This window comes from Equus asinus, chromosome 2 (genome assembly GCF_041296235.1).
Source record: "Equus asinus isolate D_3611 breed Donkey chromosome 2, EquAss-T2T_v2, whole genome shotgun sequence".
NCBI classification, from domain to species: Eukaryota; Metazoa; Chordata; class Mammalia; order Perissodactyla; family Equidae; genus Equus; species Equus asinus.
Genome location: NC_091791.1, coordinates 73373728 through 73517906, shown reverse-complemented (window position 1 = coordinate 73517906; position 144179 = coordinate 73373728). Strand labels below are relative to the sequence as shown.

General features: G+C 41.4%; 3 protein-coding genes and 1 long non-coding RNA gene across 7 annotated transcripts; 2 read left to right on the top strand and 2 right to left on the bottom strand.

Moving 5' to 3' along the window:
• Positions 1-32575: 32575 nt before the first annotated feature.
• LOC139041214 (uncharacterized) lies at positions 32576-34120 on the bottom strand. Its single transcript, XM_070491496.1, has 2 exons — positions 33534-34120; positions 32576-32886 (listed from the first exon to the last, which is right to left on the bottom strand). Exons 1-2 carry the CDS (start codon positions 34118-34120, stop codon positions 32844-32846), a joined length of 630 nt encoding a protein of 209 aa, XP_070347597.1. The 3' UTR covers positions 32576-32843.
• Positions 34095-90832, top strand: COG2 (component of oligomeric golgi complex 2). Of its 4 annotated transcripts, none has more exons than XM_014862652.3 (18): positions 34095-34312; positions 43684-43845; positions 44960-45025; positions 47089-47169; positions 48791-48894; positions 51982-52090; positions 52449-52628; positions 54277-54401; positions 58024-58150; positions 73124-73263; positions 77543-77604; positions 78738-78889; positions 80612-80812; positions 81707-81779; positions 82079-82221; positions 84106-84245; positions 85560-85743; positions 88105-90832. In XM_014862652.3, exons 1-18 carry the CDS (start codon positions 34241-34243, stop codon positions 88204-88206), a joined length of 2223 nt encoding a protein of 740 aa, XP_014718138.1. In that variant the 5' UTR covers positions 34095-34240; the 3' UTR covers positions 88207-90832. The 4 variants fall into 4 exon arrangements, with proteins under 4 accessions (XP_014718138.1, XP_014718137.1, XP_070347594.1 ...); XM_014862651.3 differs by having other exon boundaries at positions 34098-34312; positions 82076-82221; positions 88105-88787; XM_070491493.1 differs by lacking the exon at positions 47089-47169 and having other exon boundaries at positions 34104-34312; positions 88105-88788.
• A 6085-nt stretch (positions 90833-96917) lies between these two features.
• Positions 96918-99939, top strand: LOC139041219 (uncharacterized). The gene is made up of 3 exons (XR_011496042.1): positions 96918-97005; positions 97946-98038; positions 99814-99939. It is a non-coding gene; the product is annotated as an uncharacterized lncRNA (long non-coding RNA).
• Positions 99940-105351: 5412 nt separating this feature from the next.
• AGT (angiotensinogen) lies at positions 105352-116630 on the bottom strand. The gene is made up of 5 exons (XM_014862650.3): positions 116527-116630; positions 112161-113028; positions 108078-108345; positions 106925-107069; positions 105352-106124 (listed from the first exon to the last, which is right to left on the bottom strand). Exons 2-5 carry the CDS (start codon positions 112987-112989, stop codon positions 105942-105944), a joined length of 1425 nt encoding a protein of 474 aa, XP_014718136.3. The 5' UTR covers positions 112990-113028; positions 116527-116630; the 3' UTR covers positions 105352-105941.
• Between the last annotated feature and the right edge of the window lie 27549 nt (positions 116631-144179).

Sequence of the window (144179 nt, the reverse complement as noted above, 5' to 3'; positions counted from 1 at the left end):
TCTTCAGGTAGCTAAGACAAACGTAGCTATAACTTGGATTGAGGAGCAAGCAAAGGAGGAACCAGAAGGAAGGACTGAACAACCCCAAGTTTGGGTCTAAAAACATAAGCCCTTGGAATGAAATACAGAGATATAATTAGCTTAAGTAGTGTTTAACGAGGTCAAACCTTCTTTGAGCAGGTTGAATAAGAATAAAAAAGTTTTTGTTTAGCCTCCCTGCTTATACAGGATACGTGACTCCAGGTATCATCACATTGTAGTAAAATAGTTTAATTCTACTTCACTGACAGAGTCTGTGTTTACCACTACCAGACAGTAGGACAGGGAAAGGCCTTTGTTCCAGGGACTCAGCATATGAAGGAAAAATTCTATTCGGTTCCTTGAATAGTAGCCAAGAAGTCACTAGGCCATAATGCTGGGGAACCAATAGTTCAGGGCCAATTGCATTAGAAAGAACAAAATACATCTTTAAAGGTATCAGAATTTATTCAAACTTGTATTTCAGACAGAAATTTGCCTTGGCTGTCAGGCTTCGGAAAGAAGCCTACCTCTTCCCTTGGTCTGGCATACCTCTCTTAAGGACAACAATGAGGCAGGTATTCTGAGAAAGGATGATCTCCCCCTCTTGGAATAATACCTGATCATCTGGTGCCAATTAGCTCAGTGTCTTGGCAACAGGTTAGCCCAGCTCAGGTCTGTGTCTGGCCTCAGTGTTGATGTGCCTATTGCAGTTCTGCTCAAGTGGAAGAATCTACAAATCCCACCATCTGCTCCTGGATAGGCCTGTCCCAGGACTGGCAGAGAACCCAAAGCCTGGGAGAAATGATACTGATGCAGTGTTAGGCCCTTGCTACATTAATATTAAATATTAATGACTGGGTAAATGGCGCTCCTCCCTGCTTTGCACCTGCAGACAAAGCTATGAAGGGGCCAGGTAGAAAGGTTTATCATCTCCTACTCCTCTAAAGGGGACCACTAAAGAGAGTCAGGCCTGACTGCCCCCATCCTTAACCCCCTCAACCTCATGATTCTCAGTGTGGACTACGATATTAGGCTGTCTGGGCATACATCTCCCTTGCACTTGTTAGCTAATGATCTAACTCAACCAAACCTTATTTTCCTCCTTAGTAATGGAAATAGTATTAGGAACTCCTTCATAACATCAATTAGAAGCTTGAATGAGGGACCAGTCCGGTGGTGCAGTGGTTAAGTTTGAACCTTCCACTTTGGCAGCCAGGGATTTGCCAGTTCGGATCCCAGGTGTGGCACCCATGGCACCGCTTGGCAAGCCATGTTGTGGTAGGCATCTCACATGTAAAGTAGAGGAAGACGGGCATGGATGTTAGCTGAAGGCCAGTCTTCCTCAGCAAAAAGAGGAGGATTGGCAGCAGATGTTAGCTCAGGGCTAATTTTCCTAAAAAAAAAAAAGAAGATTGAATGAGATACTGGATGTAAAGAGTTTAGCACTCCGCCTCACTAGTGTTGGATATTATTATTGGCCATGGGACCAAGAGGCAAGGTCAGGGTAAGTGCACTTCCCATTGCATAGACCAACAGACAACACTCCTCAGTGGGTGACAGCCAATACCCAATAGGATCCTTCTCTCTCTGGGCACCAGGCTGATAGTACTGCTTAGTACTTGAGAGCACAGGCTTTGGAATCAAGTTTAATTCTGGCTTCTCCACTTAGAGCCTGTTGACCTTGGGCAAAAGGCTTATCACTTTTGAGCCTCATTTTTCTCATCTCTAAAATGAGGATCACAATACCCATGCCTTGTGGAGTTTGAGTTTAACTTGATGCCTGGATAAATTGTATGCCCTCAGTAAACTATAGCTTTTCCTATTGTAATAGTATTTTTCTCATTATCATTGTCTCTAGTTCCAGTATACTAGGTCAGGAAGACAAATTAGGGTTATGGAACAGAGAGTTTTGCTCAGATGTGTACCCTTTTAAATAAAAAGAGGGAGAAAAATCTAGGAAAGATGAGAAGAGATAAATGGAGACAGGGAAATCCAGTCCTTTGGTGCCTTGTCTTTCTTCCTTCTTTCCTTCTTTCTTTCTTTCCTTCCTTCCTCCCTCCCTCCCTCCCTCCCTCCCTCCCTTCCTTCCTTCCTTCCTTCCTTCCTTCCTTCCTTCCTTTCTTTCTTTCTTTCTTTCTTTCTTTCTTTCTTTCTTTCTTTCTTTCTTTCATATGCACTAACCTTTCAGTGGAAGAAATTTGAGTACAGGAGTTTAGTTAAACAGTATTACTTTTCAAAGCAATTTGTTTTTTATTTCCTGTAAAAACATCTGTCAAATATTTGCAAATCATATGTCTGATAAGGGATTAATATCCAGAATATATGAAGAACTCCTATGGCTCAACAAGAACAATAAAACAAACCACCAATTTAAAAATGGGCAAAAGACTTGAATAGACATTTTCCCAAAGATATAAAAATGGTCAATAAGCACATGAAAAGATGCTTAACATTAGTAGTCATTAGGGAAATGCAAATCAAACCCAAATGAGATACCACCTCATATCCACTTGGATGGCTATTATAAAAACAAAACAAAAATGGGGGCTGGCCCCGTGGCCGAGTGGTTAAGTTCGCGCGCTACGCTGCAGGCGGCCTAGTGCTTCGTTGGTTCGAATCCTGGGCGCGGACATGGCACTGCTCATCAAACCACGCTGAGGCAGCGTCCCACATACCACAACTAGAAGGATCCACAACGAAGAATACACAACTATGTACCGGGGGGCTTTGGGGAGAAAAAGGAAAAATAAAATCTTAAAAAAAAAAAAAAAAAAAAAACAAAAATGGAAAATAAGCGTTGGTGAGGATGTGGAGAAATTGGAACCCTTATGCATTGATGGTAGGAAGGTAAAACATGCCAAAGTGCACACCACTGAAGCATGGATTGGACAGAGAATGGATGTAGGAAGCTATGACAATGGTACAGCCTGGGGCACACGTCCCCCACAGGACCGTAGCAGAGCTGTGCTGCCTCTTCCTCTCACTGGCCGTAACAATGGTCCCCAGACCCCTTTCCCAGGTGGCAGGAAGGGTATGAGAAAGCCTCTCACTCTCCCTGCAAATGTGTTTAAGCTCTAGCTTGTGGTTACAACTTCACATGGGTGAAGTTTCCCCCTCTGTTCTACACCAAGGAGCTGAGTGATTTTCCTTGCAATACTGGAGTGGTGGTGGGAGAGTTGGGTATATTTCCAGGTTAAGCTTACGCTGAAGGTGTGGTTGTTGGGGGTCCCCGCTTTGTGGAAAGAGGATCTCCTAGGATAGGCCACTTGCCTGTCCCAAGCTGTGTCTCTTGTCTCCTGTGCTTCACGAGGCAATGAAAACTGGAGCTCAGGTTCACTAAGTTTGACAAATGCCTGAGGCTGAGAGCTGACCCTGCTTGCTTCTCTCTGTTCCCACTTTCCCTTCGATTTCGCCCTGTGTATTTCTTGGTTTCTTGCCAGCTCATCAGTGCTCTTAAGAAACCTTTAATTTTCCACCCTTTTAGTTACTTTCAGCAGAAAGGATGACTGGGGTAATTAGATTGCTGTATTGCCAGAAAGAGAACACCCCTGTAGGGTTTGTTTCTGTGAAACATAAAGAGAAGAAAATGATGCTTAATAAAATGCACAGCTTGGTAAATAAAGCTCTGCTCTTAATCTTGTAAACAGATATATCAATCATATTATGTGACCAAAGCCCAAAGTGACTTTTCTTCCTTCCTAGGTGGTATGAAGCATTACAAGTCAACTGTGGGACTTTCTAAGAGAGAGAGAAAAGACACCTGAAGAAGGAAATGGATTACAGGATTGAAGTGGGAGGATTGCTTTTCCTTGTTTAGGATTGCGACGTTTCCAAGTAAAAGTGAACAAATCTATACCAGCGCAGAATAATTATTGGAGTGGAAACAAGTAATCCTGAATAAATAGCCCGAATGCTTCGACACTCTTAAATCAGCCTTATAAAAATATATAGAGTTTACCTGCTAACTTTCCCCCAAGTATAGACACAGAAAGTAAACTAAACACAAATTATTTTCTCTTTCACCCACATAGAAAAATGATTTTTGTCTAGGTGAAAGTGAGAGCCACCAGAAACAAGTACTCCTATTTCAACTCATCAAAAAACGAGCAGAAACACTCGAGTGAGAGTCTCCTTTCCAAGGAACCTTGTGCCAAGTCACTCTGCCATCTGTGGATGCTCCCCTTCAATGAAGGTGGACACTGAGCTTTCCTCTTTTATGGAGGGTGGGGGTGGACTTCAGGTGCTGCTAGACTGGCTAGGGGGCTGGAGACCAGGAAGCAAGACCTTTGTCTGGACTGTGTGTATGAGCCTAGGCTCAATGCCCTGTTAGTCAAACTATGAACTGAACCGGATTATCTCCAAGATCCCTCCCGCACCCTAAACAAACAAAGAAACAATCTGTCTGTAGGAAGCCTTTGTTTCTCAGGCTTTCACCTAGAACCAGCTGTTTGACTCTTCCTTCTGAAGCTTCTTCCATACCATGGGAGAGGCTGCCCTGTCCTCCCTCTGCAAGGACTTTGCACACACCCTAACCTCTCCCACAGCCCAGCCCTACTTTGGCCCTGGTCTCAGTATTCCTGCTGCAGTAGCACCTCAGATGGACTTCAGCTGCTAGAAAGGTCCTACGGAAGGACTTTTATGAGGAAGTGAGTGGCAATGGGAAGGGAGGTTTCTAGTTGGGGTGAGGTTATAGGAGGTGCTGGGAATGGAGAAGTTAGGCTCGCCTCTGATGCTAAGCTGGGCAGGTGGCCAGAAGGATGAGAAAACAAGGATTCTGTTAAGTTCAAACTGATATCCTCATGCTGAAAACAATCCATGGCTTTCATACTTTGTCCCGCTTGAACTTGTATTACAAGTCATGGTCAGTTTAATCTTCCTAAGCGTTATTATCATCTAACTCTCATGCCCTAAATAATCATGGCTGTCTTCTGCTTGCACGATACAATCAAAAAGTCTTAGCTTGGATGTCAGGGTCCTCTAGGATCTGTTACTGATTTATAACGTTCCAAAATTCTGGTATTGTAGAAATGCCTGGATCCACACACAACCCCTTGAACTTCTTACTTTGTAGAGGTATTTATTAATTCTTTCTCTGAAATATGGTGAGACTTTGTTCGGAAGTTGGCTCCTACTTGATTAGGAAGAAGATAGAATGTTCCAGGACAGAGGCAGACAGTTGTCTCAGCTTTGAAGGCACTTAGATTTGGCTCAGTACATCCCAGTCTTGCTTCTGTAAACTATCCTCATTTGTAACCCTGTCATCCACCACTGAGTCCCACATGATTACCTATTTCTGATTACCTGGTTCTGAGTCATTGCAAGGTCTGAATTGCCTCAGGAGGAGGCCTTGACTCAAATCTGTATCTAAGCTATGGACTGACACTAATCAAGTACATATATGGTATGTGGTATTCCTTGATTCTATATGTATTAGTTATCTATGACTGTGTAATAAATTACCCCAAATTTGGCAGCTTAAAACAATAAATATTTAAGTAATTATTATCTCACATAGTTTCTGAGACTCAGGCATCTGGAAGCAGTTTTGCTGGGTTTTTCAGTCTCAGGGTCTCTCATGAGGTTACCCTCAAACTGTCAGCTGGGCCTGCAGTTGTTTGAAGGCTGGATGGTTCACCCTCAAGTTCATTCATGTGATTATTGGCAGGCTTCAGTTCTTTGCAGGGCGATGGGTGGAGGGCCTCAGTTCCTTGTCTCTAAAGGGCTGCCTGAGTCTCCTCAAGACACAATGATGAGAGGAGGAGAGAGAGAACAAACAGAAGCCCCAGTGTCTTTTATGAGCTAATCTTGGAACTGACTTGCCCCCATTTCTGCCATATCGATCCTTCACATAGAATATGGGAGGGTACTACACAAGGTGTTAATACCGGGATGTAGGGATCTTTGTGGTCATCCTGAAGGCTGGCTACCATGCTGAGCCACACTTTTACCCCCTATATTCTAACATCTTTGAAAAGGGGATGCATTTTACAATCAAAGGTATATCGTAGTTTAGTAGGCAAAAATCCCATTTAGTGGTATATAAAATAATCTTGTGTCTTACAGTTGTGATGTCTTACCACTACAGGGAGATGTAGTACATGCACTTCAGGCTTCGAGGTGGCTCCTGGGTCCTGGCTCGACTGCAGTTGCTCATGGCCCCATCTGCAGTCTAGGTGTCATCCTGCCATGTGCCACTTGACTCCACCTCTGTGCCCTGGCCCACACCAACCCTTCTGAAGTCTTGCTTCATGACTTAAATGACCATATCAGGCACTGAATCCTCAGAAGCTTCCCTTGCCCACCCTAAAGCATCAGTCTCTCTCTCCTCTATATTTCTATATTTCTTGGTGCTGGATTCATTCATTTGGTGCTTATGATTTTGTGCCTTATAGTAATTGTTGAGTTTTCACGTGTACATGTTTCGTGTGTAACTACTGTGTACATGCACAGTGTGCAATAAATGTTGCTTTATGCCTTTAAGGGCCTGCTTTTTTATGGCAGAATTTTTGAACCCTTCATTTAACAGCAACAGTGATGACAAATTTCTGCTCCTCAGGTGCAATTGTATCACAAATCTGATGTACATCAAAAATGTACAATTGTACAAGCATGTACAAGTCAACTGCTATAAGTCAAAGGTGCAAAAGCTGAGTTAGAGATCTCCATTTCCAAAAGTTCATCAAATTCACGATTGTTCCGTTCTCTACATCTAGGTTCTAAGGTTTATTTGGACTTGGCTTCTATGTACTGCTTTGCATGGAATGGGACAGGGGTGCCTGGTCTACTTTACTCACAAAAATACAGACCCTGACTTAAGATGATTTGACTCACAATGATTCTGCTTATGATTTTTTGACTTTACAGTGGTGTGAAAGCGATACCCATTCAGTGGAAACAGCACTTTGAATTTTGAAATGTGCTCTTTTCCTGGGCTAGTGATATGCAGTAGGATCCTTTTTCGTGATGCTGGGCAGTGGCAGCGAGCCACAGCTGCCGCTCAGCCACACGATCAAGAGGGTAACCAACGGATACACTTACAACCATTCTGTACACAGACAACCAAAATGTTTTTCACTTTCAGAACAGTATTCAATAAATTACATGAGCTGTTCAACACTTCATTATAAAATAGGCTTTGGGTTAGATGACTTTGCCCAACTGTAGCCTAATGTAAGTGTTCCAAGCACATTTAAGGTAGCAGGGCTAAGCTATGATGTTTGGTAGGTTAGATGTATTAAACGCCCTTTCAACTTACAATATTTCCAACTTACAATGGGTTTATTGGGATGTAACCCCATCATAAGTCAAGGAAGATCTGTAAGGGTTTTGTAGGCCATGGGGTTAGGAATAAAAGATCAGTACTTAATGAAAGTCTTGTAAGTGGTTAATTTTGTAGTCCTGTAATTTTTTTCAGATTTAATTTAAAAAAGTGAATTGATTTGATCTACAGAAGGCAATTAAAAAAGGGAGAGGGATAAAATGAATGAACTGCAATTAAAACTGATTAGAAACCCAGTAGAGAATATTGCTAAATTTGAGGATTTTATTTCTGTTACTCAGATCATTTACCACTTGCCTCCTTCGAAGAAAAGCACTGCTAGACCATTGCCAGAAATACATCAGGGAAGACCCAGGCTGGCTCTTCTCTGGGACTGGCTGGAAACCATGTCTACCACTGGATATATGTATAGGAAAATGAATCATCAGCCTTACCTCATACTACATCCCAAAATTAACTAGAAATGGGCCATACACTTAAACATAAAAGCTAAAACCATAAAATTTCTAAAATAAAATGTAGGACAAAATCTTCATATCCTTGGGAATAAGCAAAGGTGAGTAGGACCAGGTAAACTGTGCCCTGGGCACCACTTTTCAACTTGGGGCATGATATGGGGAGTCCTAGTTGGGTCTTGGATCTTGGTCATGTTGCCCATCTAGCCCTAAACAGGTGTCACATTGAACTGAGTTTGGTTTGTATCTGTTATCAACCTAGGTTATAACTCAGAAGAAGGAGGATTCATTGGTACCTTCCCTGATCTCTAAGAGCACATGGGTCTAATGTCCTTTAGTTTTCCCAAACTTGAGAAGAACTATCTTACAGAAGGCATTGCAAGAGTGGCTGAGAGAGTGTCTGTAAAACACTGAGATCTCTAAAGAAAGACACCTAAGATTCACCAGGGACCACTAGGGTAGCTACTCTTCCCAAGAATATGTGCTGACTTGTTGCCAGGGGCCTGTCTCTGATCTGTGTCTGTGAAGGGATGTCTGTGTTCAAACAGTTAATTACTGGGCTGGTGGGGGGGGGGGTGGGGAATGGTCATTTAACACACTGTATCCCACCTGTTCTGGGCCCTCCACCTTCCTCCGTGGTCTCCAGCTCCCCTTTAGCATGTGACATGTAGAATTGGCTCGAATGAAGCTATCAAAGAACTCTCCTATTAACTTAGCCCCCAGGTGTCAGAAGAAGCCGCCCAAGTCCCTGAAACATGGGACAGAGATGTGTCCCCAACTGAACAATGTAACATCCCATTGCTTGCACACTGTGGGAAGCATTAATCATGTCCCTTAGGGAATAAGCTGCAGAGCACATATCAAAGGAGGAGGGCAGAAGTGAGGAAAAACAATTATGTTTAATAAATGAACTCAAACAATTATGTAGCCACCCACTGAGTACAGAGCTTCGAGCTCTGCTTCAAATGGAATATGAAATAATTAACTGAGAAACTGTATTGCAATAGGGCTGGACAGCTGTTTCCAAGAACTCTGTCATGGGATGAGCACACTGACATTACTGGTTAGAGAAGTCTAAAGTGCTCTCTTATCTCCTGTGAATCTACGGTGAGTGATTCTCCATAAGCTCAATAATAGCCATTTGAAGACTTTAAAATCCTATCTCTGGTGATCTTTTGACACTGAGTCACATATGCCATAATTTGTGACTGCCAGCAACTTTTCAACACTATTCCTATGTTTGAGGAACTTCCCTCATTTTACCTCTCCTCCCCTAAGAAGAAGCCAGAAACATACTTTCCCACCCTACCTTGCCACTAACACAAGGATACAACATAGGCTCTGCCGATCACACCCACCCACATGAGGCTTTGGTGGGAGAAGAGGAAGCAGGCACAAAGTGGGATCTGCTTCTGAGAAGGATGGAGGCAAAGGAATGGAGCGCTCCCACTGCTGTGGTCATAGTTCTCCCCAGGGCCCATTGTCTGGGTGTTGCTGCAGTATCTCCCCAGGGCAATCCTGTGGTGTGACGAGCCCAGTTCTGTTGGTGGCACAGCCTTGAAGCTTTCACTGGCCATCTAGAGGTTCTTCAAGGCCCCCGATAATCTTTTCCGCTCAAACTAGTTATGTTGACTGATACACATTGCTTTTCAGAAGCTAAATAACAGGAAAAGAATGTACAAGTGCTTTGAAAACTGTAAAAGACTGTACTAATCTCTGGTAGCAATTATATACTTGGCTTTTCAAGGTAAGAAGCATCAGCCAAGCTTGCAAATGTATAGATCACTCAGTAGCTTGCTCAATGTTTGGCATTCTACAAAGTAATACATGGGTAACAGGATAAATGTCATGGATGTCCCTTTCTAGACACATGGCAGGAAATCTTACCCAGGATGAAGAGGTGGGTTTCCAGAAGTTCCCAAGGCCACTCGTAGTATAAGAACTAGCTGAGATTATTCCTGTCCCCTATGCTTTGACATTGGACATTTGTCCTCTGGGAGGGCAGACAGCATGCAACACCAAATTGGTGGTCAGCCCTTGAGGGCTGCAAATGACTTCAGCTGAGTTAGATATGACCCAGGAGGGACAGCACATGGAGGTGTGAGCCCTGCAGCTAACCAGCTCACAAATTACAACTTCCTTCTGTGTAGTATGGAGTGAAATGATTAGATAGGATTCCCTAAACCAATGTCCTTACTGCCATGTCTTTCTATAACTATTAGGCACTGAACACATAGAGCAACCCCACAGCAACTTGTCTAAGCAATTATGTTTTAGTCTTTTGCCAAACAGTGCTAATTTCAGTTTGTGGATATGTATTAATGTTTTGGGGTTTTTTTTGGAGCAAGCATATCTTTGGCACCCTAATATGTCCCTCTAAAATTAATTTTGGAATTCTGTGCCTGTCAGTCTCTCTTAAGTCAAAGAAAGTCTCCTGTTATCTTAGGGGATCAGGACCCAGTGTAGAAAGACCTAGAGAACTTGAGAAGCAGTTCTCAGCATTGACTGTCATGCAGACAGGCTTTCAGACAGCTGGAGGGTTGGCTCTTGGCATGAGTTATTTTGGGATTCTCCCAGTAGCAGGCACTCATCTGGCATTAATGCTCCATCATTGCTGTGATTCAGCTATGTTGTCACTTCTTCCTCTGCTCCTGCTACTTGGAATTACCTTCTCTCTCAACTCCAGAATTCTCTCTACCTTGTGGCTTTTGCTTCCTCATAGCTACTGCTGCCTCGTGGCTTCAGCTGAATGCACTTTCTTTAAGTCTTTCACCTTCTGCCCTACAGCTAACTGGTGATATTAACAATAGCAATTATTTTCAAATTCTCTGTGAGAGGCTCTGCTGATATTATTTAGTCATTCTCTGCATAGCACATCCTGTTAGGTGGAACTCTCCAGCAGACCTCCAGAAGGCAGATTTGATGATGTGCCGGAAGTGGTGATCTGCCTCGTTCCAGCTGGTCAGTTACTCTTTTATGTCCCATATTGAACTCCACCTTATTGATGGCTGCTGTGCTTTCCCCCGCGGCAATCTCTCACCTATTACAGCACATGTAGGAGATGAACTGCCAGCTTATGAATATCTTGAACTTATAAATAGCAAGTTGTACAAAGTCTACCTGGGCAGATTGTATTTTCCAAAGATGGCTGCACCCATACAATCCCATCCTACATGCTCTCTTTAGAATGGGACATTGACATTCTGGGTCTGCAGTCCCTCCCCTTGAATCTGGGCAGGCCCGTGACTGCAGTGGAATGAAGCTACGGGACTGCCAAGGCTAAGTCACAGAAAGTGATGTGGCTTCCACCTATCTTCTTGGGGCCCTTGCCCTTGGAATCCGGCCACAATGCTGTGGAAAAGTCAAACAGCCAAGGGGAAAGGTGCCATAAAGGTGTTTCAGCCCAGCCTCAGCCTTGGCTGAGGTCCTTGCCAACAGCCAGCATGAACCACCACATGAGAGAGTGAGCAAATGAGTGAGTGAGAGAACTTCAGATGTTCCAGTTCCCAGGCTGGAATGGTAGGCAGAGCTCTTCTGTGTCAGCTGCCTCATGACCCAGAACCAAATCTGCTTCCTTTGGTTTCCACAGTGATTTCTCTCAGGGCCTCATCGCCCTTCTCCCAGCTGGGGGCTTGATTATGTGCAGGGTTACTCCCACACATTTTGGTATTTCCCCCACGCTACCATCAGATGGGAAAGAGGAAGTGTGCCCTCTTTATTTGTATTGTCCATTCTTCCTCATGGATCCCTACCTCCGAGGGAAAGTGAGCAAGGGAAACTGAAGGTACCTCAGTCTCTTCTCATTTAAGTAGAGCCTCTCAGACAATTCAAAATGCATCTCCCTCGCTAGGCAGGATTAAACACTCATTTGGAAGACCCAATCTTTTTCAGGTAAAGTCTCCCTCTTTCCATTTGTCCTCTGCCATCTCCTCCTCGCAATGGATCTGGTGTAGGGTGAGTTGGGACCTGAGGGCAGTGGAACAGAAGGTCCTTGGATTTGTACTGCATCCTGTGGCATTGTAGGTCTTTGCTGTGGGATTAGTGTTGAATATTATTCAGCACTAATGGTGGAGAACAGAGAGAGAGGAAGCAAACTCCCTCATGTCTCTTATAAGGGCACTGATCCCATTATTAGGGTCCCCCCTTCATATCCCATCTCTAAATATCATCACATTGGCAATTAGGGTTCTGGTATATGAATTTTGGGGGAAAGAGGGACACAAATATTCAGTCCATAGCAGAATCTAAAACTGCTCTAAAAATAAATTCTAAAATGGGAAAAAATTAACCAAAATCTATTACATGCAAAACTGATGAGTATACTTTATTACTCTATATTTATTTTATAACTGCAAATATATACTATTTACCTAATATATTCAAAGAATAAGAACGATGAGGTGATAAAAAAATGAGGAATCAGGAGTTACAGTTGATAGTTTGAGAGTCAGCATCCAAACTATGTCTTGTCTTATTTTGTGTTTGCATTTTATTTCTTGAGAAAAATTTGGTTACAGAGATAAATAATTGCAAATAAAAATTGACTCATTACAATTTGCCTTGAAATCTCAGGACACTCCTTAATTTAGCTGATCCAGAATCTTGAAGAAAAGATGGTAGAAAAATCTTTGCTTCAAAGTTGTGTCACTAAGAATGAATAATACATGCTTATATTCCTAAACATAAACATTTAAAAATTTTATAGAAAGCAGTCATAATTTACACCATGTTGTATTAAGCTCTCACACCTCACAGTTATTCCATAACTGGCTCTCACATCCTGTGGAGAACGTGAGAATCCCAGGGAAAAGCATGAGTCAGGCATGCCCACTTGAGCAAAACAGGTGCACATTTACCACCTTTGCCTAAGGTTTTACATGTTAGTCCAGGAGGAGACATTTTGGCCAGGTGGTGAGTGGTGCTAAAAACCATCCTGTGCTTTGTTCCCCAAGTGATATGCCCAACACAGAGCTGCCCAAAGAAAGGGGCTTCTTTTCCTAATCCACACAGAGGCATCATATAAAGATAATAAGGCACTGTATATCCAGCAGTGTAAGGAGCAGCTATACATTCATGCATATAATTTGGTTTTATACATGTGGGAGATCAGAATTTCCCATTCCAAAATGTGTCTCTTTGGATTATTTTTCAGAACAAAAGCCTCCAATAAAAACTTTGACCTTTCCCTAACTGCCTAAAAGAACCTAAAATAGAAGGCCTGTCCCCAGGACAGGCCATCACTATAGGTAACTCTGGATGTGGTAGACTGGGAGGGTCCTCTCTAAGCCCATTTTTATCAAAGTTCTTTCTCTTGGGTCACATTGTCTAGAGATGGCCCAGCAAACATTTGTTTATCAAATATTTGCTTTTCCCTCTCCGTGCCAATTGCATTCTTCTCCTTTGAGGTCCCGAACCACTACCCTCAACATCCTTCTTTGTCTTTAGCTGAAAGTGGTATTTAAGGTGGTGGCTTCAGCCATTTTGGTAAGTTACTCAGTTTTCCTGGGTTTCTCCCATGTAAACATGTTATGAAACTTTGTTTGATCTCCCGTTATTCTGTCAAATGCCAATTTAAGTCTTAGACCAGCCAGAAGGACCCAGAGGGCAGAGGGATAGTTCTTCCTCACCTATATATGCATGAACATGCACAGGCCTGACTTTTTTAAAAGAACAGTTCAGAGATTAAATTTTCCTAATTGCATTTGGAAGATCAAAGATATGCACAGTAATGCAGAGAAAAATTTATTCAATAATCTGTACAAAGATAAATGAATCACGGCTGCATAAGTTAATGTGGTGGTGTTTTGTAATGTTGAAATGCAATATATAACACATCTAGAGTGTTGTTTTCATCATTTTAATAGAAAAATGAATGAAAATATTTTTAAGATACATGAGTAAGGACTAAAAGTGCATTCTCACAGGGTATCACTATAAAATCTAAATTAAAATGGCTTAAAGTTCTCACCCACTTGCCTAGACGGAATTTGAAGGTCAAAGACTGCTGGAGCTGTTGGTTGGGGTATCAGTGTTGGCACTGACACCTTGCAATGACAGAAATATGCACAAGGTATATGAGATCATAAGGAAGAGACACGTAAAACTGATTTAGAGGAAGAGGCTGAAAAAATGTCACGGAAGACTGCAGTAACTGTGTCTTTTATATTCTGTATTAGGATGCTTTGATATCTGGGGCCATCTGACCCTGGAGGGACTGCCCCTCCCAGAGCTAGTCAATTCCTAGGGAGAGTAAACAACTCACCTAGGGGTGTGCTTTTCAAACGCAAACCAATCAATCCAGAGCCCACACCCCCACCACCTACTCTGGCAGGCTTTTACGTTCAGGGCCCTAATTATACCAGGGCCAGGTACCAAACAACTAGGGCCAGCCCCTATGCCCCAGAGTCTGCTGAAATTATTCAAACTAGCCAGTCCTAACCTGCTGACACTGCCTACCCATTCCTTCCTGTGGAAATCACAAGAAAGGTACTTCCCCACTGTCCCCACCTCCTCCTGACCAACCCTGGTGCTCCCTGTATGACTGCCCCATGGCATGGTATGCTCCCTGCTCTTGGGATCTGTGATCAATGGCAGTCATCTTCTCATCTGTTGGCCTTACTATACCTAGATAATAATAAAACTCATAAATTAAAACAAACACTTCCTGGAGGAGGTGATATGTAAGGTGAGTCCTGAAGGATGAGTGGAAGTTTTACCTTTGTATAATAAACCAGTAAATGGTCTTTTAGGCACAGAAAGCAGCATGTGTGACCACCTGGAGGTAAGAGAAAGCAAAAGCCATCCAAGAATTCAAGAGGTTCACTGTTGTTAGGGCACAAAACATGAGAAGGAGCAGATAAATCTGGAGTTGAAGAGGTCAGCAGACATCGGATCTGGAAGGTCTTTATATGCCATATTTAGTAAACAATGGAAGCTGTTGGCTATTGTGTTGTGACCAACCACTGTGCTTTCTCATCTTGCTTCTTCTGGAAACAGCATGCTGTTTCCTCTGGGTAATTTCTTCCATGCTTCATGAAGTCTGGTTGGGGAACCACACACATAAACACACAGTGATTTGTCCACTTGGCTTAAGTAGGACCAATCAGAATCTTCCCTGGGATTGATATGTAAATGATGGAAAGGAGATGTTCTCTTTTTTCTGAAGTTGCTGGCCTTTGTGGGATGTGATTCGGGAGCTGGCAGTGGCCATCTTCCCTGACACTTGAAGAGACTCTGACCAAAGAAGAAAGCAGCCGTGTGGAGACAAATAGACATAAGACATGGACAGGGAGAAATGCAGTTCTGCTGATTTTGAGTCCCTAGTTCTTAATTCTGAAATTCTAGTTCTTTAGCTCTTCCTTAGATATTATGAACTACTACAGTATCCTTCCCTACATGAACCTGAAAATTCTTTTGTTTTGTTTTGTTTGTTCGCTTTTCCTTTTTGTTCAACCAGTTTGCTTTGGATTGCTGTCACTTGGCAACCAAAGGGTTTTGCAAAAATCCTACATCAATGAAATTTGAACATCCTTAGGAGATATTGAATAATTTTAAGTAGGAGAAGGACATAAGGAAGTATGCATTTTAGAATGATCCTTTTGGAGTCAGAATAGAAAATGAATTGTTATAAGGAGAGTAAGGGAGGAGACATGTGGCTGGAGATGGGAAGGTAAATTGGAAGTCTGTTGTAGTAAGCCTAGCAGAATGTGGTAAGGACCTGAAGCAGAAGGAAGGAGGAGGGAGTGGAAAAGATGAGACATCTCCAGAGATGGGAAGATTAATGAGATTTGGTGGCATCTAAAATTGTTAGGCTTCTAATACACTTATTTTGGGATTTAACATTTGAAATCTTAAAAATTATTTCTGGGAGTGATGAAACCATAATCTTTGCAGTGATTAGAGACTCTGAAATCTTAATTGGTCTGGTTTATGGACTGCCAACTGGAATTTGAGAGCAATAAAAAGCCATTGAAATGTTTTCCATTGAGTGGGTGGAGGATGGCGATAGAATTCCTTTTGCATTTTTAAAAGAACACTTTGTCTACTGTGTAGAGAATAGAGAGAATGAAGGCAAAAATAGAAACAAGTCATTCTTCAATATTTATGGAACACATACTATGTGCCAGGTGCTGTTCTAGACCCTGGAGATGGAAAAATGAAAAACAAGATAAAGTTGCTGCCCTCGTGGAGCTTCCATTTTAGTGGGGGGGGCAGATCCTCAACAAATAAATATATGCATAAATATATACATATCAGGTGTTGACACACATAGAAAGAAAAGTAAAGCTGGGTATGGGCACGTGGTTGAAGGGAGCAGGTTGGTATTTTATATAGGGTAGTGTCAGGGAAGGCTCTTTCATTTGAGCAAAGACCTGGAGGAAATTAAGGAATGAGCAGTGGTGCTAGTTGAAGAAAAATATTCCAAACAAGGCAAATAGCAAACTCAAGGTGGGAGCGTGCCTGGGGTGTATGCAGAATGGCACAGAGGCCAATAGTGCTGGTGCTGGAGAAAAGTGAGCAAGAGGGCAGTGGTAGGAAATGGGTAAGACAAGTGTGGGGTCAGCTCACAGAAGGCCTCGAAGGCCATTTTAACGATTTGTCTTTAACTTTGTGCCAGATAAGAAGCCCTTGGTTTGGAATAGGAAAGAGGCCTGACCTGACTTAGATTTGAAAAGAATCCGTCAAGCTGCTGTGTGCAGAATAGACCTGGGGTGGGGAGCCAGGGTGGAGGCAGGGAAACTGGTTAGGAGATTATTTGCATTAATGTAGGTGGAAATTTCATGGCCTCTGTACTCTTGACATTTTGGGCCAGATAAATTTTTGTCATGGGAGGCTGTCCTGTGCACTGTAGCATGTTTAGCAGCACTCCTGGCCTCTACCACTAGATGCCAGTAGCACCCCTGCCCCAAGTTGTGACAACCAAAGTATATGCAGACATTGCCAAAGTCCCCTAGGGGCAGGTGGACAAAACTGTCCAGGACCACTATCTAGGTGAGAGGTGATATTAGCATGTTCCTGAGAGGTAGATGCCAGGGTACGAAGAAGAGAGATCCTCTATTTATTTTGAAGGCAAAACACCGGATTTGTAAATACATTAATTGTGAAGTGTGTGAAAAAAAGAGTTGGGATGGTTTTAAGATTTTTTACATCAGGCACTGGAATTGTTACTAAACCAAAGTGGGTTCACTTCTTAGTGAGTGGAAATCAAAGTCTTCACCAGAAGTAGTTGTCACACAAAGTAAAATTTGCTTGCAGCAAATAGAGACCACAGGGAATCGCTTCCAAAGCCATGGCCCCCAATCAAGTGAAAACCTTTTATTTTGGATGGGAAATGAATAGTCAAAGGGAGCTTTCATCCTCACATGTGTAGGTGGGTACTCACTTGTACAGGCACAGTTTGAAAACATGCTTCCGCATATACCACATGTTATGGTAATAAGGCCTAAGCTCTTCCTGTGGTGGAGATCTTAACATTAAAATGATGCAAAGGTAACTCTTGGACACTCCTCGGCCTGGCCTCTGCATCTGCTCAGATGTTGCTCTTGCTGTGGGGGGTTTGGACTAGTTCACAGCTGTTGGTGATTGCATCTCTTTACATAACTAAAAAACACCTTTGAGAAACAATTAAGTGCTTCTGAAACTTCCTTTGAGTCACTCAGGGCAGTTAGTGACAGAACAATGAAGTTGCCATTTACTAAAATGGGAAAAAGTATAAGAGAAGCAAGTTTGACAGGAAATCAGGAGTTTGACAAGAGTGGAAAGCAAAGGGAGTGGCAGAAGCTAAGCGAATAAAATATAATATTTCAAGAAAAATGGAGGGACTGCTATGTCAATTATGACTGACAGGTTGAGTCATTGCAGGTCTGAGAATTAACTATTGGATTTGGCAATGTGATGGTTATTAGTGACCTTGAAAAACAGCTATGTAAGTGTAGTAGTGGGGCCAAAGACTGCAGTTTCTATGGTTAAAAAAACCTCAGGGTTTGGGGCCAGCCCGGTGGCACAGCAGTTACGTGCCCACATTCTGCTTCTCAGTGGCCCTGGGTTCGCTGGTTCTGATCCCCGGTGCATACATGGCACTGCTTGGCAAAGGTCATGCTGTATAGGCATCCCACATATAAAGTAGAGGAAGATGGGCATGGATGTTAGCTCAGGGCCAGTCTTCCTCAGCGAAAAGAGGAGGATTGGTGGTAGTTAGCTCAGGGCTAATCTTCCACAAAAGAAAAAAAAAAACACCTCAGGGTTTGGATTCAAATGGGAGCAGTGGATATGAAGAGCAGTGATCAAGTCTGAGTTCTGTTTTGGAGGTAAAATCAATAGGATTTGCTAATGGATTAGATAAGGACAAAATAAGAGAAAAGGAGAAATCATCTTGGGGTGAGTCTTTAGCCACTAGGTAGGTGGGGATGCCATTTACTAAAATCAGGGAGACTGGGAGATGAATAGGTTGAGTAGGGAGCAGGTTAGAAATTATGTTGAAAATAGCACTCCTGTTACACTTTCATATGCAGAAATCCTGTAGGTAGTAGGACATACGAGTCTGAGCTCCAAGGACAGGTTAGCCTTCAGTTTATAGAAAGTATGTAAATCAATGACACTGAATGGCATCATGTAGAGCAGTGGTTCTTAAACTGGGGGTGGAGGTGGTCTTGCTCCCAAGGCACATAGGGCAATATCTGGAGACATTTTTGGTTGTCACAACAGTAGTCACCCTGGCATCTGGTAGGTAGAGGCCAGGGATGCTGCTAAACATCCTACAGGGCACAGGACAGCCCTACAACAAAGAGTAATCCAGCCTATAGTGTCAATAGTGATGAGGTTGTGAAACCCTGATCTAGAAAGAACATAGCTGTGGAAGAAGGCCCCAATTCAAGCTCCAGGGTTTTCAAATACGTAGAGATCAGTTAGATAAGGAGGTTGAGAATATAGTTCCAGAGTGGTAGGAAGAGAAGCCATGTGACTATGTTAGCGCCACTGAGTCAGTTAATACTGGCATAACCAAAAGTTAGCATAAGAGAAGCCGTCTTATAGAAGAAAGCCATGTTACAACTATGTATGACCCTGACTCACTAGCTCTTCTGATAAAATGTTTTAGTTTATATGTAACTGAAGTACTTAAGCACCCGTCTCTGGGAAAAATGCATGCACTACTAGTTTTATGGCCCTGGTTTGCACATAAACCTCCCTGTTGCGATAGGGCATAACTCTGTTCTTTAAGTTTTCTCAGGAATGTAACGACCTCCAGGAAGGATGCCCTATGCTGGTATCCAACACCCATGACAGAAAAAGAGATGATACGGTGTCTCCAGGTCTGCCACACCAGATAGTCAACATTCCAAGACCCCCCTTTTTCAGTTTGTTTGCCCTATATAACTGCCTCAAGATTTTGTAGTTTTAAGATGGTTCTTTTGGACATTAGTTGGCCATTCGCACCTTACTGGCAAGTTGAAATAAAAAACTCTTTTGTCTCCTACCACCTTGCCTCTCAACCATTGGCTTGTCCTGCAGTGAGAAGACAATCCCACTCGGGCAGTAACAACTAGAGTGAACTGAGCAAAGAGTGGGAAGTGAGGACCTGGAGGCTGAGTGTGTGTCGTTTGCTTTTGCTAGGAGGAGACTCTTTTTTGTTCACCCCCCCCCCCAAGAGAATTTGTGCACTACCTTGAACATTTGTAAGTTGACAACTGAAATTTTTCATCATAAATATACATTTTTTTTATTAATTAGAGGTTGAAAATGTGAAAAATTTCTTAGAAATGAAGAAGGAAAGGATTGACTTCACAGGAATAAAATTTTCCTGTTACAATTTGATATTTTTAAAAATGCAACAACCTAGTTTTCTTTTATTTTATGTGCTAAACCACACTGAATCTGATAGAAGTCAATAAAAATGCTTATTTGTGTTTTTTTTTCCTATAGTATCTAGAAACATCTGGTAGTCTCTTTAGTTTAATTTAAAAGAATCTTTTAGTTTAATTTAAAAGAATCAGTTTCCTTAACCCAAACTGATTGTGTTTTTCTGATTCAGAGCATTTGAATATCAGTCCAAATACTCTTTCTAATGCTAACTTTCAACCTTAACAAGAAGGAGAGGGAGCCCTAAGGGTGGAAGGCACCAAGATTAACTACTGAAGGAGGTTACTTGAAATGAAACCAGTATTTCAGCTTTGGTATCACCCCAAGGCACATGCTATAACAAGATGTGTGAGGGAGGAATTTGCTGATCTTTTGGAAAGTGAGAGGAGTGTTGTGTTATCAGACTCATTCTTGGACATATCAATTTTACTAAAGAGCATACATGGAATAGAGGATCTGGAAATGGACTCCTTTAAAATGATCTGTGCACAAGGATTCTTCAGAGAGTTTTCAAGTATCCTTAGGAGCATGCTACCCCAATTGGGCAACCACAGGTCTAGACAAATATTTCAGAAGTTATACTGTGAATGAAAGGAGGGGAAAGAAATGTAGAGGTTGCTGTAGGAAGATGTAGGATCAAAGGAAACTTTTTTTTTCTTTAGGAAGATTAGCTCTGAGCTAACTACTGCCAATCCTCCTCTTTTTGCTGAGGAAAACTGGACCTGAGCTAATATTCATGACCATTTTCCTCTACTTTATACTTGAGACACCTACCACAGCATGGTTTTGCCAAGCGGTGCCATGTCCGCACTGACGAACCCTGGGCCGCTGAAGCCAAATGTGTGCACTTAACTGCTGCACCACCAGGCCAGCTCCAGGAAGCTTTTTTTTTTTTTTTTTTTTTAAAGATGGAAGCTTCTTTGTATGCTGAGGGGAATGACCATTAGAAAGGAGACGTTGGAGCTGCCCCCTGGCCCAGTGGTTAAGTGTGTGTGCTCTGCTTCAGCAGCCCAGGCTTTTGCTGATTCAGATCCTGGGCACGGACATGGCACTGCTCATCAACCCATATTGAGACGGCATCCCATTTGGAACAACAAGAAGGACCCACAACTAAAATATACAACTATGTACTGGGGAGCTTTGGGGAGAAGAAGGAAAAATTAAAAATAAAGGAGCCGTTGATGTTAACCCTGGTAGTGGAGTCCTTGAAAGGGCTGGAGGGAATGAACCCCAAGCAAAAAATGGGGGACCCAGCTGGTGAGAGCTGGGATACATACTCCCCAATAATAGTCTCTCACTGCTCCTCTCACTAATCCTACTTTATCGTTAGCTAACATTTTATTTTTCTCTGTTTATCATACATTTCTTTAACTACAATGTAAATTTCATGATGACAAGGACTTTTCTGTATTCCTCACCACTGAATAACCAACACCCAGAGCAGTGCCTAGCACTTAAGTATTTAATAAATATTTGTTGAAGAAATAACAAAAAAAAAATAAAAATGGATACAGGTGCAGGTATAGATTTGATTTGATAATGGGAAGATAATGTGATTCCCGCATAATTTGCTTCTATTGTCTTAAGGTGTGACACTAGGGCATGGGAGTGAGGGATGTTGTTTGGAAGAGGTAGGGAAGTGTTGAGGCAAGTCTTGAAGGTGTGAAATAATCATCTCCAGTAGAGGGAAGGCAAACCCGTCGAAGAGACAAGGGAGTGTGCAGCCAGTGTTGAGTATCCATTTGAGGTTTGTGGTTGTGTGTTTTAAAGTGCAACAGGTTGGCTCAGTTGTGTGACTCATTCTTGGGTTTTTGGTATATGCAGCTGGCATTTGGTGGAGCCATTTATCAAGAAACAAAATGAAGGAGGATTGGCAGGTCTTTCAGAAAAGATGCATCAAGATTTGAATATGTTGAGTTTGAGGCACCACTAGGACATCAAAGTGGAATAGTACAAGTAGGTGGTCAGTTACATGGGTCTGGTGGGGAGGAAAGAAGTGGATAGTGGAGATGCAATGGGAGAGGTGTTAGTACGTGGATGGGAGCTGAAACCAAGGGCACAGTTGAGATCCCAACAGGAGAAGGTAGCATGGAAGAAAAAGGTTAACTGAATCCTGAGGAACACTGATGGGAGTCACATACATTTGTCTTGCATGACAATGTCTAAACAGATTATAGCTTCCATGGCCAGATGCTAGGTCTTGAGCATCATTCATTCTCAGCCTCTGACATAAGGCTGGCCACATAGAAGTTTAATTCTAAAATTCACTCTGATTTGATTTCTCTCTACTTTCATTTACTAGAATCTTATCATAGTTTATTATTTGAAATGCTGTTAGGGGATAATTTTTTTTAAAGGTAAAAACATGACTTTCATACAAATATAAAATGAACAGTTGTAAAGATTTTATTTAATTCATTAACTAACAAGGGAATCAGTAAGAAGTTACCACTACCTCAAGGGAGAATCCAAAGAGCAGACACATATAAAATCAGTAATGCTTAATGAATTTGCTTTTATAGATGCAAATAGATAAGCAAATAGTTGCAAAATTGGCTTCTTCCAAAGGAGAGAGAGGATCAATTGTACTTCTAGTGGACAAAATTCATCTACATGTCTATAGACAAGAACTGTTTGCATTGATATCAATTATCTACAATTTACAGAGTTGTAAAATAGCTCAAAGACAAAAAAGGCACAGAATACTTCAATAGAATCAGATAGCCCATAGGGTGCACTAGATAACACCTATTTTTCCTCTGAAGACACTAATCTTTTTGGTTCATTTCAAAGTCTTCCATGTTTTCCCTATAGTGCTAAAAAAAGTTATCCCTACCATTTCTGTTAGTTGGGTCTGTTATAAAATATACATGGAAGAATATTCCAGTACTACTATACCAGAATTTGAGTACTAATTGATTAGGGAGATGAGGCAGAATCTGTCTTCCAGTTGGAATGGGAAATATTTAAGAATCAAACCAAACCACCTCAGTGCACTCTGAAATGAAGCAGAGTATAAACAAAATAAAGAAGATGTTGACATGGCCCTGTTGGCTCACTGTGAGCTCTCTAAGTTGAATGGAGGCCTCCATGACCATGCTTGGCCTCCCTGCTCTGTCCCCCATGCCTGACTTCCTCTCGGAATGAAGGACTGTCAGACTGTATACTCAACCCTCAATTCGTAATTTTCAGATGTAAAAATGGAAACCCTCCTTTCCTGAGGCAGTGAACAAAAAACAACAGTTCAGGACAGGATCAGAAGAAGAACACACTGATGATTACTGGAGAAAATGCTCCTATGAATTTCCTGAGCACAATATTTCTTTGTGCAATTTTTGAGTGTTCTGTAGCAAACCTGCCAAAAATGTGAAAACTATAAACAGGGAAGAGTGGGAAGAAAAATGGGGACCTGTCACAATCCCACTGAAAATAGAAAACTAAGAATTTTTCAGAGATTCAAAGTCAAAGGGGGGAGGTTGGTATTTACTTAGAAATGAGGTAGCAGGCACATGCTTTAGAATGAAATGAAGGCAAGAAAGACTGAAATTAGGGAATATAATAGAGAGACTTGAAGATAGAAAAATGTGTCAACCTAAAGTCTCATTTTTAAAATTCTTTTCAGAAAGATTAGCCCTGAGCTAAAAACTGCTGCCAATCCTCATCTTTTTGTTGAGGAAGACTGGCCCTGAGCTAACATCCATGCCCATCTTCCTCTGCTTTATATGTGGGACGCCTACCACAGCATGGCTTGCCAAGTGGTGCCATGTCTGCACCCGGGATCTGAACTGGCGAATCCCAAGCCGCCGAAGCGGAATGTGTGATCTTAACTGCTGCGCCACGGGGCCTGCCCCTAAAGTCTCATTCTTAAGAAATGTACGGATCAGAGAATGGGGAAAAAATCAGGATATACCGACTGCTTATTATGTCTTGCACTGATTAGGAACTTTCTATCAACTTTTTAATTTAATCTTCCAGCTCCTATTCCAGTTCCTATTTCCTACAGAATAGGTATCATTACAAAAGATGAAATTCAAATATTTAACAGTAGACAAATACTTAACATCACAGACCATTAACCAACCAGAAGCTGGCCAGAGGACCCCTGCTGAGCCAGGCATTAACCCTCTCGTGGTTGGATCCTGAGGCTTTGGTAGGGATCTTGGAAGGGGTCAGGGCAGCAGGGGACTGTCATCCACTAATTGTCCCGAGGAACTCAGGGGTGGGTTTGGAAGCGTTTAACTGTTTTTCCAAATTGGTTTTTTTTCCCCTTCATCATGTTAAGGAGATGCAATCATGAACCACCCTGAACCAGACCAAGCCTCACCACAAGAGTGATGCCTATGATCTTTGCCATATTTTATTCATTTATTTATTTATTTATTAATGTTATGATAGATTACAACCTTGTGAGATTTCAGTTGTACATTTTTGTTAGTCATGTTGTGGGTACACCACTTCCCCCTCCGTACCCTCCCCCCACCCCCCCTTTTCCCTGGTAACCACCGATCAGATCTCCTTCTCAATATATTAATTTCCACCTATGAGTGGAGTCATATAGAGTTCGTCTTTCTCTGACTGACTTATTTCGCTTAACATAATGCCCTCGAGGTCCATCCACGTTGTTGTGAATGGGCCAATTTCGTCTTTTTTTATGGCCGAGTAGTATTCCATTGTGTATATATACCACATCTTCTTTATCCAATCATCAGTTTCTGGGCATGTAGGCTGGTTCCACGTCTTGGCTATTGTAAATAATGCTTCGATGAACATAGGGGTGCAACGGACTCTTGAGATATCTGATATCAGGTTCTTAGGATAGATACCCAGTAATGGGATGGCTGGGTCATAGGGTATTTCTATTTTTAACTTTTTGAGAAATCTCCATACTGTTTTCCATAGTGGCTGTACCAGTTTGCATTCCCACCAACAGTGTATGAGGGTTCCTCTTTCTCCACAACCTCTCCAACATTTGTCGTTCTTGGTTTTGGATGTTTTTGCCAATCTAACGGGGGTAAGGTGATATCTTAGTGTAGTTTTGATTTGCATTTCCCTGATGATTAGCGATGATGAACATCTTTTCATGTGTCTATTGGCCATATTCATATCTTCTTTTGAGAAATGTCTGTTCATGTCCTCTGCCCATTTTTTGATCGGGTTGTTCGTTTTTTTGTTGTTAAGCAGTGTGAGTTCTTTGTATATTATGGAGATTAACCCTTTGTCGGATAAGTGGCTTGTAAATATTTTTTCCCAATTAGTGAGCTGTTTTTTTTGTTTCAATCCTGTTTTCCCTTGCCTTGAAGAAGCTCTTTAGTCTGATGAAGTCCCATTTGTTTATTCTTTCTATTGTTTCCCTCAACTGAGGAGTTACAGTGTCCGAAAAGATTCTTTTGAAACTGATGCCAAAGAGTGTACTGCCTATATTCTCTTCCAAAAGACTTATTGTCTCAGGCCTAATCTTTAGGTCTTTGATCCATTTTGAGTTTATTTTGGTGTGTGGTGAAAAAGAATGGTCAATTTTCAATCTTTTGCATGTGGCTGTCCAGTTTTCCCAGCACCATTTGTTGAAGAGACTTTCTTTTCTCCATTGTAGGCCCTCTGCTCCTTTGTCTAAGATTAGCTGTCCATAGATGTGTGGTTTTATCTCTGGGCTTTCAATTCTGTTCCATTGATCTGTGGACCTGTTTTTGTACCAGTACCATGCTGTTTTGATCACTGTAGCTTTGTAGTATGTTTTGAAATCGGGGATTGTGATTCCGCCGGCTTTGTTTTTCTTGCTCCGGATTGCTTTAGCAATTCGCGGTCTTTTGTTCCCCCATATGAATTTTGGGATTGTTTGTTCAATTTCTGTGAAGAATGTTCTTGGGATTCTGATTGGGATAGCATTGAATCTGTATATTGCTTTAGGTAGTATGGACATTTTAACTATGTTTATTCTTCCAATCCATGTGCAAGGAATGTTTTTCCATCTCTTTATGTCATCGCCTATTTCTTTCAAGAAAGTCTTGTAGTTTTCATTGTATAGATCCTTCACTTCCTTGGTTAAGTTTATCCCAAGGTATTTTATTCTTTTCGTTGCGATTGTGAATGGGATAGAGTTCTTGAGTTCTTTTTCTGTTAGTTTATTGTTAGTGTATAGAAATGCTACTGATTTATGCACGTTAATTTTATACCCTGCTACTTTGCTGTAGTTGTTGATTATTTCTAATAGTTTTTCTGTGGATTCTTTGGGGTTTTCTATGTATAAGATCATGTCGTCTGCAAACAACGAGAGTTTTTCTTCTTCGTTACCTATTTGGATTCCTTTTATTTCTTTTTCCTGCCGAATTGCTCTGGCCAGCACCTCCAGTACTATGTTGAATAGGAGTGGTGAAAGTGGGCACCCTTGTCTTGTTCCTGTCCTCAGAGGGATGGCTTTCAGCTTTTGTCCATTGAGTATGATGTTGGCTGTGGGTCTATCATATATGGCCTTTATTATGTTGAGGTACTTTCCTTCTATACCCATTTTACTGAGGGTTTTTATCATAAATGGGTGTTGGATCTTGTCGAATGCTTTCTCTGCATCTATTGAGATGATCATGTGGTTTTTGTTTTTCATTTTGTTGATGTAGTGTATCACGTTGATTGACTTGCGGATGTTGAACCATCCCTGTGTCCCTGGTATAAATCCCACTTGATCATGGTGTATAATCTTTTTGATGTATTGCTGTAATCGGTTTGCCAAAATTTTGTTGAGGATTTTTGCATCTATGTTCATCAGTGATATCGGCCTGTAGTTCTCCTTCTTTGTGTTGTCCTTGTCAGGTTTGGGGATCAGAGTGATGTTGGCTTCATAGAATGTGTTAGGGAGTTCTCCATCTTTCTCAATTTTCTGGAACAGTTTGAGGAGAATAGGTATTAAGTCTTCTTTGAATGTTTGGTAGAATTCTCCAGAGAAGCCGTCTGGTCCTGGACTCTTGTTTTTGGGGAGGTTTTTGATTACCGTTTCTATTTCCTTACTTGTGATTGGTCTATTCAGATTCTCCATTTCTTCCTGATTCAGTTTGGGGAGATTGTAGGAGTCTAGGAATTTGTCCATTTCTTCCAGGTTGTTGAATTTGTTGGCATATAGTTTTTCATAGTATTCTCTTATGATCTCTTGTATTTCATTGGTATCTGTTGTGATTTCTCCTCTGTCATTCCTGATTTTATTAATTTGCGATTTCTCTCTTCTTTTCTTGGTGAGTCTGGCTAGGGGTTTGTCAGTTTTGTTAATTCTTTCGAAGAACCAACTCTTTGTTTCATTGATCCTTTCTATTGTCTTTTTTGTTTCAATATCGTTTATTTCTGCTCTTATTTTTATTATTTCCCTCCTTCTACTGACTCTGGGCTTTGTTTGTTCTTCTTTTTCTAGTTCTGTTAGGTGTTGTTTGAGGTTGCTTACGTGAGCTTTTTCTTGTTTAGTGAGGTGAGCCTGTATTGCGATGAATTTCCCTCTTAGGACTGCTTTTGCTGCATCCCAAATGATTTGGTATGTCGTGTTCTCATTTTCACTTGCCTCCAGATAATATTTGATTTCTTCTTTAATTTCTTCAATGATCCATTGTTTGTTGAGAAGCGTGTTGTTTAGTCTCCACATTTTTGCACCTTTCTCTGCTTTTTTCTTGTAGTTGATTTCTAGTTTAATAGCGTTATGATCAGAAAAGATGCTTGATATTATTTCAACTCTCTTGTATTTATTGATGTTTGCTTTGGTTCCCAAAATATGGTCAATCCTTGAGAATGTTCCATGTGCACTTGAGAAGAATGTGTAACCTGCTGTTTTTGGATGAAGTGTTCTATATATATCTATTAAGTCCATCTGGTCTAATTTTTCATTTAATTCTATTATTTCCTTGTTGATTTTCTGTCTGGATGTTCTGTCCATTGGTGTTAATGGTGTGTTGAGGTCCCCTACTATTATTGTATTGTTGTTGATGTCTTCTTTTAGTTCTATTAAGAGTTGCTTTACAAATTTTGGTGCTCCTGTGTTGGGTGCGTATATATTTATAAGTGTTATGTCTTCTTGGTGGAGAGTCCCTTTTATCATTATATACCGTCCCTCTTTATCTTTCTTTATCTGTTTTGCTTTGAAATCTACCTTGTCTGATATTAGTATAGCGACACCTGCTTTCTTTTGTTCATTATTAGCTTGGAGTATTGTTCTCCATCCCTTCACTCTGAGTCTGTGTTTGTCTTTGGGGCTGAGGTGTGTTTCCTGGAGGCAGCATATTGTTGGATCTTGTTCTTTGATCCATCCTGCCACTCTGTGTCTTTTGATTGGGGAGTTCAATCCATTTACATTTAGAGTGATTATTGAGATGTGGGGGCCTACCACTACCATTTTGTGTCTTGTTTTCTAGTTTTCTTCAGTTTCCTTTGTTTCTCGTCCCATGGTTTAATCTGTTCTGATGTAGAGCTGCTACTCTCTGTTGTTGTCCTTCTACTTATCTCCTCTGCTCTTGGTTTTGTAGCCCCTTTCCTTTTTTGGATTTTTCAGGAATGAGGGTTTTCCTTAGGATTTCCCGAAGAGGAGGTTTTGTGGCAATGAACTCCCTTAATTTTTGTTTATCTGGGAAAGTTTTTATTTCTCCATCGTATTTGAAGGATATTTTCGCTGGGTAGAGAATTCTCGGCTGTAGATTTTTGTCCTTCAGATTTTTGAATATATCATTCCACTCTCTTCTAGCCTGTAAAGTTTCTGCTGAGAAATCTGCTGATAGCCTGATGGGGGTTCCTTTGTAGGTTAGTTTCTTTTGCCTGGCTGTCCTTAATATTTTCTCCTTGTCGTTGACTTTTGCTAGCTTCACTACTATATGCCGTGGAGTTGGTCTTCTTGCATTGATAAAGTTTGGAGATCTATTGGCTTCTGTCACCTGAAGATCCATCTCCCTCACCAGATTTGGGAAGTTCTCAGCCATTATTTCTTTGAATAGGTTTTCTGCCCCTTTCTCCTTCTCTTCTCCCTCTGGTATACCTATAATCCTTACGTTGCATCTCCTAATTGTGTCTGATAATTCTCGGAGAGTTTCTTCATTTCTTTTAAGTCTTGCTTCTCTCTCCTCCTCTGCCTGCAACAGTTCTATATTGCCATCTTCCAAATTGCTAATTCTTTCCTCCATATTATCAGCCCTACTGTTCAGAGCATCTAGATTTTTCTTAATCTCCTCTATTGTGTTCTTCATTTCCAATATTTCTGTTTGGTTCTTCTTTATCGTATCAAACTCTTTTGTGACATAGCTCCTGAACTCGTTGAGTTGTCGGTCAGAATTCTCTCTTAACTCATTGAGAATCTTAATGATGGCTGTTTTGAAGTCATCATCATTTAGGTTATATATCTCATTTTCTTTGGGATTGTTTTCTGTGTATTTGTTACTTTCTTTCTGTTCTGGAGATTTAATGTATTTTTTCATATTGCTTGATGTTGTTGATTTGTGCCTCCGCATGGAGATAGAGTTTAGTTGCTCCTTTCACTTGTTTCAGCTGCTGCGGTGGGGGGAGCAGCTGTTTATACTTCACCAACCAGGAACCCTGTCCGTAGTTGCTAACTGGTCATTTATTTATTTTTAAAGATTTTACTTTTCTTTCTTCTCCCCAAAGCCCCCTAGTACATAGTTGTATATTTTAGTTGTGGTGCTTTCTAGTTGTGGCATGTGGGATGCTGCCTCAGTATGGCCTGATGAACGGTGCTAGGTCCATGCCCAGGATCCAAACCAGCATACCCCTGGGCTGCTGAAGCAGAGCACATGAACCCAACCACTCAGCCACGGGGCCAGCCCCAACCTTTGCCTTATTTTTATTTTTTTTATTTGGTTTTGGTGAGGAAGATTGGCCCTGAGCTAGCATCTGTTGCCAATCTTCCTCTTTTTCTCCCCAAAACCCCAGTACATAGTTGTATATCCTAGTTGTAAGTCCTTATAGTTCTGCTATGTGGGATGCTGCCACAGCACAGCTTGATAAGCAGTGTGTAGGTCTGTGCCCAGGATGCAAGCCAGCAAACCCTGGGCTGTTGAAGTAGAGAACACAAACTTAACCACTATGCCACTGGGCTGGCCCTGGGCCTATTTTCAATGCTAAGATCTCTCCAGGAGGAGCTTAGGCCTTATTACCACAACCTGCAGTGTATGTAGAAGCATGTTTTCCAACTCAGCCTGTGCAAGTGAATACCTACCTCTCCCTTTGGCATATTCATTCCTCATCCAAACTAAAAGGTCCCTGTTTCCCTTTGTTCAGGGAGCCATGGTTTTGGAAATGATTTCACATGGTCTCCTATTTGCTGCAAATATACTTTACTTTGTGTGACAACTACTTCTGGTAGAGAGTCTGATTTAACTCTCCAGGAGGTGAACCCACTTTGGTTTTGGTAACATGACATGCAGCAGGCTCTGGACAGAAGCTGTTCAGCAACCTTTGCATGGCTGAAATGGTGTGTCCCAACTGAATATCAGCTCTGAGTAGAAACCCAGGGCTGTATCCTCTGCACAGATTTAGGCTTACTCTCCCTCTTGCCTTTGTTCTCCTAGGGTACTCCACCAGCATCAGGGGTCTTTCCTGCTGCTCCTGGCTTTGGTGGGCTGCATCACTGCCACAGCCAATGGCTCCAAGTGGCAGCCCACTCTCTGGGGTCTTGGCTGCTCCCTACTGGTGCTTGGGAGAACAGCAGGCAGCAGGGACTCTCACTACTCTTTGCCACCTAATCCCTTCAGCATCCCCAAGGTTAGCATACCAGGCTGTACAAATTTAGGTTCCTCTCTTTACTCAAGACCTAGGAAGAATTTCAGAAGAGAATTATAAGAAAGGAAGGAAGGAGTTCAAGCTCTAGCTCATTTACACTGCTCTAGAAGGCAGCTTTGTTTGATGTGCCCAGCATCCTCGCCCCCTTTCTTGGTGCCTTGTTTAGGAGCATGGACTTTGCAGTTTGCACTGCCTGGGTTTACACTTGTCATTCATTAGTAGTATGGCCTTGGGCTAAAAGCCACACCTCTCAGAGCCAATATGGGCTGGCCATTAGAACCGTTAATTTTGTTAGGTCTGATGATGGCATTGCAGGTTTGCAAGGAAATGTCTTATTTTTAACAAATAAAAATGGCAAGCAATAGAATATATTGGAGTATATGAGGAAGCCGTTTGGTATAAACCTAATTTGGCCTGACTTTGTTTTTTCCAAAAGGGCCTGACTGTGGCCGTTGAGCATGCATTGTATATACATTTCCTATGGCAAGAACAAAGGCCCTTGAGATAAAGGTGCAACTTCCCTCCCCCACCCAACGTTGGCATTTCCTTAAAGATTAAGCATCTTTCCTTAGGCTAGGAACTGATTGCGGCACTCACCTGTGACCACTCAGCTGGAGACAACAGACTGCCACCTTGCTGTGTTCACTGAGACAGAAGGCCTACCTGCTATTTCCATCAATCGCTGTGCCCACAGAGCAGTCTGGCGACTATTGTGAAAGGGACACTTCAATCCTACATGAAACATCCTCTCTGGGGGTATATAACCACTCTGTGCACCCCACTTCTTCGGTGCTCTTTCTTCCTTCGGGAAGAAAGGCCCTGGGCCATGGTCTTCAGATTTCAGCTCAGAATAAACTCACCCAAATTTTCATTTATAGATCAGTTATGGATTATTTTCACAGAAATTTTCTTCTTCTTCTTTGACCTGTAAACTGAGGCATCTGAGGAGCAGGAAATGATATGATGTTTGAGATTTTCTTTAAAATATATCCCAGCCAAAAAAGGAGGTGGTGGTACAGTGGTAGGAGGAAGACAGATGAAACAGGTATGACAAAATGTTGATGACCATAGAAGCCCAGCGATGAGAGCATGGGGGGTATCCTTGTGCTCGCCAGACTTTGTGTTTGTTTGAAAATTTTCATGATAATGATGCGGGGTTGGTGAGCCAAGGAGTCGAAAGAAAGATTTCTTAGACTCTCAAGATCTGGCAGGAGTGCTCTTTTATTTAGAGAATAGTGTGGAATAGCATGGGGACAGGGCCCATGGGCAGTCAGAGCTTCTGCTGCCCGAAGTTGAGGGTTAGAGCTAAATTTAAGGCATAGGTATGTGAGTTATCTCTTTACAAGACAAAGAATATGTAAAAAAGTTAAAATGGTATCATTGCCCGCCCGTAGGGTCCAGCCATTTGGTGGTCCCAAAAACTTTTAGATAAGAATCAAACCGGATTGAGTAAATGGCAGAAGTCACCGCTTGAATTTTATCCTCAGCTAAAGACAAAGGAGGATTTGGGGGGGGGTCAGTTACATGAGGTTGCCAGACAGTAACCAACTTAAGTTCTTGCCTCTGGCATTGATTAAGAGTTTCTAGAGATAAGGCCATCCCCCTTCTTCCTGGCACAGAGAGGGAGGCATCTTCACAGGTAGAGGTTTCCCTTAGAAACGTAAATGTTTCCCAACAAAGGGACAAGCAAATTCTACTCCTTGGAGCCTGCCTCTCATCTGTAGTTTTAAAAGTAACCAGCCTAAAAATCCTCATTTAAAATTAAGCAGCCTAAAAATCCTCATCAATAAGAGTAAGCAAACAAAAAACAAATAACGAGGCTTTCATTCCCTGTATCCAAACAAACATAACAGGAACACAGGGGGCACTTTTTGCAATTGCACCTCTGGCAATTTATTTTGATTCTCCAGGTAAGTTCCAGCGCTCATCCTATCTCATCTTCTCTAGATGTTGGCAGGGAAGATGCTCTTTAATAGGCTTGGCAGGCCCAATGCTAGGGTGTTTTGGATTCTATATCCATATTTTAAAAGAGTGACCACTTTCCTATTTGGAGCAACTTGAATACAGGAGTCTCATTTTAAGGTATTGCCTTCCTCTGTCCCATTCCTTTTGAAGGGCTAAGATGGGTTAATGTTATGCCTAAGAAGAAGACAGCATTGGGAGGAGCAGCCTTTTCGAGGTGTCGACGAAAATAATCCACATCCAATCTATAAATGAAAATTTGGGTGAGTTTATTCTGAGCTTAAATCTGAGGATTATAACCCGGGAGAGTCTTTCCACAAAGGAACAGAGCACTCCAAAGAAGTGGGGGTATAAGGGTGGTTATATACCCTCAAAGAGGATGTTTCACATAGGATTGAAATGTCCCTCCCACAATAGTCGCGAGACTGCTCTGTCGGCACAGCGATTGATGGAAATAGCAGGTAGGTCTTCTGTCTCTGTGAACACAGCAGGGTGGCAGTCTGTTGTCTCCAGCTGGGTGGTCACAGGTGAGCTGGGAGGTGAGTGCAGCAATCAGTTCCTAGCCTAAAGAAAAATGCTAATGTCGGGGGGAAGTTGCATCTTTATCTCAAGGGCCTTTGTTCTGGCCAAAGGAAATGTCTAAGCAGATATGCAATGCGTGCTCAATAGCCAGTCAGGCCCTTTGGAGGAAAAAAAAAGAAGTCAGGCCGAATTAGGTTTATACCAAATGGCTTCCTCATATACTCCAATATATCCTATTGCTTGCCATTTTTATTTGTCACAGGTTTACAAAAGACCCATGTTGCAGGGAGGAAAGACTTGCAGAGTGAAGAGTGTGAAGTGAGCTTTGTGGTTTGAGTAGTCAGAGTCTGAAGGAGAAACAAGGGAAATGAATCCTGATCATGTAACCATGGTATTCGCTGCTAGAGGAAAGGACAGTGGGAGAAAAAGCAAGGGAAGAGAAAAAGAAAGAAAATCTCAGAATAAAATTGGAATGGATCTGGGAAGAGAAGGGAGAAAGTTTGAGAAATTGGAGGGGGTAGTGATTGCACCAATACTGGCTACAAACACAAAAATTTGCCCATTCCTGATTTAGATTAAAAATAAATATTTATGCACATGTATTTGTCTGCTGTGTTTTGACTAAGCAGCTGGTGAGGCACTCCTTGAAGAACCCTGAAGACCCAAAGCTGTGTTCAGAGGCTGCCCACCTGAAACTGAGCTCAAAATTGAGCAGCGAGCTGTCAGCTAACCACCTTCTTCTGCACAGGACCCGGGAGCTGAGCTCATGGGAGAAGACTCTATCTACTCTCGCCTGCTGGCGCCAAGGCGAGGAGGGGAGGCCCGAGCTCCCGCAAAGGCCCCAGCGCCCGGATAGCAGCGGAGAGCGCAGGGAAGGGAGCAACGAGCGGCGTAGGGTCCAACCCTGGAACACCCTCCTGACAACGAGGGGGCTGACATTCGACAATGGCTCCTCTTTCAGCATTCCAAAGCGGTGCAATCTCCGGAAGAAGACACTGGAAAAGCGCAGCAGGCGACTTTTCCCAGCGGAAACGGTAGGGTGGCGAGCGAGCCCGGCTGGCGGATTCGGCCCTTCTCCTCCAGGATTCAGTCCCGCCTCCTTGGGAGCCGGGCCGCCCCGCGGCGGCGAGCGCGAGGCTGCAGTGCCGCCCTCCACCGCATGGGGCAGCACTGACTGCAGCATGGCAGCGGCGGCAGACCGGTGGCACTCTTGGCGGCGGCAGGCGAGGGCCGGCTGGCGGCCCTCCCTCATTGGCCGCGGCGCGGGCGCCGCCATGTTGGCGGAAGTGGTTCTTTCCGTGCGGTGGAGACGCTGTGGCGGTCGCCTGGTCCCTCGGTGGAGATTCCTGCTGCTTAGCGTCGCTGGAGTTGGCGCTGAGAGGCGGCGGCCGGCGGGATGGAGCAAAGTAGGATGAACCTGCCCAGGGGGCCGGACACGCTCTGCTTCGACAAGGACGAGTTTATGAAGGTGCGCGCCGAGCTCACCCCGAGCTGGGCTTTGGGTGCCGGCCCTGCTCCGCCGCGGGCCTCCCCTCGGCTCCTCCTGCCGCGTCCCGGCCGCCCTTTCCCGCGGCGCTCGCTCTGTGACAGGCCTCGCCCTGCCCTGCGCGGTCTCCTGGCCTCAGGTTTGGCAGGTGCACCTGGAGAGAACACGTCTGTGAAATCGTGCATGTTGAGTGAAATGGCCTGAAAGTTCTGGGCAAGGAGTTTTGAGCCAAATGTAAAAGCCCGTGTTATTACCTGACCTTGTTATCACGCAGTGCAGGCAGATTACCAATCCTCTAGTCAGAAGGAAGCTTGTTGACCAGTGCATTGCACCTGGAAGCTCAGTAAATATGCGTTGAACCTATCTCTGAACCCATGTACCTACCCAGGGATCGGGTCGGAACAAAGGGCACTTAATCTAAAGTTTTTGCCTAACATTCATCTAAAGCTTCTGGAATAAGATGTTTAAAAGATTAGAATACTCTTACTGATTTTGTAGCAGTACAACAAAGCAAACCATTCTTTTCTAAAGTTGCCCTACTTTCTCTCTTTCTAAATTGAACTTGAATTTGGTCTGCAGGTAATTGGAGTACATAAACTTACAGATTAGCAATATAAGCTGGAAACGTTTTACTGATAATAGAAGTTCCATCAGGCACAGCTTTGAAAACGTCCAAGATTTGAATCAGAGCTAGGAGAAGCTTTGCCTACCTATTTGGTATCTGCAGTTAAACTATCAAAAATGTAGTTATGTTTAGTTTCTAAGTATTGAAACTTTTGACATCACTTAGTAGCTGGTTTCGGTGTTAAAAAGTTAAAAGTTTTGGCTCAGTAGACACTTAAAGTTTTGAACGAGTGAATTTAAATTTGTTCTTGTCCTGTCTTTTGTGATGACTTCAAGTCAGAATATGTTTTTCTTTTGCTGGGTTAATTAGCTTCTCTCTTTTTGATATTTACAGTCAGATCACATCTTCAAAACTCTGGTTTTAAAAAAGGATTTACATCTGGATCCTCTCCAGTGTGGCCATATCATTTTTAATATGTGGGGCTATCTAGACTTAGGAGTGATATACTTTTGTTTTTGTACAGCGATGTTTCTGCTAAACCACTGTAATAAAAGTTGTAACTTGACTAGGATATCGGAAAGAGAGTACAGAGTGAACTCACGGTTCTAGAAACCCTTTGTTCCACCTCCTGGCTAAGAGCTACCGTGATGTGAGGGTGGAAAGAAAGAACTGAGGAGACACAATGGGGAGAGGTGCACTGGAAGAAGAAAATGTACACACAGAGATCAGGGACTTTGTTCTGACTTCTCTTACTTCAAGGATCTTGGAGTACAGAAAACTCTTGTCCATCTTTTGACTTTTTCAGGCTTCTTCAGACCCAATACCAGCATCCTTTCTGACTCAGTAGTCCCACCATCTTTCTCACTCTGAGCTGACAGAATGCCTTTGGTAAAAGCAGCTTCAGAAAGTAAAAATCTCAAAATATTAGTTCTAAAATAGAACGTAGAGGTAGGGAGAGAGCAAACTGGGGAACTAGATGGAATGCCAGCAATTCCATATTTTTTCCTGGCTCTTAAAGCTCTTAATATGCCATACAATTTGTAGTGCTAATAAATGTGACCACTCCACATGAAGAAGAAAAATACATAGAACAGCTGTTTTGTGTAAAACGTTATTGATTTTCTAGGTGGGACCCGGAGATAAAGGTTATTTGCAAATTTGTGTTCCCTTCAAAGAGACATTTAATAAGTTATAGTTCCATGCACAAAGGATGGGTGGAGAGCTTGCTGTTGTTGTTGTATTTCTACATTTCTGTCTCATTCAACACATTTTGGAATTGGGTAGATTTTGTGCCTGTGGGAATGTTAGGGAATATCAGAGTTGGCATTAGGAGAGTTGAGATTGCTTGAAATCCAGTCAGTTGATTGGAAATTTTGTCATTAGTCTGCCAAATGTGATGAGCACCTGGTAGGGCAATAGTAACAATTGCTCATTTAAAATAAACAGGCATTCATTGCTCACCTACTGTGTGCCAGCCAGCAATCTAGACGTGATGGCACAAGGAAAGATAAGATATGGTTTTGGCCCTTGAGTATGGTGATAGGAAGAATGTGTGTGCCAAGAAACTGCACTTAGTTCAGAGTGGTTTGGGTATGGAAGAATGGCCAGATATGAGACTGGAAATGTAGAAAGGTAGATCGGGTGGGGTTGTAAGTTGTGCTGGGCCTTGTACACTGCACTGAGGGGCTTGTGCCTGATGCAGTATTCATTATGGAGTTATAGTCAAGTTTAAAGCAGGAAATTATGTGGTCATTTCTGTTGCATTGGAGCTGACCGGTGGCAGGAGTCTACTTAAAAAATCATTTCAGTGGCCCTTATGAGATCTAACGAAAAAAACAGAGGAGGGAACAGGTTTGTGAAAGCTGTAGGTGATCAAAAGGCAGGACTGGCACATGGAAGAATCACTTTGAGGCAGAGCTGGTGGCAACATCATACTGTTAGCTTTGTCAGCTTAAAAAAAGTACAAAAATCCTGAGAGAGCTGACTAATGAATGTAAATAGGACTTAAGATAGCAAGAGAGAAAAAGGGGCATGCTAACAAAGGTGAATTAGACCCGTTCACCTAGGTGTGCTTTCGAAATCATAGCCTCCCCTTCTCTCTCAGCATATGACTTCATTTTCTGTTTAACAGAAAAAATAAAGGCCATCAAATGGGAACTCATTCATCTTGCTGGTAACAATCCCATTCTTTAAAAAAAAAAAAATCCAAAACAAACAAACAAAAATCTCATTCTTGTATTTGTACCCATTCTCTTTCTCATTCTTGCCTGGTACGTAGAGGGGCTTTCTTTCCTCCTAAGGTTAATTTTTCCACCCATGCTTGGATCCCATGCTCTCTTGCCTTCTCAGGACTTTCTTATCTTCTCCTTCTCTATCCTCCTATTTCAAACACACTCCTATTTTAGTCTCTTCCACTTGATCCTCCTGCCTTTAGTTATGGCCCTGTCACTCTTTTCCGTATCACAGCCAAATGCTCAAGAATTGTCTTCACTTTCTCACCTTTTACTCTTAAACTCTTTCCATTCTGGCTTCTGGCCCCATCATTCCACTGACCATTTTCGCCAGTGCTAACTAGATGTAAGTCAATCCAGCAGACCTTTTTCTGTCTCCTTACTTGACCTCTCAGCAGACCAAATGCTGTCTTCATTGCTTTCTGAGACCCAGTGCTTTCTGGTTTTCTTCTTACCTCTCTGGTCTCTCTGTCTCCTGTGCATAATCATTCTCCTCCTTGTAGCCATTAAATGGCTGCTTATGGGCTCAATCACATGTCCTCACCTTTCCCTAGATGATCCTTTGTGCAGCTTCAGTGACCATCTATAGGTAGGTGACACAGATTCATATCTCTGGCCCAAATGTCTCCTGATCTCTAGTACCATACAATCAACTTCTCCTTGACATCTCTTTTTGGATATCTCTCTGGCACCTCAGACTCATCATGTTCAAAACTGAATTCATGAGTACCTCCTCCCCGCAAAACTAGGTCTCTTGTAGTATTACACATCTCAGTTAATGCTCCACCATCCATCTAGTTGTGAGTCAGAAAACCAGGAGTCAGCTCCTCTCTCTGTCACCTTTCCAAAATCCAATATGTGGATTTCTACTGAGTCCTAGAGATTTCACTTCCTGAATATCTCTTGAATCCATCTGCTTCTCTCCATCTCCTCTTTTTCTACCTTCCTCCTAGATCTGTCCATTACTGATAGAGAGGTGTTGGTCACCAGCTATAATAATAGATTTGTTTATGTCTGTATAGTTCTTTTACTTTTTGTCTCATATATTTTGAAGCTTTGTTAAGCAAATACGCATTAAGGATTGTTCTGTGTTCTTCGTGAATTGACTTCTTCCTCATTATGTAATACTCCTCTTTATGCTTGATAATTTTCCGTGCTCTGAAAACTGCTTTGTCTTAAATTAATGTAGCTACTCCAGCTTTCTTTTGGTTACTGTTACTTTGGAATTTTTAATGTATCTGAAGATTTTTCTTGTTGATATTTAAGTTTTTTCTTTTTTGTTGAGATATAATTCATATAAAATTTACCATTTTAAAGTGTACACTTCACTGGTTTGTCCTATGTTTACTATGTTGTGCATCTGTCACCACTCTGTAATTCTAGAACATTTCCATCACCTCAGAAAGAAACCTCAGACCTATTAGTTCCAATTCTCCCGTCCCCCTGGCAACCACTAATCTGCTTTCTGTCTTTATGGATTTGCCTATTCTGGAACATCTCGTATAAATAGAGTCGTACAATATGTGGCCTTTTGTGTCTGGCTTCCTTCACTTAATGTAGTGTTTTCAAGGTTCATCTATATTCTAACAGGTAATAGTACTTTATTCCTTTTTATGGCTGAATAATATTCCACTGTGTGGATTTTTATCTGTTCATCACTTAATAGACACTTAGGTTGTGTTTTCTTGTTGGCTCTTATAAATAATGCTTCTAGGAACATTCATATACAAGTTTTTATGTGAACATCTGTTTTCAGTTAGTTCTATCAGGTGTATAGACCTAGGCAGGGAATTGCTGGGTAATTTTGTGTTCAACGTTTTAAGGAACTGCCAAACTATTTTCTACTGCAGGTACACCATTTTACATTCTCACCAGCAATGTATGAGGGTTCTGGTTTCTCCACATCCTTGCCAACGCTTTTTTTTCTTTTTCTTATTTTATTGTAGCCATCCTGGTGGGTGTGAAGTGGTATCTTGTGATTTTGATTTGTATTTCCCTAATGACTAATGATGTTGAGCATCTTTTCATGTGCTTATTGGCCATTTGTATATCATCTTTGGAGAAATGTCTGTTCAAATCCTTTGCTCATTTTTTAATTGGGTTGTCTTGTTATTGTTGTGTTGTAAGAGTTCCTTCTATAGTCTGGATATTAGACTCTTGTCAGATATATGATTTACAAATATTTTATACCATTCTATGGATTGTCTTTTCACTTTCTTAATAGTGTCCTGTGATGCACAAAACTTTTTATTGTGATCAAATTGAGTTTATTTATTTCTTAAGCTTTTTGTGTCATATCTAAAAAACCATTGCCTAATCCAAAGTCACACAGATTTTCACCTCTGTTTTCTTCTATGAATTTTATACTTTTAGCTCTTATTCAAATCTTTGATCCATTTTTGAGTAAATTTTCGTATATGGTGTGAGGTTCGTGTCCAAATTTATTCTTTTGCATGTAGATATTCACTTGTCCCAGCATCATTTGTTGAAAAGACTCTTCTTTCCCCATTGAATGGTCTTGGCATCCTTGTAAAAAATCAGTTGACCATAAATCTATGGGTTTTAAGTTTTTTCTTTTTAAATGTTTAGTAAATATACAATATAAAGTAAAACAATTTCTGGTAAAGAAATGTGCCTGTTGTTATATGCCACTGTGAATTTGAGAGTGTTTGTTGCTGTAGCAAAAGCTGCTACATTCACAAATGTTCTAAGTAATTTAGTCTTAAGCTGTGCAGCATTTGTTTATCTGAGAATAAGTATATAAATGGTAAGTTGAGTATTAATATTACCTAATAGCATTTGTTCATTGGAGCTGAGTTATATGATTTGGAATGCCATCATGAAGTTCAGATCTGAACTTCATCTGTGAGAAGTTCAGAACTTCAAAGAATATGTAACTGAGTCAGGTAAAGTGATTTGCCTAAAGTCATACAGCTGGTTAGTGGCAAGGCCAGGATTACAAGCTGTGTCCTCCCATTTTCTTTCTGTGATCTGCTATGTAACTATGAATGTAAGGTGTTGTCTGGGGTAGTCTCAAGAAGGAAAATGACCAGGCTAATTCTGGCCCCAGATAAAGAGGCAGATGGGTTTTCAGTAGGTGGCTGTGAAATTATGATTTGATAAGAAATCCTCATATCTGACACTATCAGGGCAGGTGTTTGGCTGATTGATTAAGAAAGTCAGTTTGAACAAGTACTCTTATGGGATGATGCATAGAGTCCTTAACATTTTAGATTAAAACATATATATATGTACATTTATTCTCCATTGATGTGGTGCTGAGCTCTTTTCTCTGAAAATTGATCTGCTGATGAGATTTCTGTATTGTTTTTTTTGCATTCAGTTTCAGTTTAAGTTGAATGAGAAGAACCCTAGGGCATTTGCAAAGAATCTGGGTGTATAATGCTTCTAGGTTTGTATGATCCTCCTCCACCTTGTGCTGCCTGATTCATGATGATCTCACTCATAGTTAATTCAACAAAAGTTTTCTTATCAATTTCCCTGTATTAAGACTTTCCAAACCATCTGCCTTAGTTTTCATAAAAACAGTTATCTTTTTGCACTTGTATTTTGTTGATTTACATAATATTTAGTAAAATTATTGGGGGGCCTGCCCCATGGCCTGATGGTTGAGTTCAGTGTGCTCCACTTCGGCAGTCTGGGTTCAGTTCCTGGGAGTGGACCTGTGCCACTTGGTGGCTGTGCTGTGGCAGTGACCCACAAATAAAAATAGAGGAAGATTGGCAGGTATGTTAGCTCAGGACAAATCTTCCTCAAGCAAAAAGAGGAAGATTGGCAACAAATGTTAAGCTCAGGGCTAATTTTCCTCAGGAAAAAAATTATGTAATCATGATAAGTACAAGTGGCCTTAACAAGTTTGGGAATCATCACATCTGATTCTTTTTGACTAAACAGCTCAACTAGTAGCAGTCAAAGTCACAGGTGAAGTAGACAATAACCTGCTGGTTCTAAGCATGTCAGCCTACCAGGGGCATCAGAATGTTATAAAGGGGAAACAGAACATAGCTAATCCTGTGAGACTAGTGCTTGGAAGTTGGTTATGAGCGATTCTGAACATCTGTTCAATGGAATACTCAACATCCATATAAAATGTTAATACAAATTTATATGTAATATGAAAAGACATTAAAGTTATATTTTTATATGGGAAAAAACAGTTTGGAAAACAGCATGAGTATGAAGATTCTGTGTGTATGTCTGTGTGTGTGTACCCACAGAAAAGGGTCTGGGGTTGCAGTTCAAGATGGCAAGGTAGGAGGATTGTGAATTCACCTCTTTGCATGGGCACACTGAATCTACAGCTACATATGGAACAGTTGTCTGAAAAAAAAAAAAAAACCCAAACTAGCTCAGTGACTCCTCCACGTCAGATGAACAAGAAAAAACCCCCATTGAAGCCCATGGGAGAGGCTAAGACACAGTCTTGCCATAAACCCCACGCCTGTTGCAGCGACCCACAATTGGGAGGGAACTGAAACCCTGAGCTTCTCCCTGAGGAACAAAGGGTTTGAACCCCACATCTGCCACCCCAGCTTTTACGACCTGCACCTGAGAGATGAGCTCCTAAAACATCTAGCTTTGAAAGCCAATGGGGCTTGTGTCCACAAGACCCACAGGTTATAGGGAACTGAGAAACAGTTCTTAAAGGGGTTGACTGTAGACTCACCCACCCCAGGGCCTGGCACAGGGCAGCCAACTGAAAAGCACCCAGACTTTCTGTGAAAGAGGCTTATTTGCTTATCTTAAAGCATTGGTCTGAGGTGCAGGCATCTAATTTAACACACATCTAGGGGCCTCCTGAAATACTCTCCAAAGACGGAGGCTGGCAGGTACCTTCTTTATGCTCTCCCTCTGCCTCGCTGCAGCTCGCCAGTATCTCCTGGAAAGGAGCTTTATGCTTGTCTGGCACCCAGATTTTTGTGGCTGCTGCCCAGGGCACACCTTTAGATCACCTGGCTCTGGTGGCCAGTGAGCCTTATGCTCGCAGATCCCCCATGTTCATTGCAGCATTCTTTACAATTGCCAAGGCATGGGAGCAACCTAAGTATCCATTGATGGATGAATAGATAAAGAAAATGTGTATATGTCCAATGGAATATTATTCAGCCATAAAAGAAGGAAATCTTGCCATTTGGGACAACATGGCTGGACCTTAAGGGCATAATGCTAAGCAAAATAAGTCAGACAGAGAAAGACAAGTATTGTATGATCTCACTTATATGTTGTATCTAACAAAAGAACAAAAAAACTCATAGGTACAGAGAACAGATTGGTGTCAGAGGTGGGGCGTGGGGGAGTGTGAAATAGTTGAAGGGGGGGGTCATTGGATACAGACTTAGACTTATAAGATGAGTAAGTCCTGGGGATGTATTCTACAGTTAATAATACTATATTGGGGCTGGCCCGGTGGCACAGCAGTTAAGTGCGCACATTCTGCTTCTTGGTGGCCCAGGGTTCACTGGTTCGGAACCTGGGTGCGGGCATGGCACCGCTTGGCAAAAAGCCAAGGTATAAAGGCGGTCCCAGGTAGGCGTCCCAGGTATAAAGTAGAGGAAGATGGGCATGGGACATGGATATTAGCTCATGGCCAGTCTTCCTCAGCAAAAAGAGGAGGATTGGCAGTAGTTAGCTCAGGGCTAATCTTCCTCAAAAAAAAAAAATACTATATTGTTTATTCGAACTTGCTAAGAGAGTAAATCTTAAAAGTCGTTATCATAAGAAGAAAGGTTTGTAACTTTGTGGTGATGGATGTTAGCTAGACTTATTGTGATGATCATTTGCCACTAGACAACAATATGAAATCATTGTGTTGTACATCTGAAACTAATATAATGTATGTCAATTGTATCTGACTTTTAAAAAAGTAATTTATATTTTAAAGAGAAAGACAAAAAACGTCTGGAAGGATGTGAATCACATGTTAAATAGTGAAAAAATCATAAATATTGCTTATCTGTACAGCATCAGAGTTTGGGTGATTTTTTTACTCTCTATTATGTAATTACTTCTTTGTTGGTTAAAAGTTTTACCTTGAACATTTATATTACTTTTAAAATTAAAGGAGAGGGGCCGGCCCGGTGGCACAGTGGTTAAGTGTGAACGTTCCACTTGAGTGGCCTGGGGTTCACTGGTTCAGATTCCAGGTGCAGACATGGCACGGCTTGTCAAGCCATGCTGTGGTAGGCCCACATATAAAGTAGAGGAAGATGGGCATGGATGTTAGCTCAGGGCCAATCCTCCTCAAAAAAAAAAAAAATTAAAGGAGAAAAGCTACTTCTGTTTTGAGAAGAGCCTATTTGAAATGTGCAATTTAACAAAATAAAATCCCTTGTAGAATTTAGGCAACAGGAGAGGATACGCTTGGTCAGGAGCCCCTTTTGGCACCCGTATAAAGTGACCAGGCACCTTCGTTGTTGTGTGTACTCAAAGGTACTTTTTCCCTGCAGCAATATGCTCTTATTCTTTCTCTCATTTTATTTTTATATGTAAAATGTGATATCATTGCAGTAATTTTTCTTTTCTGGTTTTATTTTCAGGAAGATTTCGATGTTGATCATTTTGTGTCTGACTGTAGGAAGCGTGTCCAGCTGGAAGAATTGAGAGATGACCTGGAACTCTACTATAAACTTCTTAAAACAGCCATGGTTGAACTCATCAACAAGGATTATGCAGATTTTGTCAACCTTTCAACAAACTTGGTAAACCATAAATCCGAAATTTTTACAGTCAGTATTTACACACATAACACTTTCTCACTCATATTTATTCTTAAACGTGCTGTGTTTTTAGAAACCTTTTAGTTGATTTTTCCCCCCAGAAACTTGAAGAGATTACTAATCTCATTAATAAAAGAACTAAACTTTCTTGGTATACATTTGTTTTTTTTACTTATTTAAGATGTTCCAGCTTGATTTTTTTTAAATTAGTAATTAAGAAATAGCGAAAAGTAAAAGACGATAATATCAGAGTGATTGTTTTCGTTAGTTGCTAAGTGATCACCATGAAATCTGACTGGTTTAGATTAATTTACAAGAGCAACCACATATCAGCTATTCTTAAGGAAATGTTTAATTTACTTTCAGGCACATGTGCTAGCCAAAGCTAGGTTGAAGAAACATAGGCCAATATTGATCTTTAGGAAGCTTGGTTTTTTAAAAATGTAAGACTCGTTTGTAATGAGCATATCAATCGTTTGTAAAAGTTGTTTAGAAATGCTTGAGTTTTAATATTCATGAAAATGTTTTTTTGTTCATATTTTATTTTGTTTTTAAATATGTTTGTCCAAAGAAGTACAGAAAGTAGCCATCTCCATGCGAATTTCAAGAAGTGTTAAAATTAATGAGCCATGTTTGCTTTTGGGAAATACACAACTAAGATACATGTTCTAGTAGGATTTGAAGCCCCCCAAATTTTATTTCCATTCTATTTAACTTGGATTTTTCTCATATCCAAATTATACAAGTTATAGTAATGTTTAGGAGAGATGTAGTCCATCAGACTTTAACATCTGCTGGTTGAATATCATAAATTATAGACAAGTATTCACTTCCTGTTAAACTTTTTCGAATTCATTTATTATGACTTCCCTTATTTTTATAGTTTCATGTATGTCAACAGATTTTTTTCATATTCTATGAGCAATATTTATGGCAAAATAACATTTCTGTTATGTGGTTACTTAGCAATATATGGTTGTCAGTTTTTGTTGTACAGAAAGAATAACCTAAGTCTAGTACTGCTTTGATCATTGAGCAGATACTTCGTTATTACTCTGGGTTGGATGTGTTTGTGCCAACGTGATTTTGCCTTTAGGTTGGTATGGACAAAGCCCTCAACCAGCTTTCTGTGCCTTTGGGACAATTACGAGAAGAGGTTCTGGTAAGTCCCCAAGTAATATTCAGCAGTCCACCATAAAGCATGTTATGCTTGTTTGCCTTCTCCAAGAAGAATTCCTTTAATCTGTTAACTTGGTTAGTAGTTGTTGTTTAATGGTCGGTGACTGTGGTCCCCACCTTCAAAAAAGTTGTAAATGATTCTCTAGTTTTTACATGTGGTATTACAACCTAAAAACCATGTTTGATTTGAAGATGACAGATTTTCAGAGTAGACAGCTTTAAAATGCCAGGGGAGGAGAAGAAGGCTATTTTAAAATTCAACTTGTTAATGCCACCTTACTTATATGTAAGTGGTCTCCAATTTACAAATGGCTTATATTTTACGAATTTGTAGTTTTGAAAGTATTTTCCAGCTATTTGTCCGCAAGACAAGTTCACAAAAGCTATTTAACCCCGAATGCAACTGAAAGACAATGTAAACATAACCTACTACCTAGTAAACATTATTAATGTTTCTCTGAGAAAATCTCTGGGGCCGGCCCGGTGGCACAGCAATTAAGTTTGCACGTTCCACTTCTCGGTGGCCCGGGGTTCGCCGGGTCAGATCCCAGGTGTGGACATGGCACCGCTTGGCACGCCATGCTGTGGTAGGCGTCCCATGTATAAAGTAGAGGAAGATGGGTATGGGACATGGATGTTAGCTCAGGGCCAGTCTTCCTCAGCAAAAAGAGGAGGATTGGCAGTAGTTTGCTCAGGGCTAATCTTCCTCGAAAAAAAAAAATCTCTGCTGCAGGAATGGGACTCCCCACCTCTAAGCCATTGGGGACAGGGACTCCATCTGGATGAACAATAGAGGAGGAATTTGGCATGACTTCCACTGTCGGATTCCACACTAGCCTCTGCGTGGCTCTCCTGCCTTCTTTTTGGTGCGCCTCTTCCTCCCCCGATCCTTGTAGCTGTGGTGTTTGCTGAGCCCCAGCCTTTCTTTAGCTTTCCACTCTTCTCTCTAACTCTGTGGAGGTAGATTTGCTCTGCTGACTTCTGCTCTGAACTTTGTGGACTGTTCTCATATGCACAGATGCTAGTCCTGCCTTGCCGGCTGCCAGCACCATATCCTCTTCCTTTTTCCAAAGCCGTGTTTATAGTCGCCTTTCTCCTAGTCAGCTACAGACCTTACCTTCCTTTTTGATCTCAACTCATGAAGTTACTCTGTGAGATTCTAAGATCATTGAGGGATAAGACTATTTCTGTCTTGTTCATCATTATATCCTCATTGGCTACCACAATAGCTGACATTTAGTAGGTATTTCATAATGTTTATTGAATGAATGAATTCACCTTTCTGTAGAATTTTTGTGATTTGTTCAGTTTATTCTAATTGTTTCCATTACCTTCATTTTTGCCCTAATTATCTCATAAGTTGTCTTAATTCGTTCTCTTCTGGACATATTTCTCCACCTGTGACCTCTCCCTTTTCCTGGCCATTCTGTACCTTACTTCTTGATTCCCAATATTCCCAAAACAGCGTTTCATCATGATATAAGTGCTTAAACATTCTCTAGTTCTCCAAAATGTATAGACTCTAGTCTAAAGATCTTATCTGAGTAAAGTCCTCCTAAATTCACTCCTTTTTTATTTCTACTTATTTCCAAAATTAAGCTTACAGTGCACCTGGGTGTATGCCTCACTGACTGATTATGTCATACTCAGTTATATCTTCCTTCCTTTCACCTTCTGATAATCTGCTCTCCACCCTTGTCAACATACACAGATTTTCAGTTGAACTCAAGTTTCTTCTCCTTTGCCAAACTCTCCTATACTTTGATTCAGATTATCCTTTCTCTACCCTGCCCACCTGTGACATTCATTCTATGTGTATTATTATTCTTTTGGCCATTAATCCTGTGTGACCTTGGCTTTACATGTCATTTTGCCTCCGAATCAAGAGTACTCTCAGTAGCAGTTGTGTCTGATACTTTGTATTTTTGTCAATATCTGCCTAATATTGGCTTTAGATATTAAATTCTGTGGAATTGAATTAAAAGTATAAATTTCATAATGTTACCAAAACAATTTCTGCAATACATTTTCTTTATTCTTTTCAAGAGTCTTAGGTCATCTGTCATTGAAGGAATTCGGGCAGTAGATGAACGAATGTCTAAACAAGAGGACATTAGGAAAAAAAAGGTATACGTGGACTCAGGATAGCACCTTGGAGTTAAGGCACTTTCATGCATATGATCTGATTTACTCCTCTGGGGACCTTTGCAGGGAGGAAACATGAGTCTCTCTTCTCTTTAGGGATCAGTAGCTGAGCAAGGCTAGTGAGGGGAAGAGCCAGAGCTGGAGCCCAGGTCTTCTCACTCCTGGTCAGCTTAAAGTCCTATTAGTAAGAGGGGTGTGGTAAAGTAATTAATTAAAAAAAGGAGAAAGAAAATTGTATATTCTTCTTGTGCTTTAATTTATTTGTGGTAGCATTAACATTTTTAAAGAAAACTGTAGATTTCTTATGCTGCGTGCCAGCTAAAAGCCTCTCCTATGAAACTGGTTTTTTTCCAAAGCTTTTTTGCATGTAAATATTTATGCATTATAATGTCATGTTACCTATTTGAAATAAGACAAAATTTTAGAGGTACCCAATGGTCACAAAATTAAAATTGCTCATTTTTTCCAGAACAAGAAACAGTAGTAACTGACATCAGTGAAGCACTTTACAATTTAACAGGCATACATGTTTTCTGCACCCCTGTAAGGAAGATATTCATATTTTAGAGATTAGGGAGTAAGTGGGCTTTCTAAAGCAAACTTTCAATATTCTACTGTAGGCTTACTGTTTTAGAAAAAGTAGTGGGTTGCTCTCTCATTCGGCTATGCTTTTGTCTTCTGTCTCCCCCCTTTAAATATACCTCTGTATGTACTGCCTTTAGTTTTTAGTGGTCCTTTGTTTTAATTTTCTTTTCTGATTTCATTTATAATCGTAATAAAACAATGACAGAGTTGGAAATAGGATTCAAGACTTCTGACTCTAGGCTGGCTCTCTATCCACTGTTTCCTAAATTTATTTATTAGCATATTTTTAAAAAATTGCAAGGGAGAGAAGCCTATTTTAGAGAGCTTCTGTTTACTTCCCCTTTAGATCTCCTCTCAGCTTTTGTCCAAAGATTTCAAGAATGTAGTGCATTTCTAGAAAAGATTGTAAGCTTCATGAGAGCAGGGGATTTTCCTTGTTTTATTCACTAGTGTCCCATTGTCTAGAAGAATGTCTAGCTCATAATAGGTTCTCAGTAACTATTTATTAATGAATGACTTTGTATCTTTTGTTCTTTTAAGGATGAGAATTTTTACAGTGCTCAACCTCTGTGATAATATTTGTAGTATAATAATGTCTTTAATGAATCTACACTTAGGCATATAGATATATCATGTAAATTGAGAGGATAAATATGATCAGAAAGTAAAATTAAGCATGAAAAAAGGGTCATAAGAAAATAGATTAGTGTCAATAGAGAGGATCATTTAAGATGGGAAAAGAAAGAAGGAATAAGAGTGGAATATGAGAAAGCAAAAAAGTCTAGTTTTTTTAAACTATAAACTTGCAATAGAATATTGAAATAAACTTGTTTTAGAAAGTTAAAATTGAGATTTGCATTCTTGCGAATTCAGTGTTATGTAGAAATATTCAAAATGTGGGATGCTGTAAATATTCTAAGTTTTAACTTTGTGTTTTTTCTGCATTTAGCGTGGGGAAATAAGATAATTAAGATTAAACACCATAACTTTTCTTTTTGCTTAATTTTTATTTTTATAGATGTGTGTGTTGAGGCTTATACAAGTTATTCGATCAGTTGAGAAAATTGAAAAAATCTTAAATTCTCAAAGTTCTAAAGAAACGTCTGCACTAGAAGCAAGCAGGTAAGTATTTTTTACTAACTAGCACATAAATCAACATTTCACACCCACACTAAATTTTTTTTTTAGTTATAATTCATTTCTGAAAATGAAGAAAATCCAAGTCTATGGCTTAGTGTTTTTGAATGTACCTCAAGAGAAGTGGAGTACATGAAGTAAAGTGTATAATATGTTATGAAATCTTTGTGGTTGTAGGCCACAGTTCTAACACATCACCTTTCAGGGACTCGGAGGCAGTGTGCTTTCACTGGAAGGTTTTTATCTTTGGAATTGCCTTTAGTTAAAGGCTGGCAAAATCCTTATTAATCTTCAAGGTGTGGCATAGCATTCATCTTTCTTACATTGTTTTAGATATGCCCAGAGTATTACCATTGATGTATCTTGCACTAGCACTGTATCACTAAGAAACAGTATAGGACACATTTAGTTGAAATTTATAAACAGGAAAGAAAAAGCTTATAAGAAAAAGACCATTTCCTTTGTTATTCTGTGACTGTCTTATTACCTTCATAGTGTGAACTTTAAAGCAGCCAGGTAGATGAGTGACTCAGAAAATGAGTTGAGCAGTGCATATCAACACCAGTTGGAAGTGCTGTGGTATAGGGGAAAGAGCATAGGTTTGTGTTGCACCTGCCAGCTGGGCTGCCTGAGTCAAGGTACTTCAGCTCCCTGTGTCATCTGTAGTGTAAGGCTAACAACTCCATTTGCAGGATTGTTTGACAATCACTGAGATACTGTCACTAGCACCTGGCATATGTAGGCACTCGTATGTGTCCAGTTTGGGTCTAACAAGAGCTCTTTTTTTTTTTTTAATTAAAAAAAATTTTTTTTTTATTAAGATTATGATAGTTAACCTTGTGAAATTATAGTTGTACATTATTGTTAGTCATGTTGTAGGTACACCACTTCACCCTTTGTGCCCTACCCCCACCCCCCCTTTCCCCTGGTAACCACTGATCAGTTCTCTTTGTCTATATGTTAACTACCACCTATGAGTGGAGTCATATAGAGTTCGTCTTTCTCTGTCTGGCTTATTTCACTCAAGATAATACCCTCAAGGTCCATCCATGTTGTTGTGAATGGGATGACTTTGTCCTTTTTCATGGCTGAGTAGTATTCCATTGTGTATATATACCATATCTTCTTTATCCAGTCATCAGTTGCTGGGCACTTAGGTTGGTTCCACGTCTTGGCTATTGTGAATAATGCTGCAATGAACATAGGGGTGCATGGGACTTTTGGAATTGCTGATTTCAGGTTCTTAGGATAGATACCCAGTAGTGGGATGGCTGGGTCATAAGGTATTTCTATTTTTAACTTTTTGAGAAATCTCCATACCTAACAAGAGCTCTTTTGAAAGTCGCATTGACAGCCATAACATTTTGCCATGAGTCATATTGGATAATCTGCTGCAAAACCAACCAAAGCCAAATAGAATATACTTATGGTTCAAAGTCTTGGTCATACAATAAAGGCATGTTGAATTTCTTAATGTTGGGGATCAAAATTTTAGATTTGAAAGGACCTTTAAGAGATATGGAGATAATATGCTCCATATCTCTCATTATATAGATTAAGAAATGAGGCAACCAATAGGGAAGTGACTCTTCTGTCCTAGGTCTCTACTTCCTCTCATAATCAAGATGTATAAATAAGTAATCAGTACCTGCCGTCTTTGTTTTCTCAGCCCACTGCTTGAGCTTCTGCCCTTTCCGTTCCCCTTCATCTCTGCTTTTCAGAGTTTCCATTAATGTACATTCTGACCAGTCCAGTGGAGCCTGTTTGTCTTGACCTGCTCTGCTTCTCTGTTGCCCTGGGCAGCATCAACAGCCCCTTTCAGCTGTGTCCTTACTTGGCATCCATGATACCTCCCTCCCCATTTTCTTTCCATCTTTGCCCATTCCTATTCTGTTCCTTTGAGAGACATACATCAGTGATTTCTGTTTATATAATACTATTCTTTTGCAGTGTTGCATCTTTAATGTAATAGACATTATGCTGTTTCTTGCTCAGAATCACCTTTGAGGACCTTTTCTTTAATTCAGATCAGCAACTTTGAGCTGTAGAGAAGGGAAAACCAGAGCAGTGTGCCAAGAAATGTTTAGATAATTTATAAATAATAAATCCACGCTAGGTTATTCAGGTAAGAGTTAGGGATTAACCTTTTGGGTGGGTCATGCTAGGCAGTTATTCTCCCTCTAAACTAGTTGGATGCTACAAATACAAGACGGGCTAGACCGCTGATGGTCTCAATATGGCGTTTCCTATTTCCTTATGATATGGATTTTTTCCCTCACAGATTGATCCTCACTGGGTATAAGATGCCTCAGAAAAGCCCAGCACGTCTTTCAGTGCCTTTATATTTTTCTTCTTTTGCTATTAAACTTCCTGTTGAGTGGTATTGATGCTTTTTAATGTGTTTTAGGAAGAAAAGTACATTTGCTCCACTTTGTGGGAGAGACACAACAAATGTCCTCTCAGTAGAACCCAGAGCATTTAGATCGACTGTTCTTTCACTATTTAGTAAATGCAAATTTAAAGTAAACTGTTTTGAGGTATTTCATTGGCTGTTCGGAGAGGGTCAGTTTTATATTATTGAGGAGACAGTAGTATTTGGTATTTTATAAGTATTAGAAGTATTTTAGAAGAAGGGAGAATGAGACAGTTGGAGAAGTGGAAAAGGATTCACGTGTAAATAATAGGATAGGACGAGAGAGAGATGGGAGGTTAAACACGAAGAGGGTCATGAATGGGAGAGCCTGGAGAAGGTGGTGGAAACATGTAATTGCGCCTGTACTGACCTAGTCCGGTTCCTGCTTCCTGTCTGGGCCCTGTGGCCCAAGGCCAGGCAGCGTTGGTGGCCTGTACTTACTACGTCCCCACTGCCCCTAGAACATGCTGTGCAGGTGACTCGTAGTGAAAATGGGTGTTTTAGCTCTCAGCTTGTAATGAGGGGCCTGTGGAAAACACTCTGAGGAAAGTTAAAACCCAGAGGGTGCTGCTAAAGCATCACCATTGCTAACCGTGTGATGTATTCTCTTGGAAACTAGAAAACTTTAGGAATTAAATTTCTATAATTGTCTCTACAAGCCCACTTTTGACTGGACAAATTTTGGAGAGAATTGCTACAGAATTTAACCAGTTACAGTTTCATGCTGTTCAAAGCAAAGGCATGCCTCTTTTGGACAAAGTAAGACCAGTAAGTGTTGTTTTATATTTTCACCGTTTGTTATTTAGGAATTTGCTAAATAATTTTCGTTTAACCTAGTAATGCCTCTGATAATTGTTGATCTACAACATTTTGAAGCTGGTTTTGAATTTTTCTTTTTGTTTTTGGGCCCCTGTTTCCTAAGTGTCATACATTGTAGATTTTGTGTAAAGACACAGGCATATTCTCTGAATTATAAGAGTAAAATTACTTATGAATTTCATGTAAGTGGAATTTTAACTTTATACATAGTATCTTCTGTTGGAATAAGTGATTTGTTATGTATATAGTGAATTTTTAGAAATTGTTCTGACTGGAGCTTTCTTTACTTATCTGTTTTTTCTTGCAGCGTATAGCTGGCATTACGGCCATGTTACAGCAGTCACTCGAAGGCCTCCTGTTAGAAGGTCTTCAGACTTCTGATGTTGATATAATACGACACTGCTTACGGACTTATGCCACGATTGACAAAACACGGGATGCAGAAGCGTTAGTTGGTCAAGTACTAGTGAAACCATACGTGGATGAGGTTTGTCCATGTCAAGGCCTTCATTCAGTAGATGTTCACAGAGCATCTACTCTGTCATTGATATTTCACTAGGTGTGAGGGATAGATCAGAGATCTTTCTGTAAAGATTGTCATAGTTACTGCAGAATCAATTGTATGCCAGGAATCGGGCATGCTCTCTAGTATTATCTAGTGATGCCACAGCCCAGGGATCATCTTAATTTAGTGAAGGTAAGGGTCTTGCCAGTTAAGAAAGTATGTATCAAAACATTTTTCGGTAAATTTTATGGTATGTAAATTATACATCAATAAAGTTGTTACAAAGCAGTTTTGAACAACTGGTCTGGTTGGGAGAACAGAACAGTTAAGCAGATGATAATACTGCAGTGTTTGTGGAGGAGCATGCAGAAAACTCTGAGCTTGGAAAGTCTCTGAACAGGGAAGTCTCCACAGAATAGATTTGGCCTAACTCTTGGAAAATGTGGAGTTTGCCAGGCCAGGAAGATGGGAGGAGGGGAATATTCGAAGATGAAGGACTGTTATAGGCAAATTAGCAGAGTAATACCTTAAATCCAGAGCTTGGCTATCCAGTATCCTTCACCTATTAGGTGAGGATCTATATTAGTTAAAAACAATATAGGAAGTAAGTATATTCTGTCTTTGAGCAGCTAGAATATAGATTGTGGCATATGAACTTGTTAATACTCAACAATTTTTGACATACAAAAATGACAGTTTCGTATGGTTTAAACTGATAGAAGTCACAAAGCCCATCCTTAATGTTTGCACACTTTCTTCCAGTCACCTGTCAATGTGAATGTTCTTTCTGTCCAGTAAGTACAAAGCTTCTACTCACCATGACTTCAGGATGAAAATCTTCCATTTTTAAAAGGGGAAAATTGAATCTCATTGATAAAAATGAAATTTAAGGATTCATTTCAATAATCATGTCAGCTTCAGTAGGATTACTAAAAATAAATGATCTGTCAATTCCCTCTGTATCCTGTTCTATTTCATACTATCTCTGTGGGGGTGAAAAAGACAAATTACCTACACTGTTTCATTATCAATAAGCAAAAATATTTTAGTTACTAATATATGCCATTGTTTTTCATTGAACTGAATCTAATGTGCTAAATTAAAGAAGTATTTGAAGTTTCAGTAGCGTATTAAACTGTGGCTATATTTTTATCTTATTTAAATTCATATGCTTATGAATAACCACATCAACCTTACCACCAGAAATGAAATAATAAAGTAAAATAAAGTGTATTTTCTTCCATCTTTCTCTGCCTCAAACCTTCCCCTAATCTTCATGATGGTAGAGGAAAAGGCCAAAGTTAAGACAGTACAAAGCTATCGTTGTGGGGAATCATTATTTTACTCAAGCTCAGAAGGGAAGCATATGAATGTGCCTAGTTTTTCAGCTTCAGGCCAGTCTGTGTCAACTAACCTATGTCTCCTCCAGGGTCAGAACTGTACACGCTAATCATATGAACTAGTTTTGAGTGTGACTCTTATGTTTACCTTACTGTTTAGAAAATATGTCAACTAGGGAAGAGAATGGGCATGAGGAAGCATATTTTTAAGTTTTTCTTTTTTTCTCTTTAGACTATAGTTCATACTTCTCTTTTAGAAGCTTTTAAAAAAATGATATTCCTTTTGATAGGTGATTATAGAACAGATTGTTGAGTCTCATCCAAATGGCCTTCAGATCATGTATAATAAACTCCTGGAGTTTGTTCCTCACCATTGCTGCCTTCTTCGAGAGGTTACAGGAGGAGCCATCTCAAGGTAATTTAAACTGTTGTGGTTAGACTCACCTTAGTCTAATGATTGCACCTGTTAACTTCTAGTGCACCACTGATTATTAGCTGTCTGGTATGAACTGGATACATATGTACTTTCCTGTTTAGTTGTTACCACAATGCTATGAGGCATGTATCGTTAGCCTCATCTTACAGATAAGGAAACTAACAGATAAAGCTAAGATTGAAGATAACATCTCTCTGAATCCAAAGCCCATAGTTTTTCCTTCTCTGCACTTTTTCTTAAATTTGAAATCAAAATTAGTTTCTTTGCGTTATTCTAATGTCATTATCTATAAATTAATTCTGTTTAATTCAACAGGTTTTATACTAATTGTGATTAAATTCATTTTCAGTTTTCCCTCCTTTCCAGTTTGGTTTCCTAAGTATACCATTACCTTTCACCATTGCCATTGTCCCAGTCCAGGCCTTTGTCATCTTTTGTCCAGAGTAACAGATCTCCCACCTGGTCTCCCTGCCTCTCCTGTTAGCCTCTGGCTATCACATTTACAGCATAATGCTGAGATTCATAGACTGCCTTCTTTGTTAGTCTATAGTGGTGTCTCACTGTTGGTGGAGGACAATCCAGGCTTCTTGATGTAGTGTGTAAGGCCCTTCCTGGTCTGGGCTGAGTAGTTCTCTACTGTAGAACTCTGTACTGTGGAACTTGCCGCTGTACCACCTGGTCTCCAGCCACACAGTAACACTTGTCCTTCCCTAACACATCTTGTATTGTGTGCTTCTGTTTTTCCTCATTGTCCCCTGTCCTTCCTTTTCCCTTTTTCTTTCTGTTAACCTGTCACTCCACAAGAAGCTCCAGCTCAGATACCACTTCCTTCAACAGACCATATTTTATCCTGATGTTCAGCATTAAACACGTCCTCTTGATTCCATTACGTGTTGCTTTTACTTCTGTTAAGAACTGATTTCCATCTTAACAGTGTACTTACCTCCTGCACTGTCCATACCTCCCCTACCTCCTGGCACAGTGTCTTGAAATAGCAACTACTCACTGTTTGCAGAATGAAAGAATTAATCTGTTCTTAGATTAGAAAAGCAAATAAGGTCACTATCTTCATGGAGTAAGCAATATATTTGGTCTTGAATTTTTCTTTTTTGCTTAGGAAGATTTGCCCTGAGGTAATATCTGTTGCCAGTCTTCCTCTATTTTATATGCGAGCCACCGTTACAGCATGGCCACTGATAGATGAGTGGTATACGTCCATACCTGGGAACTGAACCCAGGCCACTGAGGCAGAGTGTGCTGAACTTAACCATTAGGCCACTAGGGCTGGCCCCCCCTTTTTTTTCTGCTGAGGAAGATTTTCCCTGAGCTAACATCTCTTGCGAATCTTCCTCTTTTTTTTGCTTGAAGAAGATTAGCCCTGAGCTAACATCTGTGCCTTTCTGCCTCTGTTTTGGATGTGGGTTGCCACCACAGCATGGCTGATGAGTGGGGTAGGTCTGTGCCTGGGATCCGAACCCACAAACCTGGGCTGCTGAAGCATAGTGTGCCAAACTTAACTACTATGCCACCGGGCTGGCCCAAGGCCAGAGTTTTTGTTCTTTGAAAAGAAAAAAATCTGGGGTAATAAATATACTGCTTGACTTTTGAAGTACCCTCTCTATTTCCACTACATGATTTCAGGTGAAGCCTAGTTTCGCTTCTTTTGTTTAGTAGTCATGAAGATGTAGTTGGATTTGGATTTGAGGTAAGAATTTAGTAGAAGTCATGATGTGTAAAATTCAGGAAGCCACAGTTATGAAACAGCCAGTCGTTAGATTTGACAAGGTTAGTCTTGGTCCTGAAATGTCAAGTTTCAAAGTTTTCCAAGTTCTTTTTCACAGTTGTCAGTGTGGCAGAATTCTTGTAGAAGCCTCAGAAATTTGAGGAATTTACGTTGTACTCTGGTAGGTCATGTTCATTTGCCTCCAGCCCCCCCATCATTATGCTGCCCCTGACCTTCTCTTGCTCAGTATCTGCCTTCCGGTTTCCAAATGCTTGGTGCTTCCCTTGTCCATTGATTTCTTTGTTCTTGTATTGCCCTTAATGCTCTTTATAACTGGCAGAATGTGGATTAGCTTTTCTAATTAGCCATCTGTTTCGATTGTTAATCTTGCAGATTTTTATTTTCTCTTTGAGGCTTTACTTAGATATTTACTTTGGGGATGAGGAGATCTTATTACTTAATATTGCTTATATTATGTGCATCTGTAGTTTTAGAATCCTCAGTTTTCTTCTTTCCTTCACCAGATGCCTTAATAAAGTTAGTTCTCATCATGATTAAAAGGCTATGATATGATATGTGGAATTGGGAGGTGGGAAGTAGGTATCTTCTTTACCCTCCCTGCTCTCCTCTAACCCTGCCAGTTATTTCTTATCATTACTTAACTATAATATTATTTGATAGCCCTTTCTAGACAGAAAAGCATGGCTTCCTTGATAACCAATCTTTCTTCATGATTTTTGCTAAACAGGAAAATTATGAAAACTTTTTTCTGTTTATTTTTAATGCTTAACAGAATGGTAAGTTCCATTTTGATATCACAACTTAGCTACAAAACTCCCAGTTTTGCTAAAATAAGGCCACATATTGGCGGCTGACCATTTTTAAAGAAAACTGTCTTAAGTAGAATATATTACCCCACATACTGCAATCAAAGTGAGTAGGTCAGTGAGGTGGTGTTTACCTAGACGATATTTCCAGGTCTTTAAGTTCGAGAGAAACTTAAAGAATCTGCCTTATTTACTTATATATATTTAACCATTACTAATATAGCACTTGCTATAAGTGAGGCACCATCTAAATGCTTTAAATATTAATCCATATAATGATCCTGTGAGGTAGGTATTATCATCATCCCCATTTTAAAGATGAAGAAACCACATCACCGAGAAGTTAAATGACCCAAGATTGGAACTCAAGTACTCTGGCTCCTGAGTATGTGCTTTTATCTCAGCGTTGCCTCTCATCTAAGTTTGTGAATTAGAAATCCAAAGTCCAGCCTTTTGCTAAAAACTGCAAAATAAAACATGCACACACAAAAAACATTAATGTTAACAGTTTTTTTGTCAAGATTTGTGATCGAGATAGTACATGAAAAGTCATAGAATTTTACAGCTGAGGGTAATCTTAGAGATAGCTTAATAATCATGAAGCTGTTAGTAATTGGTAAATTGGCATAATTTACAGTGCTTTTAGGATTTAGTCGTGTTAAGGTTGAATGCAAAGGTTGCTTTTCTTGTGGTATTAGACTGCTCCTTTCACAGGATAAAGTGTTAATGTGGTACGCTATTTTAGGGGAGAAAATTGTGCCAAGGTGATTTGATGTAGTAGTTTTGCCTTATCCTGACACTAGCTTGCTGTACTATGTGGTACAAACAGGAGTCAGGATACAGAGGATGTGTCACCTTCAAGGTGAGACAGATCAAGTAGTGAAATAGAAGTTTGGGATTAGAAACAAACAAAGTGAGAAGTATAGTTAAAAAAAAAGGTTGAAATAAGTTTTAGGCTGAGGAACTTTTAGTAAAAGCAACACAATGGAATTTTGCTCTTTGTAAATAAAAGATTATGCTGTATTTGACTGAAATTTTTCTTATCTTACAGTGAAAAAGGCAATACTGTTCCTGGATATGATTTTTTGGTGAATTCTGTCTGGCCAGAAATAGTACGAGGACTAGAAGAAAAATTACCCTCACTTTTTAATCCTGGGAATCCTGATGCATTTCATGAGGTACCTTTTCCTCCATCATCTTGATTCTTAAAGATATTAACCTGAGGCTTTAGAATAATCATGTTCTCTTCTGCACAGTCTTGGTTCTGTGATTCATTAAAAATAAAAATTTGAGTTTCTGAGTGATCATTTACCTTAAAATACACACAGTGTTTTATCCAAGTAATAGTCTATCATACTTCTGGGAATAAGAATATTTTAATTTTAGAATGTAAGGTACAGTTCAGTCTAGACACAATTATGGTTAGAAATGTACATTATTTTCTAACTTTTTTTTTCCAGTTATTTAGGTCATAATAGTTTATAACATTGTGTAATTTCAAGTGTACATTGTTGTTTATCAATTTCTGTATAGACTACATCATACTCACCACCAATAGTCCAATTTTTATTCGTTACCATATATATGCACCCCTTTACCCCTTTTGCCCACCCACCAATCCCCTTCCCCTCTGGTAACCACTAATCTGTTCTGTTTATCCATGTGCTTGTTTATCTTGACAAATGACTGAAATGATGCGGTGTTTGTCTTTCTCTGTCTGGCTTACTTCAGTTAACATAATATCCTCAAAGTCCATCCATGTTGTTGCAAATGGGATGATTTTTTTTTTTTTATGGCTGAGCAGTAGTCTGTTATATATATATACCACATCTTCTTTGTCCAGTCATCAGTCACTGGACACTTGGGTTGCTTCCCTATCTTGGCTATTGTGAATAATGCTGTAATAAACATAGGGATGCATAAGTCTGTTTGAATTGTTGATTTCAAGTTCTTTGGATAAATACCCAGTAGTGGGATAGCTGGGTCGTATTCTATTTTGATTTTTAATCTTTTGAGAAGTCTTCATACTGTTTTCCATACTGCTGCACCAGTTTGCATTCCCACCAGCAGTGGATGAGGGCTCCCTTTCTCCACATCCTCTCCAACATTTGTTTTGTTATGGTCTTGGTGATTATAGCCATTCTAACTGGTGTAAGATGATTTCTTAGTGTAGTTTTGATTTACATTTCACTGGTGATTAGTGATGTTGAACATCGTTTCATGTACATATAGGCTACTTGTATGTCCTCTTTGGAAAAATGTCTGTTCATATCTCTGCTCATTTTTTGATTGGGTTGTTTGTGTTTTTGTTGTTGAGTTGTATGAGTTCTTTATATGTTTTGGAGATTAACCCCTTGTTGGATATATGATTTGCACTTACTTTATCCCAGGTGGTAGATTGTCTTTTCATTTTGTTCCTGGTTCCTTTGCCTTGCAGAAACTCTTTAGTTTGATGTAGTCCCATTTGTTTATTTTTAATTTTGTTTCCCGTGCCTAAGCAGACATGGTATTCGAAAAGATACTGCTAAGACCAATGTCAAAGAGTGTACTGCCTATCTTTTCTCTAGGAATTTTATGGTTTCAGATCTTACCTTCAAGTGTTTAATCCATTTGGAGTTGATTTTTGTGTGTGGTGTAAGATAATGGTCTACTTTCCTTCTTTTGCACATGGCTGTCCAGTTTTCCTAACACCATTTGTTGAAAAGATTTTCCTTTCTCCATTGTATGTTCTTGGCTCCTTTGGCAAAGATTAGCTGTTCATAGATGTGTGGTTTTATTTCTAGGCTTTCAATACTGTTCCATTGATCTGTGTGTCTGTTTCTGTACCAGTACCATGCTGTTTTGATTACTGTAGCTTTGTAGTATATTTCAGAGTTGGGGATTGTGATACCTCCACCTTTGTTCTTTTTTCTCATAGGGTTTGCCTATTCGGAGTCTTCTGTTGATCCATGTAGATTTTAGAATTCTTTGTTTTATTACCTTGAAGAATATCGTTGAGATTTTGATTGGGATTGCACTGAATCTGTAGATTACTTTAGGTAATATGGACATTTTAACTATGATTATTCTCTCAATCCATGATCATGGAATATCTTCCCATTTCTTTACGTCTTTGATTTCATTCCATAATGTCTTACAGTTTTCAGTGTATAGGTCTTTCACCTCCTTGGTTAAAGTTATTCCTAGATATTTTATCCCTTTTGTTGTGATTGTAAATGGGATTGTATTCTTGAGTTCTCTTTCTGCTAGTTGTTGTTAGAATATAGAAATGCAACTGACTTTTGTAAGTTGATTTTGTACCCTGCAACTTTGCTGTAGTTCCTGATTATTTCCACTAGTTTTCTGCTTTATTCTTTAGGGTTTTCTATACGATCATGTCATCTGTAAACAGGGAGAGTTTCACTTCTTTGTTTGTAATTTGGATACTTTTTATTTCTTTTTTTTGCCTAATTGCTCTGTCAAAAACCTCCAGTAGTATGTTGAGTAGGAGTGGCAAGAGTGGGCACCCTTGTCTTGTTCCTGTTCTCAGAGGATGGCTTTCAGTTTCATACCATTTGGTATGGTGTTGATTGTGTGTCTGTCATACATGGCCTTTATTATGTTGAGGTGCTTTTCTTCTATACCAAAATTCTTGAGAGTTTTTATCATAAATGGATGTTGGATCTTGTTAGATGCTTTCTCTGCATCTATATTGAGATGGTCGTGATTTTTTTATTCCTCATTTTGTTAATGTGGTGTATAACATTGGTTGATTTGCAGATGTTGAAGCATCCTTGGGTTCGTGGTATAAATCCCACTTGATCATGGTATATGATCCTTTTAATGCATTGCTGTATTCGGTTTGCCAATAGTTTGTTGAGAATTTTTGCATCTCTGTTCATCAGCGATATTGGCCTGTAATTTTCCTTTTTTGTATTGTCCTCTGGCTTTGGGATTAGGGTGATGTTGCCCTCATAAAGTGAGTTAGGAAGCATTCTGTCTTCCTCAGTTTTTTGGAATAGCTTGAAAATAATAGGTATTAAATCTTCTGTGAATGTTTGTTATAATTCTCCAGAGAAGGCTTCTAGTCCTGGACTTTTATTTTTTGGGAGGTTTTTCATTACTGTTTCAAAATCTCTTTACTTGTGATTCGTCTGTTCAGATTCTCTATTTCTTCTTGATTCAGTTTTGGGAGGTTGTACGCGTCTAAGAATTTATCCACTTCTTCTAGGTTATCCAATTTGTTGGCATATAGTTTTTCATAGTATTCTCTTATAATCCTTTGTGTTTTTGTGGTATCCATTTTAATTTCTCCTCTTTCAGTTCTAATTTTATTTTAGACTTCTCTCATTTTTTCTTAGTGAGTCTGGCTAAGGGTTTGTCAGTTTTGTTTATCTTCTCAAAGAACTAGCTCTTTGTTTCATTGATCCTTTCTACTGTTCTTTAAGTCTCAAGTTCATTTATTTCTGCTCTAATTTTTATTATTTCCCTCCTCCTGCTGACTTTGGGCTTTGTTTGTTCTTCTTTTTCTAGTTCTGTTAGGTGTAGTTTAAGATTACTTGAGATTTTCCCTGTTTGTTGAGGTGTGCCTGTATCGCTATGAATTTCCCTCCTAGCACCGCTTTTACTGCATCCCGTAAGAGTTAGTATGATGCTTTTTGATTTCCATTTGTCTCCAGGTATCTTTTGATTTCTCCTTTGATTTCTTCATTGATCCAATGGTTGTTCAGTAGCATGTTGTTTAGTCTCCATGTATTTGTGACTTTCTCAGGTTTTTTCTTGTAGTTGATTTCTAGTTTCATAGCATTGTGGTCAGAAAAGATGCCTCATATGATTTCAATCTTCTTAAATTTATTGAGGCTTGCTTTGGTTCCCAACGTATGGTCTATTTTTGAGAATATTGCATGTGCACTTGAGAAGAATGTACATTCTGCTGCTTTTGGATGGAATGTTCTGATTTATCTATTAAGTCTGTCTGGTCTAGTTTTCCATTTAGGTCCACTATTTCCGTATTGACTTTCTGTCTCCATGATCTGTCCATTGATGTAAGTAGGGTGTTGAGGTCCTGTACTTTTACTGTGTTGCTGTCAGTTTCTCCCTTTAGGTCTGTTAATAGTTGCTTTGATGCTCCTGTCTTAGGTGCATATATATTTATAAGTGTTATATATGGAATAAAGTGGAATGTGCCTTTTATTGTTACGTACTGCCCCTCTTTCTCTCTCACTGCTTTTTTTTATCTTGAAGGATGCTTTGTCTGTTGTAAGTATGGCAACACCTGCTTGCTTTTGCTTGCCATTTGCTTTGAGTATCATCTTCCATCCGTTTACTTTGAGCCTATGTTTGTTTTTAGAGCTGGGACGTGTTTCCTGGTGGCAGCATATTGTTGGGTCTTGTTTTTTAATCCATCCAGCCACTCATCTTTTTATTGTTTTTTTAGGAAGATTAGCCCTGAACTAACATCTGCTGCCAATCCTCCTCTTTTTTGCTGAGGAAGACTGGCCCTGAGCTAACATCCATGTCCATCTTCCTCCACTTTATACGTGGGATGCCTGCCACAGCATGGCTTGCCAAGCAGTGCCATGTGTGTACCTGTGATCCGAACCACCGAACCCTGGGCCGCCGAAGTGGAATGTGCACACTTAACCGCGGTGCTACCGGGCCGGCCCCACTCATCTTCTTTTGATTGGAGAATTCAATCCATTTACATTTAGAGTGATTATTATTTGAGACCTTACTACTGCTGTTTTATCTCTTGTTTTCCAGTTGTACATTTCCATTCTTTCTCTTCCCTTGTATTTCTGACTGCCATTTCAGTTTGGTGGTTTTCTATGATGTTTTCTCAGTTTCTCTTTGTTTATATACTGTGTCTCTACTCTGATTTTTTGTTTACTGGTTATCATGAAGTTTGTGTAAAATATCTCGTAGATGAGATAGTCCATTTTCTGATAGCCTCTTATCTCACATTAGCTGAAGCAGGTTCCATCCCTTTCCTCTTCCTCTTCGAAGTTATTGTTGTCTCAAAAAGTATCCTGGTTTGTGTTGTGAGTGTGTGATTAGAATGAAGTGTTTATAATTATTTTTGATGTTTTCCTTCCCTTTATCTTTTGTGTTATAATTGTTTCTTAAACTGTTCCGACAGCTGCAATTTTCTCATTTTGTTTATCTTCTTGCTCAAGTCTTTGTAAACCTTTGCCTTTTTGTTTCAGGTATGAGGGTATCCTTGGTCATTTCTTGTAATAGAGGTCTAGTAGCGATGAACTCCCTCAACTTCGGTTTACATGGGAAAACTTTTTTTTCCTCCATCGTATCTGAATGATAGTTTCGCTGGATAGAGTATTCTTGGCTGAATGTTTTTGTTTTCAGAATTTTGAATGTATCACTCCACTCTCTCCTAGCCAAGGAATCTGCTAAGCCTGATAGGTGTTCCTTTGTAGGTTATTTTCTTCTGCCTTGCTGGCCTTAATATTTTTTCTTTGTCATTGACTTTTGACCATTTTAATAATAAATGCCTTGGAGAAGGTCTTTTTGCCTTGATGTTACTAGGAGTTTTATTGGCTTCATTTACTTGTAAGTCCAGTTCTTTCCCCGGGTTTGAGAAGTTCTAAGGTATTATTTCTTTGAACAAGCTCTCTGCTCCTTTCTCCCTCTTCTCTCTCTGGAATACTTGTAATCCTTATGTTGCATTTACTAATTGAGTCAGATATTTCTCAAAGAATTTCTTTATTTATTTAATTTATTTATTTATTTAAATTTTTTATTGAGTTAATGATAGGTTACAATCTTGTGAAATTTCAGTTGTATGTTATTGTGTGTCAGTCATGTTGTAGATGCAACCCTTCACCCTTTGTGCCCACCCCCCACCCCCCCTTACCCCTGGTAGCTACTAATCTGTTCTCTTTGTCCACAGGTTTAAATTCCTCATATGAGTGGAGTCATACAGAGATTGTCCTTCTCTATCTGGCTTATTTCACTTAACATAATTCCCTCAAGGTCCATCCATGTTGTTGCAAATGGGATGATTTTGTTCTTTTTTACAGCTGAGTATTATTCCATTGTATATATATATACCACATCTTCTTTATCCAGTCATCTGTTGATGGGCACTTAGGTTGCTTCCATGTCTTGGCTATTGTAAATAATGCTGCAGTAAACATTGGGGTGCATAGGACTTTTGGAATTGCTGACTTCAAGCTCTCTGGATAGATACCCAGTAGTGGAATAGGTGGATCATATGGTAGTTCTATTTTTAGTTTTTTGAGGAATCTCCATACTGTTTTCCATAGTGGCTGCACCAGTTTACATTCCCACCAGCAGTGTATGAGGGTTCCTTTTTCTCCACAACCTCTCCAACATTTGTTACTATTTGTTTTAGTTATTTCTGTCATTCTAATGGGTGTAAGGTGATATCTTAGTGTAGTTTTGATTTGCATTTCTCTGATCATCAGCGATGATGAACTATTTCATGTGCCTATTGGCCATCAGTATATCTTCTTTGGAGAAATGTCTGTACATGTCTCCTGCCCATTTTTTGATTGGATTGTTTTTTATTGTTCAGTTGTGTGAGTTCCTCGTATATTATGGCAATTAACCCCTTGTCAGATATATGATTTGCAAATATTTTTTCTCAATGTGGGGCTTGTCTCTGTTTTGATTCTAGTTTCTTTTGCCTTGTAGAAGCTCTTTAGTCTGACGAATTGCCACTTGTTTATTTTTTCTTTTGTTTCCCTTGTCTGAGAAGACATGGTAGTTCAAAAGATCCTTTTTAGTTCACTGTCAGAGAGTGTACTACTGGTTATCATGAAGTTTGTGTAAAATATCTCGTAGATGAGATAGTCCATTTTCTGATAGCCTCTTATCTCACATTAGCTGAAGCAGGTTCCATCCCTTTCCTCTTCCTCATCAGTACTACTGATATTATCTTCCAGGAGTTTTATAGTTTCAGGATGTATCTTCAACTCTTTGATCCATTTTGAGTTTATTTTTGTGTATGGCGAGCTACTGGTCTACCTTCATTGTTTTGCATGTAGCTGTCCAGTTTTCCTAACACCATTTATTGAAGAGACTATCTTTTCTCCATTGTATGTTCTTGGCACCTTTGTTGAAGGTTAGATGTCTGTAGATGTGTGGTTTTATTTCTGGGCCTTCAGTTCTGTTCCATTGATCTGGGTGCCTGTTTTTGTAGCAGTACCATGCTGTTTTGATCACTATGGCTTTGTAGTACATTTTGAAGTCAGGGATTGTGATACCTCCAGCTTTGTTCTTTTTTCTCAGGATAGCCTTAGCAATTTGGGGTCTTTGGTTGTCCTATATGAATTTTAGGATTCTTTGCTCTATTTCTGTGAAGAATGTCATTGGGATTCTGATTGGGATTGCACTGAATCTGTAGATTGCTTTAGGTAGTATGGACATTTTAAGTGTCTATTCTTCTGATATATGTACATGGAATCTCTTTCCATCTCTTTATGTCATTATCAATTTCTTTCAGTAATGTCTTATAGAATTCATTGTGTAAGTGCTTCACCTCCTTGGTTAAATTTATTCATTTAGTTGTGATTGCAAATGGAATTATATTCTTGAGTTCTTTTTCTGTAAGTTTGTTATTGGAGTATAGAAAAGCAACTGATTTTTGTAAGTTGATTCTGTACCTTGCAACTTTACTGTAGTTGTTAATTATTTCTATTAGTTTTCTGATGGATTTTTTGGGGTTTTCTGTATAGAAGATTGTGTCTTCTGCAAACAGGGAGAGTTTCACTTCTTCACTCCCTATTTGGGTTCCTTTTATTCCTTTCTCTTGCCTAATTGCTCTGGCCAAAACCTCCAGTACTATGTTGAATAAGAGTGGTGATAGTGGGCGTTCTGGTTTTGTTCCTGTTCTCAGGGGGTGGTATTCAGTTTTTGCCCGTTGAGTATGGTGTTTGCTGTGGGTTGTCATATAAGGCCTTTATTATGTTGAGGTAATTTCCTTCTATCCCCATTTTGTTAAGAGTTTTTATCATAACTGGGTGTTGGATCTTATCAAATGCTTTCTTTGCATCTATTGAAATGATCATGTGGTTTTTATTCCTCAATTTGTTGATGTGGTGTATCATGTTGATTGATTTGCAGATGTTGAACTCTCCCTGTGTTCCTAGTGTGAATCCCACTTGATCATGATGTGTGAGCCTTTTGATGTACTGCTGAATTTTGGTTGCCAGTATTTTGTTGAGGATTTTTGCATCTGTGTTCATCAGCAATATTGGCCTGTCGTTTTCCTTTCCTGTGCTGTCCTTGTCAGGCTTTTGTATCAGTGATGTTGGCCTCATACAATGTGTTATGAAGTGTTTCATCTTCCTTAATTTTTTGGAATAGTTTGAGAAGGATATGTTTTAAGTCCTCTTTGTATGTTTGGTAAAATTCCTCAGGAAAGCCATCTGGTCCTGGGATTTTATTCTTTGGGATGTTTTTGATTACTGTTTCAATCTCTTTGCTTGTGATTGGTCTATTCAGATTGTCTGTTTCTTCTTGACTCAGCTTTGGGAGGTTGTAAGAGTGTAAGAATTATCCATTTCCTCTAGGTTATCCATTTTGTTGGCATATAGTTCTTCATAGTAGTCTCTTATAATCTGTGTATTTCTGTGGAGTCTGTTATGTCTCCTCTTTCATTTCTGATTTTGTTTATTTGAGCTTTCTCTCTTTTTTTTCTTTGTAAATCTGGTTAGGAGTTTGTCAATTTTAGTTATCTTCTCAAAGAGCCAACTCTGGGGCCAGCCCCGTGGCTGAGTGGTTAAATTTTCATGCTCTGCTACAGCAGCCCATGGTTTCGCTGGTTCAGATCCTGGGCACAGACGTGGAACCACTCGTCTGGCCACGCTGAGGCAGCATCCCACATACCACAACTAGAAGGACCCACAGCTAAAATATACAAGTATGTCCTGGGTGGATTTGAGGAAAAAAAGCGGAAATAAAAAAAAGATTGCCAACAGTTGTTAGCTCAGGTACCAACCGTTAAAAAGAAAAAGAATCAGCTCTTTGTTTCATTGATCCTTTCTACTGTCTTTTCTGTTTCAATAGCATTTATTTCTGCTCTGATTTTCATTATTTCCCTCCTCCTACTGACTTTGGGCTTTGTTTGTTCTTTTCCTAATTCAGTTAGGTGTCATTTGAGATTGGTTGTTTGGGATTTTTCTTGTTTAAGGTGTGCCTGTATTGTGAAGAATTTCCCTCTTAATTCAGCTTTTGCTGCATCCCATGTGTTTTGGTATGGTATGTTATCATTTTCGTTTGTCTCCAGATATTTGTTGATTTCTCCTTTAATTTGTTCAATGATCCATTGCTTGTTTAGTAGCATGCTGTTTAGTCTCCACATCTTTGTCCCTTTCTCAGGTTTTTTCTTGTAATTAATTTCTAGGTTTTTAGTATTATGATTGGAAAAGATGCTTGTTATTTCAATTTTCTTAAATTTATTGCGGCTTCCCTTGTGTCCTAAAATATGGTCTATCTTTGAGAATGTTCTCTGCGAGCTTGAGAACAATGTGTATTCTGCTGTTTTTGAATAGTGTTCTGTATATGTCTATTAAGTCCAACTGGTTTAGCTTTTCATTTAATTCCACTGTTTCTTTGTTGATTTTCTGTCTGGATGATCTACCCATGGATGTGAGTGGGGTGTTGAGGTCCCCTACTATTTTTATTTTTAGTATCTTCTTTTAGGTTTGTTAATCATTGCTTTGTGAAGTTCGGTGCTCCTATATTGGGTGCATAGATACTTATAAGTATTACTTCTTCTTGATGGAGTGTCCCTTTGATCATTGTATACTGCCCCTCTTTGTCTTTCTTTACTTGTCTTATCTTGAGTCTACTTTGTCTGATATAATTATAGCGCCACTCGCTTTCTTTTGTTTGCCATTAGCTTCGAGTTTCATCTTCCACCCCTTCACTCTGAGCTTGTGTTTGTCCTTGGAGCTGAGATGTATTTCCTGGAGGCAGCAAGTTGTTCACTCTTGCTCTTTAATCCATCTCACCACTCTGTGTCTTTTTATTGAAAAATTCAGTCCATTTACGTTTAGGGTGATTATTGGTGTATGAGGGCTTAATGTTGTCATATCACTCATTTTCCGATTTTCCTGCATTTCCTTTGTTTCTTGTCCTGTGTGTCTTGGTCCGCCCATTGAATTATGTAGTTTTTAATGATGTGTTTCTTTGTTTTTTCCATATTTATGTTTTGTGTCTTTCTTCTGCTTTTTTGTTCGGTGGTTACCCTGAGGTTTGTATTCAGAATCTCGTGTATAAGATAGTCTGTTTTCTCATGGCCTCTTATTTCCTTAGTCTAAACTGATTCAGTCCCTTTCCTCCTCCCCTCCTAAGTTGTTTTTCTTATATCTTACTCCATCTTGTGTTGTTTGGTTGTGGTTAAAGTGACAAGATTGTCTGTTTTTGTTGTTTTCCTTCCCTTTAGCCTAATGTTAAAATCGAATATTTGCCATCCTATTCTGATTCTGTCTACCTGTTTATCTGCTTACTCTGTGTTTTGTGACCCGTTTCTCCCTTTTTTCTTTTTTCAGGTTTGAGCGCCTTCTTGAGGATTTCTTGTAGGGGGGTTCTCATAGCTACAAAGTCCCTTAACTTTTGTATGTCTGAGAAAGATTTAATATCTCCCTTATATTTGAGGGATATTTTTGCTGGATAGAGTATTCTTGGCTGAAGATTCTTGTCTTTTAAAGTTTTGAATATGTCATTGCATTCTCTCCTAGCTTGTAAGGTTTCTGCCTTGAAATCTGCTGAAAGCCTGATGGGGTTCCTTTGTAGGTTATTTTCTTCTGCCTTACTGCCCTTAGTATTCTTTCTTTTTCATTCATTCTTGCTAGTTTTTCTGCTATATGCCTTGTGGTAGGTCTTTTTACTTTGACAAATCTAGGAGATCTAGAAGCTTCTTCTCCACATATTTCCCTCTCTTTCCCTAGATTTGGGAAGTTCTCTGCTATTATTTCTTTGAACATGCTTTCTGCTCCATTCTCCGCCTCCTCACCTTCTCGAATACCTATAATTCTTATGTTGCATTTCCTTATTAAGTCAGATATTTCTTGGAGACTTTCTTCATTTCTTTTTAGTCTTAGTTCTCTCTCCTCCTCTGTCTGGAGCATTTCAACATGTCTATGTTCGGTTATGCTGATACACTCCTGTATAATGTCCACTCGAGCATTCAGGGAACCGTATTTTGTTTTATCTTTTCCACTGTGTCTTTCATCTCTAATATTTCTGATTGATTCTTCATTATAGTTTCAGTCTCGTGAAGTAGCTCCTGAACTCAAATTGTTTCTCTACATTCTCTTTTACCTCATTGAATTTTTTGATGATAGCTATTTTGAATTCATTGTCTTTTAGCTTACATACTTCTGTGTCCTCAGGATTGAGTTCTGGATGCTTGTAGTTTTCTCTCTGGTCTGGAGATTTGATGTAGTGTCTGATATTGGAGGATCGGGTCTTTCTCATTCTGATATTATTCGGTTGCAGTTACCACCTATCACCACTGGGTTGGAGTCATGAGCCATGTATTCTGGGCCCTCCACCTTCAGCAGAGATCCCAGGCCCTGGAGCTGCAGGGCGTTGGGTGGGTGGGGTGAGGGGCACTTTCTCCTGGGTGCTCTCCGGGATTTATCAGTCAGCTCTCGCTGTCTGGTCTCCTGGGGTCTTGGCTTGATGAGGTCACCCCCCGTGAAAGCTTCCCTCTATTAGAGGGCTTCCTTCTAGGCTTCAAGGGCCTTAGGGCGTCACTGGTGATCCTGTGAATGAGTGACTCCTTACCCCACTCCTTTCCTCACGGATCCTCCTGGGGTTGCGATAGCAGTCTTTAGGGGAGGGAGTGAAGATCTGTCTTACGCTGTTCCAGCTTCTCTGATGGGGGCTCCAGCCCCTCCGCCCTCTGTTGCTACATGTCTCTCTGAGGTTTTGGTGTTGTTAGGATGTCTTCTGTTGGAGTCTGGATGCCCCTTTTTGTTGTATGTTGGCGGGGAGAGAGTCCCAGGCAAGTTCACTCCACCATGATGCTGATGTCACTCTGAGCTGTACCATTTTTTTAAGGCAGTGCATAGTGTCATGATGAAGATTAAAGACTCTTTGGCCAAATCTCCTTACTTCCTGTGTTGCGCAGACTTTTCGTACTTCTTCTCCTCCTACCTTCCCTGGATTTTGAAGTTTATATTCAATATGATAAGCCTTGTCTTTTAATTAGGTAATTTATTAAATTTACAATGATTTTAATTACTGATATATTTGAGTCTTATTTTGTACTTCCTATTTGTCCCACTTTTCTTCCTTCTTTTCCTTTCTCCCTTCTTTTCTTCCTTCCTTTCCCAGCTTCTTTGTATTTTGGGCTTTGAGGGATTATTTTGTGTTTTCCTCTCTACTAGTTTGGAATTTCTGCACTTTTTTTCTGTGTTTATCAAATAATCTTAGTGGTTACTTAGACTCTAAAGTTCACTGGTGCTTCTCAGCCCCCTGAACAGTATGGGAAACTTAGAGCACTTTAATGCAACTCACCCTATTCCGTAGTATATATTATTATTTCCAGGATCTTGTTTCTAAATTTTGATTTTTTTATTCCCCAAATTATGCATTATCTTCTTTATTTTCATGGTCATCGTTCTCTCAGAATTATCCAACACGTTTCTAATTTCCTTTGCTTAACTGTTCCTTCTTGGTTGTTAGATATTCCTTTTTGGATTATTTTCCTCCTTCCTCAAATTCATCTGTTAGGAGACTTTTTAGTAAGGGTCTGCTGATAATAAACTTCATTTTTTATAGTAAACCCTCAGTTTGTATTTGTCTGAAAATAACTTTATTGCTTTTGTGTTTCAAAGGTAGTTTTGCTGGAAATAAAATTCTCTGTACCTTGAACATTGTCTTTGGCTTCTCTTATGAAATTAGGTGTTAATCTAATTGTTGTTCCTTTGTAGTTAATGCCCTTTATCTCTGGCTACATTTAAAATCTTCTCTGTGACTTTGATATGCTGTTTTGTTATGCTATGTCTAGTGTGTCTTATTTTTATTTGTTGTATTTGAGATTTGTTGAGTTTCCTGAATCTGAGGATTGATGTCTTTTATCAGTTCTGGAACATTTTTATCCATTATCTCTTCAGTTGTGCTTCCCTTCCATTCTTCTCTGATTTCCTTCTAGTACTCTTGATTAGATCTCCTCACTTTATCCTTTATCTTTCCTAAATTCACATTTATATTTTTCATCTTTGTTTCTGTGCTGCATTCTGGGTAATTTTTCCAGACCAGTCTTCTATCTTCAGTTGTGTCTAAACTCTTTTCACCTGTACTCTGTTTGCAATTTTAATTATCATAATTATCATTTCTAGAAGTTCTCCCTCTTTTTCTAATCTTCTTAGTCAATTTACTTATTAATTTTTAAAGCGTAGAAATGCTCAAGATAATTGTGGTGAGCCTGGGGCCTGATAGACTTAAAAACAGATGGGCCAATATATTTGAAGTTTTATTGTCCTAGAAATACAACTTATCTGCTCACTTGGCTACTTGCCCTGTGTTGTAGTATGTTGAACAATATAATTACTTTGTGTCATTTTCAATAAATTGTGTGATGGTGATTTTTGTCATTTTAAGAAGTAGGACTTTTAAAACTAGATATCATAAGCAGAATGAAATAATGGTCTTAAGCATTAGCAATTTAAGACCCTTTACATCTTGCTGTATTCTTTAAAGAAGCATTGGTCACATTAGGGTCAGGAGATGTTTCAGCTCAGAAATGAAGCTTTCTGATAGAAGTTTGATTTTAGAACTCTAAACCAATACTTAATGTTTGTGAGTACAGTTTCTAACAAATATCTATCAATTTATTTCAAGAAATGCTTTTGGCTCTAATGTGACATGCTTCTTGTGAAGAGGGAAATATTCTTATATTCCTTTAGCATCTGTTATATGCAGAGGCATTTTTTTTTCCCAAAAGGAATGAATAGTAACTTTATTTGTCTTAACTCCACACAACTAGATCACTCAGGATTACATAAGTGTTGCTCTAAACCAGTTGAAAAATCTTTAAGACCTGTCATTTTTACTGCACTAAAATTCCTGTATAAGCACAGACATCAGCATATTTAGAAATGTTACTGGGTTTTGTGACCTGGAATTGACCCCTGCCTAAGGAGAAGTAGATGAAAAGTCCAGTAGTGTTCTCCCTAGAGCCTGAGGGCTCAGGTATTAATACCTATGAGAGAAAGGAGTGTGTGTTACAGCAGCTGCAGCTCTTCTCTATTAACTGACCAGTGTTCTGTTTTCTCTATTTCCTGGTCTTGTCTTTTGTGTATATTCTCTCTGAGCCTAAACAGCAGAGGAAACGTCATCTGCTAAATGGGGGTTGATAATAGTAATAGTTACCTGGGAGAGTAATTTTGTTGGTAAAGTTAAATAATACAGTTTTAAGCTCAGTGTGGAGATGATAAATGTTAAGTTAGTATTCACTGCTGCTCTACTGGTGGTATTAGATCCCCTGTCAGTGTTGTGCTGTCTTGTCTATAAAAATAATGTAATTACTAACATGGTTTGATTCTTTCTTTCTTAAAATTTTCTACTTCTCCTTCTTCTGGAGAGGCAATGAAAATTATACCACCTATCTGCTATGTCTTTCAATTCCAATGGACGGAGTTAGGGGTGCCCAAGAATATGATGTTCTGACATAGCATAACAAAACAGCATATCAAAGTCACAGAGAAGATTTTAAATGTAGCCAGAGATAAAAGGCATTAACTACAAAGGAACAACAATTAGATTAACACCTAATTTCATAAGAGAAGCCAAAGACAATGTTCAAGGTACAGAGAATTTTATTTCCAGCGAAACTACCTTTGAAACACAAAAGCAATAAAGTTATTTTCAGACAAATACAAACTGAGGGTTTACTGAGTTCTGTCATTTAAAGAGCAGTGGACTTAGAATAAATGTCAGGGCTTCCAGATGGGCTCGTCACATGAGCCCTTGAGCATGGCCTCTAACCACTTCAGGCATTACCTGATCTTTAGCTGGTGACCTTGGAGGGAGGATCCCTAAAGGTCCCTATCAACTCTAGAAACTATGGTTATAACATGTTGACCTTCTTTATCTTGATTACAGTTTTCATTATATATCCCAGTTCTGGTTAGTGTGCTTACAGTGAAAATTCCACCTGTTTGTTTATATTTTAGAAATACACCATAAGTATGGATTTTGTAAGAACATTTGAACGGCAATGTGGATCACAGGCCAGTGTAAAAAGATTAAGAGCGCATCCTGCCTATCACAGCTTCAATAATAAGTGGAACTTGCATGTTTATTTTCAAATAAGGTCAGTAATTTATTCACCACTCCTCCTCCTTTCTAAAATAGACTTTGAATAGGTCTTAAGGGTGTTACCCCCTGTTAGCCCCTCCTTTGTAATAATTATACTGTGCTTTGGGAAACAAAATTTAAAGTGGAAATGTACAAGAAGTTTCATGATTGCCAAAGTTCTGGCTGGCATGACAAAAAGATAAGTTTTATGTGGGGTTAATTAGAGAGCTCAGAACACTGTGCTTGGAATGAGCTCGACTCCAAGCCCAGCTTCATTCCCATGAATTCTCTCGTCCATCATGAAGAGGTAGAGAAAGTAGGAGTTATATAGCAGTCTTCTTTCCATTTTCCCTTTCTCATCACCTTCCTCAAATAGTGGATTTAGGATAAACCCTTAACAATATATGTTTCACTAAAAAATAGATGATTATATCCATTTTTGCACATTCTCCTGAATAAGGTCATGGTAAGTTCCTCCATAGAATGACATGAACTAGAACATTTTAGTTGAAATGCTCTTTAAAGAGCATTTCCTCAGAGTCTGAGGAGAAATTAGGGAAATTTATTAAGAATTAGGTACCTTGATTATAATTGCTTGCCATGATTAAGAGTGTATGTAATCATCTTTTGATAATGAAATCACAGTTGTCAGAATGTTAGTTGTCAGAATGTCAATGTCTCTTTCACATATAATACTGTGTTTTATGCTTAATTCTCCAAGGTTACATCGTCATGTAGATTGTCTTTCAATAGGAAATTAAGAATTTGTTCATCCAAGATATTCATTGACTCACTGGAAATAATTGCTATGTAATAATAAAGATCAAGCCAGGGCAAGAAGGCCTTTGATTCATGAGCAGAGTTTAAAATAGTAAAGTATCATTTTACAGTATAAGACTGCAATAGAAAAATAATATTCAAATTCTGTCATTTCTTTTGGAGTCCAAGTTTGGAGTTAGATTGCTTTAAATATCTACCGCCTTCACATCACACGCTCCTGCCTGCTGTCTCCAAACTCTTCTTTCCTAATCGTTTCCTCCAGATCCCTTGACTTCACGCTTAGTAAGCTTGTACTGTCGCCCCACCTTCTGGAGCCCCCATGGGCTGCTTTCAGCCCCTACTCTGGCTCTGCCAGGCTGAGCCCCACAGTGATGGCACAGCCTCGCCTCAGCGGGTTCTCTTCTCATTACAGGTTCTCTCAAAGCTGGTCGTTGAGCCTTAAAGTATGTTGAAACTCAGCCAGTTCCCTGGAAGATTTTTTGACCATCACCAGATTTTAGCCTTAAAATTCAAATGCTCATTTGAATTTAAATAATTCAAATTTGAGAAAATTCTATTTAAAATTTATGAACTTTTTAGAAATTATGTTTGAGTTATAAAATGTGGGACTTATTTTCAGTACATTTGTTTTTTCATTTAAATAATAAATTCAAGGTAATACTTTGTGGGACTGTTCTATTGATTTTTATCACGTGTTGGATTATTTACTCTGAGGGATGACAAGAAGTTCTGCAAACAAGATTAGGGTCAGAGTTGCATTGTTAGCTGATTCATATCAGTAAGCCTGAAAGCCAGTGAGGTGGTAATGTTTTGAAGTGTTTCTGAGAAGTTAGTATTAATATTGCACTCTCAGTAACAGGCTTATGCTCCTGGATCTGACTATATGCCTACGTCCCAGTCTTCTTCAGGAAAGAAGGCAGCACTCTCCCACCACCACCACCATTCTGTGAACACATCTGTATCCCCTCACTGTTCTGATAGCCTACTATGTCTACATTTTGTTTGTTCTTATAGAAGTATTGGAAAGTAGGTTTAGGACTCAGTTTCTTATAGGAACCAAATAAATGGAGATGTGACCAAAATGGTCTCAAATTGTGGTGAATCAGTGGCTTCCTGGAAACTGTGGTGTTAGCCCCTCACATGCCAAAGGCTAAGCTTTAGGTTTTTTTTAATTGAAATCTTTCTAGATTGTTATATACTCCCAGAACATCCACATGTCTGTACTATATGTCTTATATTCAGTACTTTCTGAATGAGTACTTTCTGCTCCTTTATGACAGAATCTATACAGTATTGACGTGCTTTCCTCCACACCCCGCCCTCCTCAGGTGTGCATCTATACAAAGTGGAGCTGTGCCCTACAGGGTTTCTGCCACTACACAGCAGAGAAAGCACTGCCCATAACTCTTCTTATTACCATTTTTATTTTTTTATGAGTACTTTTGTATTTTGTAGACATGTGGCATGCATGGAGGAATATGTCTTAGAGAGCTTCTCCAAACCCCAATTTAAGAATTGAGAAATGTTTGTATTTGACGTTGCCTTCCTTACAAATATCCTATCCAGAGTAGAATAATATTCCATGTACATGTGAGAACCACAGCACAGCTTTTCAAGTTTCACCAAAGTACCTTCTCTCACTTTTTGCCATTTTCCAAGAGGAAATATGACCTATCACTTCACTCCCAGAGTTATTGCCCAGTACAGCCACCTGAGGGGCTGGTGCTGGGCTCCTGGTAGAGAGGCAGAATTGTGCCAAGTGATATAGGCAGTTTGGCTTTCATGGATCTTTCCCCATGCCTGCACACAGTCACAGCATCCTTGAAGTACACCAGGACCAGGGGTCTGCTGCATTTAGTTCTTGTACTTTTCATTTGTATGTTTTTCAGAATTATCATAAATGCACATATAATTTTATATCTGTGTTGTACTTACTAAGTTATACCTATTCTTCCTCATTGCTGTATAGCTTCAAGCTGACTGCTTTTCACACTGCATTCTAGGATGAATATGCCAGCATTTACTATGTCACCATTTCCTTACTTGGGGCCTTTTGGGTTGCTTCCAGTTTTTCTCTGTTATATACAATGCTGTGTTAACCTTCAGGCCTTTTCTGTGTTGGAGGTTACTTCCTATATTTTGTATAAATTTTGAAAAAGGGTGGAATTAGGGGTGTGAGGTTGAGATCTAGTGCTGGTTTGCTCTCGCAGCTGTAGAGGAGTCCCTTCTCTCTTCTCTTCCTTGTGCTCAGGGAAACTGCTTCCTTTTGCTGCTGTCCTTGGGTCAGTCTCCAGTGCTGTCTTCTCTTGTCCCACTTTTCTATCAGTCACTTGTTCCCTCTGTGCCTCTCAGTTGCATCTTGGAGAGACTACACTTTTGCAAACTTCCCTAGGCCATCAGAGAGTTCCTTTCCTTCCATGTAGCATACAGGAAGCTGCAGGAAACCAGCCAGCTCTAACGGTCCAGGGCAGGCTTCCAGTCTTCACCTCTCAGCCATGTTGTGCTCTTGTTGAGGGCAGAGTTGCTATTTGTTTGTCTGAAGTGCTGTCCTTTTTACTCTTCAGACAATTTCCATAAGCTCAATCTCTGAACTTCCTTTAAACAACACATATGTGCTGTCAAAAAACTAAAATTATCGATTAGGTAAATTGTTCTTAAGCATGTCAGAATTTATTGCTAGCAAGGGAACTAGCAGGGGACAAGAGTGTGCTGGTATACAAGGGATGAAAATGGAAGAGTTATATAGTTGGGAAACAATACTACATAAGCAGCTAGTTTAAAAACTCTCTATATATGTATATAAACAGTTTCATTTCACAAAGTCATAAAAATATATACCTATCTGTTATTAAAACAGAAGTCTAGGACAGAATGATCTGAGATGCCAGGTGAGCCAGCTGTCAACAGGAAAAAAAAAGAAAACTCATGTAAGAAGCAGTGGTGCAGATGCTGAGCAGCACTATGGCGGGCCAGTACTATGTCAGCATGAGGAAGGCCCAGCGGGAATTCAAAGAGCACCGAGTAACGAGTTGTTCTAGTTTTAACTGGCTGCTGTCAGTGATTTTTCTCAAGTTGCAAACAAAAATACAGAATACAACTTTCCCATTTGTTAGTTTGGGGACATTTACTTTCCTGTGATAATGCTGATATAGATGGATTGGAGAAACCGTAGTCTTCGGCCATGAGATGATGAGACGATCCTAGCCATGTGGGGCTAGCCAGAAACAACTTCTTGATGGGCAGTTTGTTTAAACAAGGAGTTAGTTGTGATTCAGATCAGCTCCAAATAACAGAGAAACCCTAAATAACAATGGCTTAATCAAGATAAGTTTTTTGTCTTGCTTAGTAAGTCTGGGAGAATTGGCATTCCACGGCTGGTTGGCCATCTCTAAGAGCATTGGACTTAACAACAAGCTGGTGGGGGCCTTCCTGTTACTTAGGAAGAAGGAAGAATGGACATGGAAAGGCATCTAACACTTGTCAATGCTAATTTGCATTCTTGTTTTTTATCTCAGATTTAGAGAAATAGCGGGATCCTTAGAAGCTTCACTTACAGATGTACTGGAAGATGCTCCAGGTAACTTCCTGAAAGTGATAAATGACAGGATGTCGCTAAATGAGTTAATTAAGCTCAAGTCATCTAGACCTTAATACCCCTAGGGTACTTTCACCTCTTCCTATCTTATAGTGAGTTATACCTTAAAGACTTAGTTTAACTTCTTTTTTCTAAAGAGGCAAAAATAAATTATTTGTTTTGGTTTATAGAGCATCTTGCTTTATAGAGATAATAAAAAGGATGCTTTGAGAATATAGGAAGCAGACCTCATTTTCATTCCTGAATATAACATGTCAAGTGGATATATCCCATGGTGTGCTTTGTGATCAGCCCTTTTTACAGCAAACTGGCTCTGATCTGCTTTCCTCCCAGGCTGAGGTAAAGGGTCAGGATGGCCTTCTCTCCCAGGGGATGACTTACAGTTAAGGCTTGTGCCCCAGGCCTCCAGAGCTGTTTGCCTCAGTCCTGGGACACTGGGCAGGTGACAGTGGTTGGTATGCAGACTTCCCAGACATGTTTGCATTCCTCACAGCCTCATTAATCTGCTGTTATGTTGTAGTCATTCCCAGTGGCCATTCACATAACATATGGCTGTTTCTATAGCCATGTAGGTCTCTAGGCTGTTCCACTTAAATTTCTGCTTCCTTACATGCAGCCAAGTCAATCTGAACCACCCTGTTTTAGCCTCAAAGTTAAGTTTTCATCTGTCTTTGCTGAAAATGGTCATATGTAATTGACTTCCTATGTATAAGTAGTATGTTCAGGTAGGGGAAGAGAAGAGTAGACAAATGAAACAGGACAAATTCAAAACTAAAGTTTAAACTCTTGCAAGTGACTGCCACTCCAGCTTGTGTTTGTTGACTTGGCATCAAGTACGTATTAACAAACTATTTCTGAATGCTATATATGTTTAATATTTATTAAATGCCTAGGAGGTGGAATCATAAAATTAGAAAATGCCTTTGCCATGAGAGATGTTGTAGTAACATGGGTTATGGCCACTTGGTCATCCATGATGCCTCCACTAGCAGCTTTACTCACTACATATACTTCTTCAGATTGCTGCTTGCTTCGCTCTTAAATTAAACATTGAAAATATTACATTTTAGCCCTTAGTTGACTGAGATTCCTTAAATGTATGTTTTCTTCTCTAGCTGGAAGTTCGTATTGCCTTTTGGCTTCTCATAGAACATGGAGCAGCCTTCAGAGGTGTTGGTCAGATGAGCTGTTCCTACCGTTGCTGGTACATCATCTGTGGAGACTCACACTGCAGATTTTAGCCCGGTACTCCATGTTTGTCAATGAGGTGAGGGCTGGCTCATCTGTAATCATGACTGATAAGAATTAAAGATACATTAAGATAAATGCACTAAGATTTTAAAAGGCCATGTTGTCACGAGAGGTGAATTCAGAGGAGAGCAGTAGGCTAACTTCTCTTGTTTGTATCCAGCTCTTTTTGTGTGTTTCCTTTTTATTCTCGCAAGAGTTACCTTTAGGGGTGGGTCTTATCACCTAGTCAGTGCTTTGTCTTGTTGAAAAGCACCACACTGACACATTCTTCTTCCCTTCTCAAAACCAGAAACTTTGAGGTGCCTCCAAATTAAAACAAAGATGCTCATTTTAATGAAAATGATTAGAAACAAAAAGATATATTTTAATAGTTAATATTTAGCTAATTAAAAAAATCATATGATCAAGATTAAAAGGTAGTAGAATTAATTAACCTTTCTTTTCAGAGTATTCTACTTTTTCACTTTTCAAGTAGTTGAATATATTAAATGTCCACATGCCTATGATGATTATTAGATATTGTGCACAAAGCCATAGGATTGTTTGTGCAGTTCAGTACTGAGCACCCAGCCTCTACCAGGTCCTGCACCAGCATCTAGGTCTCAGAGATGCCTTTCCTCCGTGTACAGTCTCAGGTGACAGACAGACATGCACCCTGGTCATTGCTGTACGATGAGTATGAAAATGAGATGTGTGTAAGTTTTAAGAAAAGACAACATGAAGATATCATCCATTGAAAGGAATACAATCTTTGTTAACTGGAGTAGGGAGGGAACTGATTGTCTTCCTGCAGAGTGTTTTAATAGAAAAAGCACAGGCTTTGAATCAGACAAAATCAGATCTTGGCTCTGCCACTTTTTTATCTTATGGCCTTGGGGAAATTAGTTCTCTGAGTCTCAGATTCTTCATCTGTAAAACAGGAAAACAGCCTCTATACCTAGTTGTCATGAGGGGTAGAGAGAGATTTGTTGATTGAGAAACTGTTGACTGAAGTGCCTGGCAAATAATGGGAGGTCAGTGGGAGTTAGTTTCCTCTTTCTCTTTTGCCTTCCCTCCTCTTGGAAGGGTGTTAGCAGAGCATCCTGGTCCATCCAGCTGTTGCTGGAGACCACTGTGATTCCTGGGACACAGTGGGGTTGGTATGATTTTTATTAGGCCTGAGCCTGCTAAATCACGCATTCTTGCTAGCTAGTAATTCTTTTTCTTCTATCTTTAATAAGTTATTTTGCCTTGAATAGTCATTATTCTATTCTTTTCTTGATGCTAGTGTTTTTCCCTTGTAACAATAAATTACGCAAATAACACTTTCGTTTGTATTATTTGAGGCATAACAAGGTTTGGATTTTGATTGTTTATCCTTATTATAATATTAAGTCTATTCAGTAAATTATTTGCCTAATATAGTTAATTAATTTTTAAAAACCTGTGACGTTCCAGAAATTAGTTTTCTTTTGCTTTATAGACCTGTTGTTTTATTTTTGCCTGTTACTTTTTATCACCAGAAATTAGATGTGAGTTCAAGGAGGGTAAATGTACATGGAGTTGTAGTTTGTTCCTTCACACCTCTCTTAGTTCTTCACACCTGCCTGGAGAGAGATGATATGATTTCTTTCTTTAGTAAACATAAACTGAATAATTTGTGCAGCTAGCATTTAATGATGAGTTGTTGACCCACATATATAAATGCTCATGTATCTTGCTAGTGGAAAAGTATTTAATCATTGAAATCCTTTTTCAGCTTTTACTCAGGCCCATCTCTAATGAAAGTGCCAAGGATACTAAAAAGCCTTTGGTAACCAGTAACAAAGACCCTTCCATTACCCAAGGAAACTTCAGTGAAGACCAAGGAAGTGGTCCTTCTGAAACAAAGCCTGTAGTTTCCATTTCCAGTATTCAACTTGTATATGTGGTTGCAGACCTGGACAAGCTTCAGGAGCAGGTAAATCTGTGTCCCAGAAGAAGCCTGTGTCTAAGTGCTCAGTTCAGTGTTTTCACAGAAAGTAATATGTGCAAAGGTATGACACCATCTGGCTTCATGGGACTTAGAATTGTGGGGCCCAAGGAAGCAAGATGAACATCTCATTCCTCTCCCCTTCTTGGTGTCTCTCCAGCTTTCCCTGACAGGTGTGCTCTCTTCCTCCTTGCTTACCAGTCTAGTCTCTTATTGTGTTAACCTGGAGCCTCTGTTTCTGTTTCAGTAGTGATGTTACAAGCTCAGAGCAAGCCATGCTCCACTTTTTTTTTTCGTTAGCTCAACTTTGTGCAGGCACCATCTCTAGTTAGTCGGATTTTAATTATTTCTAATTCACTTACCCAAATATTTTCTGGTAACATTTAATTTTCAGCTATACTTTGAAAGTGCTGAACTATTAAAACTTGTTCAGTTTTCTCTGTTTGGGTCCCATGTTTTTGCTTTTACCATTAAGAGAACTTTGTGGGGTGAATTTGTGTTTAAGTGCTCTGATACATAATTCTGCTTTCCTCGGGTTTACATATTTTGTGGTGCTTGAACAAACAATGTATGTTTTGAGCAAAAATTATGGTCTTTATCGTGAGCTTTTTTGGTACTGAGAAAAGCCACAGAATAGAAAATGATTTTACTTGTTCTCTGGATGGGTTAATAGCCCTGAAACTGTGCTGTTTCCCATGTTGTTGGATTCTTGTGTAGTGAAAGCATTAAGAATTTTGCTTTCTTCTGATGAAAATTCCTGAAAGTACTGAGTTTAGTTTCATCATTCATTAGTAGTATTCTAGAGTTTTAGATGCAAATAAAGTTATCTCTTCCTTTGATTTATAAAACGTGACTGATGTATAAAGTGCATATTTATTTCAGCTTCCAGAACTCTTGGAAACAGTCAAGGCAAAACTTGAAATGATTGGCTTTAAGAATTTTTCTTCCATCTCAGGTAAAAGCGATTCTTTCGACTCAGCAAATCTTTGAATAAGAAATAATTTAAAATAAAATTTTAGAGACTGTAGGATATATTTAAACTACCGTTTTCTTCTCTAGTTGTAAATCCTTGGTTGTTTCTATATTCTGTTCTGTGATTATAACTTCCCTAAATGAGATATTTTGTTTAATTCTCATAATTTGATTTGATTTGATTTATTGTAGTACACTATCTAAATACTTATGACAGTATTTAAGATAAAATTCGCATCTGGGCCTAAACAGTGATTGAGCATAACCTTCCTGTCTCAGCAGCAGCCCTGGAGGACTCCCAGCTGTCTCTGTCAGCCTGTCTGCCTTCCTTGAGCAACAGGATCATCCAGGACTTGAGTGAGTCTTGCTTGAGTTACCTGAAAAGTGCCCTGGAGGTTCCTCGGCTTTACCGAAGAACCAATAAGGTCAGCACCCTTCATTGAAAAGAATTTTAGAGTGGGGAGGGATGTTTTAGGAAAGTGAAAGAGGGAGGGGTGATTGACTGAGACAGAAATAAGTTGCTGGGGGTCACCTCAGACAGACGTCATCTGTCCCAGTCAAAGCAATAATATTTGTGAGAAGGGCAGTCAGGCATCACTTAGATAGGGGGACTTGGGGAGTATGGACTTTTTCTGGATTCTTTTGACTTTAAGGAAAGACAGTATTTTCAAAAGAAAGCAGTTTAATAAAATATTTGTAAGTCCTGTAATTTGTCTTCATATTTTGAAAAAAATCTAAATTTACTATGATCCCTTAATATTGTCATTGGAAGCACCTGTTCTTTTTACTGGATAAGATTTGAAAGGTTACATTAAGACATGTTCAATCGGGGCCAGCCCTATGTCTGAGTGGTTAAGTTCTCACGCTCTGCTTCGGGCAGCCCAGGGTTTTGCCAGTTCAAATCCTAGACGTGGACATGGCAACGCTCATCAAGCCATGCTGAGGCGGCATCCCACATGCCACAACTAGAAGGACCAACAACTAAAATATACAACTATGTACCGGGGGACTTTGGGAGAAAAAGGAAAAATAAAATCTTAAAAAAAAAAAAAAGAAATGCTAAATCCATTTATGAGGTGAAAAATTATGCAAACACTGATTTGAAGTCAAATTCTTCTGTTTTCTCATTTTATGGTATGGCGATTTGTTTTTACCAGTGTTTTAGTTTTCCCTATTGAACTCTCATTTTCATGCACTTATGCTCATTTCATTCTTGCTAGATCTCACTTAATTTTCTTTTTTTCTCAGTATAGAGTTGGATTTTAGACAGTTTACTACTGAAATTGTTCTCAGGAACTGTGAAACTCTCCTAAGACATTGTGCTGCTTTGGAATATCCCTGGGGTTCTTACAAACACACCTGGTTTAGGGCCAGCCTCTTTGTTGAGTGCTAAGTGTGGGGGCCTCGTTTGCTGTTTGTGTTATTCTTCCCATCTGACACGTGGATGCAGTGAGTGGCTCTTCATTGCTGAACTAAGACTGAGCTAATCTCCTCTGTGGCTGCTCTCCTTTTCATTTTAAAATGTGGGACATGTGATAGAATTACCAGTTCTAGCAAGAATACCTTATCACCTAATTTTCTCTTTCTAGTCTGACTTGAAGCTCCCACTTGGAAGTGGGAGAGAGAGACCTGTTTTATATTGCTGAATACATTATTTTTCTTTTGGTAATCTACCAACTTTCCCTTTCTATTCCATAGGATGTTATATTACTGAGTGCTTGCATTTTGGATCAGACACTGTGCTAAAAACTTTACAGAACACTCAGTAGTCCTCCTAGGAAGTGGGTGCTAGTGTCCTTTATTCACAGATGAGGAAACCAAAATTAAGAAAAGTTAAATTATTCACTCTAGATCCTTGCTTCTCAAATGGTGGTCTGTTGACCAGCAGGATTAGCATCATCTGGTGGGAGCTTTTTAGAAATGCACAATCTCAAAACTCAGCCCCCGACCCCTGACCCTCCCATATGTACACACCGCATCAGAGCCAGAATTTAATGAGATCGCCCTGTGATTAGTATGGATGTGAAATTACGGGAAGCAGCCTCATAGGTAACTGGCTGTTGGAGTTGGCCCAGCACCTGAATCCAGTTGGGCTCCCAACATCTTCCCTTGCTTACTCTTCTTGACTCCCTCCTGTTCTCCTGGTGCTTTTCTGTACACAACATTATTGTTACTTTTTAGGAGGGATGGAGGTGGTACATGTCTCAAAACTGGTACATTGGTAGTATCCTTTTGCATTTGAAGTTTAAGTAACTTACTTTCTTTTATTTTTTTCTCTGCATCTATAACCTCTGCCAACATTATGCCAGGAGGTGCCAACTACAGCTTCCTCTTATGTGGACAGTGCTCTGAGGCCATTTTACCAGCTTCAGAGTGGGCACAAGGATAAGCTCAAACAAGCAAGAATTCGTCAGTGGTTAGAAGGTGCGCTCTCTGCGAGCACTCATAAGTAAGTAACTTAAAAGTAGATAATCCAGACTTTCTTAGAAAAGCCCTGAGTCAGACATCACTAAGACCATCACTGGTCACTTACAGATAGGGTGGGAAGAACATTAAGGCGCTTTATTGCTGGACAAGTCAGGGTGTAGATGCTCGGTCCCTTGCCATTTGTGTTGACAGTGAGCTGGTCTTGGCCTATTTACCACACCCAAGGCTCTTTGGGCCGCCTGCCTGTAGCTGGACTATGGTCATGCTGACCGGGGCTCACACTGGCTCTGGCATCTCCCATGCCATGTACCTTCTGGGGGTCCAGGCACATTCCACACTCCCCTCGTCCTGGCTGCCTTCTACTTTCCTTAACGCCATTTCATGCAGGCATCATTGTACAAATCCAGGCACATTTTTCCCTTTAAGGTTTTTTTCTCTCCTCAGCTCTTTCAGTCCAAAATGACTCTAATCATGCCAGATAACCAAAGGACTTACATTGGTGAGAGCATTGTAATGAAGGAAGAGAAAACCTATTTTGAAGTGTAATTACAACTCATAAAGGATCAGTGTCTAACACCCTAAAATCCTTGAAAATAGAGGAGGTCTTCAGAATCACTGTGGTTGAATGTCTCTTCATTTCCAGTTCAATCTACTTTGCTCAAATGCCAGCATTGAGTTATGTCAGAAAGTTTATTATTCTTTATTATTGTTGAATTTTACTTATTAATTTTGCAATAGTATTTTATTTATTTCAATTACTTATGACTTAAGTACATTTGTGGGTTTATTTAGAACATAACAATGAATAATAATATTGTTTTTGTGGGCAAATGTATTCCAAATGCCAAGTAACCATCTTGTAAACAAAGTTTCGAAAAGTAACTCATTTGTAATTTGGAATATAGTTATAATATTAATGTAATATATAATTATATTTTGAAGGCAGTTTTATTTAAAATTTTGAAATTCCTTTACTCTTTAAAAGATGAACTGTTTCTAGAACTAATTGTAAATGAATTTGTTACTTGTATTTGGGGAATGAGCTACAGATGTTCACCCTTGATATAAGAAAGACAGTTTGGCCTGTGATTTTCTTAGTGTTTAGGACAAAATTTTAAACAAAATCGATGTACATATTTCTTAAGTTCTGAGGGAATGCAGTGCTAGAGAGTCAAGACTCTATTTTAAGAAACATTAGATATTTACTATGGTTGATTTTTTTATTGGAAATGAATTTTTATCTTAAAAAGTCTTTTTGGTACACAAAGCCAGTTAGTCTATTTGGTATTATATATAAATGGCTCTGTTTCACCAGTAAATGTGGTTTGTGCTCAAGGTACTATGAAACTGTGTCGGATGTCCTGAACTCTGTGAAGAAAATGGAGGAGAGCCTGAAAAGGCTAAAACAAGCCAGAAAAACCACTCCTGCCAACCCTGTTGGTTCCAGTGGCAGCGGCATGAGTGACGATGACAAAATCAGGCTGCAGTTGGCCCTGGATGTTGAATACTTAGGAGAGCAGGTAACCCCTGAGCTGTTCACAGTTCCAGTGAGTCTGAAACTGCATTCTGAGGGCTCGGCAGTCTCCTGGTGGCTCACGTGAGCCCTGAGCTGCTGCTGCGGGTCTAGGGAGTCCATTCCCTAGGTGCTCGAAAAAGGTATCAGGGCCTCAAAATACTTTTTTCTTTTTAAGGAAGATTATCCCTGAGCTAACATCTGCTGCCAATCCTCCTCTTTTTGCTGAGGAAGACTGGCCCTGAGCTATCATCCGTGCCCATCTTCCTCCACTTTATATGTGGGACGCCTGCTGCAGCATGGCTTGCCAAGCGGTGCCATGGCTGAACCCGGGATCCATCAGAACCGGTGAACCCTGGGCCACTGAAGTGGAATGTGCACACTTAACTGCTGCGCCACTGGGCTGGCCCCATCAAAATGCTTTTGAAGGTCAAGGATTTGCATCTAGGAATTAGGAAAAAGAAAGGATAGAAGAATACTGAAAACTGACTTTTTGAACTTTGATGAATTGATCTTTGGTGCAGTTGACATCAGCTTGGTTCACTGGTGCATTTGTTCACAAAGCCTACTGGAATGTGAGCTCACAGACAGAGATGGTGTCCTTTTGGTGCACTCCCTGGAGAGTGCCTGATTTGTAGTCCATGCCAAATTAGGCTGCTTTCAAATATTTGTTAATTTGGCTTAAAATTGCTAGAAAAGCATTAGCCCACTGATTTCTCAGTGTGGTACTTGAGAAATCATCTGAGCACAACTTCTTTGCTTCCTTGCCTGGGTTTAATAGGTTTTCTGTAAAACATAGATCTTAGAGTCATGACATGTGGATGAATATCAATGTATGTTAATGTAAGTAGGAGGCAGATAGGGATTACATGCAAGGCCTTTCTCACCGAGGTGACTTTCTCAAGTATCGTAAAACTTTTAGATGTTCAGAGACTGGCTTTCTAAACTGTATGTTTACTGTATAGCAGTACATCCTCAAGGAAGACCTTTTTGCTAGGAAAAAGAAGTGAAATTATAAAATTCCCGTTAGAAGATGCTTGGTTTTCTAGCCCAGTAAGGACTGTCTTTTACACATCAGAGTCACCACTGAAAATTAAAATTTTTCTGCTTTGAGGTGAATTTAGAGATATATCCTGGCAGAAGTCCCTTGTCTGTTTCTTTGTTTCACAAAAGAAACTTAAAAACTTTTCACAAGCAAGAAAGTTTGTTATAGGGGCTAGGCTGGTGGTGCAGTGGTTAAGTTCACATGTATCTGCTTCAGTGGCCCGGGGTTCACTGGTTCGGATCCCGGGTGCAAACGTATGCATTGCTTGTCAAGCCAGGCTGTGGCAGTGTCCCACATATAAAGTAGAGGAAGATGGGCACGGATGTTAGCTCAGGGCCACTCTTCCTCAGCAAAAGAGGAGGACTGGTGGCAGATGTTAGCTCAGGGCTAATGTTCCTCAAAGAAAGTAAGTTTGTTATAGATCATGAAGAAAAAATAAGCAAAAGAAAAGAAAGGAAAGGATGGGAGGGAAGACGGGGAAAAGAAAAAGACAAGATCCTCCTCCATCCCGGTCCCCAGAGCACACCAGCAAATGCTAAATACTTGGTGTAGATTTTTCCAAGATCTTCCTGTGCATGCATGTGTATGTGCATGTGCGTGTGTGTGGTTGTTGTTAAACAAAAGAGGGAACATGGTGTACCATGTCTCTGTTGCCAAAATAATCCATGGTAGTTGCTAAGCCAAAGTGTTTCCAGTTCATCAAATTCTAAGAAAAGTTGTAGATGACATGTTAAGAAATTAAGAGCTCAGAACAATCCTTTTTTGAAAATTCTTCGCTTAAAAAATTAGTTCACAGGGCCGGCCCCGTGGCTGACTGGTTAAAGTTCTGTGCACTCCGCTTCGGCAGCCCAGGTTCATGGGTTCAGATCCTGGTCACAGGTTTGCTCCACCTGTCAGCCATGCTGTGGAGGCATCCCATATACAAAGTGGAGGCAATTGGCACAGATGTTAGCTCAGGGCACATCTTCCTCACCAAAAAAAAAAAAAAGAAAGAAAAAAATAGTTCACTTTATTATTTTTTTTAGTGTGAATTTTCTTTTCACTCCACAAAAGAGGCTCTTATCCTGGTAAGATCCTGATTTGATGGACTGAGATAAATTAACATACTGGCTCCTTAGAATGCTAAGTGTTTGGCCCCAAATTAAAGTTTTACAATAAGGAAATCCTTTGCTCTAAAGAAAAAATATTCTACTAGTCTTTAGGGAACTGTCTTTTTCTGATTTAGTAGAGGGTGGTGATGGATATATATGTATGTTATAAGGGTATTTTTTCCACATTCAGCTTAAATCACAGTAACTTGGTTCATTCTCATGGCCTTTGCAGATACAAAAGATGGGCCTGCAAACAAAGGACATAAAAAGCTTTGTAGCACTCACAGAGCTTGTTGTCACTGCCAAGGACCAGGCAACAGCAGAACAGCCTTAAGCATCTGGGACAAGCCCGAGAGGAGAGGAAAGTTGGACTGGGGCCCAGAGGGAAGAAAGTGGCTCTGTCCTCTTACTGGCCTCTGCAGCAAAGAAGTGCTTCCACTCATCTCCAGGAACATGCCAATGCAGCTCTCTCAGCATATTTGGGTTTTCTCTCACCCAAAAGAATACAGAAGCCTTTTTCCATTGTATGGAATTAGTTTTTAAGACATCTGAAACTTTCTACTGTAGTTTACAGAGCAAATTATTTTATTTTTATTGTAAATCTTAGGAAGAGCTGATTTCTAAAATATGATTAGAATAAATCTATATGTATGAATATAACAAGTTGTCTCCCTGGTCCTGAAGCTAGAGGCAGTTAACTGCACTGGAGAGACCGTATTTTGTGGAAACACTCCTCTCCGAGGGGAAATTACGGTGCATTTATTCACTTTCTGAAAGAGGCTGTAAGTGGTGGTTCTCCATTCTCTCTCCAGGTATTCAAGAACAGTCCTTCTGATCTTGCTCATCACTCAGACCTCTGTCAGGAGCTAGAACCAGTAGGGAAGATTTATTTTCCAAATAAAAGAAGTGTCTGCCAAGAGCATGTGTACCTTTTATGTGTGAATTCAGCACAAGTTAAAGACTCCTCGCTTGTGCCCTGTGCTGACACGTTTCCTTTGGGCACATGTCTCTCTCTCATACCTCTTGGAAGGATCCTGTCTGTCATGGAACCTCCCTTTAGATGTGTGGAAGTTCTGCTCCATGAGAGGATAACAAATGCACCTTCTCATAGAAGTCCAGGCCCCGCCTTTCCTGGCAAAATCGTCCTGGATGTAGGGAGGAGAAAGAGTTGGGAATATTGGAAAGAGGTATTAAAAGCATGTGGTTGGTTTGTTAACTTGCATACTTACACATGCATGTAGAGCATTTGTGCTTAGCTGTGGTATCTGCCCCTTTAGCTTAACAATGATCTGAAGGCACATGTGTGCTTGTTCCTCTAGCTTTGCATTTCTTTGCATCACAGTCTCTTCTTTCTTTAAAGGTTAGCTCTAGGGAGAGAAAGGAAAAGAATAAGTGATAGGGAATTAAGAAAGCAGATCTGGGAGTTAGCAGGAATGAGTTTTTTTTAGCATGGTGATGAGGTGCAGAGCTAGAGAAATAAGAGGGAGTATGAAAGAGGGACCCCAGCGAAAGCATTGAGAGCAGCAGTGTGTGGGGTACCAGGAGCTCCTGTGCAGCCTCCCAGCTCTCACAGCTGTGAGGCAGCTCCCACTCTGTGTTCAGGTGAGGGACCTCCAGAGAGTGGTGTTCTGGGCCTTTCTGTGCTCCCTGCGGAGAGCATATGCTCTAGTTTTAGCAGTGCATTCCCTGTCTTTGCATGGCTAAGTGTCTATCTCTGCAGTTTAATATTAGGAAGTTGGTCAGAGAAACAACCATGTGAGCGAAACAGTAGAAGGGATTTATTATAGAGGTTTGGCCTCACTCAACTGTGGGAGCTGGCTCACCAGTCTGCACAAGGCTGTTGCGACTTTGTATGTTGCTGGACCTGTAGGCAGCAGGGGGCGGTCGGAAGGAAAAGATGGATGTGAAGTGGGAGAGAGCAAGGATGAGCTGGAACCAGTGGAGATAAACTGGTACCCTCAGGGAGAGAATGGAACCCGCATCTGTCTCTTGCTGCCCCCAGACTCCCAAGTGCAGTGAAGGAGTGACTTGCAGAAGAAGTTGTGCTTTCTTGAAGCTGCACATGCACATGGCTCAGGATTTGAGGAAGCTGAAGAAAGAGATCCAGTGGGCGCTGCTGCCGCATGCTAGTCGATGAGCCTGCTGCTCAGCATAACGTGTGTGAGCTGCAGCAGTGCCTGGCCCTGTGCTCGAGTGCTGAGCCCGAACATGCTGCGTGGCTCCACCTTCCAGATCACCCAGAGATTCTCCCATGGCCAACTCAGACCATGCTCTGTACCTGGAAAGGAGTTTGGGGAAGCATAGTCCCAGCTTTACTAGCTTGACCCAGCACAAACCTACCTCAGTAACCACGTGGCTGAGCTACTCCCTCCAGCCAGCCTTAGTCAATGAAAGACTCAGGGTGTTGTCCCTGTATTGCTGGCTGCTTTGCCTCTTTCATTTGTTTCAAAACATGGTTGGGAGGGATACAATTTAATGCAATTGATTAGCCCCTTCCAGCTCCAGCACTGTTTTTCCCATTTTGCAGATAAGGAAACTGAGACAGAAATTAAGGAGTTGAGATAACTAATAAGTGGAAGTTAAATCCAGGTAAGGTAGTTCCAGAGCCCAGTTTATTCACTGCTAGGTAATTCTTCCTCCCTAACGTGAGCATTGGAACAGAGAAGGTAAGAATCCAGGACTGGAACCCAAGTTGTCAATTTCTTTGACACCTATCAAGCCCCAGACTCAGCCTCGATTCAGTAACACCATGTTTCTGAGCTTGATTCACAATAGCGACATCCGTGATGTCATAATATCTATTTCGAGGCTTAAAAAACGAGAATCTTTAGGTAAGAAGCAAGTTCCAGAACACACATCCCTGGCTTCCTCAGAATGTCTCCTTTATCTAATATGTGTTTTAATAGCTTTGCTTTGGAGGATCATTATTGAATAAAGTTGAAGTAATACTTTTTTACTGTAAAACTATAATTTTTACTTTGTAACGTGTAGAATCAAAAAACAGTCTCAAGCACAGAGAAGTTTATTTCTTGCCAAGGTAATGCAACAGTGCTTGGGAGGCAGTGAAAGGGTCCGTCGGGGTGCTCTGTGCAGTCACTCAAGGACGTGGGCTGACTGCAAGACTGCCATGTCCATCCTGGGGCCTCCACTTTCACCCCCAGGGGTGACTTCCTATTTTAGTTTCCTAAAGCTATTGTAACAAATTACGACCAGTGTGGTGGCTTCAAACAACAGTTTTATTCTCTCACAGTTCTGGAGGCAGGAGTCCAGGCGGCAGGGCCCTGCTTCCTCTGAGGGCTGTAGGAGAGAGTCTTTCTTTGCCTTTCCCAGCTTCTTGTGGCTTGAGGTGTTTCCTGGCTTAAGTTAGTGCAACTCTAATCTCTGCATCTGTCTTCACATGGCTTTTTCCTCTTCTCTGTGTCTTCTCTTCTGTCTTTTAGAAGAACACATGTCGTTGGATGTAGGACCCACCTGGTTAATCCAGGATGATCTCATCTTGAGATCACTAACTTAATTGCATTTGCAAAGATTCTTTTTTCAGATAAACTCACATGCACAGATTCTGGGGGTTAGGATGTGGACGTTTCTTTTTGGGAGCCACCATTCAGTCTACTGCCCCTTAGCTGCAGCCAACCAGAATGGACAAGAGCATGAAGGGGTGTGAGCACACCACACTTCCACGCGCTCTGGTGTCTGGGGCTCAGCCACACAGGCTGGAAACTAGCTGTGTGTCCAGATCGAAGAGACCAGATAGAAGAGAAGAAAATGGATTATGGAGCTTCTTTAGATATACACCTCAATCTCCTATTGGGGGTCTTTATCAGTAATTCCTTGCACCTCCCTAGAACTACTATATGGAGTTGCCCACTGCACAGTCACATGCCCTGCCTATGGAAAGGCTGCCCTATGTCTTAATACCTCTCATGGTGGGATGAAAGCAGGGTACCTCAGGAACTCTAATGCTGATTTCCTTTGGATGCTAGATGTTGCTCTGCTTTAAGGAGAGCAGCAGTTCTGGTAATTGCAATAATTGGCACTAACATGACTATATCAATGAGAATGCATAGACCTTCATGCTTATGTTCGTGTTTCAGAACTCAAGAACAGTGATAAAGTTCGGACTCTCAAGCAAGATCTGTTAGGGGTTCTTATTTGAAGGCACTGTTTATTTTCTTTGTTCATAGCATCTTAATACATATGAGAGATCTCTCCTAATCAGCAACCAAACATTCCAGATGAAAGTTTCACCACTGGTGAAAAAGCAGACCTTTCCCAGTTGGCAGTCCTCTCTTTCCTCATAATACCTCAATTTCAGCAGCTGTGAAGCAAACACTGTCATTTGAGACATGCAAACATTTCTGGCGCTGCTGGAGTCTCAGTTGCCCTTAAAAGACCCTGCCTCTCCTGACTGGCCGCTAAGCGTCACGTTGGATGGCAGTAAAGGTTTGTCAGTACCGAGTGAAGGAAGTGCTACTTTCATTTGACTTTAAAAGTACCTTCACCTTCCACTTAGTTTCAATTAGTTTACACTTTCATATTGAATTTCAGAACAATCATGATTCTCATCTTTTCTTAACTCTCGATGATGTTGAACTAAAATGCATTATTAATCTTTGAGACGGCATTTTGATTGTTAAAGTTTCTATATAATCCAGCTTGATGGAGTAATGAAGACCTGATTTACATATTCCCACCTGAAACAGCTAAAAACTGAGACAAACGTATGAAATGGCACTGTTCAGACACTGTTCTGTTCAGACATTAGATGACAAAAGCATAGGCTCCCAGAGAGAAGGGAAATGAGTAAGGTAAGTCATGTGATCACCCAGCATCCTGCGTTGAGAGTGTCCAGGCCTCAGGATAGGAAGATCTGGAGCCTGGCTAACTCCCTGAGTTGAGACAGTTTGGAGTTGGCGATGATGAGGAGGCTAGAACTTGGAGGCAGAGTAACAGAGTAGGGGTCTGTGGGGGTGTTGCCTGATTTATGATCCGCCGCCTGTGTGAGGAGGTTGTCAAGGCCAGGAAAGGATTCACTGAAAGGAGTAGGCGGAACAATCCCGAGTTCAAAGAGCCCAGAAATAACGTATGTTCCTGCCAGCCAGAATGGAAAGACTCTGACATGGGCTACAAGTAGAATCCTCTGAAGGATATGGCCTCAGTAGTGGCACCATATTAGCCTAGACCAAAGGCTGGTCTGGACCCACCTGACAAAACTTAAAGGCAAGCCTCAGAGGATCAAACTCTTTTCAGGTAATGGACAGAAGAATGAGGTAACTTGAATGTGGGGATGTGGGCTACGAGACTGCCACTCCCTTGAAGTGTTACAGTCACTGGTGTTCCTCACACAGTGTTTTGTGAGTCTCTCATAGTCACCCAGAACATCTCTCCTCATTCTGAAACTTTAAAAATTACATGGGGAAACTTGTGTCCACACAAAGACCTGCACATGGATATTTATATAAGCTTTATTCATCATTGCCTAAAATTGGAAGCAACCAACATGTCCTTCAGCAGGTGAATGGATAAACTGTGGCACATCCAGACAATAGAAAGCACTAAAAAGAAATAAGCTATCAAGTGATGAAGATCAAGGATGCCCCAGGGAGAAAAGCCCAAGGCGTCCTGGCCTACATATCGATCTATATCATCCTCTGGGAAGTATAGGACGTCCTGAGCTGATCCGACCTGATTCATATCCAAAGTTATAGGACCACCCAATAACCAGACCCCACCTGCACTGATACCATTTTAATGATTTTTTACATGATCTTTCCTTTGTCTTGTAAAGAAATAACTCACATACCTATGCCTTATAAATTTAGCCCTACCCTCAAGCCATTGCAGCCCTTCACTGCCCATGGGTCCTGTCCCCATGCTGTTCTCTGCATAAAAGAGCACCACTACTAGACCTTGAGAGTCCCAGAATCTTTCAACTCCTCGGCTCGCTGAGCCCGCATCATTTCCTCTGGTGGCCCGTACAGGGATCTTGCTTCACTGGCTTGTGAACTTAAGTTCTGGCAAGTGCACTTTTCTTCCTTGTGCTGCCTTCTTTTTCAAGGATGGATCTAAATTCATTTCTCCATTGGGAACCTTCTCAGACAGCTGTATGAATCCACATTTGCTGCCCAAATTGTGGCATTTAGCCTGAAGAGAATCAGTACCTTAAGCCTGATGGTGATGAAGAATGAATTAATCCATTCCTTCCTAGTCCTACCTCTAATATATAAATTTTACATGGGCAGGGGTGACCACTTAAGTCATTAGGATGGTCGCCAAAGTCCCAGACTCCCGTGACAGGTTTCTTTTCCTAAGGCTGGATGGGGATCACTCCTTATGGCTCCTGACCACACTCCGAACTGCTGGAAAGTCCCAATCAAGACTCTGGTTCAAGGCAAGTACCAAACTCTAACCTTTGGTTGAGTATGGGAACCCCTCCTTGAGAGAACTGCTCCAGGACACAATTGGGTAGAATGTCCCTCAGACTGGCAGAAAATTCTTCACTGTTTATTTCTATGTTTTGATCTCTGGGACCATTCATTGCGCACCTATTACTGCCAGGCATAATAGGGAAGATATACAAGGGATGCAGTGCAGGAAAGTGCCCCCATCACCCCTTGTTAGAGGAACCCCACAGGCAGAACAATGGGTAGGATGCTGCCCTAGGTTCAGGGGGGAATTTCAAGGTAATGGACCCTTTTCTTTCATGTCTCTTAAAGTTACAGTGGCCATTTTGGGCTCCTTTTGAGCTTTGCAACTGAGAAACAAATAAATCTTTAAAGAGTCAAAGGTTCCACGCCTTGGAGCCCCCCCTCTTATTTCTGGACCTGATCACCCGGGCAACCCCAAGTGGGGTGCCTTCTCTTGGCAGTTGACTTGTTGAGTATTTTAGGCTCCTACTGAGTTGGTTATGAGGATTCTGTGAACTGTCCTGATGGGGTCATGTGCACTGGCATGGGAACTGTTGTGTGTCCCTTATGTTGATAACCCTTGGGAAGAGGCCATGAGGGTGAGGCCTGATCTCTTTTCCTTTCTTTGTCTGTCTTGTTTGTCACCTCCTCTGTTGTCACCAAGTTGAGGTTAAGTTCAGGCTGGGCCTGAGCAGAACCTGGACCTTCTGTAGAATCAAAAACTTGAAAACACTTGCCAGGGACTTAACTCTCAACCCTGGCACTGGGAGCCCAGCCCCCAGCTGGCTCCAGGCCTTTATCTTCTGCTTCCCTGGCTCACCTTGTGCTGGTTCAGGGACTAAGTGCCTGGCCTGAGTGGGACTTGACTAAATCTTATAACTGTGTTGACACCCACAGTCAGGCTCTGTACCCTTTCTCCAGCCACTGTCAGTTGGACAATGGCTTTACCACCATGGGGAACACCTCAAGCATCCCTGGAGACTCACCCCTTGAGTGTATTTTAATTAATTGGAAACACTTTCAATTGGATGGGTTATGCCCCAGAAACTCCATCTTGGAGAAAACTTGAGGGATTTCTCTGTGCCTTTGTGATGTAGTTGGATACTGAACACTAGGTAGATCAACCTATAATGTCATTTGAATTACAACTTAATTTCTGAGAACTCAAGAGCAGCTGTCCTTGGAAAATCCTTGTAAGGCTGGAAAAGCAGTTCTAGAGGTGGTTCAGGTTCCACCCATTTTCTTTATCTCAAAGAGCTTGTAAATCCTCTGGGGAATATCTAGCCCATCACTAATTCCTAAGACTGAGGGGTAAAAAAGGGAAAAAAGAAAAAATGGCCATAGAGTGCCCTTGCCAAAAAATCTAGCATCTTGAGTGTCTTCACGAATATGAGTAAAAAGGCTCAAAACAAAATTTGGATTCATAACTACAGAGCTTTAAATTACTGTACCTGATTCATGGCAGTAATTTTAAAATAATAGCTGTGGAGACTCAGTGTATGTGTGTCTATATGTGTGTTATATATGTGTGATATTTTACCTCTGGATGGTATGGCCAAAATTAAGAGCTCTGTTTAATTGGCTTAAGGTAAGCACTTACATAAATTCTTGGTGTAATAGAAATTAACCCAATGTCTTTCAAGTTAACATGATGTGAATTAATCTTTGGTAACTGAAAACTTATTTAAGATCATTGGCTTGATTGAAATAGGCATGTCCTTAAAGTTGTCAGTATTTGGATATGATGCAGGCATGTAGCCTGCATTTACCAGTCAAATAAGCTCATGTTGTCTGTTAGAAATTCATCAGTAAAATAATATCTTTAACTGATAGCTAATTTTTTTCTAATGTCTCATGAAGTTTTTGTGGGTAATATGAATGTAACTGTTGGAAATAAATGATTTCAATAGATGAAAATGGGTAAGAGTTTGTGGGTACAATAATTATGTTTTATGGTCTGTATACTTGAAAAAAAAACAGCTTCCAAATTCTTTTTGGTAACTTAAAAGTTTAGAGTTTTGCCAAGTTAAGTTAAATGATAAAAATCTGTTGAGTATCTGGGTCATTTTTGGATAGGATGGAACACTGAAACATTATTGCTGAACATTGTCTAAGTTATCTACTTTTGGCTTCTTCTTGCAGAGAGGCTAAAGGATGTTTAGGTCTATTAGCAAACATACCTGTATTTTATTACTCTCAAGTAGCATGTTTCCTAGAAATTAGGAAAAGTGTTTAGAATGCTGATGAAAAAGGCAGTTCATAATTGCTTAGTTTTTTAAGTTTTTGCTAGGGTCTGTAAGAGTTAAAAATTCTAATTTACATATGTAATTAAAGCCACTAAAAATTAATGAGGAAAACAGCTCTGTATACAAGGAAATGAAAATGTATGTTTTCAGTAAAGAAGGTATAAAGAGTGGAAGTATTTTTGTTTGTTGGGTTAAGAAAGGTAAATTTGTCCTAAAGTACTAGAAAGGAAGAATGAAAGCATGGGACAAATTCTGAATGTAAAAAGAAAGTTATAGAAGGTTTGTGAAAGAGAAGGTCTGAGAGAGTTTTATGCCTGGTCACGTTGGCTAAGATTAAAGTAAATCCAATTAAGTAAATGAATTTTAATGTCAAAAATAAGCTGGTGCAAAGATTAAAATTTGGTTTCTCTCTCAAAAGGATGATTCTCTTGAATTTTTGGTCTGCTCTTGATAAAGAAGTTATAAAAGGAGTTTCTTTGAGTAAGTCTACCTAAAAGACAGAAAATCTCTATTTTGTTAATTTCTTTTGTTCAGGACTGAAGTCACTCTGTTAAGATTTTTTGACTGTTTCTGTTGTCATTTTGAATATATACCTGAGCATGTTTTGCAGTGAGCATTTTTTCCTATTTGAACAAGTGTTTTAAAACATTTTGATATTTTTGACAAGCTTCTCCCTCAAAAAAAAATTCAAATCCTGAATAAAGGCTTTCTTTTGGCCTGGAAGAAGGAAGACAATTTTTCTGAGGATCTTCAGAGGGGCCCCTGAGACTTCTCAAAGAAATTGGCTCTCTCTTCCTATAAGGAGGAATATGTTAAACTAATTAGTCTTATTTGGTCTATTAAATTACATAAGAAGTATTGTCAAATAAGTGATGATAAACTTTCTTAGGTAGTATTATGTGGGTGAATGCTATTGATATAAAGATTTTAAAATTATATAGCATTCCTAAAATTCTGATCTGTCCTGGTTACCAGTCATAATTCTAGTTATTATCTTGAAGTGTTGCATGTCACAGAAGTAGCCAAATTTCTTTGTCAATTGCCCTTTTGAGTCTTTTGTCATTTGCAGATAGTTACTGTTTTACTCTGTTGCATTTGCAAATATGCTTCATCTTCAGAGAAATTCATGAAAAGGACTCTGGCACTTACTCTAGAGTACAGGTTTCTGATAAAGTTTCAGATCATAAAACTGAACTGGGTAAGAAATTACAGAATTCCAACAGAGAAACTGATGACCTCATAAAACTACTAATAGAAAATTAAGATCAAGAACTGAGTATACAAGATTGTATGAACTGATGAGGATGATTATAATTTTTTATGACTTTTGTTTGAAATATTGTTGATTTTTTGATATTTTCTTTTCTCAGATTTAAGGAAATCTTTTTCTCTTTTCTCTTATGCTAACTATGACTTATAGCAATTTGGTGAAATTGCACCTTGGTGAGCAGAACTGAAACATTTATCTTTTTCTCCCTACCTGATCCCTCCAGAATATAGAAACTCTTTGTGAGTGAGTATTGTTTTGATGGCTACATAGTTATTCACGTAAGTTCAATAAGAATCTGTTCTCCTTATAAGAAGACACATTTGGAAACATTGGTTATATTACTGAGGCTTTGACTGGAATGTCATATTTGAGAGAAACACACAGGCTTGGATGTGACAAGACAGCTTTTCAGGAACAAAGATTGGACTTTATGGAATAAAACCCCTTGGAAAAATTGGCCTGGTACCTTGTTTCCTAGCCACCTTATGGGTAAGTGAGGAAGGTCACTTATCTGGCAGGTGCAAGGAATCTTGAAATATCTTGGGGGACCTCGAAAAGAGAGGAATCCACCCAAATCCGTAGGTATTGCAGGCAAAATCTGATGGCAAATCCTTGACTTGGCTTTTCTGGCCTTAAGAGCCCTTTAAAGTTCAATCTGAGGTTCCTCATAAAAAATTCCAGAAAAGCAGATTTGAAAGAGACTATGTGATCAATTGCTATTCTTGCTGCACTTATGTAAATAATTGGATCAAGTTTTATTGAAACTACACTTATTTTACAAACCAGTTAATCTTAATTTGGCTATCTTTTGTAAAAATGAGGGTGATTTTAGAAAGAAAAATTATGTTTCAGTAGCAGCTATAGTACACATTCATTTATATTAGATTCTAGCTCTTCTCTGCTACAAGATTTATCTATTACTAATCATGATGTCGCCTTGTGGCCATCCGTCTCTGATACCTGGGAACTCCCTGGCCACAATCAAATCTTTTCCTTCAGCTCTACTGCCAAAATCCTAACTAAATTTGCCTTGTCACAAGTGTCATAAACGAGTTCCTAAGGTAAATTCCCCAACCTATTGGTACACACAGGATGGACTATATCAAATTTATGATGAATATATTTGGCTCACTCCTACTAGTGGTCAACTCAGTCAAAAGGTCACTTTATGTTCAGAACAAACCGATCACACCTGTGATACGTGGCCTAAAAGCACCTGACCTATGGGACAAATTCCCTGTTATATGTGTTCTCATATCATAGACTTAAAAAATACTGATTGCTTTGGGACTGACTGGGATAGACGGCCAAGCATGCATTGGTTAGCCTCTAATGGCACTCAGTGGTTATGTGGATCCCACTTATGGCCTTGGCTGCCATCTGGATGGGTTGGATGACACACCCTAGGCTTCGTCTAGATGCAAGGTAGAACTACATTTACTATATCTCCTCCTGTTAACCTACCCAACCTACAACAATGCTGGACCCGTTCTGTCTTCCACTGGTATGATCACTTTGCTCCAATTTTCCTTGCCCCAATTAGGAATCAAACGTGTCATTGGGCACATGGAAGCCCTAAACAAATTTACCATGAAGGTGTTAAATGATACACAACATACCCTTTGCTGCTAGATTTAGAAGTATCCCAAATGCGTAAGGCAGTCCTCCAAAACCAAATGGCACTGGATGTCTTGATGGCAGTACAGGGGGGCACTTGTGCCATTATAAAAACTGAATATTGTGTCTATTTTCCTTACTACCATCAAAATATCACTGGTCTCCTATCCAACATGAGTCACCAAATTAAATCCATGTCTAACCCTACCCTATCCCTAAATGATTGTTTGGATTCCTGGTCTGGTCCAGGTCTCTGGACTAATATCAAAGCTTTATTCATTGGGTTAATCATATTGTTTGTATTTCTTATTATAATTTGTTGTCTATTTCATTGTCTTCCTCATGTCAACAAAGTTTTGCCTCCTGGACCACTTCTCATCAAATGATTCTCTTGTCTCCAGAGGATCTGTATACCTTGTCAACCTTGGACTCCATTGGCGCAACCTCTGGTCCACTGAACTTCCTGCCTTTATGTCCCCCATTTGGGACAGCTCTACAGCTTTGTTACAGAAGATTGACCATCGTCCATAACCACAAAGGATTTTGGGGCCAAATGGGTTTAAGGGGGGATTTTATGATGAGGAATCAAGGCTGCCCCAGGGAGAAGCCCAAGGCGTCCTTGCCTACATGCCAATCTATATCATCCTCCAGGAAGTATAGGACGTCCTGAGCTGAATCGACCTAATTTGTATCCAAAATTATAGGACCACCTGATAACCAGACCCCACCTGCACTAATACCATTTTAACGATTTTTTTTACATGATCTTCCCTTGTAAATAACTCACATACCTATGCCTTATAAATTTAGCCCTACCCTCAACCCATTGCAGCTCTTCACTGCCCATGGGTCCTGTCCCCATGCTCTTCTCTGAATAAAGGAGCACTACTGCCAGACCTTGAGAGTCCAAGAAATCTTTCTTTTGACTCCTCGGCTCACCAAGCATGCATTGTCAAGCCATGACAAGACATGGAGGAAATTTAAATGCATAATACTAAGTTAAAGAAGCCAATCTGAAAGGCTACATACTGTGTAATTCCAACTATATGACATTCTGGGAAAGGCAAAACTATAGAGACAGTAAAAAGTTCAGTGGACAGGTGTTGGAGGGTTGAATAGGCAGAACACAGAGGATTTTAGGGCAGTGAAAATACTCTGTATGATACTATAATGGTGGAGACATGTCATTATACATTTGTCCAAACCTATGCAATGTACAACACCAGAGTGAGCCCTAACGTGGACTATGGACTCTGGATGATAATGATGTGTCAGTGTAGGTTCATTGACTGTAACAAATCTAACACTCTGGTGTGGGATGTTGGTCATGGGGACACTGTGCTTGTGTGAGGTTTAGGGGAACTCTGCACTTTCTGCTCAATTTTGCTGTGCACCTAAAACTGCTTTAAAAAAAATTGTCTATTAGGAAAAAAATAATCACATGGGATGATATTCAAATCCACAATCTACTGTCCAAAACCTTCAGTACATGTCTCAGTGACCATAATTTTTCAGATTTTAGAAGGGTAATGTGGCTTCCATCTTGTGTATCATGTGGCCTCCCCCGGGCCCTGGAAGAGCACGTGGTAATCAAACACATACATCTCTGTGCAGCAAACTTAGGACTATTCACACTATAAACTTCTATAATGCAGAGATCTTAGCCTCATGTCTGTTTAGGATGGATTTTGCTGCCAAATGAGTAACAAACAAACAAATCTTTCAGTTTTCTAAACTTATTAAAAGAGTTGGGATCTGGCGAATTTCGTCAGTGAGCCATGGGAAGCATCCCTGGGTCTGTGACCAAATCTCGGATGGGAGGTGATTATAGTTGCTGAATAATTACCTTGTCTACTGGATAAGCATTTTGCAACCCCAGGAAGATTTAGAATTTAGTGAAGAAATGCTTAAAAGAAACAGATCCCTAAAGTTAATATTTTTGTAAGTAATGTGCAAAATGTTGGCATTTTGTATCCTTGTAATGTCCTGATGCAGCTTCCCACTTATAAAAGAGCCCGAGAACAGAGCACAGCAGTCAGCTGGCAAAATTCTACTCCTAGCAACTGCCAAAGCCGAAGCAGCCTGCTAACTAGGAGAAATCCACTAGTTTACCACCAGTTGCTTTTTAAAACAAAATTAACAACACAAATGCTCTGTTCTTCTAGCTGCAGTGTGTCAACTGTCTCAGGTTATCTGTGACTTCAAAATTCTGGTTTACAATTCAGAATGACGTCGCCAGTGGTGACTCAGCTCCCTCCTGGGTTCACCTACCCAGCACACAGCCAGGCACTCTGTTGGCTTCTCACCAATATTTGTCACAAGAAGGTAGGTATATGTGGGGGTGGGGGTGAGAGGTGGAGGAGCAGCTCTGAATCCAGTAATCCAAAACACATTTACACCATTCTCTGTTTGCAGCTGTTTTAAGGATTACAGAAGAAACTGCCACCATTGCAGTTCTGATCTGAAGATGTGTCATCCTCCTAAGAGTGTAAATTCAAGGAGTGGAGTTTGGCTGGTTGTGGCCACAGCCTCTTCTAGAAGCCTGTGCTGGGAGCAGAAATTCTGTGCACCATTTAAAGCAGTGCTTCCTACATTCTAGTGTGCAGGTTCTGACTCAGGAGATCTGGGGGAAGCCTGAGGTCCCATGTTTCTAATATCCCTCTGGGGCTTCTGCTGCTGCTGCTGCAGGTTCAGGGGCCACACTGAGTAGTGAAACTTCAAAGCACTTCTGCTCCCTGAACTTCCAGTTCTCCCAAGAGGGTTGGCCTCAAGAAGCCATTTCCAAAAGACCAAACTGGAGAGCAGAGCTGCCCCAGCGTCTACCCAACACTGCCCTCTGCGGGTAGGAGAAAGCAGGGAGTGCTGAGAGGTGAAAGGTGAGCCCAAGTCAAACTGGTGATGGTGAAGTGTGATGAAGGGGCTCCAGGGATGGCTACAGTGGGCAGAGTCCCCATAGCCTGTGAACAGCACAAACTGGTCAGCACTTACAATTCACTAACACGCTGCTATGGGGAGTGAATGCCTGGACTTCAGCCTCTGCAGAGTAACAGAGCAAAGCGCAGGTGCGGTGCTGTATTTATCACATCAGGAGCTATCTCTCGGGCTGCAGTCCTGTGAGGTCGGGGGTTTATGAGGAATGTGCACCCCTTACTCAAGCTCATTTGCTCTCTAGAAGGAGGCGACAGGCCAAATAGATTAGAGTTGGAAAGCATCCATCCGTATCCATGTCACATGTTCCTGGGGGCTTCGTGTGCCGCCCAGAAAGCAAGGCTATTTGGAGAAAGGGGGAGGGAGGAAGGGAGAGGAAGGTTACTGCAAACTGAAAGGATCTCCAGCAGACAACTGAAAGGATCTCCAGCAGACAACTGCACCTTTAAGCAGGGATGGGTGCGGCCTGTATCCCAAGAGGGCTGCAAACTTGAGACCCTTCCCGGAAACCTCCCCTGGGACATTTCATCCCCTCTGCTCCCCAAGCGCCAGCCCAGCTCTTCGATGGTCAAGGATCCTCTTTAATGGATAAGGCAAACCACTGGCTCCTGAAGAAGACACCAAAGGGAAGTCATTTCAGAAGAGCCTGGAAGGTGAGGGGAGCAGCCTTTGAAGGACCCCCAAAGATGCCATTAGGAGATGTATCTGAGGGTGCATGTCAAGGTTGCTGTATGACTTTCCTTTTGCAGCTGTAACAAATTACCACAAACTTAATGGCTAAAAACACAAATTTATTCTCTTACAGTTCTAAGGCCAGAAGTCAAAAATAGATTTCACTAGCCCGAAATGAAGGTTTCTCAAGCAATGCCTTTTCTGGAGGGTCCAGGGGAGGGTGTTTTCTTTACCTTTTCCACCTTCTGCGGGCTGGCCTCATTCCTTGGCCTGTGGTCCTAGCCACATTGCCCTTTCTCCCCCTATTTTCAATATCACATCACCTTTCTCGTCCTTGCTCTCCCAGTCTGCCTCCCTCTCATAAGGATGCATGCGACGGCGTTGAGGGCCCACCAAGATAATCCAGGGTCACCTCCTCTCTCAAGACATTTGATCACAGCTGCAAAGCCCGCTTTGACATCTAAGACCACCTGGGTATTTTGGGGGCCATTACTCAGCCCACTATAGTTGCCCACAGGTAAGATACCTCCATTCCTGCTGCACTGTTGTGGAACAGAACTTCAAGATGGGGTGGAGGTCATGAACTTTTTATGGACTGAGTGCCACTGACATAATGGTGTTTATTATTAATTTATTCAAGCACTTCCCATTTTACACATAAGGGAAGGGAGGCTACAGGTCACACAGTGGTAAGTATTGGAGCTGGGCTTCCTGCCCAGCCTGTCCATCTCCAGAAGCCACCCTCCTACCCACCCATTGTGCTGCCTCTCATGTGCCTGGTGCAGCCACAGAGGTGGGAGGGACTACGTGTTCCCCTTGACGTTGAACCTAGGGAGATGCATTCCAGATGAGAGAGGGGTGCTTGGGAATGTGGGGAAAGGAACTGAGATTTGGAGGATGTCATTGCTTTTCTGTGCAGTCCTGGGCCTCAGTGAGAGAAGATCCCACTCCCTGTCCTCAGCACAGTCTGGTTAGCTGCAGCCCCTTGGAGTGTGATGAGGATGGCCCAGTAGAGGGGAGAGTGAGGCCTGGGCACCAGTGGCCAGGGCAGTTCTCATACAAGCAGAATACAGACACTTCTGCTTACACCAATGAAACCTCATACAGGAAAGAACTTGGTCAACTTTGAAGCCATCCATCCCCACTCCCACTCCTTGATGCTTCCTAGCTCCCTTCCTTGTTGTGGCATGCTCCTGAGCTCTTATCAATAGCTACCATATTACATACAGTTATTAATATTACGGTTATTTCAATATTTCTGAAAATGAGGAAGAGAAAGTGCTTTATGTACATCAGCAAGCATCTTCACTTTTATCAGCAAGCAATGGGGCCTACCAGTACCCACCTCCTCCTCAGGCTTTGCCCAAAGTTTAGAAGGTGGAGATCTAATCCCACCAAGGGGGAACAGGCAGAAGCACTCAACGGATAGAAAGAAATGTGCAAGTGGACAAATAAATGGCAAGAAATAGGATATTGGAGTATATGAGGGAGCCATTTGGTATAAACCTAATTTGGCTTGACTGTTTTTTCGAAAGGGCCTTACAGGGCCGTTGAGCATGCATTGTGTATCTGCTTTAAGCCTTTGCTATGTCCCAAAGACAAGAACAAATGGCCTCAAGATAAAGGTGCAACGTCCCCCACATTGGCATTTTGTTAGGGATAAGCATCTTTCCCTAGGCTAGGAACTGATTGGTGTGCTCACCTGTGACTACCCAGCTCGAGACAGCGGACCTGCTACCTGCTATGTCCATCAATCACTGTGCCAACAGAGCAGTCTTGTGACTGTTGTAAAAGGGAAATTTCAATCATGTGAAACACGCTGTTTGAGGATATATAAGCACTCTATACACCCCACTTCTTTGGTGCCCTTCCTTCCTTGGAGAAGGAAGGCCCTGGGCTATATGGTCCTCACACTTTGACCCAATAAACTCACCCCAATTTTCACTCATAGATGGGTTATGGATTATTTGCATCGACAAAATGTTCATTTGTGAAGATTTGTTTCTCTATCTGCTGCTCCCCGCGCAGAATGCGAGCAGCAATTTGACCCTGTGTCCCTGGAAAGGAAGAAGTGTCCATGTGCCCTGTTCCTTTCTACCTGTGTGTGGGGTGCAGGGCCTCCTCACACACCCACCTGATCATCACACAGTCAGTCACTGCTGCTTAGAAATGGAAGTTTCCACAGAAAAATCACTTAAAACTTCTCCAAATGATGGCTGAGTACCAGCCCACACATTCCATGGAAATGCCATCCAAAATATGGCTCAGAGTCTTAGAAAGCACTTTTATTGATATGGCCTGTCAGCTAAATGGCATATTTATTCCACTAAGTGAAAGAATTTTTCCTTTTTGCTTATTCTTGCAAAACATTTATTAATAACACAAGGGAAAATTAGCCGTGATATTACATTCTAACATACATTCAAGAAGCTTGTGTTTTTCAAAAATTACAAGTATCATGGGAAAGAAAAACTGAGAAACCAAGAAAAACTAAGGCATTGTGGAGACTGCATGCAGGTCATAGGCTCACATTCAATAAGCTAAATATAAACCCAAGACAAAGAAAAATCTGTTTTAATTTTAAAGTCCAATTTCTGTTCCCAATTAAAAAGAAAACATGTTTGGTTTCACAAACATATTGGTCTGTGCAAACTCTTTCCAGAACAGTCATCCTGTGCTAAACATTTGGCCCTTGGCTCCCCACCACATTCCCCAAGATAAACCTAAGAACCTGGGAGGCCTGCTTTTTCCTGCAGTTTCTGCTGCTCATTATACACAGTGCCACATTTACCAAGGACAAATGGCTTCTTTCCAGCTCCAAGCTAACTCATTGGAAGAAAAAGTAGAAGACTGGTGGTGACAAATTAGTGTTGCCGTGCGCTGCTGCCCTTGCGCACAGTGACAGCTGCATCTCCGTGGCAGCCGGGCCTCACACTGTGCTCAGCGGATTGGTGACACGGCCCAGGAAGTGGAGGGCAGTTGAGTCTCGTTCATAGACAGCAAACAGGAATGGGTGGTTCAGGGTCACCTCCAAGACCTCTGACTGCTGGGCAGACTGTATGGGCTGCTCTTCTTCTTCTGCTTTTAGTTCAAAAAGAACGCTATTCAGCACCTGCAAAGCAGCAAGCATTGGGATGGCTCCTGGAGGCTTGCGGGGCCCAGGGAGGGCACAGGACAGCTGTGCAGTGCCACCCACAGGAGGACTTTTCTCCAGCCTACCAGGACAACACATGGTGCATGCATGCCCCTCAGTGTAGACGACTCTCACATGATGGCCCCTCTCTAAGATGTCCCTCAAACCTGCCTGTCCCCATCTTCCAACTCGCTGTCTGGGGCAGAATCCCTGGCCCCTCCACTGTGGCCTACCAGTGGTTGGTTCATTCCACTAATTTAACACAGAGGGCTCATTCCTCCCCCAACAGTGATCTCTGAGGCCACGACTGTGAGTGAAGACTTTTCTCCCCAGTACCTAGCATAGTTCCCAGAGCATCGAAGCACCTTCTCAGTTGCAGAGATGCACCATTCCAGGTGGCAGGTGAACAGTCTGCCTACTGCTCAGTGTTTTCCTACAGCAAGGAGACGTCTGACAGGGCCAGCACTGGGCCTGGGGGCACATACTCTCAAGACCCAAGTCCCAATCCTGCTGTAGGATCTGAGAGGGAACTCGAGGCTAGGCAAGGCTGGGCAGAGCCAGGGAACACAAGGTGGGGAGGGATTTGCTGCTCTCCACCTATGCCTGGAAAGCCCCAGAAAGCTCTGGTAACTTCTCTCCCACTCTGGGCATACACCCACCTTGCCATGCTCTCCTCTTCCTCCTACACTGCCACACCCAAAGTGTCCCTCCCATTACACCTCCCACCTGTGAACAGACAGGACCCAAGTCAGGCACAGATAGACGTGGCTGCACAGTACCTTTCCAACTCTGAGATTGGCATCACTGATTTTGCCCAAGTTTGCCTTGGCACCCAGCAGGGTGGGCAGCTTGGCCTGGGTGAGCAGGTCCTGCAGGTCATAGGACCCTTGCAGCACCAGCTGAGGCACGGTCAGGTGGATGGGCCTGGGGAGATGAGGCACAGTTAGGAAGGTGGTTCCCAGTGTGAGGCCCTGGGCCAAATGGAGAAGACTTGCCAAAGACCTAGCAAGCCAGATGGCATGTGTCCTTGAAGAAGGAGATGTGTGCCTCCCTCATAAAGACAGAAAGTAGAATGGGAATTACCAGGGTCTCAGAGGAGGAGGAAATGGGAAGTTACTGTACAATGGGGACAGAGTTTCAGTTGGGGAAGATGAAAAGGTTCTGGAGAAGGATGGTGGTGCTAGTTGTACAACAATGTGAACGTTATTAATGCCACAGAGTTGTACACTTAAAAATGGTTTAAATGGTAAATTTTATGTTACATGTTTACAACATTTTTTTAAAAATGACTTAAAAAAGAGTTGACTTCAGGAGGCGATTTGTGCCCCTCAGTGCCTGTCTCAGGGCAGATTTCTGGACCCTGCTGCTTGAGGCCTGGTTTGTAGGCCAGGTCTAGTGTCCCTGTGCAGGGAATAGGAGCAAACAAACCTGCCAGCAAACCAGGGGAATTCTGGAGTCCAGGGCAGCTCCCCGAGAAAGTCTGGCCCCAAGTCTCTTAGAGGGGTGCATACCCTCCTGGGAAGTCAGACCCAAGAAGCTCTTGGAATGTAGCAGATTGTGCATGTGTGGGTGTGGGGTCAAAAAGGCCCCCCTCTAGAGGGCGTCTTGATGTGCTCTGACCTCCAAAATGGGTGGGTAAGCACAAGGAAAGCATTCTTCCTCCTTTACTTTACCTCTCCTGCACTCAGAAAGAGAGCTAGATGGATAGAGAGATGGTGGGATGGATGAACAGGCCTTCTGCTCCAGAACAGCAGGGCCACTTGCCTTGCTGGAGCCACCATGGCCCTTCCCTGCTCGTGTCCAGGGCTCAGCCTATACAGGCACATGCGTCCATCCATGCCCCCTCCCACTCTAGGCAGAAGGATTGGCAGAGCTCCCCACTTTCCAGGGGAAGCAGCCCTGCAGGTTCTGAGGGTTTCCTGGGAGACATACCGGGGAGAGAGATTCTTCATCCACATCAGGAAGTCGTGCTGGAAGGTGAGGGCCTCGACCTTGCACAGATCCGAGGAGCAGTGGGGCTGGATCAGCAGCAGACAGGCGTTCTCGCTGAGGGGCACACGGGTCATGGAAAGGTTGTTCTGGGCATCCCTCCAGTGCTGGAAGGTACCCATGCCTGAGAGCATGGGGACCAATACTGAGGTGGTGTTGTCCACCCAGAACTCCTGGAGTCCAGGCAGCAGGGAGAATCCCTTCACCTTTCCTGGAGACCCAGACAGGAGACAGAGAAGGAAGAGTCAGCCGGGGCTGGGCAGGCAGCGGGCACAGGGCTGGGGATGCTTGCTGAGCAGAGGGCAGACCAGCCCCCCCAAAAGCCCTCACTCCTGCCCTGCCCTCCTCCCAGCACAACCCAGGCTGCCTTGCATTTTCCCAGCCTCAGCACTTAACCAGCCACAGGACCCTGAGGGCCGGGCAAGTCTTTCTCCTGCAAAATCCAGCCATTTTGAGTTCACAAAGTAATAGTAACAGCCAGTGTTGAGAACATAATACATGCCAGGCAGCAACCTGAGATTTTAGACCTGTCACCTCACTTAAAGCCCATGAAGGAAATCAGAGAGCTTCAGGACCCTACCCCATTAGGAAGTGACCTGGTGAACTCACCCCAGATCTGTCCTGGTCCAAAGCCATGTCCTGGTTGGCTATGCTCACTTTTTTTAAAAAAAATAAACTTTATTTTTTAGAGCAGTTTTAGGTTCACAGCAAAATTAAGAGGAAGGTGCAGAGAGTTCCCATATACCTGCTACCCCTACACACGCACAGCCTCCCCCACTATCAACATCCCAGCCAGTTGGTGCATTTGCTCCAATTGATGCACCTGCAACGACACATCATTATCACCCAGAGCTCATAGTTTACATTAGGATTCACTCTGGTGTTGTACATTCTGTGGGTTTGGACAAATGTACAACGACATGTATTCACCATTATCGTATCACACAGAAGAGTTTCACTCCTTTAAAGGTCTTTGGTGCATGGTCACTTTTTAATCTGCATCTAGAGCCAGCTGTGATAGAGCCTGCTGGCTGTCCCCCAGTCTCCATCCTCCCTTTCTCAGTCAGAGTAGGAAGGGCTGGGCACATACCTCCTGGAGTGAAGGCTACATTTCTCAGGACCCCTTGCTGCTAGGGACAGATATTTGACCTAGTTGTAACCAGTGGATTTGGGCGGAAGTGCTATGTGTGACCTCCGTGCTGGGCTTTGAGGGGAGGGGCACCCTCTCCATCCCCTCCCACCAGCTGGCTGTGGCCGACAGTTGCAGAGCTGAGCTGCCAGTTGGCTCAGCTGTTGGGGAGAAGTAAGCAAACTCTTGTTGAAGGCAGTGTCACTTGGGGTCTCCCCATGACAGCAGCCAAATCTCTATCCTGAGGGCCACACTGGCACATCCTCTCCCTCTGCGATCCTCCCACTCACCTTGAAAGGCCCATCTTATGATTGTTTCTGGGAGAATAAGGTAAAGTTGAGGATGAGCCCCTGGCACTTGGCTCTTGGGATTCTGAGTAGAGGCAGCTTAAAAAGAGTCAGAGGTCCCTTTCTACTGAATCAGAGGTCTCCAAAGTGAAAGGGGGTGGACAGCTGGAAGGACAGGATCCTGGAGGGAGGGAGCTGGACTGGCTTTCCCTTCCCAGGGTCTGGATCTTGTGAGAAGGGAGTGGCAGATCCAGTGTCTTCCATGCCCTTTGTACTCAGAGATCTTTTGTCATTGACAAGGTTAGCTCCTGAAAGGAAGTGCCAGCAAGAAGCTGCAGTGTCCTTCCTGACAGGCTCCCCACAGGGACCTCAGTGCTGGCCCAGAAAACCTGGAAGAGGTTTGTTAGTTTAGGGAGAAAAAAGGACTAAATTCTTTTCCACCAACAAACGAAAACAAAAAAAGTATGCTGCCTCCCAAAAGACGTGGGAAACTGAAACAAGGGTGGCTGCCCTGTCCTCTCTGCTCATCTGAAAAGTGCAGAGCACCATCCTCACCCAGAGGTTAAGTAAATCTCTCAAGGTTAAGTCAACTGGTGCTGTGGAACCTGCCAGGGCCAGCACCCAGCTCGGGGTGACAGCAAGTGCCGGTCAAAGGGCGCCCTGGAGCTCCTCGCTCCCAAATCCCAGAATCTTCACTAGTTAGAAACATCCAACTGTGTGCTGAGGTCATCTAATGGAATATTATACTAAAGGGGACTTAGCACTCCTGACATAGCCTGCTCCTCTCATAAATAGACACACTGTGGTGGGCAGGAAGAGGGTGTGCCTCTCCATAGGATGGAAACTGAGGCAAGGAAGGTTAGGAAGCAAGATCAGAGGGCTGGGAAGTGGCGGGGCTGAGCGAACATCCAAGATTTCTGCATCCTCAGCATGGTTTGCATTTTTCTACATTTCCTCCTCCTTCCTTTCTCCTCTTCTTGTCTGGCTCTATAGTGTGAATCATGAGGCCACGTGATTTCTGAAGTGAGGCCCCATTTCTGACACCAGCAGCTCTCTGGCTCTGCCTTTTGCAGGACTTTCTCAGTGAGCACTCCTTCTGGGGCTCTCCTTAGGGACAGCAGGCCAGGCCCAGAGGCCCCCTCTGCCCTCCATGGGGTGCAGCAACCATCAGCTGGATTGCCCCTGTGCTGGACTCTGCTCTCATGTCCTGTCAGTGCTGGGATCTGAGCAATGTTGGGTCTGTCATTGTCCTCCTGTACCACCAGCAGGCTGGAGGTCCTTTCCTTTGTGGTTTTATAGACTTCCAGGATATTACCCAAGGAAGAAAATGACCATGCTCTATTTAAACCTGTCTCCATCACCACAGTTCTATCTTTCAACTGCTTGCTTACTTGGCTCTCTGTCCCCCATGAATTCTCTAGAACCTCATCAATATCCCTCAAACACACCCCTCCCCAACCCACCCATCAATTCTCAGAACCACTGGCTTAGCGCGTGCTCTCGAGAGAGTTTGCCTGGACTATTGCATAACTTTCCAACGACCCTCCCCGCCTCCAATGCACACAACACAGGCCACTGGGATGACCTCTGAGCAGAATGCCTGCCCATTCAAATACCTACCCACCAATGAACCCCAAACTTCTCAGCATCACATTCAAAGCCTCAAAATCTGGCCCAACTCATCATTCCAGCCCTGCCCTCCCCAGGTGCTGTTCTCTCATTCTAAGCTCTGGATAAGCAAAGATGCTCTTGTTCTGATTCCCGGCCCTGAACTTGGCAGCTTTTGCTCACCTGTCTGCTCCTCCCCTTCACTGTAGCCCTACTCCCCTCACCTCCCTGAGGCCTTTACTCCGCTCCCTCCTTTGAGTGCTCTGAGCCCAGAGTCCCTTCCTAGACACTGCCACCTGCAGCTTTGTAACCAAGGTGTTTGCTTGCGGGATCTATCTCTCCCAATGAATTTTAACAAGCAGCTCAGGGTCAGTGCCTGTGCAGCCTTCCAACTTGGGCCTTCTGAGATGCTCAGCTAAAAGTCTTGATTTATTAATCCTCAACAATTATTTGTTGAATGAATGAACGATCTGTGTAGTAGGGATTTTTTGGTAATAACTTCTCCCAACATGAAAGTGACTTAAGTAAACAAATTGGTTATTTTTGCATGGGACAGGAACCCATCCCTTCTGAACATGGAGGTGGACTGTGGGGCCAGGAAATGTGGGTTTGGATCCCAGGACCTCTGCTTGTGGCTGCGCCATCTGGAACATGTCACTTTGTTTCTCTGTCTCTATTTTTTCATCGGTAAACAGAGGCAGTGATATCTCTTCACCATATTCCAAGGGGATTAAATAATGAGAGTAAAAGAATGCAGTGTAGTAGCTGTGCATAGTGGGGGCAGCTGCTCAACCAACGCTCATCCAAGGAGCCAAGTGGAACAGCCACTTTTGTCCTTGAGGGTGGTCTCCAGGTACTTCCTTGTGCCCATCACCCTTCCCATCTCCAAGGCCCAGCCCAGCCCACCTCAGCTGGAACATGGGACATTGAGACCATAGAGATAGAACTGCCACCATTTGGCACCCGCCTGGGGATAGAGCCCACCCGATGGGTTTGCCTTACCTTGGAAGTGGACATAGGCATTGAAGAGTAGCGTGCTGTCTGGGCTGCCTCCTGTCAGGGGTCTGTTCATTTTCCACCCTGTTACAGCCTCTATGAACCTGTTGATCTTCTCAGCAGCGAGATCTGGGTCTGTGGATAAGTCTAGAGAGCGTGGGAGGGTGATGGGGGCAAAGGGAGCCAGGCCCTGCACAAATGGCTGCTTTAGGTGCAGGGTTGGGGCTGTGAACAGGCCCACCACTGTGGATAGGAGCAGCCTGGCTTGGCCATTAGCCCCACCCTGGGTGACTAGAAGGCCCTGGATGGTCTGCAGAGCAGAGAGGACCTTGTGACCATCCAGCCGGGAGGTGCAGCCCTGATCTTCCCCAGGGATGCCCAGGAACGCCTGTAGTCTGTTGGCCGTGGGGTCCAGGGCTCCCAGGTAGAAAGAGGCCAGGGTGCCAAAGAGAGTTGTTGGGGAGAGGATGGCAGAGCTGGCTGTGTTGCACATCTCGCTCAGCATCTTATACATGCGGAAGCCCATGAAGTTGAGCAGCATCCCCACCTCCGCAGCCCTCATTCTGTCTTCAGCCTCCAGCTTCTTGGCAGTGAGCACCTGCTGTTCTCGCAGGGCCTCCTCATCCACAGGGGACATCTTGGCCTGAATTGGGACAGGTGTGAAGGTCGAGTCTTTGGGTGTCTCTGCATTGGACTTCTCCAGCTGGTCACAGCTGCTCTTGCTGTAGACGAGGAGGTGGAAGGGGTGTATGTACACCCGGTCACCAAGGGCCAGGCCAGCCCAGGCCAAGAGACAGAGGATGGTGGCCCTCAGGCTCACACCAGCAGCAGCCATCTCTGATGGGGGCACTGGCTTCTGTGTACCCTGAAATATCTTGTGAAGGGTGAAAGGTGATTATTAAGTGCCCTCTAGCCAGACTTTTACTTGTTACAATATTCCCTGCAACAATTTAGCCCAGGAGAAATCCACCCATGTCTACAAACTTCAAAGAGAAGAAATCGATTCAAAGATCCATGGGAAAGAGCTCCATGATCCAGGTGCAAATGCATGGCTGTGGACTCAGTTGTGCTTTTGGAGGGTTTTATTTTGGGATTGGTTCTGTTTAATTTTTAAAATGGTGAAAATGTCTTAAGGCATTTGTGAACTTTAAAGAAAAATAAAGAATTGTCTATTAAATCAAATAAAAATGTAGACACAATGTTTTCATTGTAGAAAATGTTCAGTGTAGAAAAATGTTTTCACAAAATATTGCAAGCACTTTTCTTTGAGAATATGAGTGGCTGATATTATTTTTACCTTATGTTAATCTGTGATATTATGCTTTAGTCAAATTAATGTTTAATAGGAGAGTAATATGGAAACATTTTAACTTATTTTTAAAGGAATATTTTAACAATAAAGTATCACAATATTTGTGTGAAAATAAAATTTCATATGTTGAAGTCCTAATCCCCAGTATCTCAAAATGAGACTGTATTTGGAGCTGGAGTCTTGAAAGGGGTGATTTAGGTTAAATGGAGTCATTGGGTGGGCCCTAATCTAATCTGACAGGTGTCCTTATAAGAAGAGGGGATCAGGACACAGACACACCCAGAGGGAAAACCATGTGAAGACACAGGGAGAAGACAGCCATCTGCAAGCCACGGAGAGAGGCCTCAGTAGAGGCCAACCCTGCCAACACCTTCATCTGGACTTCTAGCCTCTTGAATCATGAGAAAATAGATTTCTATTGTTTAAGCCCCCAGTCTGGGGTACTCATTATGGCACCCTAGTAAACTAATACACCCACGTGCCTATGGCTGTAAGTTTTTCCGTAGAAAACCAAATGTGGGCCAGACAGCAGGTCTTTAAGGAGGCCTCCTAGCCCCTGGTAGGTGGTAAACTGGTTTGGAATATAAGACTAACACACACAGAGGTTTTCCCTACATTATAAATCAGTCTGGCGAGAAAAATCCAACTGCGCTCTATCACCCAGGAAATGTACACCTATGTTCCCAGCTAAGGTGTGTAACTTACAATAGAGACCTCATGTTTGTATTGTAAGTGATGGTTCACAAAAGCCTTTCCCCATAGATTATCCCATCTATCATTACACTAATGATGTAAGGAAGGAATTGTTTCACTTCTTTGCAGACACAGAAAGAGGAGTCCTGAAAAGTGAAAAAATGTTCTTAAGTTCATACAGCAAATAGGTAACAGATGTGATTCAAACCTACTTTTACTCTCACAGGTCATTCTCAGCCCAGGGACGCACTGGACTCTCCTGGGAAGCTTTAGAAATTGAAGGCCTGGGTCTCATCACCAGAGATGCTAATTAAGTGGTCCTGGGCATGGCCTGGGAATGGCTTTGTAGTGTCCTTGCAGTCCTAACATGCAGTCAGGAATAAGCACCATGGGCTCAGCCTGAAGCCCAGGCATTTTCCACCTGTCTCAACACCCAAACCAGCTAGCAACTATTACTGTAGAGTGGAACCCCGTGGAGCTCTAAATCATCCCTGCCCAGCCTGATTTCACTGGTCTGTGCTGGGGCCAGGTATAGAGTTTTTAAAAACTTCCCAAGTGACTCTGATGTGCAGCCATGGTTGGGAATGTCTGCCCTAGACCTGGGTCTCTAGGGCTGGGCTACGGATCTCCAGCGCCTTTCTCTCTCTAGAGCCCCATGATCCTGCTCCTGTCTCACCCTGGCCAACAGCACACAGAAGTAGCTGGGAGGAGGAGAAGGGCCTGGATTTGGCCATGGAGGCAAACACAGCTTCTCCCTGCTTTGTGGCTCCTGCACAGCACAGGCTTCACCATTGCAGGTGAAGCAATTTCATGGATTATTTACAAGACAGAGGCTGCTGTTTGCTCTCAACTGTGATCACTTGCTGCTGCCTGGCTGGTTCTAAGTCAGCATGCAGCAGGGTCCTGAGAAGAAGAGGGCACTCCAAGTGTGTGGACATGAGGCCCTATCCTCTGACTTCTTCCTGCTCCACTCCTCCTTGCTCCCCCTCTTCACTAGCCCCTCCTTCTAGGCGTCCCTGCTCCTCTTGGCTCCGTGGCTGAATGAAAATGATGGGGATGGCAGCCAGCACTTAGGTAATGCCTATCACTGCCCGGCCCTGTTCTAGTGTTTCTCCTGCATCAATTCATCTAATTTTTACAGTTGCCCTCACCTGTTGAGGCTGCCTGACACCACATTCACACTGTGACTGTCCCTGCATGCCTGGCACTCTGAACTCATTTGTCCTGCTCCACTTTCCTTTTACCAGCACTGATCACCTTATGATACCCCATACCCATTCTTTATATGTTTCTTTAATTCTTGTGGTGTTTTTGCCTGTCTCCTCCCACCTGAATGCTAATCCTATGAGAGCGGGGTTCTTGTTCTGTTTCACTCACTGAACCCACACCCAAAAATGTGCCTGGGACATAGTAGTCACTTGATAAGTAGTTGTTACATGAATTAATTCATTCTGTTTTGCAGAGGAACAGAGAGGTTCGGTGACTTGCTCAAGGTCACACAGCTAGTAAGAGACAGAAGTAGGATTCAAATCTAGACCCCCTGACATGAGAGTCCACACATTGAAGCACCAATCTATATTGCTTCTTAAACAAAATAATAAGAATTTGCCTTTTTAGTTTATCCTAAAGTTTAGAAAGCACTGTCACATTATATTTGATCTCTTAATTTACATCATAGTCCATGAGCATGGGGGCCAAGGATTGTTATTAGTCCCATTTTATGGATGAACAAACCAAGGCTCAGGGAGACAGAATGATGAGGTTGATTGCACAGACTCATGCCTTGAGCCCAGGACTAGGAGTCATGGCTGCCTCAAGGGAGGTTCTGGGAGACAGAGGCCACCCCTCACCTGAGCCCTGTGGGGATGCAGCTCTGGGAGGAGCCTGGCCCCTCATCCCCAGCTCTGCTGCCTATACACCAAGCCTTTCTGCTCCTTCTGGCTGGAAGAGGACCCTGCAGACTCTTGGCCACCATGACTCTGCTCTGGTGCCTGCCCCTGAGGGCCCAGCCCTGCTCAGAGGGACCAAGGGGGACCCGGCCACCCTGCCTACTGCTGAGGAGGAGAAGTTCCTGTGGTAAGAGCCAGGGTGGGCTGAGGGCAAAGACAGTTCATGTCTGGACGTCTGGTATGACAGGATGGGGAGATATCTTCTGAATATTCAGTAGTCATGTCCCCTATGGCACAGGTCACTACTGACCCCTCCGGCTTCTGGCTCCTGGGTGCCATTTAGCCACTGCCTCCCAGCAGCTCTCCCTGACCCCCCCACCAGAGCCCCCAGCTTTCTACTCTCCTCAGACCCTGAGAGAGACTGGGAAGAAGAAGGAGCTGGGGAGGAGTTCTTTGTGGAGAGGGGCTCCCAGCTTACCTTCTGCTCAGTCCCCAAGACAAAGGCAGCCTTTTCCCCTGGCCAGGCCCCTGAGGCCCTATTTATATCTGAGGGGTGGAGATGGAGCCATTCCCAGATCAATCTGTGCCCAGGCTTGGGGGGAAGGGGTTACTTACATCACTTGGCCTGGGCCGTGGGGGTGGGGCCCTCAGGCAGCCTAGGCTGACTAGGGGGATGGACGCCAGAGCAACTCTCATGCTGGGACTCCTTCCAGGAAGTCAGGGTGATTGATACACACTTTTGCTGCTGAACAGAATGAACCAGTACACACTCGAGTTACACATTTACTGAAGTTCCCTTGAGCTGGGGCCATGGTTACCAGATCAGGAAGAGTCCCACGTAGATGTGTGATGTGTCTCTTCCTTGAGATGTGAGGGCCTGAGGCCAGCCCCCCAAGCCTTCTGAATGAGCCCCCTTGAGGTGTGCTTCTGAGCAGCCCCAAAAATGTGCACACTCTTGGGCCCAAGGAGGAGGGGAAAGAGCAGTGCTCAGGTGGCTTGGGAGGGACTTCTGACCCTACGGCCTTGAGAGGCCCAGGGGTTGTCCAAACAGCCATTAGGCACCTACTCCATGTGAGGCACTCTGACAGGCATGAGGAGAAGCACAAACAAGAGATAGCACCCTCTAGAGGCTTGTGACTCAGCAGGGGAAACTGTCACACACAGTCAGTAGTACAGCCAGATGGAAAGGCACCAACAAAATACTTTCAGATCGTGGGAAGGAACCATCCATTAAAGCTTGGGAAGTGTTCAGGGAGAAATGTCATTTAAGTCAGACCTTGAAGGATAAATAAGTTGGATTTAGAAGTTGAAGAAGGGATTTTCAGAGGTAGAGGCTTATATGATAGCAACAAAGAGACAGAAAAGCTTGGGGCTTGTCTTGGGCCCACCAGCATGCCCAGGTGCTAGAAAGGAGGTCAGTGATAGCAACAAAATTGCTGCTGCTCCCTGTACATGCCCCCCAGGGACATGAGGGTCCTCAGTCCTTCCTGCGGGGTCCCCTGGACACAGAACTTCAGGTCAAACTCTCCAGGAGTTGGAGATGACACAAAAGATGAAACCTGCTTGCCACCCCAGATTTGGGGTGTGTGAAGTGAGTGATATGGAAAGGAAGGACACTGGTTAGAGCCCAAACACCACACTTGGAGATCAAAGTCAATGCCACAAGAGGGAGGGATTAACAACGTCTGACCAGGGGACTGACATGATGCTTGACTTCTGCTGTTAAAAATTTACTTTAATAGTGATACTGTGATAGGAAGGCTGGAGGAAAGATGGAGAAAGATAGGCATCAATTTTCCAAGCTCAAGCGACTGAGAGAATGATGAAACCAATAACAAAGAGAGGGATGCAGGAAGTATAAGAGCTTTGGGGAAGGAATGGCAAAAGTTTGATTTTGGATGGGCTTCTTTTGAGGCATCTATTGGAACCCAGCTGTGAATACTTGGGTAGACAGTTTTGATGGAGATCTGGAGGTCTGGAGGGCTAGAGACACAGATGTGGGAGGCAAATACATCATAGCATAATTCACGGCCTATGGATGAAGATGTTTTACCCAGGCAGAGTTAAAAATGAGGACAGGAAGGAAGAGGGAAATCTAGGGAGATGGGGGATGGGAAAGGCGTCAGCACAGGAAGAGTCTGAGAGTCAGTGCATGAAACAGGAGATGGTGTTCCAGAAGCCAGGGGGAAGGTTTTGAGAAGTGATGGGTTAGGGCCTGAAAGAGGTCTTTTGGGCAGTATGTCATAATGGCTTAAAGTCATTGGTGCTGAGATGTCTCCACCCAAGGCATTCTTGATCAATCATTTACCAACTCTTTATTGTTCAAAGACCAAGAGAAGGTGAGTAGAGGTCACGAGTGAGTTGGAGAGGGACTCAGAGAAGGATGAGGGAGGGGCCAGACTGAGATGGGTTGGGAAGCCAATGGAAGAAGCAGGGCAGACTGAATTGTGAGCTCCTCTTTAAAGAAATGTGGCAATGAAAGGAAAGGGATCTGGAAATCTCCAGCCTCAACTCTAAGAAGGAAGAAAGAATTAATATTTATTGAGCAGTTGCTGCTGGCCAGTTGCATAAATCTTCTCAACATGTCTGCAATACAAATTCTACCATACCCACCATCTAGAGAGAGAAAACTGAGGCCCAAAGAGGTGCAGCAAAATGTCACCCAGAAAAGATGGTGAATCCAGGTCTAACACACTCATTTTTTTCCTACCACATTCATTCATTTGGTTAACAACTATTTTTTGAAAGCCTACCAACTACACGCCAAAGAACGGAATTTGTCTCTGAGGCAACAACTGAAAACAAATCAGGCACAGTACCCCCTCATGGTAAGATGTCAGAATTAATCAACTATTGCACAAATAATGAGTTCTTTGCAGTTGGGATAAATGTTAAGAAGGAAAGAGTACAGAGCAACCTAAGTATAAAATGGAAGCCTAGTCTAGCCTGAAGGGTCAGGAAGACTGTCAGGAGCTGACAGGGCAAGATCTTGAGGATGAGTGTCAGGACTACTGAGTCCTTGGAGGGAGCAGTCTGGTTGGGGGCCAGGCCCACACATTGAGGGCTAACCTAGCTGGTGTCCAGGGCCCCTCCCACATCTAACAGTCCATGATTCTGCCCTGAGTGACCATGAGCACCCTTCTAGCCTAGGATTCTGTCACCTACCTTCTTAGTAAACTTGCCTGGCCCTGCAGGTTTCCCTGCCCTGAAGGAAAGATGCACCTGGCCTAGGGAAGGGCTTGGCTGAGAAAGGAGCTCTCCTTAAGCTTATTTGGCAACCCACTTCCCCTCAGGCACTTGGTTTGAGAATTACAAATAAAATTTAGGTTGTGCCTGTTGATGTGGAATTGAAGTGTAATTTCCAATAATGAGTCTTAGTCCAGCTCTCCAGAGGACTGGGAACGCTTCACAAAAATGACAGTGTCAAGGGCAGGGGGACACCTGCTATCTGGACAAACCCACTGCACTTATCATTATTAAACTGATTAAATTTGGGGAGGGGCCTTGAACCCCAAATATGTGTGTCACTAGGTTTTGCTGTATTATCTCAAAATGGCCCAACAACAGAGGCTGAACTAAGGAATGAAGAATTGAATCATGGGACCATGGAACTGGAAGGAGCCTCCTGACAGTACCACCTTCAGATCCTGCAAGCTGTGCTCCAGAGGACCTTCCTCTAAATTTTCTAAGTTCTTTGGTGCCTGGGACTGTCAGGTGGCAGGACCATAATTCGTGTGGTCCCTGGTTCCTGTTTCTCCCACTCAGTGCACTCCTCATCCCTTCCACTCATCCCCAAGTTGCAGTAGGGGTTGACCAGACATCTAAGTAGCTCTAGAACTCTTGCCTGTGGAGCATTTGAGTTCTAGGGGGACAGTTGACTAATCGAGTCACTCTTACTGGCTGGCACAAGGTTTCTTTCACTGATATTAAATAGCATAATCACATAAGATTGGGCTGCCAGAATGTCACTGATGTTCTCCTTTGTGGGTGACTCTCATGTCACTCATAGAACTTCAGAGTTCTGAGCTACCAAGGGCCCACTGCCAACTCTTCAGCTCAAGCCATGTATGTGGGCCCATGTGTCTGCTCTCATCCACCTGTGTTCCATGTGTCCTCTCTGCTCTATAGTACCTAAGGGTGTGAGGGGCAGCAGGCATCCTTCTCATGTGACCCTGACCTCCGGCCCTCAGAATACTCACCACACACTCTCCACAGGCTCTGTACCCCTGTGTCAGGCAATCCTCCACGGGTGACTGTCCTATCTCTTCCAAGGACTTTCAAAATCATTGCTGTGTTAGGCAACGAGTCCTTCTGATAGATGCCCTCTCTTGCCTCAAATCACTGCAGTAACATTGTGCTCTCCAGGGTTGGCCTTCAGCCATGCCAGATGAGGGAGGGACATTCCTTGGGACAATGAGACCCCTCTTTTCTCTCATACCATGGCTCCTTGCCTATCCTCCCTGATGGTGTTGGGTGTGGAAAGCAAGTTTAGTAAACACTGAGAAAGACTACACTCTAGGAATGCACCCTGCCTGCATGGCCTACAGAGCTCAGGAAAATACACGGTTGGAAGTGTGGGAAACTGGAATTGGTCACCCCAAGATATATCTCTTTGTCATGAGGATTATTTTGGGGCTGGTTACTTTTAAAAACTGCAGACAGGAAAGAAACTCTGAAAAGTAGAATTTACTTACTCTTTGTTAGGAGACATTTACATTGTAAAGGAAATCTCCATCTGTACATGTATCTCCCTCTCTGTACCAGGAAGAAGGGGGGATGACCTTATCTCTAGAAACTCTCATCAATGTAGAAGGCAAGGACTTAAATCTGCATAATAATCTTACTCTTGTTTACTGTACTTGTCCGGTAACCTCGTGTAACTGACTCCCCCCCACCCCCAACATCCTCCTTTGTCTTTAGCTGAAAATGATATTTAAGGTGGTGGCTTCAGCCATTTTGGTGAGTTGCTCAGGTTGCCTGAGCCTCTCCCATGTATACATGTTATAAAGCTTTGTTTAATTTTCTGCTGTTATTCTGTCTCATGTGAATTAAATTCATTCTCTGGCTAGAAGAACCCTGAGCATGTAGAGTAAATGTCTTCCTCCCCTACAGAAGATGTGCTGTTCTGTGTTAGTGCTATAAAAATTCCAAACAGTAAGTTTAACATGGCTAGAAAAATATTTGTAATTCAGACTTTCCTATAGGTAAGACTATCACTTGTGGTCATCATCAACAAAGTGTAGTAGCAACCTTGGTGAGAGTCACTGGAAGCCAGCATCTCCAGGTGTCACAGGGGATGATGTGGATCTGGGAGGGATGGTCTGCCAGCATTGAACACATGGAGTTAGGAATTGAAAGGGCAGGAAGTTCTTTTTTTAAAAAAATTTTATTTATTTATTTTTTTAATTGCAGTAACATTGGATTATAACATTATATAGCTTTCAGATGTACATCATAATGTATTTTGAATTCTGTGTAGATTGCATCATGTTCACCACCCAAAAAGTAATTATAGTCCATATGCACTCACATGTGAGCCTAATCACCCCTTTTGCTCTCCTCCCCCTTCCCCTATGGTAACCACCAATCCAATCTCCATTGCTTAGTGTTTGCTTGTCATTGTTTTTATCTTCTACTTATGAATGACATCATGTGGTATTTGACTTTCTCCCTCTGACTTACTTTACTCAACATGATACCCTCAAGGTCCATCCATGTTGTCACAAATGACGGGATTTCATCATTTCTTATGGCTGAGTAGTATTCTATCGTGTATAAATGCCACATTTTCTTTATCCATTTGTCCCTTGATGGGCACCTAGGTTGCTTCCAAGTCTTGGCTATTGTGTATAATGCTGCAATGAACATAAGGGTGCAAGTATCTTTATGCCTTTGCATTTTAAAGTTCTTTGGATAAATACCCAGCAGTGGGATAGGTGGATCATATGGTAGATCTATTCTTAATTTTCTCAGGATACTCAAAACTGCTTTCCATAGTGGCTGCACCAGTTTACACTCCCACCATCAGTGTACAAGCATTCCCTTCTCTCCACATCCTCTCCAACATTTGTTTCCTGTCTTGTTAATTATAGCCATTCTGACCAGAGTGAGGTGATACCTCCTTGTAGTTTTGATTTGCATTTACCTGATAGCTAATGATGTTGAGCATGTTTTCATATGCCTGTTGGCCATCCATCTATCTTCTTTGGAGAAATCTCTGTTCAGATCCTTTGGCCATTTTTTAATTGTATTGTTCGTTTTTTTGTTGTTGAGCTGTATGAGTTCTTTGTATATTTTGGATATTAACCCCTTATCTGATATATGGTTTGCAAATATCTTCTCCCAACTGTTAGGTTGTCTTTTCATTTTATTGATGGTTTCCTTTGCTGTGCAGAAGGTTTTTAGTTTGATGTAGTACTATTTGTTCATTTTTTCTTTTGTTTCCCTTGCCCAGTCAGACATGGTACTTGAAAATATGCTGCTAAGACTGATGTCAAAAAGCGTACTGCCTATGTTTTCTTCTAGAAGTTTCATGGTTTTTGGTCTTACATTCAAGTCTTTAATCCATTTTGAGTTGATTTTTGTGCATGGTGTAAGGGACTTGTCTACTTTCAATCTTTTGCATGTGCTTGTCCAGTTTTCCCAACACCATTTATTGAAGAGGCTCTCCTTTCTCCATCGTATGCTCTTGGCTACCTTGTTGAACATTAGCTGTCCATAACTGTGTGGGTTTACATCTGGGTCTCGATTCTGTTCCATTGATCTGTGTCTGTTTTTGTGCCAGTACCATGCTGTTTTGGTTACTATGGCTTTGTAGTATATTTTGAAATCAGGGAGTGTGATACCTCCAGCTTTGTTCTTTTTTCTCAGGAATCCTTTGGCTATTCAGGGTCTTTTGTTGTTCCATGTAAATTTTAGATTCTTTGTTCTATTTCTGTGAAAAATGTTGTTGGAACTTTGATAGGGATTGCATTGAATCTATAGATTGCTTTAGGAAGGATGGACATTTTAACGATGTTAATTCTTGCAATCCAAGAGCATGAAATATCTTTCCATTTCTTTGTGTCTTCTTTGATTTCTTTCAACAATGTTTTATAGTTTTTGATGTACACATCCTTCATCTCTTTGGTTAAGTTTATTCCTTGGTATTTTATTCTTTTTGTTGCAATTATAAATGGGATTGTATTCTTAATTTCTCTTTCTGCTACTTCGTTGTTAGTGTATAGAAACACAACCAATTTTTGTACGTTGATTTTGTATCCCATGACTTGACTGTATTCCTTTATTGTTTCTAAAATTTTTAGTGGATTCTTTAGGGTTTTATAGATATAAAATCATGTCATCTGTAAAGAGTGACAGTTTCACTTCTTTTCCAATATGGATCCCTTTTATTTCTTTTTCTTGCCTGATTGCTCTCGCTAGGACTTCCAATACTCTGTTAAATAATACTGGTGACAGTGGGCATCCTTGTCTGGTTCCTGTTCTTAGAGGGATAGCTTTCAGTTTTTCTCCATAGAATGATATTTGCTGCGGGTTTGTCATATATGGCCTTTATTATGTTGAGGTATTTTCCTTCTGTACCCATTTTATTTAGAGTTTTTATCATAAATGGATGCTGTATCTTGTCAAATGCTTTCTCTGCATCTATTGAGATGATCTTGTGATTTTTATTCTTCATTTTGTTAATTTGGTGTATCACGTTGATAGATTTGCAGATGTTGAACCACCTCTGAATCCCTGGAATGAAACCAACTTGATCATAATGTATGATCTTTTTAATGTACTGTTGTATTCTATTTGCTAGTATTTTGTTGAGGGTTTTTTCATTGATGTTCATCAGTGATATTGGCCTGTAATTTTCTTTTTTAGTGTTGCCCTTGTCTGGTTTTAGTATCAGGATAATGTTGGCTTTGTAGAATGAGTTAGGAAGCCACCCCCACTCTTCTATTTTTTGGAAGAGTTAGAGAAGGATAGGTATTATGTCTTCTCTGAATGTTTGGTAGAATTCACCAGGGAAGCCATTTGGTCCTGGACTTTTATTTTTGGGGAGGTTTTTGATTGCTGTATCGATCCCCTTACTGGTGATCGGTCTATTCAAATTTTCTACTTCTTGGTCCAGTTTTGGAAGGTTGTATGTTTCTAAGAATTTATCCATTTCTTCTAGATTATCCAATTTGTTGACATATAGCTTTTCATAGTATTCTCTTATTATCTTTTATATTTCTGAGGTGTCCATTGTAATCGCTCCTGTTTCATTTCTGATTTCATTTATTTGAGCCTTCTCTCTTTTTTTCTTGGTGAGTCTAGCTAAGGGTTTGTCAATTTTGTTTATCTTTTCAAAGAACCAGATCTTGGTTTCATTAATTTTTTCTATTTTTTTAGTCCTATATCATTTATTTCTGCTCTTATTTTTATTATTTCCTTCCTTCTGCTGATTTTGGGCTTTGTTTATTCTCGTTTATCCAGCACCTTTAGATGCAATTTTAGATCGTCCATTTGGGATTTTTCTTCTTTGTTGAGGTAGGCCTGAATTGCTATAAACTTCCCTCTTAGATCTGCTTTTGCTGTTTCCCACAGATTTTGGCATGTCGTATTTTCATTTTCATTTGTTTCCAGGAAGTTTTTTATTTCTCCTTTGATTTCTTCATTGACCCAATCATTGTTTTGTAGCATTTTGTTTAATCTCCACGTTTTTGTGGCTTTTCGGGTTTTCTTCCTGTAGTTGATTTCTAGTTTCATACCTTTGTGGTCAGAAAAGATGCATGGTATTATTTCAATCTTCTTAAATTTATTGAGACTTGTTTTGTGGCCTACTATGTGTTCAATCCTGGAGAATGTTCCATGTGCATTTGAAAAGAACCACGTTTCTTATTCTGTGGTTTTTGGATGGAATGTTCTGTGTATATCTACTGAGTCCATCTGGTCTAATGTGTCCTTTAAGGCCAGTGTTTCCTTATTGACCTTCTGTTTGGATGATCTATCCATTGGTGTAAATGGAGTGTTAAAGTCCTCAACTATTATTGTGTTACTGTCTATTTCTCCTTTTATGTCTGTTAATAATTGCTTTATATATTTAGGTGCTCCTATGTTGTGTGCATAGATATTTACAAGTGTTACATCCTCTTGTTGGATTGTTCCCTTTATCATTATGTTGTGCCCATCTTTGTCTCTTGTTACAATTTTTGTTTTAAAGCCTATTTTGTCTGATGTAAGTACTGCTACTCCTGCTTTCTTTTCTTTGCCATTTGCATGGAATATCTTTTTTCATACTTTCACTTTCAGTTTGTGAGTGTCTTTAGGTCTGAAGTGTGTCTCTTGTATGCAGCATATACATGGGTCTTGTTTTTTATCCACTTGGCCACCCTATGACATTTGATAAGAGTATTTAGTCCATTGATGTTTAAAGTAGCTATTGATAAGTATGTATTTACTGCCATTTTATTACTTTTTTTCCTGGGTGTTTTAGTATTTCTTCTCTGTTCCTTTCTTTTTATCTTGCTCTCTTCCCTTGTGTTTGATGGCTATCTTTAGTAATATGTTTGACTTCTTTTGTCTTACTTTTTTCTTGCTTGTTATAGATTTCTGATTACCATGAGGATCCTATTTAACATTCTGTGTATGTAACAGTCTATATTGAGTTGATAGACTCTTTAGCTTGACTTGTTTCTAAAAGCTCTACTTTTTCACTTCCTTCCTCCCACATTTTAAGTTTTTCAAACCATATAGTCTCTTGTTTAGTGTGTGTCTATCCCTTACCCTCTTATCATTGACATAGGTGATTTTAGTACATTTGTCTTTTAACCTTCATATTATCTTCACAGCTAGTTGATCTGCTACCTTTACCATATTTTTACCTTTACATGTGATTTTATTGCCTGATTTTTGTTGTTCTTGTTGTTTTTTGATAATTTTTAAATCTCTATTTGTGGTCATTTCTTTCCCACTTAAATGAGTCCCTTCAGCATTTCTTGTAGAACTGGTTTCTTGGTGATAAACTCCTTTAATTTTTGCCTGTCTGGGAAGCTCTTTCTGTCTCCTTCAATTCTGAATGACAACCTTGATGGATAGAGTATTCTTGGCTGTAGGTTTTTTCCTTTTAGCACTTTAAATACAATGTGCCATTCTCTTCTTGCCTGTAGGGTCTCAGCTGAGATTTCCACTGATAGCCTGATGGGCTTCCGTTTGTATGTCACTTATGGCCTTTCTCTTGCTGCTGTTAGGATTCTCTCTTTATCTTTAATTTTGGACATTTTAATTATAATATGTCTTGGTGTGGACCTCTTTGGGCTTATCTTGTTTGGAGTTCTCTGTGCTTCCTGAACTTGGATGTTTGTTTCCTTCCTCAGGTTAGGAAAATTTTCATCTATTATTTCTTCAAGTAAATTTTCTGCCCGTTTCTCTCCCTCTTCTCCTTCTGGGACACCTATAATACAAATGTTAGTGCGCTTGATATTGTCCCAGATTTCCCTTAGTCTGTACTCATTCTGTCTCTTTTTTCTTTTTTCTGTTCTGTTTGGGTGATTTCCTCTAGTCTTTCTTCTAGCTCACCGATCCATTCTTCTGCATCCTCTACTCTGCTATTGAGTCCCTCTGGTGAATTTTTCATTTCCAGTAGTGTATTCTTCATTTCTGATTGATTCTTTTAATATCTTCCAGTTCTTTTCTGATGAGCTCACTGTGTTCATCCAGTCTTCTCCCAATATCTGTGAGCATCCTCATGATATTTTGTTTGAACTCTTTGTTGAGTAGGTCACTTGTTTCTGTTTCATTTAGTCCTTTTCCTGGGGTTTTGTCCTGTTCCCTTGCTTGGAAAGTATTCCTTTGTCTCCTCATTATGCCTCTTTTGCTGTGCTTATTTCTATATATTAGGTGAGTTGGCTATATCTCCTGATCTTAGAGAAGTTGCCTTATGTATGAGATGCCTTATGAGGCCCAGCAGTGTGCTTCCCTCTTGTCACCAGTCCAGAAGAGCCAAGAGTGACCCCTTTGTCCGCTACTTGTGTCCTTTTGCTATGGCAAGGTTGCTCCCACTGCAGGTACCCAGGGAGTCTAGTCTTTCCTTCTCTGGCCAGTTGTTTATAAATCTTGTTTGGGGAGCCTCAGCACTGTTGGCTACAAAGTCTATCAGCACACTCCTATTGAAATTTTCCTCTTAATTGGGTTGGTACCCAGTGTAGCTGGTTGCTAGGCTCAGGATCTTACAGTTGTGATAGGCCTCAGGACTATAAGGCTGTTGTCAGTTCTCTTAGGAGTGCAGCTGAGTGGGGCTGGCCCTAGGCACAGCACTCAACTGTTTCAGGCTTTGGAAGGTGGGGCTGATCCTTTTTATGGCTATTTGTGAAACACAGGTCTTCTGCTGCTGATAAGCCTCACCCCAGACAGGATCTACACACTGTCAACACAGTCCTGGTCCATGCAAACTTCTCAACCCCACGGAGGATACCCTGATGCCACACTGCAGAGGCCCCCACCTCTCCACCAATGCCCCCCACAGTTCACCTGGTCCTCACAGAGGCCCTGCCCCACAGAGGCAAACACCCTTGCCTGCCAGTAGAGGATCAAGGCACCCAGTCAATGCAGGATGAAAAGTAGCCTGGGGGCTTGCTATTAGGTGGGGCCAGTCCCTAGGGTGGGTTGCCTGTCCTGGCTGAACTGGATTAAATCTGTGTTCTAGTGGGTTTGGCAGACCCCTGGGCTAGCAGACCAAGGGATGAACCTCAATGGTGCCCACTGGGGTCTGTGTCAGCATGCCTGGACCAGTTCAGAACAATGGCCTCCACCAACATCTCAGTCTCCAGAGTTCCCTCCTCTCACCAAGATGCCCCTAGAGCCCACCAGGTGAGTCTCATTTCACCAACGGACTGTCAGCCTTCTCTCTGGTGATTTTCGGTTGCTACAATGAGTGAGTTTGTGCATGGGCCCTTTAAGATCCACGTATTTTTGGCTTTCAGTGGATAGCTTTTCTGGGCATATCCTCACTGCAACAGAGCCAGACAGTAAGACCCCCATCTCAGTTGGGCTGAGTCTGAAGGATGCTTACAGCAGTAGGGGCCCCCCACTCGACCTCACTCCTCCAGGGAGGGCTGCGTACCTTAGGATGTCTCACACCTGGCCAGCTGAGAAGCTCCACTGCTCTCAAAGGTGGCTTTTCTCCTCTCCAGCAGGAATTTCTGCCTCTTCTGCCTTAGTCAGGACTGTCCCTTGTTGTGGGGGTTCTTTTTATCCAGTTTTCAGTTTTCAATCTGGGGTAGTTTTTCCATAAAATAGTTGTAACTGGTTGTTTTCATGGGAAGAGATGAGTTCAGAGTCTGCTTATGTCCCCATCTTGATGAGATCCCCAGGGCAGGAAGTTCTGATTGTTTTAAGACAAACAGGTCTGAGGAGCCACAGCATGACTGCTGTGACAGATATGAAATTACCCAGGAATGGCACATTTGACAATAAAGATCAGGGAGAGATGGTGCCTGGACACCAGGAAGAATCTTTACATTCACTTATTGGACAATAAAAAAATACATAAGTACCTCTCCTCTAACCATTACTCTAAATCTTCACTTAAAAAATCTCTATTGGGGACCAGCACAGTGGCTCAGTAGTTAAGTTCACATGTTCCACTTTGGTGGCCCAGAGTTTGCCAGTTTGGATGCTGGTGTGGACCTATGCACTGCTTGTCAAGCCATGCTGTGGCAGGCATCCCAAATATAAAGTAGAGGAAGATGGGCATAGATGTTAGCTCAGAGACAGTCTTCCTCGGCATAAAAAGGGTTGGCAGCAGATATTAGCTCAGGGCTAACCTTCCTCAGGAAAAAAAATCACTATACCTCACATAGGCCCATGAATTCTGTAACATAATTTTAAAATTAATTTGTTCCTTTAGACAGGACACCCTCAAAAATTACTTGTCTGGACCCTTTCATGGCTAAGTGGTGGCCCTGCCTCTGGAGAATATCCAATGTGCCCACCTTGGACTGGGTTTCCTGTGGGTGAGGGCTGTATCCTTGGTGTGGGTACTGGAGGCCTGCCTCTGCCACTAGTAGTTATTTGACTACATTAACAAGCAGACCTGGACACGAACGGGGATGTGAGGATCTAGCATCTGTTGAGAATCAACTGTGTGCCCAGTGGTTGAATATTTCAGCTCTTTAAAGCCTCAGAGTATTTCATTCATTCACTCAACAAATATTTACTGAGCTATTCCAGGTATTCAAGATACATCAGCAAACAAAAGAAAGATCCTTGTCCTCAGGGAGCTGTCACTGTGTGTGTAGCTACGAGAAAGACAGACTCTCAAGAGCAAAGATAACAACTAAGTGAAGTAACCTACTGGAAGGGGATAAATTCTGTGGGACATGAATAGATTGGATAAGGAGAACTGGGAACGTGGGGAGGGAGGAGTAGAGGGGACTCCTCACGGTCATGAAAGGGTTGATCAGGACAGACATTACCAAGAAGCTGACAAGTGAAATGTAAAGGGATAGAGAGAGTCAGCTATGCCACTGTCCAGGCCGAAGGACAGCAATGCACAGATGAGTGTATTTGTGTGTGAGGATGTTTGTGGGTGTTCCCTCTCTGTGTCAGTGCTCCTCCCACACCTAAATACACACACAGAGAAAGGAGATGGGAAGAATATATACCAAAATAATAAAAGTTTGTGATATTAAATAGAAGGTCTTGACGAAAATAATCCATAACGAATCTATAAATCAAACATGGGGTGAGTTTATTATGAGCCAGATCTGAGGGCTAACCTAGCCTGGGGCTTTCCTTCCCCAAGGGAAAAAGGGCACGAAAGAAGTGGGGCGTACAGAGTGGTTATATACCATCTTGGAACAAAGAGTATACATCACATATGACAGGAATGTTCCGTTTACAACAGTCACGAAACAGCCATTCACATAGCAGGTAGCAGGTCTGCTGTCTTGAGCTGGGTGGTCACAGGGTGGGCACAGGAATCAATTCCTAGCCTAGGGAGAGATGCTTATCCTTAAGAAAATGCCAATGTGGGGGAAGTTGCATCTTTATCTTAAGGCCATTTGTTCTTGTCTTTGGGACATAGCAAATGCTTAAAGCAGATATACAACGCATGCTCAAAGGCCCTGTCAGGCCCTTTTGGAAAAACAAGGTGAGGCTGAATTAGTTTTACACCAAATAGTTCCTCATATACTCCAATATATCCTATTGCTTGCCATTGGTTTATCACAGGATTATGGGAGACCTTTCTTTTCTTCTTTGTTTTTCAGAATTTCCCCCCAAGTTTTTGTTTTAAAATGACTCTGTTTACTCTTGCAACAAAAAAATTAGTTTTTAAAATTAAAATAAATAAACAGTCCACAGAGTGTGTCTGCAAGGAGTGAAGGGTTTATGAAAGAGGTGTGGACTGTGGCCCACAGAAGCTGTAACAGGGAAGTGATGGGTTTTGGGGCAAGTGGGCAGTGACTTTACCCTGCAGGGGATGAAGATACTTCTGCACATCAACTCACGCTGGCTGCATCCTGAAGCATCACCGCTTGGACTCTCTTCCCCTGTGGCCACAGGGCTTAGGAAGCAGTTGTGTTTGGCAAGCAGAGAGCTGGAAGAATTATACCTTGTGAAGGCAATTCAAAGGCAACAGGGCCTGCTAAGAGGAAAGCCGCACAGAGGCTCCTGTGGGTATGCTACCCCCAGCTCTTCTGACACAGTGACTGCAGGCCCCTGTCCCCACAGCCCAGGAAAGGGGGTGAGCCTGGAGGGAGCAGAGGCCTGCTCCACCCCCTTCCCTTGCAGCCTCATCCCTGCTCTTCTTTCTTGCTTGTGTTCTGGCTCCACAGTGTGCCCATCCTGTGCCAAATGCCCTGTCCTATTCTCTCACCATTGCTTCCAATATGGGGTGACCTAGACCTCACCCCCATGACTCACCACCAAAAACTAGTACCTCCCATTACTTTGTGTTCATCCACATTTATCTGCCCTTTGCTATGTGCCATACTCTGCTAGACACTAAGCAGCACATCTCAGCTTCGTGGGGTCACGACATCTTTAGTAATCAAACAAAACTGTAGACACATTCCCTAGGGAACACACAACACACTTGTGTGCACACACAATTTTGCTCACAATTGCAGGGCCTTAAGTTACCCCTGGAGGTCCATGGATGGATTTGTGATTGAGAACCCCTGCACTGGATGGAGTTGAACAGACATTTCTCCCCTCAAGGAAAGTACAGACTGAGGTGTGTATTTGTGTGCATATGTGGGGGTGGTGGTGGTCTGTGTGTGTGTGGAGTGTGTGGTAATGGTGGTCAGGGTATATTGACTGATGTTTCTGACATGCAGAGCCATCGCCTGTATCTATTCTGTGGAAATAGCACATGCCTGCTCTTGGGGGCTGACCCAGGTCTGTGGGCTCCCAGCCTCTCCCTCTAGTTCTCTCTGTAAACTGAAGGGGAATAGGCACCATGTTGCCCACTTCCTTCCTCTCTCCTCCAGGCTTTCACTGGGTCCAGGCCCCTGCTGGGCCCAACCGCTTCTGTCCATCTTATTCAGGACTTATTTGTTCCCCAGTTTATGGCCAGACCTCTCGGTGCTGGACTAGCAGCTCCTATTTCCTTCAGGCCCTCAGATCAAATATTCTCCTTCCTACCCTCTGGCCTCTTCCATCCGCATCCACTGCCTAGTCCCAGGTCACGTCTGCCTGGTCTGTTAGCTTCTGCAAATCATGCCCTTGGTTAATTCACCACATCTCCCAATTCTTTTGTCCCTAAGAGTCCTTGTCACACATTATACATCTTTTAGTATATTTGAAAGCAACTTTCAAGCATTACAATGCATCTCAAAGTTTATTTGAGACTTGTCACAAGGAAGGAGAGGCCTCTAAGGCAATGCTGAAATTTCTCTCTTGGTAATGACATATTATTGGGAAAAATAAGGAAATAACCATTGTTAGTGTAGGGGATCAGAATTGGCCACACCAAAAATGTATCTCTTTGCCTTGATCATTTTTAGTAACAAAAGACTGAAAGAAACTCTGATCTTCCCCCAACTGCCTAAAAGAATTTAAGATAACAGAAGGTCTGTTCCAGAAAGGAGATAATACCATAAGATAACTATAGTATAGTGTAAAACAGCTGAGATAAAAAGACACCAACAAGCTCATTTTCATCAAAGTTCTTGCCAGTTACATTGCCTATTGGTGGCCAAGCAAATACTTGTTTAACAAACATTTGCATTTCCATCTCCATTTACATGCCTTCCTCCATTGCCTTCCTCCCCTTTGGAGTCCCACGCCACTACCCATAACATCCTCCTTTGTCTTTAGCTGAAGATCATATTTAAGATGGCAGCTTTGGCCCTTCTGGCAAGTTATGCAGTTTTCCTTCTAGGACAAAACATTGTTTCACATGAGACTTTTTTTCTGCCTGGCTCAGAACAATTATCCCATGAGTAGGCTTGTCGTGAGACACATGGCTACTAAACACATCATATCCTGGAACCAGCGATTGGAGAGGAGCTTGCTGTGCTACATCCAAGATTTTCTTCCTATGAGAAGGACACTTTCTACCCCTTCTGAGTCTTCATTGCTGCTCATCTGCATCAGGAGAGCTGGAAAAGGCCCTTGGGGGGCTCCCAGTTTATAAAATGGGCTCATAGGGAAAAGTCCATTTATTTCCAACAAAGAACACTCAAATACAAAGAGAGTTTTCCCAGTTGGCTCATGTGGGCTTTAGACTCCTGGTAAGCAAAACAAATAGTCCCAGCTCCCCCATTTCACCAGGAAGACTATGCTCCCCTGTTTAGCCCTTTCAGACATCTTGGAGGCCCTGGGCTGCACCATGCAGACTGCTGTACGTACATAGCATTTTCCTGGCAGAGGTGTGGCTGCTGATTCAGACACAGAAAACCATAAGCTAGAGGAGAGATGGTGATTTGAGATAAAGTTCTGGGAAATTTTGTGATTGAAGTATGTTTCAGAAGTTATAGCCAAACTGATGGCTTTTCTTGGTCATCAATTACATTTGTATAAATAAGAAATGGGTTGTTTGTTTCTACCAATTTCAACAATAGGTGATATAATTAGTGAATCCAGTGCCAAGTTCTTGTGAAAAGTGGTAATCAACTTTATGCCTAAAACTGCTGGATGCTGACCACTCCTCTCCCCTTATACATTTCTCCTTCATCCACATCCACACAGAAATTGAGAAAGGTAAATACTTTCCTAGCCTCCTCTGTTACCATTAGTGGTCAAGTAACATAGTTCTGGCCAAAGAGATATAAATAGAAATCTGTTGAGGGATTCTGGGAGTGCTTTTGCCTTTCTTCTATCAGCAGAGTCAGTGGCTCAGACTCCACCCCTTCTTCCTCCCTCAAATGTTGATGTAACATCTAGAGACAGAGCAGCCATCTTACAACCATGAGACAACATGTGTAAAGACCAAAGGCCAACAAGCTAAGAAAGACAGAATAGAATGACAGAAAAAACCTGGGCTTTTGATTGGCATATAGTGCTGCTAAACTACTACCATCAATTGCCTGTCTCTGGACCTCTACTTGTTTGAACATAATTAGTAGCATTTTCAGACAATTATGTGCAGCTGAAAACATCCCTAAATAACACAACCTTTATTCCCACTCAGAGGCCAGAAGAGCATTGTTCCAAATCCATTGAATACAGTATATTTCCTGTCAAATTTTAGTCTCTTTGTAATGGATTTCCCTTTTTACACTTGTTTTAGTTGGTTTTGATTTTAAGGGTGTAATCAAAGCATAAAGTGTAACAATTTCACAATTAAGTTCAGAATTTATCTGCTTTGCCCTGATCAGGTTAATGACTCTAAGCCTCGAATGAATAACAAGGTTAGTGTCATGCCTTTCTTTGCTATTAGTTTTTATTTTGTCATATAATATGCTCCATCCTTATAGTAACCCTGTGACGAGGGTCTGAGTGATCCTTCTGCCTCCATTTCCGATAAGACAGGAATATAGTTACCATTCCTTTATCCATTCCCAGGAGGTTTTATGGTTCTTAACTTAAGTATGCAGGTGTTGAGCGCTTCTAAGAAAACTGGGCATGACCCTGATTTTATACACATTATTGATGTACAGAGCTTTTAATAACAGCTGTGATCCTGAAAGACTGGGTGAAAAGAAACCATTTCTAATGTGAACTCCAGGAGCTCTCTACTTATAGTAGTCTGTGGTCAATCCTGGCAAGTAAAGGGTACTTTTATAAAACAAATAATAGAATGAACATCCATCTACTTCATGGATTGGCAAACTATAGTCCACAGGCCACATCTGAACCACCATCTATATAAATAAAATTTTACTGGGACACAGTCATGCTTATTAGTTTACGTACAGTCAATGGCTGCTTTCAGGCTATGACAGCACAATTGAGTGGTTGCAACAGAGAATGTATGATGCAAAAAGCATATATACAATATTTTTTACCTGGTTCTTTACAGAAAAAGCTTGCTGACCCCTAATCTATTCTTAATTCAGATTGCCAGTGACAGAGGCAATAGATTTATACTTGTATATGTCCTTTCATTTAAAAATTAGCATTGGAAACATCTACTGTATTTACAGAACTTGTTTAACGTATAATTTTATCATTCCATTCCTACATGAAGAGATGACTATCCAGGGAATTCTGAACATAATGACACACACAAAAATTAGATATATTTTATCCAATTCATAATGAACAGACACATAGAAATAGTCCACACAACCTATCCAAACAATGACTAGAACTGCACATCACAAACTTTGTCTCCAACTGAAAATTGATTTAAAAAATACTGATGGCAAAATTTAAATCTGCAAAATTTAAGCCTGGGACATTGTATTTGACCATGGGGGAGTAGGAGGGAACAAAAGGAAACTTTGACTCTACCCATAAAAGAAAACTCTCAGTGGCAGAAGCTATAATCAGGAAAATTTGATAAGGACAAAAGCTAATTGATTAATCAGCTCTTAATTATAAACTTTAAATGGTAAAGAACTTATCCTGATGAAAATTACTTTTGAGAAACAAAAATGCAAAATGTTTCATTAATTAACTTTAGAAAAATTAAAATGATTTTACTACACTACATAGAAATTGATTAAGAAATTAAATTACATTAATAGATTTTATTCCAGAAAATTCTTTTTCAATGAAAATTCATCAGTAGTCATGTAAATTTGAATCCAATATTGTTATTTAAAATGGCACATCCTCAGGTGTCCTCAGTTTGTTTTGTGGGTGCCTCCCTAGTTCAGGGCTGGCCCTGAACAGGCCTGGGGTTCTGTGTCTGTGTCAGTACGGTGAGGCACAGTGAAAGCAGATTCACAAGGTACTATTTCCAAATCTCTTTTGTCCATTCAGACTCTCACACTGATGCCACTGCAGCAAGGTGGCCAAACTCAGTGTGTTTGGTTTGGCACTTGTGTAGTTGGGAAAAGTCTACAAAGGACAGTTCTGCTCACATTTAGTAAGTTTAGATAACGATTGGCAATCTAAATGGAAAAATGCTGTCACCCACCGAAGCTCCATCATTATAATGATAGAAATGCTGTCCTGTGGGCCTGAGATACTATCTCTTGGAAAAGTTGAGTTCCGGAAATAATATTAATTAATGATCAGTTCTTCTTCTATGGAAAACATTGAAAAGGAATTTGGAAAGAGCAATATTAGTTAGTGCCTTCCCACTACACAATGGGAAGGAGTGGAGAATTCAGAATGCAGCAAGGAGGCCAGTTGCTGTAGGGCTGCTGGGAAAGGCTGCTGATCAGGGCCAGTCGTTCATTGGAGGCTGTGATTTCTCAGATACCACTGGGGCTTCCCACCAGCAATTGTGTAGAGAGCTAAATGACTAATCTTGTCTGAACATCAGTGTGAGGAGAAGTACCTGTGACAGTTGCTTAGCTCATCTTAGTGATGAGAGGGACCAACTGGCTTATAAATGTCTCAATGGCAAATGGTCAAACTAACTGGACATAATGACTTGGTCCAAGATATCACACACTAGCCACAAATGAAGAGGGCTCTATTTTGTTTGCACTTACAATGTTTAAAAACATTTAGCTTGATTGACAACTTACATTAACTATGTCCTTAATCAAAAGTAGTTAGTCTGATGGATGGATGAGTCTCTTCTAGCATCCTTTCCCAACATCTCTGCTCCATAATTCAATGAAAAGTTGCTTGTGCATGTCCTTCAGAGTGAAAGAATCAGAAAGCTCTAGATAACCCCCAGGGTCAGTCAAGTCATTCTTCCTCCTGTCTTCAGATTTGTCTCACTACCCCCTCCAACAGGGCCTCGCTGAAGAAACCCAGCACCAGATATCTCCAATTCATCTCCCTACCTCACACCATTCCTTTGGATCTCAAAATGTTTTCCAAGAAGACATATGTAGCCTGAGTAAGGAATAAAGGCTTTGGATAAGGGATCTGGAAGTCCTCCTTTCTCCCTCTTTCCTAGATGGTCATGTCAATGGTGACTCTCTGGAGTCAAGGTTTCCATGTCCATTGCCTACATTGTGTATGATGAATGGTGGGACTTTCTTGCAAGGTCACATGAAATCACTACCCCATAGGCCTTGCAGAGCCCTAAAATCATTCCAGTAGTTCTCAGGTGTGACCCTGATACCCAGAAATGACTCTCTCTCCTCCTTAAGATTCCAGACAAGAAAAAATACAACTCCCCTCAGCTCCCTGCTCCAGGTGGTAGTGACCCCTGTGCCAGATTGCTTCTCATACTTGAACCTGTGTGGGTGCCCCCCCAACCTGCCCCAGCCAGGGTAGAGAGACTGTCTCATAACACCCAGCACCAAATTGTGAATCAATGTGTGTTCTCCAGGAGACAATTACCCAACTGCACTCACTGATTATTCCACCATAATAACCTAAAACTGTCAATTGAACTATCCAAAAACATTCATTGAGTACATTTAAACAGACTACACTTACAAAAATTGAGAGAATACTATATTCCACTTTATGCCATTAAGTGTGAAAACGTGAGTGACATGGACAATTCTCTAGCAAAATTCAAATACAGGCTCAAAATAGAAACCCACAGCAAATAACCAAAGAGGACATATAAAGTTCAGTCAAAGTTCTACCTCCCAAAAGACACCATGCCTCAGTGGGAAAATAACAAGTTCTATCCTCTTTGAAGGAACCAATAATTCTCATCTTTTGTGAATAATTATTGAGCACCTGTTCTGTGTAAGGTCTTGACCCAGTGCTGGGAGATATGTAACACAGGAAGTTCTCAAGCCTTCAAAGGTCTTACATCTAACTGGAGAGGTAATATTTATACACACAAAGATATAACCAGTGAAATAATAGCAAAAATTATAAAATGCTGCCACTTACTACAACTTGTGATGTACAGATCTCCCTTCCAAGCTCTTTACCTCTACTGCTTCATTTCCATTCTACACAATAAGTTATGTAGTAAAGGGTAGCATGAACCATTGGCACTATAGCTTTATCAGCAAAAGCATGTTTGTTCTTGCATCACATACTCTTTAATTAAGGTCAGGGAACATATGTGGCACATTTTTATATTCCCTGCAATCCTCAGTAGAAAAATTCCTATTTTGACCAGTTGTGCATGAGGAAGCAGATGGCCTGGTTGGATCCTGGCTTCAGCACAGTAACCATGAGGCCCTGATATCACAAAGCTGGCCAAGTGAATGAATACCTTGAATGACTGTATCAAGTACAAAGGATTGGGACAACTAGATTGGGATGAAATTTGACAGAAACAAAGATTTCCAAGACTGACGTCAGCATTGTGATAGAGTTAGTCTTAGTCTCTCTCCCCTAAGTTACAAGCAAATGGATATTCATTAACCAACAAAGGATTCCATACAAAGCACAATAGGACATCTGAGAAATTCATGCAGCCATACATCTGAAGTTTGGGGTACTGGATCCCAAGGAAGCAGTGGAAGGAGATGATCAGATCCCCTCCCCCTCCTCAGCAGCAGCAATCTAGGTTATGGGTTCTCACACAGCCACTGGAGTGTGATGGTAAGAGGGCTTGCATGCAAATGCTTTTGCTTTCAGAGTTGCAGCCTGGCATGTGGGAGTGCTCCACATTGAGCAGCATGGCTCAGCCACCAAGTGGGTGTCACCACCAATTGAAGCAGCCCTGGTGAAATGCCCATGAGCACAGAGTAGGCCTGTGTGCACACAAAAGAAAATGCCCCTCCCCTCCTGCCTAGCACACCAGCTCAGCTGGTCTCCAGTAAGGCAGCAGATCTGTACCAGAGTGCCTGAGTGTGTAGGTATAACCCACCAAGTGGCTGTGGCCAATGGGAAAATGCAGATGAGGCCTATTGGCACAACTTCCAGCAGACATAGTGGGTTCAGAAAACACAGCTCCTGACCCCCAAACCCCTGTAGTTGTGGCTGGTAGAATGTGCAACCTGATGCTACCACTATGTGCTGTTAAAGGGTCACCTCACCAAATTCCATGAAGAATTACAATAACACTTCAGAACAGAGGGAAAAATGACAAGTCTCCAGAAACCAATCCTGAAGTCACAGAAATTTATGATCTAAATGAGAAAGAATTCAAAATAGTTGTCATAAGGAAACTCAACATGTTACAAGAAAACTCAGACAGTTCAATGAACTCAGGAATAAAATTAATGAGCAGAAGAAATTCTTCACCAAAGAGATTGAAACTCTAAAAAAAATACCAAACAGAAATTCTGGAGAGAAAGAACACAATGAGTGAGATAAAAAAACATTCTACAGGACGTCAGTGAAATGGCAGAGTGAGCTGACCCGGGACTCTCTCCCCTCCAAACTACAAGCAAAACCCGGAACAACTGAATTTCAACCAATAACTCTAATAAGACAGAGATCGTCAGAGACCCACAGCAGCAAAATGATGGAGGGCAGAGAGGCTGGAGGCCCCCTTGGAGGAGCTGGAATGGGGTAAGAGAGAAATTTGCTCCATCCCCTAGAGACTGGGATCGCTGCCACGGGTGAGGGAAGGAATGAGGGAGGGGCTGCATCTCCGGGGTATCATCCAGGACTCCCATTGCCAGTGCAGCAGAAACCCGCTAATGGGGGAAACCTTCTATGTGTGGGGACCCCATCAAGCTAGGGCCCCAGGAAACCAGAGAGCGAGAGCTGATCAGAATCCAGGTCAGCACATGAGAGAAAGTGCCCCTCCTCCCCCAACCTGCACTGCATGCCGCCTTCGCAGCTGAAGATGGAAGGCTCAGAACACGCGGCTCTTGACCCCCCCATCTAGTGGTGACAGGATGTAACTGCAACCGAATAACACCATCATGTGTAAAAACTGCTCCTCTACCATTCAGCAATTTTTTAAATCTTCAGACCAGAAGGAAAACAATAAAAACACAGAATTAAGTCCTGAGGAGTTGGAAATAGGTAAACTAAGTGAAAATGAGCTCAGAATAGCTATCATCCAAAAACTCAATGAGGTAAAAGGAAACATAGAGAAACAAGTCAGCAATTTCTGGAGTTACTTCACAAAAGAAGAATCAATCAGAAATATTAGAGGTGAAAAATACAGTGGATCAGGTAAAACAGAATACAGATTCCCTGAATGCACATGTAGACACCATAGAGGAGCACATTAGCATAATCGAAGATAGACAGGCTGAATTGCTCCAAACAGAGGAAGAAAGAGAACTAAGAATTAAAAAAAATGAAAACATCTCCGAGAAATAGCAGATTCAATGAGGAAATCCAATTTAAGAATTATCAGAATCCTGGAGGGCCTGGAAAAGGAAAATGGAGCAGAAAGTGTGCTTAACGAAATTATAGAAGAGAACTTCCCAAATCTAGAGATGGAGGGAGAAATGTGTGTGGAGGAAGCTTTCAGATCTCCTCGATTTGTCAATGTAAAAAGACCTACTGCAAGACATATAGTAGTAAAAATGGCAAAAATGAAAGACAAAGAAAGAATACGCAGGGCAGCAAGGCAGAAGAAAATAACCTACAAAGGAACTCCTATCAGACTTTCAGTGGATTTCTCTACAGAAACCTTACAAGCTAGGAGAGAATGGAATGACATATTCAAAACTTTAAAGGATAAAAATCTTCAGCCAAGAATACTTTATCCAGCAAAAGTATCCTTCAGATAGGAGAGAGATATTAAATCTTTTCCAGACAAACAAAAGCTAAGGGACTTTGTAACCAAAAGTCCTCCACTACAAGAAACCCTCAAGAAGTCTCTCATACCTGAAAAAAGAAAAAAAGGGAGAAAGGGGTCACAAATCACAAAGTAGGGAGACAGATAGAATCAGAATAAGATAGCAAATATTCAACTATAGAATTAGGATAAAGGGAAGGAAACCACCAAGGCAAAGACGATCTTATCACTCTAACCACAACCTCACAGCACAAGTTGGAATAAGAGATGAAAATAATAATCTAGGAGGGGAAGAGGAAAGGGACTAACTCAGTCTAGGTCAAGTAAGTTAAGAGACCACTAGAAAATGGACTATATTATATATGAGATTCTGAATACAAACTTCAGGGTAACCACTAAACTAAAAGACAGAACAGAGATATATAACATAAATGAGGAAAAGTCTAAGAAACAAACCATAAGAAATTGCAGAAGTCAATGGATAGGCTAAAACACACAGGATGAGAAACAAAGGTAACACAGGAAAACTGGATAACGAGTGACAGAATGACAGCATTAAGCCCTCATGCATCAATAATCACCCTCAATGTAAACGGATTGAACTCTCCAATAAAAAGACATAGGGTGGCAAAATGAATTAAAGAGCAAGATCCAATAATTTCTTGCCTCCAGGAAACACACCTCAACCCCAAGGACAAACACAGGCTCAGAGTGAAGGGGTGGAAGAAAATACTGCAAGCTAATAGCAAACAAAAGAAAGCAGGTGTCACAATACTTGTATCAGACAAAACAGACTTCAAAATAAGGCAGGTAAAGAGAGACACAGAGGGACATTATATAATTATCAAAGGGACACTCATCAAGAAGTAATAACGCTTATAAATATCTATGCATCCAACACAGCAGTACCAAAGTTCATAAAGCAACTATTAACAAACCTAAAAGAAGATATTAAAAATAACACAACAATAGTAGGGGACCTCAACACCCCGCTCACATCAATGGACAGATCATCCAGACAGAAAATCAACAAGGAAACAGTGCCACCAAAAGAAAAGCTAAAACAATTGGACTTAATAGACGTATATAGAACACTTCATCCTAAACAGCAGAATACACATTCTTCTCAAGGGCGCATGGAACATTTTCAAGGATGGACCATATGTTGGGAAACAAGGCAAGCCTCTATGAATTTAAAAAAATTGAAATAATAACAAGCATCTTCTCTGATCATAATGCTATAAAGCTAGAAATTAATTACAAGAAAAAACAGAGAAAGGCACAAGGATGTGGAGACTAAACAATATGCTATTGAACAAGCAATGGATCATTGAAGAAATTAAAGAAGAAGTAAAAAAATACCTGGAGACAAATGAAAATGATAACATGCCATACCAACTCACATGGGATACAGAAAAAGCTGTATTGAGAGGAAAATTCATCGCAATATAGACACATCTTAACAAACAAGAAAAATCCCAAATAAGCAATCTTAAACTACACCTAACTGAATTAGAGAAAGAAGAACAAACAAAGCCCAAAGTCAGTGGAAGGAGGGAAGTAATAAAAATCAGAGCAGAAATAAATGCTATTGAAACGAAAAAGGCAGTAGAAAGGAACAAGGAAACAAAGAACTGGTTCTTTGAGAAGATAAATAAAATTGACAACCCCCTAGCCAGACAAAAGAAAAAAAAAAGAGAGAGAAAGTGCAAATAAACAAAATTAGAAATGAAAGAGGAGAAATAACAACAGACTCTGCAGAAATACAATGGATTATAAGAGAATACTACGGAAAATTATATGCCATCAAAATGGATAACCTAGAGGAAATGGATAAATTCTTGGACTCCTACAATCTCCCAAAGCTCACTCAAGAAGAAGCAGACAATTTGAACAGACCAATCACAAGGAAACAGATTGAAACAGCAATCAAAAACATAAGTCAAAGATGCCATGGGGGAGTGTTACAGACAACGTCGAGTACACCAGGGGGAATGTTACACATGAAGACAGAGATGAGAGGAAAAGTGTGAAACACGAAGTCAGAGATGCCACGTGGGTCTGTTAGGCATGAAGTAAATGACACCAGGGTGACTGTTTCAATGAAGTCAGAGGTGAAAGGGGGAGTGTGACACATGAAGTGAGAGGTGATATGCACAGTGTTGCACACAAAGTCAGAGATGCCAGAGGGACTGTGACACACAAAGTCAGAGACCAGAGGTGAAGGGTGAAATTCAAAGCCAGGCACAACCTGGGGGACTGTTATGCACAAAGTCAAAGACATCATGTTGATCATTATGCATGAAGTCAGAGATGCCACCTTGAGTGTTACACACAAAGTCAAACACACCACAGGGGGGTTAAAATGTGGTTAAAAACACCATGGTTAGGATTATGCACGAGGTCAAAGACACAAGGGGGATTGTTATGCACGAAGTCAAAGACACAAGGTGGAGTGTTACACATGTAGTAAAGTACACAAGAGGGAGAAGGACACACGAAGTCAAAGATTAGAGGTGGAGTATGACACACGATGTCAGAGATGTCATGGGGGAGTGTTACATACGAAATCAGTGATGCCAAGGGAAGTGTGACACACTGAATCAGAGACTATAGGTGGAGTGTTACTAATGAAGTCAGTGAAGCCAAGAGAGTGTTACACAGAAATTCATTAATGCCATGGGGGAGTGTTATGCTCAAAGTCAAAGACACCAGGTGGAGTGTTATACAGGAAGTCACAGATGCATCATGGATTGCTACACACAAAGTCATATACAACATTAGGAATGTTATAGGCAAAGTTGGAGAGCCCATGGGGGAATGTTATGCACAAAATGAAGGACTACAGGGGGAGTGTCACACACGAAGTTAGAATCACAAGAGTGACTGTTACACACGGAGTCAGAAACACCAGTTGGAGTGTTACACACAAATTCAGAGACACTAGGGGGAGCGTTACACACGAAGTCAGAGATGGCATGGGGAATGTGACAGGAAAAGTAAGAGACTACATTTGGATTGTGACACACAAAGTCTGAGACTACAGGAGGAGTGTTACACATGAACTCAGAGACACCATTATGTTTGTGACAGGCAACTCAGAGTTGCCACTGGGAGTGAGATACACAAAGTCAGAGAAGCCTGAGGGATTGTGAGACACAGAGTTAGAGATGCCAGGCAGATTGTTACACATGAAGTGAGAGACACCATGGAAAGTGTTACACACAATGTCAGAGACACCACAAGTGCTGTTACACACAAAGTTAGAGACACCAGTGGAAGTGTGACACACGAATTAGGAGAAACCACATGGAGTGTGACACACAAAATCAGAGACACCATAGGGAAGGTTTACACACAAAGCAAGAAATGCCACATGCAATGTTTCACAATGAAGGCAGAGATGCCAGAGGGAGTGTTACATGTGAAGTCAGAGACACCAATGGGAGTGTTACAAACTGTGTCAGAGATGCCATGTGGAGTGTTACATATGAAGTCAGAGACACTGGTAGTATTGTTACACACGAATTCAGAGACTACAGGGGAGTGGGATACATGAAATCAGAGATGCTATGGGGAAGTGTCATGCGCGAATTCAGAGATGACAGGAAGAATGTGAAAAAGAAAGTCACAGACGCCATGGTGCTTGGAATACAGGAAGACAGAGAAGCCAGAGGGAGTGTTATACACTAAGTCAGAGATGCCATGTGGCGTGTTAGAGACTAAATCAGTGATGTCAAGCAGAGTGTGATGCATGAAGTCAGAAACTCCAGGAGTTGTGTTACACGTGATGTGAGAGATGCCAGTATAAGTATTACACATGAAGCTATAGACAGCATGGAGTGAGTGACACACAAACTCAGAGAAACAAGGGGGAGCGTGACACATGAAGTCAGAAATGACAGAGGGATTGTTACACAAGATGTCAGAACCATCAGAAGTGAGTGACACATGAAGTCAGAGATGACAGGAGAACTGCAACACACAAAGTCACAGATCCCAATGAGGAGTGTTATTCACGA

What these genes read in the sequence shown, in the direction of transcription:
- LOC139041214 (XM_070491496.1), bottom strand. Translation starts at nt 34,120, where the DNA reads ATGGCGGCGCCCGCGCCGCGGCCAATGAGGGAGGGCCGCCAGCCGGCC. An exon ending in AATTTTGAGCTCAGTTTCAG is followed by an intron (nt 32,887 to 33,533) that starts GTGGGCAGCCTC and finishes ATTTTTCTTTAG; the next exon opens with GCTAGGAACTGATTGCTGCA.
- COG2 (XM_014862651.3), top strand. Translation starts at nt 34,241, where the DNA reads ATGGAGCAAAGTAGGATGAACCTGCCCAGGGGGCCGGACACGCTCTGC. An exon ending in AATTACGAGAAGAGGTTCTG is followed by an intron (nt 45,026 to 47,088) that starts GTAAGTCCCCAA and finishes ATTCTTTTCAAG; the next exon opens with AGTCTTAGGTCATCTGTCAT. An exon ending in TCTGCACTAGAAGCAAGCAG is followed by an intron (nt 48,895 to 51,981) that starts GTAAGTATTTTT and finishes TGTCTCTACAAG; the next exon opens with CCCACTTTTGACTGGACAAA.
- AGT (XM_014862650.3), bottom strand. Translation starts at nt 112,989, where the DNA reads ATGGCTGCTGCTGGTGTGAGCCTGAGGGCCACCATCCTCTGTCTCTTG. An exon ending in TGCCTATGTCCACTTCCAAG is followed by an intron (nt 108,346 to 112,160) that starts GTAAGGCAAACC and finishes CTGGGTCTCCAG; the next exon opens with GAAAGGTGAAGGGATTCTCC. An exon ending in CCAATCTCAGAGTTGGAAAG is followed by an intron (nt 106,125 to 106,924) that starts GTACTGTGCAGC and finishes GCTGCTTTGCAG; the next exon opens with GTGCTGAATAGCGTTCTTTT.